The 129,783-nt window shown below is 38.7% G+C and overlaps 5 protein-coding genes across 5 annotated transcripts; 4 read left to right on the top strand and 1 right to left on the bottom strand.

Moving 5' to 3' along the window:
* Positions 1-9,122: 9,122 nt before the first annotated feature.
* Positions 9,123-65,057, top strand: LOC127418337 (autophagy-related protein 2 homolog A-like). Its single transcript, XM_051658911.1, has 42 exons — positions 9,123-9,630; positions 10,380-10,542; positions 11,584-11,733; positions 12,199-12,301; positions 12,637-12,775; positions 13,124-13,330; positions 14,872-14,974; positions 15,744-15,911; positions 16,078-16,220; positions 18,058-18,133; positions 18,258-18,510; positions 19,618-19,759; positions 20,444-20,542; positions 21,084-21,251; positions 22,072-22,318; positions 22,559-22,646; positions 22,756-22,912; positions 26,149-26,291; positions 27,920-28,074; positions 28,168-28,322; positions 32,105-32,255; positions 32,513-32,697; positions 32,779-32,859; positions 32,946-33,052; positions 33,139-33,231; positions 33,314-33,384; positions 36,952-37,028; positions 37,152-37,322; positions 37,417-37,543; positions 42,939-43,159; positions 43,293-43,522; positions 54,143-54,278; positions 54,455-54,670; positions 54,792-54,893; positions 56,530-56,614; positions 56,698-56,851; positions 56,944-57,013; positions 57,679-57,761; positions 61,198-61,319; positions 61,468-61,622; positions 61,890-62,042; positions 63,656-65,057. The coding sequence occupies exons 1-42, from the start codon at positions 9,460-9,462 to the stop codon at positions 63,890-63,892; spliced, it is 6,057 nt and encodes a 2,018-aa protein (XP_051514871.1). The 5' UTR covers positions 9,123-9,459; the 3' UTR covers positions 63,893-65,057.
* Positions 65,058-71,978: 6,921 nt separating this feature from the next.
* LOC127418229 (uncharacterized) lies at positions 71,979-82,160 on the bottom strand. The gene is made up of 10 exons (XM_051658697.1): positions 82,121-82,160; positions 81,084-81,255; positions 78,450-79,961; positions 78,230-78,369; positions 77,906-78,107; positions 75,796-75,900; positions 75,516-75,703; positions 74,220-74,361; positions 72,385-72,982; positions 71,979-72,240 (listed from the first exon to the last, which is right to left on the bottom strand). Exons 1-10 carry the CDS (start codon positions 82,133-82,135, stop codon positions 72,228-72,230), a joined length of 3,087 nt encoding a protein of 1,028 aa, XP_051514657.1. The 5' UTR covers positions 82,136-82,160; the 3' UTR covers positions 71,979-72,227.
* An 851-nt stretch (positions 82,161-83,011) lies between these two features.
* On the top strand, positions 83,012-87,619 carry trmt112 (tRNA methyltransferase activator subunit 11-2). Its single transcript, XM_051658115.1, has 4 exons — positions 83,012-83,216; positions 84,590-84,691; positions 84,899-84,991; positions 87,234-87,619. The coding sequence occupies exons 1-4, from the start codon at positions 83,142-83,144 to the stop codon at positions 87,333-87,335; spliced, it is 372 nt and encodes a 123-aa protein (XP_051514075.1). The 5' UTR covers positions 83,012-83,141; the 3' UTR covers positions 87,336-87,619.
* Positions 87,620-91,360: 3,741 nt separating this feature from the next.
* On the top strand, positions 91,361-92,206 carry LOC127417545 (craniofacial development protein 2-like). Its single transcript, XM_051657544.1, has one exon. The coding sequence runs from the start codon at positions 91,361-91,363 to the stop codon at positions 92,204-92,206; it is 846 nt and encodes a 281-aa protein (XP_051513504.1).
* A 2,994-nt stretch (positions 92,207-95,200) lies between these two features.
* On the top strand, positions 95,201-114,666 carry LOC127418235 (transforming growth factor beta-2 proprotein-like). Its single transcript, XM_051658706.1, has 7 exons — positions 95,201-96,596; positions 97,589-97,752; positions 97,968-98,100; positions 98,214-98,324; positions 107,143-107,320; positions 107,658-107,808; positions 113,608-114,666. Exons 1-7 carry the CDS (start codon positions 96,248-96,250, stop codon positions 113,764-113,766), a joined length of 1,245 nt encoding a protein of 414 aa, XP_051514666.1. The 5' UTR covers positions 95,201-96,247; the 3' UTR covers positions 113,767-114,666.
* The last annotated feature ends 15,117 nt before the right edge of the window (positions 114,667-129,783 follow it).

Here is a 129,783-nt window from a genome sequence, read left to right on the forward strand (position 1 = left end):
CATTCAGACTGAATGCATTGTTGAAAAAAGCTTGACGTAGTGCAATAAATAGAACTGAATGGTGTCTCAAGATGCGTTTTTTTTTTTTTTTGGCTTTTCTCCCCTTTTTCTCCTAATTTGGAATGCCCAATTCCCAATGTGCTTTTAAGTCCTTGTGGTCATATAGTGATTTGCCTCAGTCCAGGTGGTGGAGGACAAATCCCAGTTGCCTCCATGTCTGAGACCGTCAACCTGCGCATCTTATCATGTGGCTTGTTGAGCGCCATCCACTATGGCAACCATGCTCAACTCACCATGTGCCCCACCGAGAACGAACCACATTATAGCGATCATGAGGAGGTTACCCCATGTGACTCTACCCTCCCTAGCAACCGGGCCAATTTGGTTGCTTAGGAGACCTGGCTGGAGTCACTCAGCATGCCCTGGGATTCGAGCTAGCGAATTTCAGGGGTTGTAGCTAGTGTCTTTACCACTGAGCTACCCAGGCCCCCCTTAAGATGCATTTTTAAAAGTTGCCATTCTTTAAAACCTGACACGCCGTCTAAATACGTGGTGCTCCTGCCTGAGATGTGGAAACAGCGGGGCATGGCACAACAGTCAAATACGTCCATGTAGCACATAGAAAAACAGCGCAGATGGATGGAAAACATGTTCGGTGTGAATGGCCCCTCACTTTTTTATTCTGCTCTCAAAGGACAACAAATTTCAATTGGACTGATAGTGATTCTTATCAGGTTTTCCAATTTAACATAACATTAATAGTGTATAGGAAAAAAGATATGCTGTCAACTTAATACAAAATAAAAATTCCAAATTTTTTCATTTCTCATGGCTTTAGTACAATATAAAAGCCAATTATTTCATTTTGAAAATAGCATGTTGTCTTATAATGCAACACTTATTTTTCTCACACAGTATTAAATGGCTTTTTCATCAGAATCATCATATTTGGGAGTCCTTGGCATCAGAAAGCTTAAACTCCTGATCTAGACAAAGGGGTGGATACTTTTGACTTTGAATAATATAAGATTTTTTTTTTTATCCCTAAATAATTCCCATACTTTTGTCTTATTACGTAGTTCTGATTAATTAACTGTTATTATAAATATATATATATATATATATATATATATCAAATGTGGACAGTAGTACTGTCAGTGTTTGGGGAACAGAACTTAGTCGCAGACAGAATCAGAGTAAACAGGACAAATCTTTATTACAAAAACAAAGATCCCAAAAATAAAGTCAATGACAGAAAATGCCAAAAAATCCAAAACCAAGATACAGGCCACTGACAACGCAGGCAAGGCAGGGGGAAAAACTCAAAGCAGGAAAAGGCAAAGGAGGGGGGTGAGACACAAGACAGCCTGACCGACAGAAGGAACTATCCACAAGAGACCAGAGGGATAATCCACAGGTAAATAGGGAAGCAAAGTATGTGGGTATCAAGGGATGGCAGGTGGGGCAAATAAACTAATAAGGCAAATGAGGGGGTGGGGTTAAGAAACAAGACAGGACTGAAAAGGGCGCACATGGCCAGAGAAACAAACAAACCATTTGCTCACATACAAAACACAAACAATGAGACATGGGTGTCAGGATCCAGTCACAAAGAACTATAAAAACAAAAAGCCCCTTCCCACATACAGTCTTGGTACTTTTCCCTTAGTAACTTTTTAAATGAGAACTCTTCTGAGGAACGGAACACCCAAGGAGACTTTTCCCCTCTTGCATTTGCATTCATAAATTACCATCGTAGTGACGTCATCTAGTGACGACCATTTTTATTCTGACGTTATTTGCATGCACATTTCAATAGCAACAACAAAATCAACACCGACGGAGGACGCAGTTTTATATGAACTTTGGCTGCATTGGAAAACTTAGGCAGCTGCCTTGGTTCTTGGATGAATGGAACTCTCTGAATAGTTTAAAAAAGCACCTTATTTCATCCTACCTTCATCCATCCTATACAGCCACCGAAGGCAGCATTTTTCAGTTTTCGGTCACAGCCTGTGTCTTCAGGTTACAGCAGTTTAAACAGGGCGCATGAGCGGTGCTCTGTGCTGCAGCCAGAGTGAGAGATGAGACGAAGCAGAGAAAAGCTCTCCTTAACCACACTGCACATGCTGAACTCAGCGGACAACATTGAAAATGCATTATAAACCTATTTATCTACACGATCTTTTACAATAAATATTTTTTATGACTCAAAATAAATTGCTGTACCGAAATACTCACTCACTGACTTAAAAAGGACATCTTAATGCAAGTGAACCAAGCAGTAACAGGCACACAATACTTCCCTCATGTAAACTAGATTTAATGACGATTTATTGTATAATAAAGTTCAATTACCCACTCTCGATAAATATCTGATTATTTATATCCATCATCCCAGGAAGGGGGCAGGGTCAGGTGGTTCTAAAGAAAGGATGAGGTCAGGCAGCCTCAGAGTGGGAAGAGAGGGCCAGGCAGCTCCAGAGCAGCTACAGGACAAGAATGAGGACAGGGTTGTTGGCAGCTGCTGGGGAGATGGAGAGGTCTTCGGCGGTCACTAGGGAGAGATTAGGGTCTGTTGTGGTCGCAGAGGGAAGGACAGAATTGTCAGTGGGCGCTGGGGAGATTGAGAGGTTGGCAGTGGCTGTTGGGTAGGGAGAAGGGTCGGCGGCAGCTGCTGAGGAGAGCCCAGGACCGGCGGTGGCCGCAGGGGAACGGACATTCTAGTGTTCGGTAGCAGACATGGTGGCCACCTCCTGGCAGTCAGCAACGGACAGGGCGGGCGCCTCCATGGGGGCTGCCAAGGGACGCACCTTTTTTCTCCTCCTATGCCTTGGCTTCTCAGGGAAAGCTGCAGTTGCTGGTGCCTCGAGAACTGGCACCTGGAGGAGGCTGCAGCAGACTTGGGACCCACAAAGACTGAGGAGGCAGCAATGGACTCGGGCACCTCAGAGAACAGGGAACTGGTGACCAGGATGAGACTAGGCTGCCTCGGATAAAAGGACCAAACACTGATCACTTGCCTTCACATAATGCTGAAAAGGTATCCAGACAAGGGGAGTTGATCCTCTGTAGAGCTTTTGCCCAATGTTGCGGATTTATTAGTTTCCCAGTGAGAGAATATGTTCCGCCACCTTTAAGGTGTTATAATTGCCAGACATATGGGCATATTGCTACATTTTGCAAGTCCAGAAAGAGGTGTGCTCGCTGTGGAGGGTAGCATGATTTTGGACAGATGGGAGTAGGAGTGGATGCTAAGTGTTATGGAGTAGATTACAGTGTGGCCTATGGAGGATGTGAAGCTAGGAAGAGAGCAGTGGAGATACAGAAAGAAATAACTGACTAAGATGTCATATTCGGAAGCACTGAAAGTAGTTGATTTAGGGATTAAGCAAAGAGGAGTGAATACGGATGGAGTTGAAGAGTTCACAAGATCAGGGAGAATCAGGCGGTTAACTGAAGATACAGTGGTTGTGAATTAAAAAAATAATAGTTTTTACTGCATGGCCCAGACAGAAAGGAGAACAGAAAAGATTCAGATCTTCATTAAAGTGGCTGAAAGATTTCTGGATTTAAGAGGAATATTTTGGGAAATGGTAAGAGATGGTCTGACATCAGACACAGCCTAGTCAGGATCCATGGTTTGGATGATAGGTCGATGTTAGTAATCCTACAATGGAATGCTATTAATAAGTTAATTGGCAAACGGACAGGAATTTAAAGGTTATCTGAATCAGCTGGAGGTTAAACCTGATGTGATCTGCATACAGGAAATGTGGCTTAAGCCAAGGCAAGTGTAAGGAGGGATAGGGAAGAAGGAAGTGGTGGTGGATGTATATTTTTTATTAATACAGGGATGCCATATAGAGTGATAAGGAAAGGGTCTAAGATGGAGTAGTAGAGGAAGTAGAGGTTTGGGTCTAGAAGAGGAATAATGTAATAAGTAATTTTTATAATCCTTGTCGAAGGTTAGATTTGAATAATCTAGAAACAACTGAGGGACTAGATGGCAATAAAGTAATTTGGTGTGGGGATTTTAATGCACATAATACTTTAGAGGGGCAAAGGAGAAGTAATTGAGAATTTGATGGATGAAAATAATATGGGATGTCTAAATGATGAGAGTTTAACAAGAATAGATGTGGGAACAGGATTGGAATCAGCATTGGATTTAAGTTCATTAGGAGGGATAACTAATTGGGAAGTATTACAGGAGTGTACTGTAGGAAGTGATCATTTTCCAATTATGAGTTCAATAATGAATAAAGGTGAATTTTACATACAAAATTCATAAACTAACACAAGACAGCAGCCATATTACCCTGTAGCTCTAGACTGGTTACCCACTGAAGCTAAGCAGGGTTGAGCTTGGTCAGTATCTGGATGGGAGACCTGGGGAAAACCAAGGTTGCTGCTGGAAGAGGTGTTAGTGAGGCCTGGAGGGGGTGCTCACTCTGTGGTCTGTCTGGGTCCTAATGCTCCAGTACAGTGATGGGGACAATGTACTACAAAAAAAAAAAAAAAAGGTGCCGTCTTTTAGATGAAACATTAAACCAAGGTCCTGATTCTCCGTGGTAATTAAAAATCCCACATCACTTCTTGTAAAAGACTAGGGCCTCCTAATAATCCCCATCCATGAATTGGCTCTATCACTCTACTTGGCACTCTACCAATAGCTGGTGTGTGTGGTGAGTGTACTGGCACACTATGGCTGCCGTCGCGTCATCCAGGTGGATGCTGCACACTGGTGGTGGTTGAGGAGAGCCCCCTGTTCACTATGTAAAGCTCATTGAGAGTAGTGTCAGAAAAGTGCTATAAGTGTAACATTCATTCATTCAAGATAGGACACATGTGGAGATTAAATAGGGAAGCAAATGAGGAAGGTAACGAGGGAAGAGGTGGGGCAAATAAACTAATAACAATGATAATGAGGGGGTGGGGTTAAGAAACAAGACTGGACCGAAAAGAATGCACGTGGCCAGAGAAACAGACAGAAACCCCTGCTCACATACACAATGCGAACAATGTGACTTGGGTGTTAGGATCCATTCACAAAGAACTATAAACAATACTGACAGAAGTGACAGGATTCTGACATGTCGGCTACTCCCTACTGAAAAAAAAAAAAAAAATCGAATCTCTCAGTCTGGTCAAGCTGGTCTATGTACTAGTTAAAGAGGGGGTTTTGGGACTTATTAATTATGTGTTTAATTTGATTTATCACCACAGAAACCATAACAAACATACAATACACACTCAAAAAAAGAAGAAAAAAAAAAGCCAAATGTTTAGATTTACACATTTCAATTTCATAACATTCCATCAAATTCATTTTAGTAATATTTAACCAAATTAAATGAATAAAACTTAAATATATTCATTTAATTTTGTTAAAATCTATTCAATTTGATGAAATTGTCTGAAATTGAAATGCTTAAATCTTAAAAATAGGCTAAAATATGTTTTGAGTGCTGTATATGTAGTCATACATCGGACATGGCCCCTTTTAGACTTTTGTGACACCTGCTTTCCGGCACACTCTCTCATGTTGGAAGCGTACATTGTGCAAGAGAGCTCCCGGTTTTGTTCATCGTTTGAGAATTATTTGGGTAAATATCACATTTTACACACAAAATGCTGATAAATTACATTAAATATGTATTTAAATTTAGTGTTTGTTATGGGTTGCATGTGTGGAGTTTGACGACATTTGTGCACATGAAAGAACTGGGTATGTAAATTTAGAATGAATCATATCTTATTTAATGATTTATAGCCCAGAGTATTTTCCAATTAAGTGAACATGTGTAATGAGAATTTTATTGTTTAAACTGCAGTACGTGTCCTTAAAGCCTGGTTAAAAATGCATAAAGTGATTTTGAGTGAATTAAGCATGTGCTAAATGCATAAAATACTGCGAGTGTTTAAGCATGTGTTAAATGCATAGAATGCTTTGAGTGATTTAGGCAAGTACTTGAATGTATAAAATGCTGTGAATGATATAAGCATGTATTAAGGTGATGTATGCTGAAGCATATGGGTAGGCTAAAGAACTGTTTGTGTTTTATTTAACATTAGCCTACACTGTATTTCACTGTACCTTTTTTCATTTCCTTTTTCCATTCTACCATTTTTCATTCTTCAAATAATAATAACACATTTTATTTTTAATTTTTTTATTCCTGTTCTTCAGTATGGCCCCATCGATTGCTGTCCTTTTTATGAGACAGCTGTGAGAATATAATTTTGTATTCTGTGTGGTTTATTCACAACCCATTGGTTTCATATATAAGATATGTTCAATAAATAAAACCTTAATATTTCAAGAATATTTTTTTTAAATAATACATATATTATTTAAATCTATAAGAAATATATTTACAATACAGTGTTTCCCACAGGATTTTGTGAGACTTGGTGGGTGGACCTTGGGCCCTCGAGGGGGTGTCCGGGGGCATGCGCCCCATAAGAAACTTTTGTACATTTTAAAGTTAAATGCATCAATCTGGTGCACTTTGAGAGAAGAGGCTAGATCCATGAAGAACTTTGTGCTCTTATAAAAAATGTTGTGCTCTAGTAGTAATTTAATCATAAACACATTGGTTGTATAGATATGAATGGTGATGTCATGGCAGAAAAGTCACACCCACAAAGCATGGTAAATGAGACAGAGTTTAACAGTTCACAAATGGTCAAAACAAAATCGACTACAGCATACATTTGAGCCATCAAAGAAATGAAGCACAAGTGGTTACCTGTGTTGAACTTGCTCCTCAGATGCTGAAAATAATTACGTTGTCAGAGCCGCTGGTAATAATGTTAACGTTAGATCAGGGCTCGACATTAAGCGTTGTCATATGCTTGTCCTCCAGACAACTAAATTGGTCATTAACATTTAATTTACATGCTCAAGTAACATGTCAAAGTTTCTGTTGTATGTTTCCTAAGATTACAACCGATGCCCAACCTAATAGTGTAACCTATCCAATCAACTTAATTCTCTGCGACAGAAATGTAAACTGCACTGGGTAGGGGAGGAGGCTATTGCCGTATAATAATTATTTTATGTTACGTATGGTGGTCATATAAGGAAAAGCCTCTATTGCCATCATTAACAGCAGGGATGCTCATAGTTCTATAGAATGAGATCTACATTTTCATCATGTTATGGCAGCAAAATCTACCATGTACAATAAAGACTATACATTATCACAATACCAAAATTTCAGTAGTCAGTAGTGAAATGTGATGATTCTCAATACCAGCTTCAAAACCACAAGTAATAACACTAACTAAAATGTTAATTATGGAAGAATGGTTTCAAGTTAATTATTCAAGACTAGTAATCAGTCAGTAATAAAATAACAATAAAAAACAGCAAAGAATAGAAATATATTACAAATAATAGAACAAATTAAGATAAGTGCTTTTTTTAACAGCTTTAAATGTTTTTAAGAGCAGTATCAAGTATTCAAGTAAACATTCAGAATGAAATGGGGTTGTACATGGTTGTTTTTATTATTGTGGGGTTTACCTCCACCCCGTCCCTCTGGAATCTACGCCCCTGAAGATGCGTCTTGTGGGGGAATTAAATAACAGGTACATTTTGTTGCTAGATTTAGCAACTTTTAAGACTACCCTGGCAACTTTTTCTTCAAAAAGCACCTAGCAACAAATTTAGCTACTTTTAAAATTTATTTGGAACTTTTCGCAACGTTTGAAAAGTGATTGAAACGCTTTCTGGCGACACAAAAAAACATCAGCTCTATCGTGAATGATCTCTCATTTTTCTCGCGCCCCCGAGTGTTTAAAGTAATATGACAGACCTGCATGCCATTAGGAGTTGCATTTATGTGCATAAGGGTGTTCTATAAATAGATTGGCTGACGAGCTTACTTGTTGTTGGTATATGCTATCCGTTTAGAAATGAAAGTCAGCCTACAGCGATAGAAGAGCATTGAAAAATTATCTAGCAGGGTGAGAGAGAGAGAAAGAGAATGGAATGGATATGAACCCTTTATCTATAATAAATTGATATGAACAGATGAGGTGTCACTGTCAAAATGTCATTGTGACAGAGTAACACTGGCACAAGTAATACACACTTATGTTTCACACAACAGATATGTCAAAAAAAAAAAAAAAAAAATTACACATTAGCTCCACGTGAGGCATTATAAGGCATATAGATCCATGTTTATAAATAAAAAATAAAAAACTTCCCCAACACTACACACTGCCTAACCCTGGTTGCTATTGCTAGGATAACTTTGGACTTTGTCATTTGGACAATGCAGTTTAATTACAAAATAGAATAAATAAATAAATAAATAAATAGAAATCCCCCTCTGTGATGGCTAAATGATTAAAATAAAAATCAATAAAATAAAAAACATATGGTTTTTCGCCTTTAAAGAATTGTCGTAGCGCTTTACGCCAGTTCATTACATATGTAAATGTGACGTATTACGTAATCAATGACTTCATCACGTGATTTAGCTACTTTTAGCAATATTTCAGCGAGCCTTTGGCAACTTCTCATGAGAAATAGTTGGCAACACTGACAGTATCTGTTCTTCTGGATCTAGTATAGCCATGAACAAACTTTATACCGATTTAATAACAAACATTAGCGAGAAACAAATGGGAGCTTTCAATTTCAGAATAAAACTCTTGGCTCTTTAGCTGTAATACGCCATTTGAAACCGAACAGTAAGACTAAGTGAGGCCTTTACAAGTAATTTAAAATATATGTCTGCTTCAAATAAAACGGCAGCATCAAATCTGTATTAATGCATCAAATCTAACAATCAACCAGTGAACTGAACTGTATTCTGGAAATAAGCACAAAAAATTGCAACTCGCGAGTGCCTATATTTATAAATATCCCCCTCGCCCGCACCCACTCCAAAAAAACCTGGGATGCAAAACTAACATGTCTTTCATTTAATGGAAAATATTACATTCAAACATGACGTGTGTAACGATGAATGCGCATGCTTTTTGTGGTGAGTGTGGCTTTCTTATGACCTTCCCAACATGGCGGATCCCCACGTCCAACTTCCGGTTTCTTGCGTCTTCGATGACGTAATGACGCCACTCTTTCAGTCTGAGGATGAAAACAATAAACAACCCGCTGGCCAGAAGAAGCACAGAGGAACCTGTCGCATATTTTTGAGACATTTATGATTAAAAGAAAAACTAGAACGACCCGTTTCAACAAAAAGAAGCTCTTTTAAAAGCCGCTCTGAACAAAGCCAGGTCCAAACACGGACATTCGGGGGATTCTGGTGTCAGAGGACAAGTTAGACGCTTTCATATTTTTTATATATATATATATTTTTTTTTATTATCGTATTCTCATCTGTACACACTACCGAGGGGGCTTAAATCTGTTATGCCGGACTGGTCTCTCTCTCCGTCGCCTCTCAGCTCCCTCTCCCCGTCTGCTGTGGCCCCATGTCTCGGTGGCTCTTCCCTTGGTCGGGCTCTATTAAGAAACGGGCCTGTCAGTACCTACTGCAACACTACCTGGGCCACTTCCTGGAGGAGAGACTCAGTTTGGACCAGCTGAGCTTGGATCTGTACAATGGCAGCGGGGTCATTAGAAATATTAACCTGGACGTTTGGGTAAGTGGGGGGTTGAGACATGTCCAGGCCAGTTTGTCTTTAGATCTCTCCACCATGTGGCCCTTGTTCCCTTTGCCAGTGTTTCGCAATGTCTGGACAAACTAGACATCAACTCAACTCACTCATCATGTTTCCTGGTTTAATGACCTGCAGATAAAGTTACAGCTTAAAGGGATAGATTCTGTAATCATGTGCTCACTCTCAATTAGTTCCAAACCTGTTTGACTTTCCTCTTTGTAACAACTCCTAAAGAGAGTGTTTGAAGAATGTTCACACTGCTACAATGAAAGTGGATGGTGACTTGGGGCCGTGAAGCTCTAAAAATTATGGAAACGCACAATAAAAGTAGTCCACATGACTCATGCACTATATTCCAAGTCTTCTGAAGCCGTATAATAACTTTGTGCAAGGAACCGACTGAAATTTAAATCGTTATTCACTAAAAACCTTGCTCAACATCTGTTGTCAGCATTCACTTTCTTTCTTCCATGTCCAAGTTGCTCTTATACAGAAATGAAAGTAATTGAAAGACATTGTTGCCACTGATATTCCTTAATAACTTTTGCTTTCACATTCTGAAATAACACACTTTATGTTTTGCAATGTATCTGGTGTTGCCAATTAGCTCAGCGTCCTTTCCCCATTTTGAAGTCATCACCTCTTTTGTCCTGCCTGTTACTTTTGTTCTTCCATGTGGTCAGTTGTCCAACTCCAGGTTTCCTAACTGTTCTCTGGTCTTTCTCTTTCAGGCGGTGAATGAGTTGTTGGATTCGTTGGGGGCTCCGCTAGAGATTGTTGAAGGTTTCGTGAGCAGCATAGCGGTGACTATTCCCTGGGCAGCACTTTTGACGGACCACTGCACCCTTGAAGTCACTGGATTGCAAATAACATGCAGACCCAAATACAGAACCAGTGAGTTCAGTGGACTGCGCTTTGTAGAGCACATATTCAGGACCAAATATAATAACTTAAAGTTGAAGTGTGTAAAGGTGAAGAATTTAGATGTTTAAAAACTTTCTCCTATACCACTTTAATATGCAGAGACTATAAGTAAGCCATAGGGCAAAACGTTGCACAATATTTTTTGTTTCTTCATATATATTTTTTAACACAACAGGGGGTCGCACACCGGATGCGTCTGGCAGGCGACATGGCGCATTCTAAAATTTGAAACGATTTTCTATGAAGGTACACACACCACCGGTGCCGCTCAGCATTTGTCAGCGGTGTCCATTTACGACTCCGGGGGCTGCTCAAAATCCTGCAGTGCCACGGAGCGCAACTCGTGTAGTTTTCCATTAAATTAAATAGTTTTCCTTCACTTTGTTCATTCTTGAAGAAGTACAAAAACGTAACTTTTGTGTGTATGGTGACTAGATTCACAACTCTGGATTGCCACCTGCACCACATCGATGCGCCCTCCAGTATTAAGTGTAGTAAATGGTGTATCACCCCCTTGTGGTCTCCCGAAGCTATTGCACCAGACTACATTAAATGGAAGGCTTATAAATTAGGCTTCTAATTTAAATGTCGGCTAATGTTAATATATAAACACACTGAGAAAATAACGTGCCGATCAATAATTGTATCGATATTTTATGACATTTCTACCATCTGTAGATTGACTTTCTGAAAATTGTAAATACCATGACTTTGTGGCACTATCAAAATATTGCTCTGTTTGTTTGAGCATACCAATCAGCCCAACACAATTGGCTCAACCAATGGTATGGGGCGGGACGATCTATTTTGCCCAACTAATAACAGACAGGTCGAGTGTTCTGGGAAACCTATTTGAAAGCAAATACACACTTCAGCTTTAAAAGTCAACCATTGAAAAATATATTGGTTAACCATTATTTTTTATATTACATTTATAGTAGTTATTGTGAATGCCTTTGATCGCTTGTAGTAGCATTTTTATTTTTTTTATTTTTTTATGATCTCTGTTAGATGGCAGCTGGGATTCTCAAGGGTGGTCCTCATGTATGACGTCTAGCATGCAGTTGGCCCAGGAGTGCCTGAAGGACCCGCCCGAAGCATCCGAAGAGCCGCCCGCTCCACTGGAGGGGCTGGAAATGTTTGCACAGACCATTGAGACAGGTGTGTATCAAGACTGACCAGGATTGCTCTACTTTATAGACACGGTTTGCATGTTAACATGATTTTATTGTGATAAAATCTCATTACTAACCTTTTCTGTGTAAAGTTATATCTAGTACTGGGATTACAGGGTTGTGTTGTCATTGTGACAACAAAGTTTTAATATTAGATATAGCTTAAAACTGAAAAGGTTTGTAAGCGATTTTATCACACTAAAGTTGTGTTAACGTGTGTAATATGGCAATACTTTTTACAGGCCCTATTCACTTCCATTGTAAATGCCTTACTATAACTGTGACTTTTTTTTGTAAAGGATGGATGTATCATTGATTTTTGTGGTAATTGATATTATGCTACAAATGCTTTTGAAAGTGCTGAACTTGTATTGAATCTGGAACATTCCATAAATATCTTTATTGTAGTTCAGTCACTTGCTGGAAGCTTTAGCTGTTTTTATGTTTACAGTCCTACGTCGAATAAAAGTCACCTTTCTGGAGACCATAGTGAGAGTAGAACACCATCCCCTGGACTCTGACGCTGGGGTTGCCTTAGAGATGCGCATTAAACGGTGAGACCTCACATAAATGACATCTTTGTGAACATGATGCAGGAATGTATCTTAATGTATACAGTTCTATTGTCTGTATATTTCTAAGGTGTTATGAATTGGTAGTACTACAAACAGGGCAAGTTACCTCCTAAATTAGACTCAAAATAACCACTTTACTGGAAAAGAAACACATTTATGTCCTGTTAAATGCATTCTCTTAGAAGATCCACTGGTTCAGCTAAAAGCAGTGTTGACATACTTGGTGACTCATGGACAAAATGATACCTAGAATGCATTCCTTTGTTTGTAACTGAGCTGTATTTTGTCCCCGCTGGCTGTGTGCTGTATTGCAGTGTGGACTATTGTGATGAGGCTGTAAGAGACTCAAGCCAGACAGTGCCTGTAGACATCCACCAGCCACCAGCCTTCCTGCACAAGATCCTACAGCTCAACTCTGTGCAGCTGCTCTACGAGACCCTGAGAGGGTCACAGGTCAGGAGTACTACAGTATCGTGAAAAAACAAACTGCAAAAGGTCTGGGGCTCATTGAAGTTTAAACTAGCCAAGAACCACCCACTTAGAACTGACTCGCAAAGCGCTCAATCACAGTTATGTCTGTCATTACTTGCCGTTTTGGGTTAACTGTGAAAGATTATACTGTAATGATGGCACAGCAGTTTCTGCAAGCGATTGTAAAGAAAGCACAGACAAATATCAGAAGTTTTGGTGTGTTGTGCACGGCCTAGCGGTTAAATATGTGACCTGGAAACGCATCTTTCCAGGTTGTGGGTTTGATCCCTGAAAAAAGACCATTATTTGAGCTTCTTTCTTGTGTTTCAGGGGCTGATTCATTCTGATATGGAGAGCAGCAGGGAGAGTTTTAAAAAGACAGATGAGGAAGATGATGATGATGAAGTTGCCACTGATGCCCCACAATCACTGCATCCGACCCAGAAGCCCCCTGAACCCTTGCTGATTGGACAGTGCTCAGGATTCATAGAGACAACGGTCAAAATCAAACAAAACGAAATGCTGCCTGGGCCCAAGGTATGTGCTCACAATCCATCAGACTGAATACGGCGCCTAAACATGCACCCATTGCAATGTCTTCAGTTTTCACTACCTTGCTCTAAAGTTACAACTAGGGCTCTCAATCAATCAAAACATTTAACTGAATTAATTACATGACGTGTCAATTAATTAATAGAATTAATCACAATCAATCACGTAAATCAACATGTACTCACATGAAGATAATTCAATTTAAATAATTCATAATAATTCAAATAATTATAAATGTATATATGTTTGCCTACAGTCGACAGCATTCCATTTTGCAATTGTTTTCGTCAATGTGTCCTGTTCTCACTGGACGTGTTCTTGTGTTCTGTCTGTGCTATTTGTAATTGTCGATGTATTTACATTTGGGTCAGAAAGACACATCTCGCTGGTTTTCAGCGTCATAAACGCCACATTTTTAGGGCGCTACGACAGGTTAAAAGTAGTTAAAACTTCGAAAATCGTGAGATCCCAGCATTCTGTTGTGCTTCGTCCAGCTGTCAAGAACGAGTCCTGTGTTAGATCTGTCTCTGTGCTTCTCGCAAGGTTTGTTTAGGCATGCTGACTGCCCCCTGCTGACAAGGCTCTTAAAACATGTATTTAAATGTACTTGAATTGCTCCATAGGATTTTTTTAACGTTATTTATGTATGAGTCCGAGGGCATGATTGGTTACTTGATTTTTTTATTACATGGGCCTCGGGAATACTCTATTCTGATTGATCAATGCCGCCATCTAGCGGTCTGATATTTCTGAGGACCAACCGCACTTCCGGGGATTAAGATATATCAGACCGCTTATCTGGGTATTACGAGTAATCTTTCCTGTTTCTCGGCTCACTGTGCGATATCTACAAGTAAGCTAATACAATTATTTCAACTCAAATCAATGTTTCGTGTGCATTTATTTATTTATTTATTTGGCAACTAGTCTTGTAAAGAGCTGGATAATAGCTGTCACATGGTCATTTTCACAAAATAAACACCAGCAGAACTCTGACGCAAACCGGAGGTGGAATTTAGCTGTTCAGCGATTTGTTTCTTCTCACATAATTACATAATTTGAATGTAAATCAATGTTTCATTTCCATTTATTTATTTATTTATTTATTTATTTATTTGGTTAGTAGCCATGTAATAAGCTGGATAATGTACAGTCAGCCGGTTGTTAATGCAAAATGAATTCCGGGTGATACAAGACTGACAAGAACTGATCGTCCTGTCTGGCTTTATTTGATGATATCAACTGGCTGACTGTACATCCATTACATAATTAATTGCACTAAATTAACACGTTAAATTGACAGCATAGTTACAGCATTTTTTTCTGATCATACACAAGTATACAGTGCACAGAATAGAAAGACGAAATAGGAAAGTTTTATAGCCTTTCACATAAGATGGACATTCATACATTTTCCATATTAGTTAGAACAAAGGATCGCATCATTCTGTTTCGGGGTGCATTAAAGATGAACACAAAATATCTATAGAAGTTTTTTAGGTGCTGAATTGTTTCTCTTCTCTTAGTTTGAGTTGGATGGTAAGGTGGGCTGTCTCCACCTGCTGCTGTCCCCCAATCAGATCACTCACCTGACTGATCTCCTGTCTGCCCTCTGCATCGATACATCAGGTAACCTGAACATTTGTAAAGTCAACTGTGTGTGTGTTCATGTCTTGCAGTAGTGCTGATGACTCAGTCTCATGTCCTGATACCATGAAGTGACTCTTCATGCAAAAGTTTTCAAATTTATCAGTATCCACTTATTAAAGGGATAGTTCACCCAAAAATGAAAATTCTCTCATCATTTATTAACCCAAATGGAAAGATGACTTTTTTCTTGTCTTCAAAAGCGGTGAGAAGCAGTATCAATATTTAAGTTATTTTTTACTATAAATCTCCACTTTTACTTTCACTTTCATGTTCTTCTTTTGTTTTTGGCGATTCATATACTTCGTGCATATTGCCAACCAACTGGCAGGGAGAAGAGTTTATTGAAGAAGTAAAAAAACGACTTCTGTATTGATCTGTTTTTCACCCACACTTGTCATGTCGCTTCTGAAGACATGGATTAATCCACTGGAGTCTTATGGATTACTTTGTGTTGCCTTTGTGCTTTTTTGAGATTCATAGTTCTGGTCACCATTCACTTGCATTGTATGGACCTACAGAGCTGAGATATTCTTCTAAAAATCTTCATTTGTGTTAATCAGAATAAAGTCATCTTTCCATCTAGGATGGCATGAGGGTGAGTAAATGATGAGAGAATTTTCATTTTTGGGTGAACTATCCCTTTAAAATGTCTTAAACTAGGATCCCATCATGATGCAGTTGAAGCATGCTTCAGCCTGACTGTATAGCCAGTGGGATGATTGTGTTTCCATCGCTCTGTGTCTTTCAGAGGGCAGCAGGGGTGGAGGTGTATCTTCTGGGGGCATCTCTAGGCCGCTGGACTCTGATGATCTGCGTTTGATTGAAGAGGATCTCAGTAAACAGCTGAATGCAGAAATGATTGACAGAGACCTGGAGCTGGACACCGAGCCTTACATCATCACCATGGATAATGGAGGTAAGAATCCATTCAAAACAAACTGATGTCTCCATTTCTTCATGCCTTGAATGTGATTTCACAAACGGTGGGCAGACCTGTCCTGTCTCTAGAATTACATTTGTAGTTGAGGTTCATGTTCAGTTTTCTGTGTAGTTATTCATCTTTGACCGTTCTTCTCTCTCAGAGATGTTCTACTCGATGGGTCCAGGCTACATGACTAGCAGTGTGTTGTCGACACGATCTGGGAGTGAGTTGTCTGACAGCGACATGGAGTCGTCCATTCACAGCCAGAGCAGCCTGGCTCAAACAAACCCTCTGTCTCCACAGGTCAGTACTGGTAGTGAACGTGTGAAAGGACCTTACTTCTGTTCAGAAAACATACATGACAAAACTTGAAAAGAAAGCAGTGCATCTCTATGATCTTCTTCACTCTGAGTACGACATGTACTGTAGCGATGATTCATCCGGTGTTATTATCGTCAACAATATTGCTAACAAAAATGTTTGTTGACACTTCCTATAGCTATATGAGATTAATCAGAAATGTAATATTACAGTTTACATCTGCACAGACAATGAAGCAAATACACAGATGAACTTCAGCCAAGTTATGAGCTAAATTTAGATATCAAAAGTAAAATGGACTATGACAATATATTGACTAAAATTTAATATATATATATTTTTTTTTTGGTCAAAAGACAAAAATTAAGACAAATGTATTTCTTTTTTAAATTCACATCATACCCATCGATTCTTTACTTTATTTTTTTTTTTTTTTTTTTTTTTTTTTTATTAGATTGTTTGAACAAACATTTCATTCACATATGCAAACTTTTTTTTATTTTATTTTTATTAATAAATATTCTGCATTGGTCTCAGTTTGAATAATTTTGTTGCAAAAAAATAGTTTGTAAATATTTTATACTTTATTGACTTGAAGTTGCATTGGACTTTCTGTGAACAGGCCTTATGTGTATATGAGTTGTTGACATCGTCAAAGATTATTTTAAATTTAGGTAATTCTCTTACAATTATTTTGCATGGAGCTTTTTATTATATTAATTAAGAAACTATCTGAAATATTTGTACTTAAAGGAATAGTTCACCCAAAAATGAAAATTCTCATCATTTACTCACCCTCATGCCATCCCAGATGTGTATGACTTTCTGTCTTCTGCTGAACACAATTCAAGATTTTTATAAGAATATCTCAGCTCTGTAGGTCCATATAATGCAAGTGAATGGTGACCAAAACTTTGAAGCTCCAAAAAGCACATAAAGGCAGCATAAATGTAATCCAAACGACTCCAGTGTTTAAATCTATGTCTTCAGAAGTGATATAATAGGTGTGAGTGAGAAACAAATAAATATTTAAGTCCTTTTTTACAACAAATCTTCATTTTCGACCAGCCCTCCTAAGCGTGTTCGCAAGAGGATAGAGCTCTCCATTTGTTTTTAAGCAATTTGCATTCTTTGTGCATATCGCCACCAGTTGGGCAGGAAGGAGAAATAAATAAAAGGGAGGGATAAAGTAAAGGAAAATAATAAATAATCATATTTTCACATCAGCCCAGTAGGTGCTAAAACAGAAGAAAAACAACTTCCATGAACATGCATATGAGTTGTTTGAAAGTGGAGATTTATAGTAAAAAAGGACTTAAATATTGATCTGTTTTTCACCCACACCTATCATATCACTTCTGAAGACATAGATTAAAACACTGGTGTCATATGGATTACTTGTATGCTGCCTTTATCTGCTTTTTGGAGCTTCAAAGTTCTGGTCACCATTCACTTGCATTGTATGGACTTAAAGAGCTGAAATATTCTTCTAAAAATTATCATTTGTGATCTGCAGAAGAAAGAAAGTCATACACATCTGGGATGGCATGAGAGTGAGTAAATGAGAGAATCTTCATTTTTGGGTGAACTATCCCTTAACTTATTATTTTTTTTACACTACATGGCCATTTAAAATGAACCAGAAAGGTTAAAAGGTGATTAAAATGGTGAAAAACTTGAACAAATGGTGACTAGTTACAAGATTTACCTTGTAAATTCATATACGTTTTAACCCAAATAGTCCATGGACACATTATGCATCAACTACTCATATACGGTTTGTTTGATGAGACTGATCTGTGTGGAATCTGTCCTGCAGGGAGTGCTCAACTGTCCTCGTCCTTATCCTGTACCAGGATCCTTATCTAGTTTGCCACATTGTAGCAGACCTCCAAGTATGTATCTTAACCTGTTTTAAACAAACACACACACATCATTTTCATGTCACTGCAGTTCATTTCTGTTTCTCTTGCAATCAGGCAACAATCTTCTCCATTGTGACACGATTCTTTCCAACAGGACGTTCGTCTCGCGGTGGCCAATCGGAGCCACTGAAACCAGACTCCCTGCTACGCCTCTCTCTGGGCGGAGTCACTCTGACACTGTTGGAGCAGGAACTGCCCCCTGGTCCGGATGGGCCGTCCTCATTGGCTGAGGTGTCGCAGTTGTTTTTCCGTGAGCTTGCGTTCTTTAAGGACAGCATGTTCAGCGAAAGAGGCTTCCAGAATCTGAGAGGGAGCTTTACTAAAGCATGTCCCCACTCCCACATCAGGTACAGCCAGAATGGTGTTTGTACCACTTTCCATTTACTGGGGTGATAAATAGGGCCTTACTTTTTTTTTTTTTTTTTAAATGTTATCGACTGAACTCTATTTTCTAACACAGTGGAAGTGCTTTCCCAGTTGTTAGAGCCATTAACTCAGCAGGGAGATAAGTCAGTCAAGTTATGAACAACCTTTTTTTTATAGTAGGGGGGAAATCATGAGGTAACGGTTGTGCTCAAAACATGGGACACATCTAAATTAGGGCTGTCAACCAGTTAAAATATTTAATTGGTTTAATTACATGATGTGCCGATTAATTAAGTGAATTAATCGCAATTAATTACATACCAATATTTACTGAGAAAGGCCCACAAATAAAGGTAATTAAGAAAAATTAAAATGATTATAAATATAAACTATAAACCTAATAAATATTATAATTAAAATGCATTACATCATACTGTGGGAAAAGACAAGTAAAGCATTTAGGCAACACTAAAAGTGGTTTTAAAAGTGAAAATCTAGTTTGTTTTATTTCCATATCATTGCACATAACCTTATTTATGGCCCACTTCCCGCTGCTCCATTTTTAATTGTTGGTCAGTGTACTAATGCATCAGACAGGTGCTTTTGGAGCTTATAATTGCATTTAAGTACAGGCCGAGGGAAATAGATTTTTTTTTTTATTGCAATGCAAAATAAAAAATGTTTAACATGTTATTTTTTCACATAATTAATTGCCCTAAATTTAACCATAAAATGGACAGCCCTAATCTAAATATAATATTTTTGGTATTAATTAAAATAAAAAATAAAAAATTCTTTTTAACTACAATAAATTGGATATCATTTCAGCAGATTTAAATTATGATATCTGACATCTTTCCTCTGAGGTGGGACAGACCAAAATCACAATTTTAATGGGGGATACTGACACTTGATGTTTAATTGATTATCTAGCATACCTAATATTTCTCAACAAAATTTGTGCCTCTAATGATTTAACAAAAGGAATGGGACACCAAAGTGTAACCTATTTGACAAAAGATCATTGCACATTTACTGTATACATATGTACACACTGCCTTTGATGACCTCTGACCTCTGGTCTCCAGGGTGACGGGTGCAGCAGTGCAGCTGGCGTGTGAGATGCGAAGCGCTGGGCGGCACACCCGAGTCGCGACCTCTGACCTCTCCTTCAGCAGGCTGGAACTGCTGGAGTGCTTGTGGGACTCCGGTGGCATGCAGTACACAGAGGTACACGGCAAACTCTTTAAATTCTGCCACGTCCATTCTTCAGCTTTTATCAGGCAGTCTGTATTGCTTGTCTTATGGAGAAAGATACAGTATGTTGAGCCACAAGTCTCAGTAGTGAAAGAGTTTTGTAGGGTTCCACCCAAATAATTTGTTTTGTCAAGCATGAGTGCCCTGAGATTAATAGTGTATATCTTAAATGGGTCATATTCTATACTTTTTTAGCATACATGTACGATAAAGTCCACTTAGAAATTTAAGTCAAGGTGTCTTGCACTGAAAACAGTCATACTTTAGTTTTACAAGACTTCTACACGTTAATGACCTGTTTTGATAGGCTAACCTCTTTGCATGAGAAATGTTGTTGATATGTAAACATAGACGGTCATATGTTAATGTGTTCATGGTTGTGATGTCTCACGTTCAAGCACTTTTATTTCAAAAGGGCAAAGAAAATCCTGGAAATACTTTGTCTGCATCATTCTGTGGAGTATTTCGTTTAATTTCTGTTGCAATCTGAACCAGTTTGGATTGTCAAAATGGTCAAATTGCCTTACTATCAGAAAATAACCTTGAACACAGTTTGAATTAGAGTAAATCAGACAGCTGGGAAACTGTTTACAGATACACAAATTTTCTGGAAGTTACTTTTAAATGATTGTGCACGCACACATCTTGTTCTCCCAGCTTTTGCAGTTCCAGTCAGCAGGTCTCATCACGATGGGTGCAGCTGCCAGACCATGTGCTCAGTTCCACCACAGTCTGTCTGAGAAACACATGCGTAAGGTACTGTAACTTTATTCACCAAGTCTTGAGACATAGATCTAAGAGAAGTGTGTAAGCATGCTATATACTCTATATATATATATTTTTTTTTTTTTTTTGGTCTTCTGCCTTTAACAGTAGTGGTACATCTGGACACACCTGGTTAAAAACTGATACCAAAAATTGAAATGATCCTGCGTTTGGAATAACAAGAATATATTCTCTTAATATTGATATATATATATATTTAGATCAGAGTTATTACACTGTTATTTTTTGCTTCAATCGATGCAAATTTACCAAAACATTTAAGCTCCAACAATTTAAAAGAAAATATTTTTTACAATATTCTAGTCAGCTCTCTATTCCAAACATAGTAGAATATTTCTGTCATGATATTCAAAAAACAGAAAAAAAGATGTATATATTCAGCCAAGACATTCTCATTCCATTAAAACGGAAAATGCAAGTTTATTTGGTGCCTGACAATTCATCCATATTTAACAGCTACATTTTGGAAGCTGGTCACATGTTTCCACTCTTCCTGTTGTCTGTCATGTAGAGTGGAACGAGGCGGCGTGTGGTGCGTAGAGACAGCTCACTGCAGGTTGAGCTCGGGGAGCTCACCTCAGAGTTGGATCTGGACATTTTAGGCAGACTGGAGAACATCCTGCAAGCTCTGAGCTACTGCCCAACAACACCCCAAAGAACCAAAGCACACACTGCAGAGGTGACTGGACTCTCCTGCTCTAGAACACCAGCCAGTGCATCTGTGACATACTTGTGGACAGTAATGCTTTACAATGGAAGCCTATGGGGCAGATGTGCCAAAGAGTTTAAAGAGCAGACAATCTAAAGCTCATATTTTTGTTGAGGCCTTTAGATGGATTCTTCAGTCAAAAAAATGTTGTCCTTTTTAGATGGGACTACTTTTCAAGGAGGATGGGTGGAGCTTGCTCCATTTAAACATTGCATTAAAGGAATAGTTCACCCAAAAATGAAAATTCTCTCATCATTTACTCACCCTCATGCAATGCCAGATGTGTATGACTTTCTTTCTTCTGCTGAACACAAATGAAGATTTTTATAAGAATATCTCTGCTCTATTGGTCCATACAATGCAAGTGAATTGTGACCAGAATAGTTACATTACATCCCCTTCTGGTATACTTAGGTAGATGTCATGCAAATTTACTAGGTTTACATAGTGATGACATGAGCAGAAAGAGTGTTTATGATTTGCAGAGACAAAGTAGTGTTATACTTTCTAACACTGCGATAGCTGCATATTTCCTATGGTTATTCATGGTGCTGTACACTTTCCCCCTTTGCTGCCATTGTATGTATTACTGTAAACATATTTTCTTTTGTTTGTGCAAACTGATGGTCTAAATCATTTTCTGTAGTAATCAACAGCACACCACAGATTCTGTCGGAGTTTTACTTTTATTCAACCTGGAGCATTTCTTCAAATACGCTTGAGAATTAATAGTTTACAGGGTACAATTGGTCATACTTTATTGTTTCCCTCTCCTTTTTTCTCTCTGCAGACTCATTCGGTGGAGCTCCACTGTTCTCTCCTGCTTCAAGCTCCTCACGCCGTGCTGAAGGTCCGTTTCCCCATCCCTGACCTTCGACCTCCAGGGCTGAGGCGACCCTTGAGTCAGCGTGCAGTGCGCAGTGAGGTCTTGAGTCTGCAGATCTCTAATCTGGAGCTGAGGTCTCAGCAGGGGCCGGACGTTCAGCAAGAGGCCAAACTCACCAAACTGTTGGAGGCCTGTTTCACTGATCTGCTTGGTGAGGAAAATCCTGTGCTTAGAATGATCAAATATTCTATTCATTTACCGATATCGAGGATGAATTAAGCCCTGTTAATAATTAATTCAATTATATAAAAATAAAGCCCTGCCTTACACTATTTGGTGCTGAATATGTTAAAATGTTGAATTTAAACACGTTGGGAATATTATTGTTGAGGATACAGTGATGTTTACTCTCTCAGATGTTAGCTCAACTGGCGCATTGTGTTTGTTTTAGGAATGTATGAGGGCTGGGAGGGAGAATCATTTCCCTGTATCCATGTACAGAAGAGTCCTGTTCCACACAACCCTGATGGCACACCAAGGTGTGTGTGTGTGTGTGTGCGCTTATGTGTTATTATATAACACAGACAGATCTTTATTAAGATGAGAACATCTTGCCAACTGTCCCTCTCTCTCTGTCTCTTTCTCTAGGATCCAGGTACGAGTGAAAGAGGGAGCGGGAGGTGTGTGTGATGGGGTGAAGAGGGATCTGGGTCTGAGCTCTGTATCTCTGGAGAATCCCTGTGAGCTCAGAGAGAAGAACAGCTCTCCGTTCTCATCCAACCGCACCATGTTTGAGACAGAAGAGGTGCATCCACACTCTCCCTCTGTATCTGTTTGTTTGTCTGTCTGTATGTCATGAATATCCGGGTCACATTTCACCCCAAAATGAAAAGAAAGATGTATGAAATTATCATTTGCATAAAGAAAATTAAACCTTTTTCGGACCATTGATTGTTTAGCATTGTGACATTTTTATGCCAATTAAACATATTTGCGCCCACAATTCTCATTACTGTAATGTGTGTATGTATGTATGTATGTATATATATATATATATATATATACACACACACACACACACATACATTATAACTTATCCCTATATATATATATATATACAGTACTGTGCAAAAGTCTTAGGCATATAAGGTTTTTCACAAAAACATTTGTCTTAAGATGGTTATTTATATCTTCAGCTTTAGTGTGTCAATGGGAAATATACATTTTAGACTCTCAAACATTCCTTTTGCAAATAGAAAAGATTAGAATAGAAGAACAGAGAGCCCTGCAACAGATGTCATGGCCCCCACAAAGCCCCCCACTGAACATCGTGTCAGTCTGAGATTACATAAAGAGACAGAAACAATTGAGATAGCCTAAACAGATAGAAGAACTGTAGCAAATTCTCCAAGATGCTTGGAACATCCTATCTGCCAACAACCAAGAAAAACTGTGTCCATGTGTACCTAAGAGAATTGGTGCTGTTTTGATGGCAAAGGTGGTCACGTCGAATATTGATTTATCTATTTTTAAGTTTATTGGACTTAGTATGATGTGAATTGATAAATGAAAACTATTTATGGATTTATTGTAGAAGAAATCCTCACTATGCAACATTTTTCACAAGTGCCTAAAACCTTTGCACAGTACTGTGTGTGGGGGGGGATAAATTATAAGTAATAATTTGTAAAGTTCAGGTTCAGTGTAAAGTAAACATCACTGTAGTATATGTTGTTGTAATGAACTAGATTTATGCTGATTACTGTATTTAGACAGGATGATTTATTTTTCTGATATATTTTTAAAAAAAATATTTTGATTTTGGGGTGAAATATGATGTGGACTATCGCAAGCCCTTTCTACATTTAATCCCGTGCAGGATATGAATTATAGATATCTACAATCCAATTTTTACTAGTGACATGTTTTCACTAGTAGAATTACTCAATGTCTGTCATTCACTCCAGTTCAAAATCCAATTACAGATATCTGTTATTGATTTCTTAGTTGAAATTCCAATTTCATTCATCAACTATGTACTTCTTACTAGTAAAAAAAAAAAAAAAAAGATATCTTTTAGATTTGGTATTTCAGATTTTGGCAAATTGATTTCGGATATCAATAAATCGAAGAGTAATTAAATACATTTTAAAAGACTTTCTACTAGTTATAATCACATTACAGAAATCTGAAATTTACATTGCCAATAGTGAAAACATTCACATTTTCACTAGCTGTGATTCAGTTATTGATATCAGGAATGAACATCTGCACTTATAATATATATTTGTAATATAATTGTTGTAGGGCTGTGAATTGATAAAAAAATGAACTAATTAATCTTACAATTTTCTATGATTAATCAAAGTACATTAAATCTCAAAGAACTTGCAAGAAATTGGTTAGTCATCATTTATTTTAATTATTTAAATATGTACATGTTAAAATGTTTTGTTTTTTTTGCGGGAAGAGTTAATTAGACACAATTTTACAGGTATTAATCTTTTATACACGTATATGTATGCATGCCATAAAATCAGTGGACATGCTGTAATTACAGTTTGTGCAAAATCTGGCGTTTTCCAGTGGTCTTTTTTTAATAATAGGATGAAATGGGCAGATTCAATTCATATCAAACTTTATTGGCAAGAGAAAGTTAAGTGTACATTGTCAGTGCATTATTAGACACTATACATACAGATATAAAACATATTGAAAGTATAATTAATAATCTAAAGTTTAAGTAATAATGAAAATCTCAAAACTATATTTTCTCTGGCTGCCGTTAGGTCTCTATCACTCATACACTTGATCTAACTCACTGGTTCAGATGACAGTATGGGACCATGTTCAGGTGATGTGAAGAGATATGGCAGCTTGCCTGTATCTCTCCCACACCTGACTCAACACTTGCGGGTGAAGTCTCCATTCTCCATACAGGAAATCCACTCCCGTGTTTATTATGCCCGGGACATGCGTTGCATGTAATGAATAAGTGTGCAATGCTCCACACAATCAGTTTCTGTGTCAGGATGTGTAGTCGGGTCAAGAAAAATGTATATATATATATATATATATATATACCCATGTTAGCCACAGAAAGTGGGGAAAAACATTAGTGAAGTTTCAGAAAGTGAAAAAAGAACAGATAATGTGTCTCTCTTGTGCTTTGTTTCTGTCTTTGTATGAGCTCATGGCTTCGGTTGTTATTTCCCTGCCATGCGCTCCTCGGTTGGTCTCATGTTTCATGTTCTGAACATGGTGTCTGGATCCTGACTTCCTGTCTGGTTCGGTTTTGGTGCTGTCCAGTGCCAGTTCATCTTGTTTGGTGTCCATGTTGGTGTTGTGTTCTTCCCAGTTCCTGTCAGTTCCGGTCGGTCCTGTGTTTTTCCCCGTTATCCAGTCCAGCCCATTTTTGTCATTACCACCTAGTACCTAGTTTTACCCCTTCAGGGTAGTTTTTGTTTTGCCTTTGTTTATTTTTGTATTAATAAATCATTTTTGTTTTTACTCTGCATTTGGGTTGTGCCTCTGATTCTCTGTTCAGCCTGTGACACTGCATTGCTTTTTTCATCAGACCTATTAATTCAACTATTAATCACAGAAATGAAAGTGCTAAATTTCCCAGCCCTGATATTATAGATATCAAAAATTATCATTTTTATTAGCAAGTAGTGCTAATGTCTAAAACTGGAATTTCAACTAAGAAATTAATTATAGAAAACTGTAATTGTGTTTTGAACAGGAGTGAATGATTGTTGTGAAATACTACTTGTGAAAATGCAGTTACAGATATCAGTATTTATGAATTTTAAAGTTGAAATTCAAATTTTTATATAAAAAAGAGATATTTCTGCAAGTAATGTCATTTTTTATATCAAGAATTTACATTTAAATTGTGCAAATCACGATACGTGCATATTTCATTCATGTGCTATGTTTTGTCTTCTTATCACTTATTCTGTCTTGTCTCTTACTCTTTATTTTTACAAGTCTGTCTCTTTAAATCATTATACCTCTCTCTGTGTCTTTCTCTCTCAGATGGTGATCCCAGCAGACCCAGAGGAGATGAATGAGTTTCAGTCTCAGTGTACAAGTCAGTGTCAGTATGTGGTTGACATCACGTTTCCTGTAGCCTACATCCTTCTGCCTAGTAAAGAGGCCTTCCAGAGCATCTATAACAGGTATGTAGCAAATTAGCTTAAAAAGGGAATTATTTATATTTAGTTATAACTGGTTATAATTAATAATAAATATTTAGATTAGATCTTAGAATTAACTGTAGCAGAATCGATATTACAATTACTTGATCTGTCCGTCCACCGAGCAGACAATATAATTATTTATCAATTCTAGGAAGATTACTTTCCTGGCCAAGGAACAATAGCCCTCCTACTTATACAGTGCTAGCAGTAGTTTAGCATGTAGCAAGGAGCAACATTCAGTGACTTTGAATTGTGAGCGGAACACAGAGACAATCAATTGTGAATATAAGGGATTTAATAAATGAAACTATAACTAACATACAAACAAACTAAGCAAAACATACATATATAGAATGAAGGAAAGTAAGGAAAGGAGAGAGAGAGAGAGAGCAAAGAAGGCAGTATTTCACATCAATTAACCACAACCTAAATGAGAATCATCAGAGGCACAATTCACCTTAAAAGGGGTTCAAACTTAAACGCGCATCTAATCAGTTGTAAATGGTTACTTGCATTGGTTTGTTGCTGAATAAGAGTCTTGATGCGGTAGACGAGGTTCTCGACGATTTCTTTAGGAGTGAGCAAATCCACAAAGTTACTTGAAGGTAAACACTGCCAGAAGGTTAAACTCAAGAGAGAGTTTTGGTGTGTGTTGGTCTCAAGAAGAAGAGTTTTGAGCGATGATTAGTCTGCGTTCTGGAGTTTTGATAGTTCATTGCCGCACCCATTTTGTGGGTGGAGTGGCCAATCAGAGGCATGCATTTTGAGCGGGAGAGACATCCTTTGTCTCCATTTATGGCCCATTCGCATTTTATTGCTGATCTGGACCGCTAGTGCAGCTTTTAATTCAAAACATAGTAAGAATTGTTCGATGCATTTCACGATCACATGGTGTACATTATTGTGTGAGAAATAAAGAGAAGATCATTTTGATACCAAGAAGGTAACCTCCAGACGATATTAAAGCAGAGGTACACTCATACACTTGAATATAGGCATTTAACGTCTAACTAATACAAGTAAAGGGTTTTAACTAAGTTAATATAATAGGGGAATATACATACGACACATGCATATAGCAGATACATTTATAACTGCTTACTATGGCCTAAATAGAGAAAATGTCTTTAGGTGTGTGTGTGACGTGTATTGGAATTACTGGAGACAGACAACTGCTCTGGTGCCTGGCACGGGGGTCACCCCCCTTTGTGTGGAATGTGTTTGAAGCTTGATGGAGACACTCCAGAGGCGACCTGTTTTAGCATCCTTTTGATAGTGATAAAGACCATCTGCAATTTAGCACCCATATAAATGTAAACGCGGAGGCCAGGTCAGTAATTTATATGCAAATGTCAAAAGGCTAAAAGGGTTTTTTTTAAACAAAGTTTAACCAGCCATCACTGATCTTACCCAGACGTTACAGGTATCACACACACACACACTCACTGTCATCTTTTATCGGTTTATCTCTGGACATCAGTTAGTATTACTTTTTAGTATTAAATCATCCATGTATGTCAAGCTTAAACAAAGTCCAATAGAATTCTTGTGTATGTGTTGTTTTCCTCTTTCTCTCTTTGTCTTCTTCTCCCTCTCTTTCTCCCCAGGATTAATAATGATCTGTTGATGTGGGAGCCTCCTCCACCTCCTCAGTCTCCTCCTCCTGCTCCTCCCTCCTCTTTGCAAGGTGCTCGTAGTCTCTCCCACCAACACAGACATGTAGAGGACGAGTTTTACCTCTGTAAATCTGCCGTCAGACTGGGTCGGTCATCTTCGTCCTTTCCCTATTTGAAATTATGATGTATTCAAATGTTTTGGTTTCGATTTCATAATCTTTTGTCTCTCCTCATTCTAGATTCTGACTCTGAAGAGGAGGAGCCTCAGTTTAACTCAGCTAACCAATCAAAAAGAAGGAAACAGTCAGAGTCTCAGTCTAGCCACGCCCTCAGCCTGCTCTGTTTAACTGTGCTCATTGGCAAAGGTCGCCTCCAAGCCATGACAGACAGCAAGGTAACATTTTTTTATATATGTCAAATGCACAGGTAGCTGTCTAAACCTACTGGACATTATTGCCTGCCGCACATCCACCTGTGCCTTCAGTCGTCCAGCTACGGGGCCACCTATCTCATAGATGTCCCTGAACATCTCCTGGTGGTGGGGCAGTGGTCAGGGACATCTCCCTGCCACCCCCAGCAGCTGGACACTGGATCCTTTCCATTGCTTCCAGTTATTGCATTCCCATCAAGACCTTCCTACTTTATAGGTCATATCATGCAGCCATGGTTTGATTACCCCCTCCCCCCCCCCAATGAGCAGACCTACCCTACGTCCAAGGACTCTTCTCTGTTAGAAAAGACTATCTATCAGACTATGCCTACCACCTGTCCAGTGCCTATCCTTAAACCAATCTTTCAACAGATTAAGTAGGAGAGCGAAGTGAGAGGCGAGCCACGAGACTGCTTCAGCCAGCCCTCCAACGCCTAGCTTGGCCTGGTTTCGCTCCCGCACTCAGTCCCTCTCCAGAAACCCCCGGATAAGGACCGAGTGGGTCAGCAGAATAATTCCTCCACAGCCTTTTTCCTTTCCCACATACTACATATTACAATTGTTCCCTATTCCTACTTTCTCACTTCTGCACACCCCACTTTTCATCCTCGCTTCTTAACCATAGCTAGAAGCTCCCTTTTTCTGCTTCCTCTGCCATTTCCTTCAGAGACTTCTTCAACGCTGATCCAATGATACCAATGTGTTTCAATAGATGTTGCATTGATGTTCCCATAAATCCTCCACACCGGACCCCCACAGAGAAAGTTGCAGTCCTCCATCCATTTCCCTGCACTTGGTGGCCAGATCAGCATATTTTAGCTTCTTCCTCTCATAGGCTGCCTCCATTCCCTCTTCCATGGGGGACAGTAAGTTCAGTCATTATAACTTTTCTAGCTGACACCGACCATAAAAATATGTCCGGCCTAAAGGAGATAATGGCGACTCCAGTTGAACACCATTGACCAATCACTTCCAGGCACCAGGATTGATCTTGCTTCCCTCCATGCCGTGCCTTGTGCAGCACTTCCCTTTTATACAAAGTCAATGAACTTCCTCTGAGGAGCATGATGGCCTATGTTGGCCTTTATTCTACACACCTCAAGAATCTCTGCCAGCTTTCGCTGAACCTGATCATGCTACCACCTGGCGACCTTGCACCCAGCCAACATGTGCTGCAGATTTGCTCTTGGGCCTCACAGAGGGGACAGTTCTCCTCTTTGCCATACCACAGAGACAAATTTCCAGGGTTTGGAAGAGTGTCATAGGTGGATATTATTAGAAAACTTAGCCTGGCCTGGGGTCTTCCACAGGTCAGCCCATCCTAAAACTTTATTAGATGCACCCTCCCACACTGTCCAGTGCCCTTGCTGCTGCTGGATGACTGCTCGGATCATACACCCATCCTTTTCCATCCTAGATACTTCTTTCACTACCATTGCTTTCCTCTGTTTTCTGGAGGCTGCTGACCACAGTTTGGGAGCCATCCACCATCCAAGGCCTGATCTTCCTGATTGGGTTCTTCCAACAACTGGTTCAGAACCAAGCCTGCCATGTGTTTATCTGATATATATATATATATATATATATATATATTTGTATATACAGTACTGTGCAAAAACTTTAGGCACTTGTGAAAAATGTTGCATTGTGAAGATGTCTTCAAAAATAATGCCATAAATGGTGTTCATTTATCAATTAACGTCATACAAAATCCAGTAAACATTTTTGGTGTGACAAACAGCACCAATTCTCCTAGGTATACCTGAACACAGTTTTTCTTGCTGTTGGCAGATAGTATGTTCCAAGCTCCTTGGAGAACTTGCCACAGTTCGTCTATGTATTTCGGCTCAATTGCTTCTGTCTCTTCATGTAATGGTGTTGAGATTTGGGGTCTGTGGGGGTCATACCATCTCTTGTAGGGCTCCTTGTTCTTATTCTATTCAATTCTATTTGCAAATAGAGTGTTGAAATCTAAAATTGATATTACACTAAAAGCAGAATATATAAAATAGCCATTTTAAGACAAATATTTTTATAAAAAATATAAAGTGCCTAAGACTTTTACACAGAACTGAATATACACTCACCGAGCACTTTATCAGGAACAAGTATTCACCTACTTATTTATGCGATTATGTAATCAGACAATCGTGTGGCAGCAGTGCAATTCATAAAATTATACAGGTAAAGGCCAGGAGCTTCAGTTAATGTTCACATCAACCATCAGAATGAAAAAAATATGAAAACATGATCTCAGCGATTTCGACCGTGGCATGATTGTTGGTGCCAGACGGACTGGTTTGAGTATTTCCGTAACTGCTGATCTCCTGGTATTTTCACACACAACATTCTCTAGAGTGGATGGAGAATGGTGCGAAAAACAAAAAACATCCAATGAGTGACTGTTTTGCAGACAGAAATGCCTTTTTGATGAGATAGGTCAACGGAGAATGGCCAGACTGGTTCGAGCTGACAGAAAGGCTGCGGTAACTCAGATAAACAATCTGTACAATTGTGGTGAGAAGAATATCATCTCAGAATGCACAACATGTCGATCCTTGAGGCGGATGGGCTATAACATTAGAAGACCACGTCGGGTTCCACTTCTGTCAGCAAAGAACAGAAAGCTGAGGCTGCAGTAGGCACAGGATCACCAAAAGACACGACAGAAAAAGACTAGAAAAATGTAGCCTTGTCTGATGAGTCTTGATTTCTGCTGAGGCACACAGATGGTAGGGTCAGATTTTGCCACCAACAGAATGAATCCAAGGACCCAACCTGCCTTGTCATCAGTCCAGGCTGGTGGCAGTGGTGTAATGGTGTTGGGAATGTCACAAGCAAAAGTAATCTTAAACTGGTTTCATGAACATGACAATGAGTTCACTGTTCTTCATTGGCCTTCCCAGTCACTGGATTTTAATCCAATAGAACACTTTTAGGATGTGGTAACGAATCGCTATCTCGGTGTAATGTCCCCAGACACATCAAAAAGGTTCTGCCCTATGTTATTAATTAAATAAAACAATTATTAAAATAATAATAATTATAGTAATAAAAAACACAATTAATCATGTCCCTGGACCATAAGTAATATTTCTACCATCAGAGAAATTCAAGCTTGAAGTACCACCTTTTTACCACGTTTTCAGCAGGGGGCAGGAAGCAAAACTTTAGCTGTATGGGCAACACGCAGCTGTTGCATCCGTCTGTGCACAAAACCATCCGTCTGACGCATGTGTACATAGATGCATCCCTAGAAAAGCCCTTTATAGTAAATCTGTTTCAGACCAATTGACGAAATTCAGTTGCAAAATGGATTTCAGAAGACTGCAGGCCAATGATAGGCTTATGTTCAATAAAATGGAAATAAACCATATATTGCATTCTAAAGCCACTTTTTGTGTTGTCTTATCAATGCTTCACTCATCTTACAATAAAATGTAATGGATTTTATTTATCTGAATTATTACATTTATAATATATATTGTATTTATAATTATTTAAATATAATTGTTTAATCAGCATATCCTCCATTGTCATCAACTAAAATATTTTAATTTGGTTTACTAAAGTTATATGCCATTTTAGTCAGAGTAAAATGTGCTGAAATGAATGAATATGACATGACGAAATATTGACTAAATTTTAGTGTACATTTTTTGTCATAAAACAAACAAACTATGACTTAAAAAAAAAACTGAAAAATGAACATCGGTCAGTTAAGACCTTCTTTTCATTTCATGTAGAATGAAGCTGGATGTAAAGTGGAACACTATCATGGTGAACTCATTTTGGACTTGGAAGGGGGGAAGATTTTTAGTGTGGCACAACACCAGAACAATCCCAATCTCAACTTCCTGACCATAGAGAGCAAAAGAGTGGAGCTCTACCATAAAGGTAAGCTATAAACAAAGTGTTTTAAAATGTTAAACACTCAAGTCTGGGTGAATGTCAAAGAATTTATTTGGGTCATATTTTCACCCCATAATAATAATGATGCTAATAATAAAGAAATGATCTAATTATATAAAATAAAATGAAGGATTGTGCTTAGATTTCATGTGAAGTGTAAAGCTAATGCCAATGTCATCTTTGCGTGGTAAAGTACTGAATATCCTGTTCTAAAATGCTAAATGATGTTGTTTTCTCTACAGCGGAGGTCCCGGACTCACCTATCCCTGTCAGACTTGAAATGCCTAGTTTCACTCCCCCGGGGCATTTGGACCCTACCATTTACCCCACAGAGGTGGGGGTGAGCAGCATCAGTGGCCGAGAAACAGACATTCAAATGCTGTCTGCTGCCATCCAAATCACATTAGACCTTGAGAGGAATGTCAAGGTTTGTGTATTATTACTATGTTTTTTTTTTTTTTTACTGCTTCACCGTTGTGACAGAAGTATTCACCTCCTTTTTCTTCAGGAGTTTCTGGTCGCGCTGCGACTCCATGGTGCTACTTTACGACATCACATGGCATTGACCAATCATAGCTGGCATGAACAGGTACCTGTTGGCAGTCACATTAGATAGAAAACTTCAATTTTGTCAAAATTGGCTAATGTGTGTCTTTCTGCATTCTATATATTCAGATAGTTGATTTCCTTGATGTCATCGATGATGATATATTGGGCTACACCCCACCTGCCGTCATCACCGTTTTACACACTCACCTGGCCACCTGTGCAGTTGACTATAGGTATTATTATACCCCTGACTGTATGATACAGTTCCACAAATGTCCCTTTATCCATTCTCACTCTGTTTGTCCTTTTCCCCCTCCAGACCACTCTATCTTCCTTTGAGACTTTTGTTTACAGCCGAGTCCTTCTCTCTGTCCAGTAACATCATAGTGGACACTGCAACCTTTCACCTCAGGTAAAGATGACTGATTTGAAACTTTGTGCTGAGATTAATGGGTGTGTTGATTGGATCTAACTGCTCCGAAATTCCCTTTTAGGTTTATCTTGGATGACTCTGCGTTGTACCTGTCTGATAAATGTGAAAGTGAAACAGTGGATCTGAGGCGAGGTACAGATAAATGTTTTGTTCATTTATCAGCAAATGACAAGCTTCTGGTTAGAAGTGGAAATGAACAATATGTGAAGTGTACACTGAAAAACAAAACAAAACATAAAAATTATTTGTTGGCTCAACAACTATAACGTATGAAAATAAGTCTCTACTCACATACTTCTACGTATATATTTATTACATTTTTAGCTTTACCTAATTAGTATTATTGTGTATAACACAAAATATAAATTATAAGCTGAACTTGGAGTGATACATAAAGTAAATTTAATAATTTTGAGTTCCTTGAACTTATTTAGCTTAAAAATCTATACAATTAAGATTTTAAGTACTACTAACTCAAATGATCAAATACAGAACTGAGGTTGTGGGTAATACCCATAAGCCCTTGCGCTTGGATAATTTGAGCATGTTTATTTGGTCAAAAGGAACTTATTGGGGCATGTAATTAGTGGTTATTAAGGACACTTTTTAGTATTAATGATGTTGTTTTACTGTAATTAGTTGTTTTTTGTAAAGTCACCATTAGGGTGATTAATGTTCACTTTTGTGAAGTTGGATTTTATTTTATTTGTTGGTTTTATCCATGTGATTTCCATATGCATATGAATGTGCATAACTGAAGTGCAGCTTTATCAGCTTTATCTTTAAGTTTAATTACTGACCTCAGTCATTATTTTCTTTTTAGCCAATAGAATTAAGTAGAAACAATAATATAAATGTTAATTTGAAACAACGTGCTGTTAGTTGTTAAATCTTGATGAAGTTGAATAAACTGATACATTTGTGTATATCTAATAAAGGTTTTCTAGTTATGCTGACATAAAATGTCCATAAATTACCACCAATTAAATTACCAATAGCGTGATGCAAAAATGCTACATAAATATTTGTAAGTAAATCCAACACATCAGTTTTTTAGTGTATTTTTTACATCAACAAAGACTCATCTGTGAAAACAGTCGTTGTGTTTATAGAGCAAGCAAGTTATTTTTAATTACTTGCCTTGGTTGTACTGAAAACTAACTGGTATTGAAAGAATATTGCGGGTTAAATACAAATAAAAGGGTTAGTTCATGAAAGATGACAATTCTGTCAACACTTAACCTCAAGTCATTTCAAACTTGTATGACTTTCCTTCTTCCATGGAAAACAAAATGTTTGGCATGTTTGAGATGTTTGGCAGAATTAGAAATCGACCAGTGAATGTTTTACAGATGTTTTTAACCGATATTTAAACTTTTCTGCTTAATTAGTTATTAATGGCGGCATCAAATAGGTAAGTAAAGAAAAGTGCCCAAAACGCCATTACACTACTGGGCGTTCGACAGGAAACAGTGGTGTTTACAGGTAAAGGAACGTTTAATGTTAACTTAAATGTTAGTTTGGTCACCGTATGTTAGAGCTTTTAACTAAATCCACTTGTGCAAAACTCCTGACATTATATTAACATACTGTATACTGTAACTTTTACCCTTACTTCATTTTTGCCAGTAATAATCATCCACGATATCACAACTCTAGAAAACAGTGTAATCTCCTCGTGATAAGACGCAGCAGCTAATAGGCTAATGCTAATATGTGCTTGTGCTATTATGTTTCTATTGTTGTTGTCTAATGATGTTTTTATTTAGCGTAGGTCAAAAAGTCTTAAAAAGAACAATTATTTAATATTGGTTCTGCATATCGGGTATCGGACACGTAAACAAAAATAATCGGTAACTGATGTAAAAACTTTTAATCCGTCATCTCTGGTTAGAATGTTTGCTTCAGATTTTCATCTTTTTTTCAATACAATGAAAGTGAATGAGGACTGAGGCTGTCAGTTAGTAAATGATGACTTTTCATACAAAATTTTTATTTTTTTGTGAACTAACGCTGTGAGCTCTACGAACAGCATCTGTGGCATGCTATAAATTACCACAGGAAATACTTTGAAAAATGAAGCAGCGTAGCAGCTTTAGCATGAAACATTGGTCATTTTAGGTGCAGTAACATTTACCTTTACACAGTGAAATTCCACTGGCAAAAATCCAGTCATTTTAATGGAAATCCACGCAATCGTGAATTTCGCGCATGGGACTTCTAGTGGCAAATAATTTCCCCCCATGGATTTCCCATGGAGTTCAAGTATGGTGAACTTTAACAGTCAAATTCATTGTGTTGACCAATAGGAAGTTGCATGGTTTGGCAGTGACCTCTGTGTGGGCGGTGCTTTATGAACCGCTGCACTGAATATTCACAATGGACAAGGATATCATTTTTAGCTGTGAGTTTTTTATATAGTATAAAGTGCAGCATCAAAAGGGTCATGACATGCCTTTTTTATTATTTTAATATGTTCCTTAAGGGTTCACTTATAATATTAGTAAAACATTTTGTACAAAAAATCAGTCATATATTTGTAAAACATGATCATTTTCCACACTCAGAAACGCTTGGTTTTGGTGCTGTTTCTCCTTTAAGACTTGACAGTAAATGTCCACTGTTGTGATTGGCTCTCTGCTCTTGACTGACCAGCCATCTCACTGCTCACCACTACTGGGCGGGGCTACTGAAGTGATAAGGTAAAGTAGGTGTTTATGTGTTGTTGTGGAGGTGGTCAGATTCAAATGTCTACCACAGTGTGACATCACAATATGGAGGAAGTAGAGAACGAGTCGTTTTGGCAGCTCGGTTTCAACAAATGCCCTTTTTGCAGTGAAGAGGAAGTTTTGAGTTTTGAAACTTACAGTATGTTTTTATAGTACAATGACATCTTGCATGTGAAAAGATCAAGGAAAATTTTATTCCTCATGTCATGACCCCTTAAAAGAGTTTTTTTGGCAGTTCATTTTTTTGCTGGTTTCACACGCGCTCAATGTCTGGCCGCACCTTATTAGTCTGCAGAATTTCGCAGTGCAAAGGTAAATGTGACTGCGCCTTTAAGATGACGCATACATTTCTGTAATGTCAGTGGTCAGATAGAACATATTACGTCATCTTATTTTATTACACTATTAACTATACGCTTATGTATTGTTGATTTGAATGCCTATTAAACTTTCTCAGTGCAAGCCATTGTCATCCAGACCACTGCTGAAGCCAACTAGAATATGGTGATGTGGTACGTTACTTTTCTCAGCGCAGATAGCGATGGAACAGATGGACCAATGACTGTTGTTTGTGGTTACTGGATAGGGCATTTTATTGAATTATTTTCTAGAGATTGCAAAGGTGGATGCCTGTTTGTATCTCAGGTGCCAAGTTTTGGAATTAATAGATTTAAACTTGCATATTTGATAAAGTACAGATGGTCCCCAATAACACCAAAAACGTCTCAAAATTTTCACAGTAATTAGCTGACATAATGCCGCCCAGTGGGAGGCTATAGTAGCATTTTCCAATGGCTTTTAACACTGCTTATCTAATCAGAAATTTGAGTCTGAACTATCTTTTTTATAACTTGTATTTAACCCAGAATATTGCTTTTATTTTTTTTAAATGTCAGACAGGGTAACATAAAACAAAAAAGTGTGGTTAAATGATGGGTCGCCTGTAATCATATTTTTCATTCTGTCTCAGACTATGTGTGTGTGTTAGACATTGACCTGTTGAAACTAGCCATTACGACATGGAAAGGAACTGACTCAAGTAAACTGGTAAGTTTCACGCTGGTTTCAAAACACCGGCATGAAGAAATCCCGTGTAGCCTTATGTTTGTTTTGCTATTATTACTCTCCCTGTTTTTGATAGCCATCTGTCCTTCTGTAATATATTTCCAGACTCAGCCGCTGTTTGAGCTTCGTTGTTCCAATAATGTTGTTCACGTGCACACCTGTGCCGACTCGTGCGCTGCTCTGGTTAACATGCTGCAGTACCTGGTTTCCCAGGGTGACCTACACCCTCCTCCTCACCATACGTCCCCCACGGAGATCGCTGGACAGAAACTCTTGGTGAGATTTGTCTTTTAAACCTGTAGTAGAGTTCATTTTCTCCTGAAAACATTTCTTGTGTTTGCAGCCGACTCTGAAACTCTGTTTCTTTCAGCTGTCAGAGAGCCCTGCCTCCCTTCCATCCTGCCCACCTGCAGAGACAGCAGAGATTAACCAATGTGACCTCACAGATGCCTTGATTGACACTGAGAGAATCCTACAAGAAGAGGCCCAAGACTCTGGTGAGAATTTGGCAATTGTTTGTAAAGACCAGGGGTGGAAAAAGTACTGCAAAATCATACTCAAGTAGAAGTACTGTTACTTCCCAAAAATGTAGTGTAAAGATAGCTGTCCTAAAATCTACTCAAGTAAGAGTAAAAGAGTAGCTCATTTAAAAGTACTCATGAGTAGTGAGTATTGAGTACTGAGTTGCAAAACCTATGCCCCATTATATTGAACACTGTATGCTGCAATTTCAAAATGTAGCACATACTGTAATTTACATTCCCTTTTATGGCTATTTGCCAGAAAGAATACAAAATATAGTTTTTTTTTTAGGTGTTTTTGATTGCCAACTTTTAAAATACATCACTTATCTATGATACTGTAAACACTACATGAATCTGATTCCAAAAAATAAAAGGGAGACATGATAACAGAAATGAAAAGATTAAAAAGTTATTTTCAATCTCATAATGTATGAAACAGTTACATTAAAATCAGTTTATGTGTAGGGTCTAAGTTTCCCTTAATGCCAACAGAGCGTTATTGTTGTACATAAAACATGTTCAAAACAATGCAAGGAATGCAAAAAACGCTAAATAAGCAGGATCACTTGGCATGTCATGTCCTGCACAATAGAGGAGGTAGAGCAGGCGTGGGAAAACAGGGGCTACATCACGCTTAAAAAGGAATAATCACAAATTAAGATTTTTAGAAGAATATCTCAGCTATTTTGGTCCATACAATGAAAGTGAATCGGTGCTAAAATATTGAAGCTCCACAAATCACATAAGTCAGCATAAAAGTAGCCTAATCCATGTGACTCCAGTGATTAAATCATTGACTTCAGAAGAGATATGATGGGTTTGGTGAGAAACAGATCAATATTTAATTCCTTTTTTACTATTAATTCTCTTCCCTGCTTAGTCAATCTCCACTTTAACTTTCACTTTCTTCTTCTTTTGTTTTTGGTGATTTACTTTCTTCATGCATATCGCCATCTACTGGGCAGAGAGAAGAATTTCTAGCAAAAATGGACTTAAATATTGATCTGTTTCTCACCCACACCTGTCATATAAATTCTGAAGTCATGGATTAAACCACTGGAGTTGTATGTATTACTTTTGTGCTGCCTTTATGTGCTTTTTGGAGCGTCACAATTTTGGCACCCATTCACTTACATTGAATGGACCTACAGAGCTGAAATATTCTTCTAAAAATCTTCATTTGTGTTCTGCTGAAGAATGAAAGTCATACACATCTGAGATGGCATGAGGGTGAGTAAATGATGAGAGAATTTTCATTTTAGTGTAAATTATTTCTTTAAGTAGCACATGGGGGGCAACATTGAACTCCTTTTGAGATACAATGTTCCACATTGATTTAGTTCTTGTATCTTTTAAGCCAAGAAATAGATTTGTTTTTTAAATTTTCTGAAGTGTATTTTTGACTGATGGAATATTCTGCCTGAAGTATTGCTCTACAAGGGTTGATACTTTACTATCTTTATAAAGGCTAAGCATAATTATACATTATTTTATCATCTCTACTTTCCTGGTAATTTATTATACAAATTAACACACTCTCTACAGTGTGATCTAAAGTAGTGAGTGGTTTTCTCATTTCCTTGTTATTGTTGTTTGATTAATAACCTTTTAATGACATACAAGACAGTGATCTTTTCAGTTACACTTCAAGTCCGACATATTGATACAAATACGCTTTTTGTCCCACTGTTTAAGTTCACTTTAGACAAATGACTGCTTTAATGCCTCACCAAGACGGGCATTGGCAGAATTATAAAGTGTATTTGATCGTTTAGGCGCACCAATCAAACAGCACGCAGCTACAGATGTCAGGAAATAAAAAGTCAATCTTTTATATTTTATCTAGATCAACCAACCAGTGGTTGTCTTGCTATCACGATCGATGTAATGAACACCCCTGGTCTAGATGTAGGCTAAATATAGAACATTTCTCAAAAGTTTATCATCGATATCGAGGACATCTCTCTTTTGTTTTTTTCAGATAAACATCAAGACTGTTTTATCGCCCAGCCCTATTGATAACACTGCCTTAATCTCTCACATCAACCCAATAATCTCAGTGATAGATTGCTAAATTACAAGCTACATTATAGACACAGAATCTAGTAAGCAGAAATATGAAATTTACTTTGATTTGTTTCTTCAAATTAGAGGCAGGATTAATGCGGATATCTGGCATGAGCAAGCTAAACTCACATGACACGATCAAGCAACTGGCCTTTTTCACGCGAAAAGACCTTTCAGGTGCGGCCGTGGATGTTCAGGTGTTGAACTGTGCTTGAGGCATCCTCCACATCCGTAACAGTTGGAGCCCGATCTATACAGCTGCCATTCAAGTTTTTGTGTGATTGATTGTGACTGGAGTGATTTGATGGGAGTCACGAGACTCTCCGTAACCAATCACGTTGATGGATAACAATAAAATCAGGAATGGGAAGTAGCGAACACAGATGGAGGGAAAATAGCGTATTAAAAGTACAGTTACAGCACTTAAAATGTATTCAAGTAAAAGTACACCATTTTTAAACTACTTAAAGTACAATTCCTGTGAAAAACTACTTAATTACAGTAACGTGAGTATTTGTAATTCGTTACTTTACACCCCTGGTAAGGACAGAGTGGTGTTTGTTAAGGCAAGCATCATATTATTATTATTGCTCATACTTACTGTTAGGGAAAGGGGTGGGATGATATGGTTCTCTCACAACTGGGTTCGATATAATTATATATATAATTATTTGATTCAATATAATCTTGATTTGATACAACACACATTTTTTAGGAAAATATTTGAGATAAATGCGCATTATAATTCCTCATCAGACTCTGTAAGTTCTCTTAAACACAATATAAATGTTCACAATTAAAAATGTTGATAAAAAATATAAGAAGTTAAAATAATAAGATTACAAATAATATGAGTTCCTCATATACCTTACTCTATAAGGCAAGGCAAGTATATAGCACTAGGGATGCACCGATACCACTTTTTCTCTTCCGATCTGATTCCAATATCTGAAATCTCAGTATTGACCGATACCGATCCGATACCAGTGTTGTTTTTTTCACAATCAGTTTAGAATATCTATACCTCATTGTGTGGAAATAATTGGGTGTACTCTTTCATATGTAATGAAACAAAGACTATTAAGAAAAACTTTGTGAACTTGTCTACTGGATAATGCAACAGCAAAATTAACAGTAATTCCAGTCAAACGGCCGTTTCACATTGCAAGCTTGAGTGAGATGTGAGCATAGCGTCAGCTTAACTACAGCGTAACTGCAGCTGCAGACTCAACAGGGCTTTCACACTGGAAGCGTTTTTATAGCGTCTCAGCAGCAGCTTTATACAGAAAAATACTGTGATTTCTATGTTACTACCGTTAGCATTTATTTTAATAAAGACCATAACTTATAAAATGGTTATCAGGAGTGGGTCATTGATAAGTATTACAAACTTAATCATTGTGAAATCTCATTTAGATGAGGAGGAGGACCACATTTGCATCTAAAAGGTAAACAATAGAGCACTTTGTGCTTCTCCACCTCTACAATCAGTCTTGTATAATCCATTGTTGAACACGAATGAGGTTAGTTCTAAATTTACCGACGTCACGGTCTGTCACATGCATGTGTTTACAAGTGAAAGCAAACTCGGCTGTGATTGGGTATTGCTGAATCCTATAGACCTGTTCTACGTTTAATAGTACATAAAAGACTGTTTTTTTGTCATATTTTCAGGCTCATAAATTGTAGTTTACTGTAGTATGATAAACCATACTTCTGATTAAGATCTATTATAAAAAATATTTTAAATTGGTTTAAATTGTTAAATCTCCTGGAATTTTTCTTTTCTTTTCATTTGTTTTTCAGATGTGCTCTAATTCATACTGTATAAAGATACACTAGGCTACTAATATATGCTTATTCTGTGCATTGTGTACTTTTTTGTGTCAAATCACATTCATTTTATCCATCAACAGTGCATGGTCACTAACTGAGCACGAGCGGCACTGCAAAAATAGACACTGAGCCAAAACCCCACTGCACTGCAGCTCACGCTACGCTCTGACATGCTGACGCTGTGAATGCTGTAATCTGTTAACAGGGGCGGTGAAAAAAATATGTTCTGCTTATGCGCCGATCACGCTTGTGATGTGAAACAGGCATCAGTCTTCAGTAGAAAAGAAGCAGTTTTCTTTGCAAAATTTTTTCAACTTGTATCTGGACTTTAAAGGATTCAAATCTCTTTTTTGTCCACATTAGCTGTAAGATATCAGTCCACTTTTCATTCACACAGTTATTTTTTTGGAACCCAGTCAACTTAAATATCGTTATAATTTATAAACAAATAATAATGATAATAATAATCAGTTACTGTTGTTATTATTATTATTATTATTATTATTATTATTATTATTATTGACTTTTAGAATTTTTAAATACAACAGTAATACATTTCAGTCATGCACCTTTAACTTTAAAATGCTCAGGCTTTTATTTTGACGGTCGGAACCGGTAAGTGTCTGTATGTAGGCTAGTTTACAATAGCTTAATTAGCTTCTTATTCATATTCTGGTAAAATGCTCCTCCTTTTCTGTTCTAAATGCATATTATAAGTGAATTGAACAATTGAGCATCTAAATCTGAGATGTTGTTCATAAGTAGCGCTCACACATAAGCTCTAAGGGCTGAAAATATCCACAAGCACATCACCAGCCGGCACATGCTATGTATGTGTGTCAACAGAGCAGTGCCCTTCACCTATGCACTGTGCATGCATACTATATATTTTTACTTATTAAACACATCCTTTTGCTATTCACAAAGCTATTGCATGTCTTCAAGTGGCTTTGAATAAAATGCATGAGTCATATGGACTGTAATGGTGCTTTTATGGTTCTATTATGTCATATTTGGAGCTTGACAGTAACGAACATGATTAACACACAGTATCAGATTTGGATCTGGCTTGTCGGACTGATACCTGATCTGTCTAAAAACGTCAGTATCAGAGCCAATACTGATCCAGGTATCAGATCGGTGCATCCCTATATAGCACATTTCATACACAATGGCAATTCAAGGTGCTTTATAAGGAAATGATAAAGAAAATAAAAGATACATAAAAGTCAATTTTAAGTAAGAAAAGATCAGACATTATTAATTGCAGGACAAGCAAAATAACTGAACTGAACATAATATGACAAATATGACGGGTTGCAATCAAAACTCCTCTATAGCATGCAAAGAACAGCTAACCCTGTTTCTAGCCCTACTTAGGCAATTGTTCAAATTTGCAACATGAAAATGGATTATTATAGATTGACAATGACAATTTATCCCCCCCTCTGTATTTGTCGAGCAGACTCTCCCTCCATCCGAAGAGCGTCACCGGTCTCGGTCTACCTGTTCCCTGGAGAAGCCCCTAAGCTCCACCCCTCTGTTCTAGAAGGGGAAGAGTCTGATCTTGACGGGCTAGTGAGCACCGCTATGGAGGCTCATGCAGATATGTCAGAGGAAGGCTCAGAGGCATCCTCTGACAATGATGACTTCTGCATCTTAGAGGCTCCTGGCATGGGCATCCCGGTGTGTACCTTCATTTCTTACTTGACATTTTCTCTTTTCTGTAAGTGACATTTATTCATCTGTATTAATTTCCTTTTTGTTTAAATCAATGTTCCTCGGCATCCCATAATGAATTTCTCTCTCTCTCTGACAGCCCAGAGACGGTGAGCCCGTGGTGACTGTGCTCTCTCAGGGTCTTATAAAAGTGTGGGATGGGTACTACTCTCGCCCACGGGGCAGTTCAGACCTGTTGCGCGCCCCATCCCGGTTCCCAGTGCCTCAGAACAGAGTGGTGCTCCGAGAAGTGTCCATCGTCTGGCACCTATATGGGGGCAAAGACTTTGGTGGCAAACCAAGCTCTGCCCACACACAACACTGCCAAAAGTAAGTCAAGCAGAACCAATGGTGTTCTGGAAAGTCATACTTGGTTATGGTCAAGTATTAATGCATGGGTGTTTCGCCAAACATCATTACATACCTCGGGTCTTTAGCGACCCAAAATGAAAAACTTTTCTAAGCATTTTCAAGACAATTACAAAATAATAGAATAGAATATATTCTGTTATATTTAGATTTTTTTTTAATTTTCCATTTATCAAAGAGATAATGAAACAAATGATAGAACTGGATTCATTACTTCTATAAGCTACACATATATATTTTCTCAGGCACTTCTTAAGTCTAAATAGACATATAACTTACAGAATTTCAGTAGTACACCCAAATGTCAATAGTCATATCATAATGTTCATGTGTTGTACTTGCTATAGTTTACTTCCACGTTGCTTTCTTATCAAATATCAATGTCAAATGTAAATCAGATCAATCAGTGAAACAACAGAGCTACCCTACGTGTACACCATAGTTAATTTTTACAGATTTTTTCCATTTTGTCTTAGTTTTAATCTTTTGATGAAAATTAGTCAATATTTTGTCATATCATATTCATTCATTTTAGTTAGTTTTACTCTGACTAAAATGGCATATACTTTTTGTCACCGAAAATATATTTTAGTTGATGATAATGTGCAAAATGACAAAATATGTGTCAAACTGTAACAGACCAAACAAAATTAAATATTCAAACATTTACTAAAAACCTATAAACATTTTCTTAATTTAAGCATATATCAAATATATAAAAGATACATTCTACAACAAAAATACTGTACAACTGTCTTTGTTGTGAAAACCTGAGCTCCATAAGTAATAGCATAATTTACTGTAGTTTTAGCTACTCTTTAAAAGTTAGCCTACTCATGCTTTTTTTCCATTATTAACCTGTTTATTATATTGCATTGCATGTGTATAGGGTTGGGAACCGGTTCCATTCTTTAAAAAAAACGGAATCGTATGATTTTTAGTTCTGTTAACGGTTCTCCTGCTTGCAATTTTCCGTCAATGCGGCTGGAACACCGTCCTGAAATACTCTGACAGTGTTTCCAGCAGCACATTTCTGCAGCAGCGCTGCCCTCTACTGACTCTACAGCGTAAAACAGCGTAACATACATCAATTCCATTTATAGTTCATTATACAAGTAATCTTATACTGATGTGCAAGTTATGAATGTCCAACTCGAAATTAAATAAGAACTGTTGAAGTCTCACAAGCCTGAAGTACAACATAACACAGTCTGAACTGTCTCTGGACCTGTTACTGTTTGTTTAATGATGACCTGCTGTGTCTTAAATCAAGCAGTACATTTACTGACTGGTTGCTCATATGACAATGTATAATAAAATATATACGAGTTTTGTTGTAATAAGTGGAATTTTATAAAAGAATAAATGAATTAATGAAATATGCCATCACATTTATTGTTGGTTTAAATTTTTTTATTTAAAATATAGTAAGGATCTGTTATTGGATTGTAATTATGTCTCTAAAAAGTCTGCAAACAAGAATTGTATTAAATATATTTCTGATTTGTTATATCTGCTCTGTAGAAATCTGAAATGATCTCATTATTTGGTAACAGACAACAGAGGGTAGTAAATACAATAAGAATTGCATTTCTCATTTCTAAATAATTATTTTTTAAAAAGGTACTATAAGAATTACTGGAATCGTTACTGTAACCATTAAGGAACCGGAATCGTTAAATTACTTACGATATCCAGCCCTAAGCGTGTAGCATGTTATTTACGGAAACTGTGTTTTCATAACACAAGTTGTGCAATGCAAGTTATGCATATTATGACTAGCGCGTAATTTAGTTCAAATTGTCCATGAGCACTTGACCCTACACATAATAATAATGATAATAATTATTATTATTATTATTAAACAAATTATAATTTTTTGTTGCACTCTAATCTGTGTCTTGGCTATTACTTTTCTAATACAATAGAAACTTTGTAATGCAGCACTTTTCGTGTTCCCATCTTCTTAAGATGAATCGCTTTTTTTTGTTTCCTCATTTTGTATATTGCTTTGGATAAAAGCGTCTGCTAAATGAATAAATGTAAATGTAAATTCACCTATTCATTCACTTTTCTGTCTGTGCAGATGTAAATTGTAATAATATAGAGACAGTATGTTGTGGATATAGTGATTAATCTCATGGATAAACAGGATGCATTTGAGTGAAGTATTTAACCTGCTTTAAAGAGGTTATTTTGCCGGTATTCAGCGCATCAACTCACGCAGTTTAAGCGGCAACATTTTTAACGTACTGGATTATTGGATTATTAGATGAATCCATGTGTAATATTATCTTTGGTAAACAGATGTTTCTCTAGATATTTTTCCTTCTGTTTATATCTTGCACTGTCATTATCTTGCAGTATTATTTTTTTTGCTTTAATAAAATCATTTAATTATCATCATGATGCATCTTTAACATCTCATATTCGTTATCGTTGGCGAAATAAAAACAAACAAAAAAATTTTTGTCCATGATTTCCTTGACGAGATTAACACTGGTGTGCATGCATATGATATACTAATAATTCACCATCAGAAAATCGACATGGCATAGTAGTCATTTGTATGAATATAGTACTCATTTGTCTTGCAATAAGCAAAGAAATATATATTGTGTGAGAGTAAATTTATATATATATATATATATATATATATATATATATTATATGAAATATTCATAAAAAGTATGATTTACAGAAGCACAAATATATATTGCAACACTATTACATATCTCGGATCACTAACGACCCTAAACCCTTTTGGTAATTAAGAAATATATTTTTTGCAATTTGGGTATATTTAATTGTTACACTATTCATAAGAGAAAGTTTGAGGAATACCAAAGAGGTGTGGGCATAACTCCAAAAGATGGATGAGGTACAGGTGGTGGAATGAGGTTCTGGGTCAATAATGTTAAGATCTTATAGAAATTCCTTGGTACAAATGGCCTACAGCGCCCTTGAGATGTTAGTTAGACAGGGTTCCCATAGTCATGGAAAACCTGGAAATATTTTAGGAATTTTAAAATTGCGTTTTCCAGCCTTGGAAAAGTCATGGAAAATAATTCTATCTAAAAGTCATGCCCCATTCTTAAATATTTCAGTCAAATATTGCTCTTGTGTAGAGAAAAGGCCTATTCACACCAAATGTGTGACAAATTTGCGAGACGAACTGCTGGTGTAAGGTCTATTCACACTGAGACCGTAACAAATAAAATGAAAAATAATTTTAACCCTGTACAGTTGGCTGCACATTTTTAAACATTTGTTTAATAAACATTTTGTTCCCTATCTGTCACTCACTCGATGTTGTGTCGATGTAGTGACACTAGGGGTCACTCTTGGGAGCCCCAAACACCTCTGCTTTTTGAAAAAAGGCCAATGGGAATTGGCAAGTGGAATTTGCATGCCACTCCCCTGGACATACAGATATAAAAGGAGCTGGTATGCAACCACTCATTCAGATTTTCTCTTCGGAGTTGAGCGGTTGTGTTCAGCGAGCTGAATTACTCTGCCGATCCATTCACCTCGAAAAGCTGTTGGATTTACGGCGTATTATAGCGGCTTCTCCCCCTCTTGCACTGGTGAAGTGCAGAGAACGCCCCTGGGCGCTTCAGCTAAAAGAGTATATTCTTCCTATTGAAAGAGTATATTTTCCCTTCTAAAAGATTGGCATTAACGGAGAGCGTCTTTTTAAAGATGCCTCTCCGTTTGTGTGTATTTCCTAGTTGCGGTCGTTGCCTCTCCAATTCCGATGGCCACGATCGCGGACTTACTTGCTTGGGCACTGCCCACGCAAAAACAGCGTTCGTGGATGGGTCATGTTCATGCGAGAGCGTGACCATGGCAACGTTGCGGTCGCGGTTTTTCCTTCGTTAGAGGGAAAGACCACCCCAGCGGCTCCCCGCCACAGTCCTTCTACCTACGGGTTTGAGGCCTCATCGGTTGGCATTGGGGTGATTTGGGGACCCCAATGGGAGCCACTCCGCCAGGTAACTCCTCACGGACCTCCCATTCCCCAGTATGCTCATTTGCCCCACTGGAATGAGACCGCCGGCTCGTCTCAGGGCGAGTTCGCGAGTCTTGTTTCGGCGCTCGCAAAGTGGATGAGCTCTCGATTGCAGCATCAGAGGGCTGTCCAGTCTGATGCTGAGGACTCGACTGGGCTCCCACCTTTGGGTGCAGTCGCCCAGTCGCAGCCTGACGCACAGCTGGCAGCTATGCTTGCCTGGGCAGCTGCGTGTGTTGGGCTGGAGTGGAACCCTCCACCCCCCCTGAATCCTTGCAGCCTGACCATTGGTTTCTGTGCCTGGAGCGCCGCTCACGGCCGCGCCCTGCCTGGGTCCCTTTCTTCCCGGAGGTGCATGAGGAGCCCACGTGGTCGCGGTAGGCACCTTTCACTGCCCGGACCCGGTCTCTGAGCTTTTCCGCTCTCACTACCCTCGGTGATGGGGCTGCCAGGGGGTACTCAGTGATACCCCAGGTGGATAAGGCGGTCGCGGTGCACCTGTGCCCGCAAAACGCCGCCACCTGGCGGGGCCGCCTGAGACCCCCATCCAGCACCTGTAGGGTTACGTCGTCTCTGGCGACTAAGGCCTGCGGTGCTGCTGGACAGGCCGCCTCTGCCCTGCACGCCATGGCTTTCCTGCAGATACACCAAGCCAGGGCGCTAAAAGAGCTGCACGAGGGTAGTTCTGACCCGGGACCTCGCTGTCCGGGCGACGAAGGTCACGGCGCGGTCTCTCAGGCAGGCAATGTCCACCCTGGTGGTCCAGGAACACCTTTGGCTCAACCTGGTCGACATGAGAGAGGCTGACAAGGCATGGTTTCTTGACGCCCCCATCTCCCAGGTTGGCCTGTTCGGCAACACAGTCGAGGACTTTGCCCAGCAGTTCTCGGCGAAGCAGCAGACGGAAGCTATTCAGCACATCCTGCCCGGCGTGGCTCAAGACCCCGCACCCCGTCTGCTTGTCACCAAGGGCATCCCCCTGCAGCAACAGCACCGGCTCCGCCACAGCCCACCCCTGTGGCCAGACCCACCCCCGGCGTGGAGCCCACCGTAGGAAGCAGACGCCACCCGTCTCACGGCCACTGTCCACCATCCCATTTTGGCAGGTTTGGCGCTCCAGCGGCAGACCCCCGCCCCTGTGTGCCCAGCTGTGGCACAAACATGCCCACACCAGGTTGGTTCCGACGGACTGCGGGGACGATATTCCTCCTTCCCCCTCCTCGACCAACCTTATGGGGGTGTCAGGAGCCAGGTAAGTGCTTCGATGTCCCTGGACTCAGCACGGCTCTGTCCCGCCGCGAGGCCCCACCTGCCGGTACATCCGACGTGATTGTCCCCTTGGTCCCCCTCGCTCGGAGTTTGGACGCGTGGCTCGCGCTTTCCAACCCGTCGTGATGGCTGACCCAGACTGTCCAACTTGGCTACGCAATTCAGTTCACCAGGCACCCGCCCAGGTTCAGTGGCGTCCGCTTCACCTCGATGAAGGGCGAGAACACCGCTACCTTGCGTGCGGAGATCGCTACCCTTTTAAGGAAGTGTGCGATAGGGCCTGTCCCTCCGGCCGAGATGAAGAAGGGGTTTTACAGCCCCTACTTCATCGTACCGAAGAAAGGCGATGGGTTGCGTCCAATCTTGGACCTGCAAGTACTTAACTGGGCCTTGCACAGACTCCCGTTCAAGATGCTGATGCAAAAACGCATTTTAGCGAGCGTCCGCATCAAGATTGTTTTGAGGTGGTAGACCTGAAGGACGTGTTCTTCCACGTCTCGGTCTTACCTCGATACAGACCCTTCCTGTGGTTTGCTTTCAAAGGCCGGGCATACCAGTACAAGGTCCTCCCCTTCGGCCTGTCCCTATCTCCTCGTGTCTTCACGAAGGTTGCAGAGGCAGCCCTTGCCCCGCTAAGGGAAGTGGGCATCTGCATCCTCAACTATCTAGATGACTAGCTAATCCTAGCTCACTCTCGGAATGTGTTGTGTGCACACAGGGACCTGGTGCTCATGCACCTCAGCCGACTGGGGCTTCGGGTCAACTGGGAAAAGAGCAAGCTCTCCCCAGTGCAGGGCATCTCTTTTCACGGCTTGGAGTTGGACTCAGTCTCGATGATGGCGCGCCTCACGAACGAGCATGCACAGTCGGTGCTGAACCGTTCGGACAGAAGACAGCGGTTCCACTGAAACTGTGGCCACACCGCTCGGGTAGATGCATATGAGACCGCTTCAGCACTGGCTTCAGACTCGAGTCCGAGATGGGCATGGAACCGCGGGACACATTATATGGTCGTCACACCGATCTGTCGCCGCCTCTTAAGCCCTTGGACCGACCTTGCATTTCTACAGGCAGGGGTTCCCCTAGAGCAGGTCTCCAGGTGCGTCGTGGTTACGACGGACGCCTCCAAGACGGGCTGGGGTGCAGTATGCAATGGGTACACAGCCGCTGGCTCCTGGACTGGCCCACGGCTGCATTGGCACATCAACTGCCTCGAGTTGTTGGCAGTACTGCTCACCCTGCAGAGGTTCCGGCCATTGATCCAGGGCAAGCACGTGTTGGTCCGGATGGACAACACAGCGACGGTAGCGTACATCAACCGTCAAAGCGGTCTACGCTCCCATTGCATGTCACAACTCGCCCGCCATCTCCTCTGGAGTCACCAGCGCCTCAAGCGCTGCGAGCCACTCACATCCCCGGCGACCTCAACACTGCAGCGGACGCACTGCCACGACAGGTTATGCTCGGGAGAGTGGAGACTCCACCCCCAGGTGGTCCAGCTGATTTGGAGTCGATTCGGTCGAGCACAAGTAGACCTGTTTGCTTCCCGGGAATCCTCCCATTGCCCGCTTTGGTACGCCCTGACCGAGGCACCCCTCAGTATAGATGCGCTGGCACACAGCTGGCCCCCGGGATTATGCAAATACATGTTTCCCCCAGTGAGCCTACTTGCACAGACCCTGTGCAAGGTCAGGGAGGACAAGGAGCAGGTCGTCCTAGTAGCACCCTACTGGCCCACCCAGACGTGGTTCACGGACCTCACGCTCCTCGCGACAGCTCCCACCTGGCAAATTCCCCTGAGGAAGGACCTTCTTTCTCAGGGATGGGGCACCATCTGGCACCCGCGACCAGACCTCTGGAATCTCCACGTCTGGCCCTTGGACGGGACGTGGAAGACCTAAGTGGCCTACCACCCGCGGTGGTAGACACGATCACTCAGGCTAGGGCCCCCCTTTACGAGGCGCCTGTATGCCTTGAAGTGGCGTCTGTTCACTAAGTGGTGTTCTTCCCAACGCAAATACCCCCAGAGATGCGCAGTCGGATCGGTGCATTCCTTCCTGCAGGAGAGGCTGGAGGGGCGGCTGTCCCCCTCCATCTTGAAGGTGTATGTAGCCGCCATTTTGGCACATCACGATGCAGTGGATGGTAAGTATTTGGGGAAGCATGACTTGATCATCAGATTCCTGAAAGGTGCTAGGAGATTGATTCCCTCCAGATCGCGCCTCATCCCATCATGGGACCTCTCTGTAGTCTTTCGGGGTCTACGGGGAGCTCCCTTTGAGCCCCTGGAGTCAGTTGAGCTTAAGGCACTCTCTTTGAAGACTGCCCTGCTGACTGCGCTCACTTCCATCAAGAGGGTAGGGGACCTGCAGGCGTTCTCTGTCAGTGAATCGTGCCTGGAGTTCGGTCCAGGTTACTCTCACCTGATCCTGAGACCCTGACCGGGCTATGTGCCCAAGGTTCCCATGACCCCTTTTAGGGATCAGGTGGTGAACCTGCAAGTGCTGCCCCAGGAGGAGGTAGACCCAGCTTTGGCATTGCTGTGTCTGGTGCGTGCATTACGCATCTATTTGGATCGCATGCAGAGCTTTAGGAGCTCCGAGCAGCTCTTTGTCTGCTTTGGTGGACAGCGGAAAGGAAGCGCTGTCTCCAAACAGAGGATCGCCCACTGAGTCGTTGACGCCATCATGATGGCATATCACGCTCAGGACGTGCCACCCCCCGTGGGGTTATGAGCCCACTCTACTAGGAGTGTAGCAGCCTCCTGGGCCCTGGCCAGTGGTGCCTCTTTGGCAGACATATGCAGAGCAGCGGGCTGGGCAACACCCAACAACTTTGCAAGGTTCTACAATCTCCAGGTTGAGCCGGTTTCGTCCCGTGTATTGTCAGGTACAAGCAGGTAAGTTTCGGGACAGCTGTCTGGGTGTACCTCTTGTGCATAGTGTCTTTTCCCTCCCTTGAGGTGAATATGTGCGCTTTTGACTCCCAGTCGTGTTCACAAGCTGTGATCCCTGGATGACTTTCCTCCTTAGCCCTGTGGCAGATGAGTTTGCGGAGAAACTCGCTGAGTACTGAGGTAGGTGCTCCACATGTGCTGGTTCCCCGTAGGTGACACCATGTGATATCTTCTGCTAAATCATTTCCCTGATGGTAAACTGCGTCTTCCTTGGGCAGAGGCCCCTATGTTTGTAGAAACTCCTCCCTCCTCGGGTAGGACCTACCATGGGACTTCTCCACATAACATACTTCCGACAAGACTCGGTAAGACCATGTGATGTATTTCCACTCAAAATACCCCCACTTCCTCTGGGTGGGGTGTGATCTCCACGGTGTCTTCCCCTTGGAGTGACCCCCCCCCCCCCCCCGGTAGACATTTATGGTCCCCAGTCGGTTAACAAATTCCACTCTTTTTGGGGAGAAAAAAAGAGGCCACGGCTGGGCTATTTTTTGGGCAGTCGACTTGTTCCCAAAGGACCGTTCAATGCTCATAAGAGCATTGGCGGAGGTTACGTGACGGCCTGGTGTGCTGGCTATGAGGCACACAGCGGTCTGGCTGTCTCACACTGCCAGTCCATGTAACACAGTTCAGCTAGTTGTGGTGTTTTGTATAAAGACCCCTAGTGTCACTACATCAACACAACGTCGTGTGAGTGACAGATAGGGAACATCCTGGTTACTTTCGTAAACGCCGTTCCCTGATGGAGGGAACGAGACATTGTGTCCCTCTTGCCACAACGCTGGACTACCCGCTGAAATGGCCGGGACCTTGTCTTGGCTCCTCAGCACAAAACCTGAATGAGTGGTTGCATACCGGCTCCTTTTATACCCATATGTCTGGGGGAGTGGCATGCAAATTCCACTCGCCAATTCCCATTGGCCTTTTTTCAAAAAGCAGAGGTGTTTGGGGCTCCCAAGAGTGACCCTTAGTGTCACTACATCGACACAATATCTCGTTCGGAACGGAGGTTACGAAAGTAACCAGGATGTTTTCCTTGTTAGACCTTATTCAGCTGTCAATTCATAAGATTAATATTTTAAATGCTGTTAAGGCGTTTATATAAATGAATTGGCATAACTGTTCCATTATTTTCTTTCAGTGTTTTTCATACATTTTAGGGAATATAGAATCTAAATAGAAATAGAAAGGTACAGTGATATAAATACACTTGGAATAATGTACATAAAGGAAAAACGGGTATAGAAAATATGATGCATAACATTAAAAATATTATAAAAGATGACACAGGCTGACAGCCTTTTCTTTACTTAATTATTGCATATTTGTATTGAATTCAGGGTTTCTTGTGCGAGGGGAGAAAAAGAGCACCATTTCGGGAATACTTCATGTGTTTTATATTATCCTTGCAAGAAAAATAGCAGTGTGGTTCGGCAATTCGTTGTCTATATTTGTAGTAAAATATTGCTTTTTATGCGATATTTCATTACAAGACAATTCAAATGAATTGCCGAACGTCACTGCTATATTTATTGCAAGGATAATATGATAGTAACATATACAGTACATATTAAATCATGTACATTAAGACAAAACACCAGGTATATTATATAATATGACATATCAGCACATTACATACATATTCTAAAAAAGATAGAATGTGTTTACATCATCTATATTATTTGTTTACTGCATATTAACATTGAATTCAGTGTTTTTGTGTGTGAGATGCGTAAAAGAGCACATGAATACACTTGTCTTTGTTTATGAACATTTATAATGCATGCACATATAGTATAAGTAGAATTATAAAATCAGACCTTGTATATGTTTACTTTTTTCAGGCATACATCCAATGTTTACTATTTGATAAGCATCACCAATGCGCTGGACTGTGCAGCTGCAGTGACTCTAGAAAAAAAACTAAAAACTCTTACATCATTGGTCATTAAGTTTTCATTGCAGTCCGGAGAAAAGAAAAATCGGTCCGCTCTCCATAAAAAATAAAAAAAAAACCTTTGGATTGTTGCCGGATGATTTGTCTGATACGGTGTGAACAGCGCCATAGGAATGCATTGTACCTATACTAAAAGCTTGTTCAGAACAAACGGGGAAAAAAATGGGCTTGGTGTGAATAGGCCTTAAAACTTGTTCACATGCCAAAGTGAAGCTAATTTGTGAGTTAATCTTTTGTTTGTGTCAGTTCTTGGGTCTGAAAGGCTCATTAGTGAATTGTTTGGAATCAAAATAATTTGTTAAACACCAGTTGTGAAGGTCATGGAAACTCACTGGTCAAAAAGTGTGGGAGCTCTGGATAGACAGACTGAATGTTTGTGTCTCTTAGGGTTCGCTCAGCTGCTCCTGGAGCCCGTGGTTCTCCCTCTCGCTCAGCGGGGCCCTCGCGGCCCCAGAACTCTTGGCGTTGGGTTGGAGGAAGTGGGAGGCAGCACACACTGCTCATGGAGATACAACTGACCAAGGTGAAGTGTGTGTGTGTGTGTGTGTGATAGTCCATACTGTTTAAGAGATTTAAGCTATGCAAGCTCGATTACATGTGCCGTTGTGTTCCGAAATATGTTGAACGCAACTGCTAATGCTTCATTGCAAGGGTTTGACTGCTAGATTTTAATCACTTGCATTGTAACTGTTTCTTCAGGTCAGTTTCCAGCATGAGACATACCCAGTGGTGGCGCCCCCTACTGTGCCGGGGCAGGATGCAGAGGGGATGGGGCTTGGGGAGCAGCCTATTTCCCGTCAGGTGTTTATCGTTCAGGAGCTGGAGGTGCGAGATCGACTGGCCTCCTCTCAAATCAATAAGTTCCTATATCTGTACACCAGCGAGAGCATGCCACGCAGAGCCCACTCCAACATGGTGAGTTATTGAGAGCAGGAGTCAACAGTTTGGTCGTGATTATGGTGGTATTGCTGACCGTTCTCTTTAACTGTAACTCTGTTTCTGTTTGTGTTCACATCCGTCCTGCTCGCTGCTGTAGCTGACCATAAAAGCTCTACAGGTGATGCCTGAATCAGGTCTGGGCGGACCAGAGTGCTGTCTGAGAGTCAGTCTCTTACCACTGCGACTCAATATAGACCAGGTACATGTTATACACTATTTATACAACAGTCCTCGAACCTGATTGGATGAGCAACATTCAAAGAGTGCTGATATACAGTCCAACAGCACTGGGATGCTTCACTATTTGCGTCTCTCCTCTTGTTTGTGTTTGTGGATTTCCAAATAGTGGTGGGGAGTTAGATTCTATGTTCATTTGAATTTAGTTCACTGATATGTTCAGTACCCATTTCAATAGTTTGCATCTTTACTCCACCAGGTGGCGGCAAAATATGAGCAATATGATATTTTGCATTGCAATAATGAGTGACATTGCATTACAGAAATTAGATTTTTTTTTTTGCAATGCAGTAATAAGAATTTTTTTTTGCCATTACATCAATGAGAATTTTTCATATATTCTGTGAAAGAATTTTCTAAGAATGTATCAGTATATATACACCGATCAGCCACAACATTAAAACCACCTGCCTAATATTGTGTAGGTCCCCCTCGTGCCGCCAAAACAGCGCCAACCCACATCTCAGAATAGCATTCAGACATGATATTCTTCTTACCACAATTGTACAGAGCAGTTATCTGAGTTACCGTAGACTTTGTCAGATTGAACCAGTCTGACCATTCTCTGTTGACCTCTTTCATCAACAAGGCATTTCCATCCACAGAACTGCCACTCACTGGATGATTTTTGTTTTTGGCACCATTCAGAGTAAATTCTAGAGACTGTTGTGTGTGAAAATCCCAGGAGATCAGCAGTTACAGAAATACTCAAACCAGCCCATCTGGCACCAACAATCATGCCATGCTCCAAATCACTGAGATCACATTTTTTCCCCATTCTGATGGTTGATGTGAACATTAACTGAAGCTCCTGACCCGTATCTGCTGATTTTATGCACTGCACTGCTGCCATATGATTAGCTGATTAGATAATCACCTGGATGATTGTTGGTGCCAGATGGGCTGGTTTGAGTATTTCTGTAACTGCTGATCTCCTAAGATGCGGGTTGGTGCTGTTTTGGTGGCACGAGGGGGACCTACACAATATTAGGCAGGTGGTTTTAATGTTGTGGCTGATCGGTGTGTGTGTGTGTGTGTGTGTGTGTGTGTGTGTGTGTGTGTGTATTTTTTGCATTACAGTAATAAGAATTAGGGGTCAAAATGTGCATAGTTGTGAACAATGTCACAAAACAAAAAATCTTAGTATGAAAAATCTGCTGCTTTTTATTTATGCAAAAAATAAAATGTATTAATTTTTTTATGTGAAATATTACATGATTGACATCATGATTTGCTCAGCAAATAATATTAGAATTAGTACTGTATGAAATGTTGTTCAAAACCCATTTTACTTCCAAGTGAAACAGGATATTCAAGGAGGAAATGCCTGGGCTTGAGTTTATTTAGTGGAAATGGATTGGATAGTAAAAAGTGGGTTCAAAATTTTTCAGGCCAATTTCATGAAAGTTGTTTTAGAAACAGAGCAAGTTATTACATTCTGATGAAAGAATACAAAGACAAACTTTTTTTTTTTTTTGTAGAATTACATGTACTCATGAGCCATTTACAATAATATCAGGAAAGGGTATTCAGAAAGTTAATGAGGTTCGTTTTGATTTCATGTTGACTTCAATAACTTATTTGTTGTAATTTCCCAGGATGCACTTTTCTTCTTGAAGGACTTCTTCAGTAACATGGCTGCAGAAGTAAATCCTTTCCTGCCCGCTGACCCTACAGCTGAAGGTAAGTCTAGACTCTGAAACAGTTCTTTTCTTTCCTTCTTTCTTATATCATTGACATCTGTCACTCCCTTGATCTCTTCCCAGTGAGAACTGACCCTCCTCAAAAGCATTTAGATGAGTCTGATCCCACCTCTGGATTGGGCCATGATCTTGCTGCCTCTGTAGAAACAACCTATAGTGAGCAGAGTTCCTCCTCCGCTGGCTCCTCCTCCACCTCCGACCAACCAATCTACTTCAGGTAAAAGATCTGACATCAAACTGCCACTCAGTGTCCAATGAAACAAACGTTGAAATCGTAATTAATGTTCACTCAAACTTTTTCTCTTTTAGAGAGTTCCGCTTTACCTCTGAAGTTCCCATCTGGCTGGACTATCAGGGAAAGCATGTGGTTATTGAGCAGGTTTGAGATCACCTAAAATTACGGATGCTTTGTCTTCATGAAAGTCATTTTATCTATGTCAGGTTTCCCCATGGACAACCTGGAAAATATCAGGGAATTTTAAAACATGGAACATGGAAGTTAATAAATTAATAAATCATGGAAATGAATGAAACCTTAAAAGTCATGGAATGGGCATTTTTATAATTATTTTTATAATTTATTTTTAAGATATTGTTCTAGTTTTTCAATACTGTAAAATATTTAATGATCTAGATATTGCTCTTGTGCAGAGTAAAACTTGCTTGCAAGCCGTGTACGATTGGTCCATTAATGTCAGCTCTTTTTAATGAATTAATCGAAATGGTTCACATACTAGTCATTTGCAGATCAGTCTGAATCTAAATTATATAAAAAAAAATAAAAAATCTGTGTCCAGTTATCACAAATGCCTGAAAAGGCTCTGGAAATTCATTGGTCAAAAAGGATTGGGACCCTGTTGTGAAGATTTAGTGCCGAAATTCTTGTATATAAGAACTTAAAAACAGGAAAGTCTTTAAATAAGATATCCCACAACTAAAGCTGGGCTATTTTTTTTTTTTTTTTTTTTATCTGAATAACTGAAATGTTATTTGTTTGAGTTCCAGCTGCTGTTCTAATAATGAATATAATCTCTGGTTTCCTAGGGTACGTTTGCTGGAATTTTGATTGGTCTGGCCCAGCTGAACTGCTCTGAACTGAAGCTGAAGAGGTTGTGCTGTAGACATGGGTAATCATTCTTATTCAGAAGCACCTCTTTATCCTCATCTGTGCTCAAAATCAGGTCATTTACATGCAGAAATCATAAAAATACAATAACAAATCAGCCTTTTTAATTCTAACGCTCAGAGAGAGGATGGAAAATGGTCAAGATAAGCTAACTAGGGGGCCAAGCATTGAAGGTATATTATTGTTGTTCTTATTATTATTCTTTTTCTGCCCTAAAAGTGAGTGGGCAGCCAAAACTGTAAGTGCTTGAGAAATCAAATTTGGCAGGATGGTCCCAAATCCCCTCTCCCCCCACTACTCAGGCACATACGCACACCCCCATCTGATATATTATTGGTCGATAAAAGAGAAAATCGAAATATTATCGTGCTAATAATGGAATTACCGCCAATATTTTTTCCGATAATTTGTTACGGTCTATTTGCTTGCGGCTGACAATCTCATAGCTCATGTCGCTCTGTGAGGTTTATAGTAAAATCTCTGCACCTTGTTATGTTGTTTTCATTCATTTCTGATTCTAGGTGGCGCTATAACTTAAAAATCCTATTTGTGCAACTGTTATCAAAGCAGTTGAAATTTGACACCAAAACAAATGTGTCCACGGCATCCACAGGATCTATTCTATCAAATTTGGTTATTTTGGTCATGCACACCAGCACAGTCTGATGATACGTGCAGATTTCATGAAGCCACATAAAGGTCTTAGATCACATGTTCAATGTAAAGATGATTTTTCTTTTTTATGTTCACCTCAAGGATTGACTTGTGCATTCTGAGATGCTATTCTGCTCACTACAATTGTACAGAGCAGTTATCTGAGTTACCATAGCCTTTCTTTCAGCTCATACCAGTCTGGCCATTCTCTGTAGACCTCTCTGATCAACAAGGCATTTCTGTCCGCAGAACTGCCGCTCACTGGATGTGTTTTGTTTTTGGCATGATTCTGAGTAAACTCCAGAGACTGTTGTGCGTGAAAATCCCAGGAGATCAGCAGTTACAGAAATACTCAAACCAGCCCGTCTGACACCATAAATCATGCCACGGTTGAAATCAATTAGATCACATTTTTCCCCATTCTGATGTTTGATGTGAACATTAGCTGAAGCTCCTGACCCATATCTGCATGATTTTATGATTTGCACTGCTGCCACATGATGGCTGATTAGATAATCGCATAAATAAGTAGGTGTACAGGTGTTCCTAATAAAGTGCTCAGTGAGTGTATACAGTGCTGTGAAAAATTATTTGCCCCCTTCCTGATTTCTTCTATTTTTGTGTATTTTTCATACTAAATAGTTTTAGATCTTCAAATGAGATATAACATAAAACAAAGGCAACCCGAGTAAACACAAAATACAGTTTTCAACTATATATTTTTTTATTGAGGAGAAAAAGTTATCCAACACCTGTATCACCCATGTGAAAAACTAACTGCCCCCTTAAACTTATGGGGCTTTTCCATTGCACGGTACGGCTCGACTTGACTCGACTCTGCTCCCTTTTGGGGGGTTTTCCACTGTGGATAGTACCTGGTACCTGGTCATTTTTTTTAGTACCACCTCGGTCGAGGTTCCAAGCGAGCCGAGCCTATACTAAATGTGATGTCAAAACCCAGAGAGATTCGTAACTACCAGTGTCACTGGATTTGCGACACGGGACATCAACCCGCTAGTTTTAAAGTTAGCAACAGCGATAGCAGTATCATTTGTTCACGCAACTTTCAAATTGTAAAAAGAAATTACTGTGCGCAAAACCACGCCTTGGTCAATAAACAAGGTGCAGATGTTCCTCTCGTTAGTAGCCGAGGAGAGGATCCAACGAGAGCTGGATGGGGCGACACAACTATGGCGATCAGCCTATAATCCCACCCACGTTGAGGCTGCACTAAACTGCAGTGGAAAAGCAAACTCAGAAAAGAAATGTGAGCAGAGTTGAGTCGAACCCTAACGTGCAGTGGAAAAGTGCCATTAATAGCTGGTTGTGCTACCTTTAGCTGCAACAACTGCAACCAAATGCTTACGATAACTGGAGATCAGACTTTCACAACTGTGATGGAATTTTGGCCCACTCTTCTTTGCAGAACTGCTTTAGTTCAGCCACATTGGAGGGTTTTCGAGCATGAACTGCCTGTTTAAGGTCCTGCCACAGCATCTCAATCAGATTCAAGTCAGGACTTGTGTGACTAGGCCACTCCAGAACTTTAATTTAGCTTCTTTTGAGCCATTCAGAAGTGGACTTACTCCTGTGCTTTGGATCATTGTTTTGCTGCATAATCCAGTTGCGCTTGAGCTTCAACTCACGGACTGATGACCGGACGTTTTCCTTTAGGATTTTCTGGTAGAGAGTAGAATTCATGTTTCCCTCAACTATTGCAAGTCATTCTGGCTCTGAAGCAGCAAAGCATCCCCACACCATCACACTACCACCACCATGCTTGACCGTAGTTATGTTCTTGTTGTGGAATTCTGTGTTTGATTTATGCCAGATGTAACAGGACCACTGTCTTCCAAACAGTTCCACTTTCAACTCAACAGTCCACAGAACATTCTCCCAAAAGGTTTGAGGATCATCAAGGTGTGTTTTGGAAAAATTCTGATGAGACTTAAATGTTCTTCTGGGTTAGCGTGGTTTTCGCCTTACCACTCTTCCATGGATGCCACTTTCTGATAGTGGAGTCATGAACAGTGAACTTTGATGTGAGAGAGGCCTGCAGTTCCTTGGATGTTGTCCTTGGCTTTTTTGTGACTTCCTGAATGAGTCGTCACTGTGTTCTTGGAGGAATTTTGGAAGGTCGGCCACTTCTGGGAAGGTTCACTACTGTGCCAAGTTTTCTGCATTTGGAGATAATGGCTCTCACTGTGGTTCTTTGGAGTCCCAGAGCCTTTGAAATAGCTTTGTAACCCTTCCCAGACTGATGTATTTCAATCACCTTTTTCCTCCTCATTTCTGGAATTTCTTTCGACCTTAGCATAGTGTGCTACTGGGTGAGACTTTTTTGCCAAATTCATGCTGCTGAAAAAAGTTATATGTAGGTGTTGATTTGATTGAATAGGGCTGGCAATAATCAGTAACTAAGGGTGCAAATACTTTTTCACACAGGCTCAGTTGGTATTGGATTTTGCTTCAGTAAATAACATTATCATTTAAGAACTGTATTCTGTGTTTACTCAGATTGCCTTTGTTTTATGTTAGATTTTGTTTGAATATTTGAAACAATTTAGTATGAGATATACACAAAAACAGAAAAATCAGGATGGGGGAGAATACTTTTTCACAGCACTGTATATAATGCTACAGAATTGTAAAATATGGCCTTTTAAAAACAATTCTCCTTGCCTTGTTTTACATAATACTCAAGCACATCTTTAAATCCAATATCCAGCCCTAAAAAAATTAAATAAATAAAAATTAAAACTTCTTGTTCTCTGTCTTCTCAGGCTGCTGGGAGTTGATAAGGTTATTCAGTACGCTGTGAATGAGTGGCTTACGGACATTAGGAAGAACCAGCTGCCAGGGATTCTGGGAGGTGTAGGCCCAATGCATTCTGTCGTACAGCTCTGTGAGTACAAGAAATCATTTTACAGCACAGTGTCTCTCTCAACTGGCTCTCTCTCAAATGTAATAACTATGAGATGCATTTGGATATTCCAATTGCAACAGGATAACAGATAAAGAGGCTTTCTTAATCTGTGCTGTTTACTCTGTAGTCCACGGTGTGCGCGATCTGTTCTGGATGCCCATTGAACAGTACCGGAAGGACGGGCGCATTATCCGAGGGCTCCAGAGGGGGGCGGCATCGTTCGGCACCTCTACAGCCTCTGCTGCCCTCGAGCTCAGCAACAGACTGGTGCAGGCCATTCAGGTATACACACAAAAACACACACTCACAAATATTACTGAGCAGTGATGTAGAAGACCTGAAATTACACTCCAAACTGCCGGATCCAATGTTTCTTGACAATGCCTTTCTGTTTTGTGAATGTCACTAGATACTTGTGGTTATGCTTTTTAACCAAATTGACACAATTTTTAACATGCCCGTGTACACAAATTGAGCACACTTTTCTGGGCAGGCGTGAGGTTAGATGTCTTGGATATATGAAGTCATATTTTGACTGTGTATTTCCAGGCTACTGCTGAGACTGTGTATGACATCTTATCTCCGACTCCTCCTTTGACACGTTACATCACTGAGGGACGCCCTACTTGCCGTCCCAGGCGCACCCCTCAACCAGCTGACCTCAGAGAGGGCGTAGCCAAAGCCTATGACACCGTCAGAGAAGTATGTCTCTATACTATTGCAAACATGTCAAACATGTTGCGAGATGTTGTGTTGTCGTGTGAGTTATCGTGTTGTGGGTTTGTATGAACCTTGTATAAGTTACCAATTTAAAAAAATGTCCAACTCTAGGTAGGGCTTGGTATCGATAAAAATTTTCGATTCTGATGCACAAGCTCTTGATTCGATTCTGATTAATGTGTATATTTCAGTTATAATGTCAATTTGATGATTCTTAATACTAATTTCAACACCTTAAAGGGATAGTTCACCCAAAAATCTAAATTCTCTTATCATTTACTCACCCTCATGCCATCCCAGATGTGTATGACTTTCTTTCATCTGCAGATCACAAATGAAGATTTTTAAAAGAATATTTCAGCTCTTTAGGTTCGCACAATACAAGTGATTGGATGCCAAAATTTAACGCACCAAAAAGCACATGAAAGGAATCATAAAAGTAATCCATATGACTCCAGTGTTTTAATCCATATTTTCAGAAGTGATATGATAGGTGTGGGTGAGAAACAGATCAATATTTAATTCCTTTTTTCTTCAAATTCCTCTCCCTGCCCAGTAGTTTCTCACCCACACCTATCATATCACTTCTGAATATATTGATTAAACAACTGGAGTCTCATGGATTATTTGTATGCAGATTTTTGGAGCTTCAAAATTTTGGCACCCATTCACTTGTATTGTATGGACCTACAGAGCTGAGATATTCTTCTCAAAATCTTCATTTGTGATCTGCAGAAGAAAGAAAGTCATACACATCTGGGATGGCATGAGGGTGAGAAAATGAGAGAATTTTCATTTTTGGGTGAACAATCCCTTAAATTTCAATACCTACAAAGAGCAGTGAATGGTTCTCTCGTTATTGTTGTTGATTGATATTACAACATACTAGACAGCAGCAGATCTATTAGGCTGCATTTACATCTCAAGTCCTACATTTTAAAACAAATCCACCTGCTGTCCCGCTGTTTACATGCACTTTAAGCATAAACGACAGTGTTTACATTAATATCTCTCAAAGACTGTTATTTTCACCGAATTTTACGTGTATTTTACCATTTAGGCACTCTTCATCTGTTACTCATTACTGCAACACCGTGAGCATTGTCAGAGCATGCACAAACAGCACACATACATAAGTCGCCTGTCGGTCAGTCAAACAGCTTGTGGGTGCCGAAATGAGGAAATTGATAAAAACATAATTCGTGCTATTTGTGTTGTTTCTCTCTTTAGTCTCTTTTCCTTTTGGCCTGTTAACACAAGACATCCAGTGGTTTATCGCAATCGACATAAGGAATATGTCAGACATAGAGTACAAGACTGACCTTGGGATTTTAAGAATAAATATCGGGATCTTTAAATGACCGCAATTAATCAGAAAATCTTTTTATTTATTTTTTTAAAGCTTTACATTGGCTCTCTGCCAATGATGCGAGTTTGGGGTGGGAGTTTGAGAACTGTTTGGGAAACTTGTTTGAAAGGTTTTTTTTTTGTCATTCTATTTGGTGCCGCTAGTGGTGCAGAAATTGATAACTGCAGCTTTAGCATATGCTATAATTGCCTTCTCATATACACTCATGGCAACTTGTTTTTCACAGGGAGTGATTGACACAGCTCAGACCCTGTGTGATGTGGCATCTCGTGGGCACGAGCAGAAAGGTCTTCCTGGGGCAGTAGGTGGGGTTTTGCGCCAGATCCCGCCCACCGTTGTCCGCCCCCTAATAGTTGCCTCAGAGGCCACCTCCAACCTGCTGGGAGGCATGCGGAACCAAATTAAACCAGATGCGCGGAAAGAGGACTTCTTAAAATGGCGCACTGATGATGGCCAAGAATGAGATTGACGAGTTTTTTGTTAGTGTGAATGTACAAATGAAGTATGAACGAATGACATGTCATAGTATGCGAGTTAATCTTTAAGTATCAATGCAAAAACAGAGGACAAAAAAAATAAATAATTAAAAAAAAACACGGAAAAGGCTAAATGGACATTTTTTTAAGTGGCTTCCACGTAGTTGCACACTTTGTTTCATGCAATGCAAATGTTCTCACTTTGCACATTGCTAGAAGCGGAGCTCTCTAGACAGCCAAGTGCAACCCACGTTTCTCTCGTCCTACTGAAACATATGCAATCATATCAATCTGGAACACTGTTTACCTGTGAGCTCGAGACCAGGTGTTTTCTCGTTTCTAAATGCTCATTTAAAGTTTGATTGAATCGATATTCTCCCTCTGACATATTACAAACACAATGTTGTTTGTAATCTCTAATTTAGGTCAGATGGCCTTACCATACAGTTTTTGTGGATGTCTTTGTAATGCTAGGAAAGTGATTCATCTTTGTCCTCTTTGACTTGTGTTTTAAGCACAGTCATTTTTCCTGATGTTTTCGTGCCATAATTGATTCTTTGACATTATAAAGATCTTGTTTTAAAGTTTCAACCTGTTTAACTCTCAAAAGCCTAAACTAACACCATCATTTTTGTTTTCTTTCAGAATGTGATGGAAAGTTGAAACATGTCCAGGTGATATTTCACCTCAAAATTATTGTAATTTTTTGGCATTGTTAAAAGTATTTACCTGACAATAAAGCAAATTTTTTACCCATATTCTCATTTCCGTAATGCATCCGTATGCATTTTTTATGCTTTTAGGTTTATTGTAATTCCCATTATTATTTTGACAGCGATTCTCATAACAGTTATATAATACAATGATTGTTTTTATTTAAAATAGCATTAAGGTAGTACAAAAAATAACACCATAATATATAAAGATAAATATTTGCAATTTAAATGTATTCTTTTTGCATTACACTAATTCCAGTTGTGGGGGAAAGTGTGCTTAATTATCATGAAAATAATATCAGTGAAAAAAAATCTTATCGGTCCCAAAAAAAAAAAAAAAAAAATTGGCTTACATTTTTTAAAGCAAAATATAATTACTTATGATTCTTCTTTCTGATTTGGGGCTGAAATATGACCTGGACATGTTCTAGAGAAATTTTGTGAGATTCGCCCTTTTATCCGCCATTTACCCCAAAACCAAACATGCTTGCTTTTGTCTCATTCGCTGCCTTCCTACATGTTTTAAATATTTAATTTCACTTTGCAGTTATGACTAACGATATGTAAAAATGTATGATGTTGAGCAATTTATGTCCATGTGCAGAAAGAAGGGGTGGAGAGTCGGTCAATTGAGAAAGGGCTCTGTGGGTAATGTCACTTTTTTGTCAGTTGCATAAAGTGTAAGGGAAGTGAGTTGTTTTAGGCTTGTGTTTTAGTATGTGTACAGTGTGTTGTGTGAGTGAGTGTGTAAGGATATGCATGTTTGTGTCTGGCTGGCAATGTGACAGCTATCTGTGTGCGTTTATTTCTTCTGTAATTATAACTATGGTGTACGCTGTACGAATTACCTGTATAGTACCAAGACAATGTGTAAGCAAATTAATAAAAAAAAATGTAAAAATTAAATTTGAAGAATTTTGTAAATTCACGGTGTAAATATTGCACCCACAACTATGAGAAAATGAATTTTTCTACCAAACTATGGATTAGTGTGGCATGTTCAGTCATGATGTGCCAACACAAAAGGCTAATTCCTAATGGATGTATACAAGAACAAAATGTATTTAGGTTAACCTCCTGAGAACCCCGTGTGACTGCTGTGTGCATTTTCCATTTCCCTTTTTTATTTGTAACCAGTAGCACTTAATATACATGCAAAACAATTAATAAAAATTCTAGAGCAAATCGTTTTCCCTAAAAATGTATGTCCTCATATGTGGACAGCAGGACTAAGTTGTAAGTTTTTTAAGTTTAAGGTTTCCAAGCTATAGAAAGTCAGATTTTGTTTTTCATCAAATACTTTATGTACCCAGGAGTGTTGGTTATTCATGTTTTTGAGACATTACAGCTGATTTTCTATACAGCTGAATTAATCATTCTTATTCAAAGTAATGGCCAGCATCATCCAATCACTGCCAACCATGTTAAAATAAAATTATACATTATAAAATTCTGAATCTATATACTAATTATCATTGTCCCATGTCTGCCAAACATGTTGAGTGGTCCAAACATCATCTGCAGCCTGAAACTGAACTTTTGGTCAGATTTTAGGTGTATGCACTTAGCTGCATAGAAAGTTATAGGATGCACCCTTGCTCCCGATTTAGTGAATGACTTAACCTCCAGTGTGCTGTCTGTCTGCATTGGTCTCAGAACAGTTCAAATGCACCTTATTTTCATCCTAACTCCATATAAAGCCTCTGAAAGCAAAATGTTTCAGCTTTAGCATGAATACATTTATCCTCAATGTGAAAATGTATAGTAAATATATAAGAATACATTTATTAATGTTAATGAATAGAGCCGTATTATACAGTGATAACATAAAATATAACAAAATATATATTAAAGCAAAATGACCCACAAATGTTAAAGTTAAAATATTATTCAAAATAACTAACGTTTTTTCAACTTTTTAAGGAATAAGGTCCCATTTTCCACATATGTGGACTTCATCTTTATCAGCGAAAAATAAATTGATTTTTTTAAAGAGGCATATCAAACAAAACTAGAGATGCTACTCTTTATAACCAAACAGGTTTCAATCAAAAAATGTAAAGAGGTTTCTTACCAGAGGCGCTTCTCGGAAATCTATGTCATGCTGTTGTGTCACGTGGCGCGGTGCGCCAGAAGTTTAACCTTTAAATTATAGTGTAGTGTGGAGTCTTGTGAGAAGTATTCAGTCGGTTTTAATTCATTTAAATTATGCGTTGTGTATAGCAAAGCCAAAATACAACGTCCGCACGAGATTAAACACATTTTAAAGCTAATGAGGGTTTGATGGAAGAACCTTACATTTTGTATATTAACTAGGGCTATCAATTTAATGCTTTAAGTGCTATTATGTAAAAAATAACATAAAAAGTATGCAGTTAATCATGTCTCCTGTCCCGTACGTAAATTCCGTAATAAGTATTTTCCTACCACTGTAGCGATTCAAGCTTGAAGTACATGTAACTTCGTGGTTTTACGAGCTGCATCAGTAGGGGGCAGTCAGCACGCCTCAACAAACCTCACAAGCAGCACAGCTACAGAATGAGAGCCGCTCAAACAGGACGCATTATTGACAGTTGGACGAAACAGAACAGAATGCAGGGGTCTCGAGACAGTTATTTAAAATCCTTATAACTTCACAAAGCGCCCTAAAATTGTGCCTTTTATGATGCTGAAAACCAGCGAGATGCTCCAAAAGCAAAGTCTGACGCACATGTGCATAGACCAACAATTAAAAATAGCGCAGACAAAACGCAAGAACGCGTCCTGTGAGAAGAGGACACGTTGACAAACTCAACTGCAAAATGGATTGCCGACTCTAGACTTCATTAATGTGTTGTGTAATGTGGAGAAAATGCAATTACCCTGCCACCTTGTTTGATTATTTAATATATGTATTTTGATACACATATTTAGCCAATGTATTAAATACAATATTTTGTTTACAAGAGATACATGAAACTATCAATGAACTGCTGTTATCTGTAAAGTGTGTTACACATTTAAACAGTTAGTATTTGTATACTACTGTGTTTACCCATTAATGTTGCAATAAATAAGGTAAATATAATTTATTAAATACAGTTAAGACCAGAGTGAACATGTTATTGTAGATAGGGCATGTCTGAACATGTTATGCAGACAAAATGTCAGCCAAAGGAGATAAGAACAGAGAGAGTTGGAAAAGCTGGATTTATTACCCAGCTGCAAGAGCTGAAGTTGAATTAGAGGTCAAGAAGATAAAGACGAGACGGTTTTGTTGTGTAAGTATTTTATTTGACTTAGAATAGAGAGAAAAAAAATTAAGTTCAACCAACTTCATTTATATGTAATATTATATATACACTATATTGCCAAAAGTATTCGCTCATCTGCCTTTAGACGCATATGAATTTATGTGACATCCCATTCTTAATCCATAGGGTTTAATATGACGTCGGCCCACCCTTTGCAGCTATAACAGCTTCAACTCTTCTGGGAAGCCTTTCCACAAGGTTTAGGAGTGTGTTTATGGGAATGTTTGACCATTCTTCCAGAAGCGCATTTGTGAGGTCAGGCACTGATATTGGACGAGAAGGCCTGGCTCGCAGTCTTCGCTCTAATTCATCCCAAAGGTGCTCTATCGGGTTGAGGTCAGGACTCTGTGCAGGCCAGTCATGTTCTTCCACACCAAACTCGCTCATCCATGTCTTTATGGACCTTGTTTTGTGCACTGGTGCGCAGTCATGTTGGAACAGGAAGGGGCCATCCCCAAACTGTTCCCACAAAGTTGGGAGCATGGAATTGTCCAGAATCTCTTGGTATGCTGAAGCATTCAGAGTTCCTTTCACTGGAACTAAGGGGCCAAGCCCAGCTCCTGAAAAACAACCCCACACCATAATCCCCCCTCCACCAAACTTCACAGTTGGCACAATGCAGTCAGACAAGTACCGTTCTCCTGGCAACCGCCAAACCCAGACTCGTCCATCAGATTGCCAGATGGAGAAGAGTGATTCGTCACTCCAGAGAACACATCTCCACTGCTCTAGGGTCCAGTAGCGGCGTGCTTTACACCACTGCATCCGACGCTTTGCATTGCACTTGGTGATGTATGGCTTGGATGCAGCTGCTCGGCCATGGAAACCCATTCCATGAAGCTCTCTACGCACTGTTCTTGAGCTAATCTGAAGGCCACATGAACTTTGGAGGTCTGTAGCGACTGACTCTGCAGAAAGTTGGTGACCTCTGCGCACTATGTGCCTCAGCATCCGCTGACCCCGCTCTGTCATTTTACGTGGCCTACCACTTAAAATGCTGTCATTCCCAATCGCTTCCACTTTGTTATAATACCACTGACAGTTGACTGTGGAATATTTAGTAGCGAGGAAATTTCACGACTGGACTTGTTGCACAGGTGGCATCCTATCACAGTACCACGCTGGAATTCACTGAGCTCCTGAGAGCGGCCCATTCTTTCACAAATGTTTGTAGAAGCAGTCTGCATGCCTAGGTGCTTCATTTTATACACCTGTGGCCATGGAAGTGATTGGAACACCTGAATTCAATTATTTGGATGGGTGAGCGAATACTTTTGGCAATATAGTGTATATATAGAAGAAAAATAAATGTATATTACCATGGATAGAGAATAATGCTTTGCAGGCAAGGCATCGTGAACAACAGCGGAGAAAAACCTGACGTCGAAAAAGGAGGCAAAGCCAAGCCTATATAAAGAGACTTTTGGAGGCGGACTTGAAGTTACAACTGACGACACCAACTGGGCAGTTACTGATAGACAGGACATCTGTAAAAGACTGATGCAATGATAATTACATCAGATGCTGCTTCATTTCGAACAGTATCTCTGACGCTAGATGCCTTGCTGATATTGCCTTTGACAGAAAAACATTTTTGATCTTTGTACTTTATATTTACTTTGTATTTACCTAAAATTGTTTTGACTGTAACAAATAGATTTAATTTTATTGATTATAAGAAATTTGCCTACCGAGGCTTTGATTTTTGATGTTTTGAGATTGTGAGCAAGAACATATACCAAAAAGGAGTCTTCTGTCCAGGTTGTAAGTATTTTTAATAGTGCTTATAATTTAGGCCAGATTTGACTTACTTTACCTAACCTGAGAATAATAAAAATAAGGTGTTGTTATGCACTGCATAACAAATGATATGGGAATAAAAGAAATATACAGGTGCATCTCAATAAATTAGAATGTCTTGGAAAAGTTCATTTATTTCAGTAATTCAACTCAAATTGTGAAACTCGTGTATTAAATAAATTCAATGCACACAGACTGAAGTAGTTTAAGTCTTTGATTCTTTTAATTGTGATGATTTTGGCTCACATTTAACAAAAACCCACCAATTCACTATCTCAAAAAATTAGAATATGGTGACATGCCAATCAGCTAATCAACTCAAAACACCTGCAAAGGTTTCCTGAGCCTTCAAAATGGTCTCTCAGTTTGGTTCACTAGGCTACACAATCATGGGGAAGACTGCTGATCTGACAGTTGTCCAGAAGACAATCATTGACACCCTTCACAAGGAGGGTAAGCCACAAACATTCATTGCCAAAGAAGCTGGCTGTTCACAGAGTGCTGTATCCAAGCATGTTAACAGAAAGTTGAGTGGAAGGAAAAAGTGTGGAAGAAAAAGATGCACAACCAACCGAGAGAACCGCAGCCTTATGAGGATTGTCAAGCAAAATCGATTCAAGAATTTGGGTGAACTTCACAAGGAATGGACTGAGGCTGGGGTCAAGGCATCAAGAGCCACCACACACAGATGTGTCAAGGAATTTGGCAACAGTTGTCGTATTCCACTCCTGAACCACAGACAACATCAGAGGCGTCTTACCTGGGCTAAGGAGAAGAAGAACTGGACTGTTGCCCAGTGTTCCAAAGTCCTCTTTTCAGATGAGAGCAAGTTTTGTATTTCATTTGGAAACCAAGGTCCTAGAGTCTGGAGGAAGGGTGGAGAAGCTCATAGCCCAAGTTGCTTGAAGTCCAGTGTTAAGTTTCCACAGTCTGTGATGATTTGGGGTGCAATGTCATCTGCTGGTGTTGGTCCATTGTGTTTTTTGAAAAGCAAAGTCACTGCACCCGTTTACCAAGAAATTTTGGAGCACTTCATGCTTCCTTCTGCTGACCAGCTTTTTAAAGATGCTGATTTCATTTTCCAGCAGGATTTGGCACCTGCCCACACTGCCAAAAGCACCAAAAGTTGGTAAAATGACCATGGTGTTGGTGGGCTTGACTGGCCAGCAAACTCACCAGACCTGAACCCCATAGAGAATCTATGGGGTATTGTCAAGAGGAAAATGAGAAACAAGAGACCAAAAAATGCAGATGAGCTGAAGGCCACTGTTAAAGAAACCTGGGCTTCCATACCACCTCAGCAGTGCCACAAACTGATCACCTCCATGCCACGCCGAATTGAGGCAGTAATTAAAGCAAAAAGAGCCCCTACCAAGTATTGAGTACATATACAGTAAATGAACATACTTTCCAGAAGGCCAACAATTCACTAAAAATGTTTTTTTTATTGGTCTTATGATGTATTCTAATTTTTTGAGATAGTGAATTGGTGGGTTTTTGTTAAATGTGAGCCAAAATCATCACAATTAAAAGAACCAAAGACTTAAACTACTTCAGTCTGTGTGCATTGAATTTATTTAATACACGAGTTTCACAATTTGAGTTGAATTACTGAAATAAATGAACTTTTCCACGACATTCTAATTTATTGAGATGCACCTGTACTGACTTCTAAAGCCACTTTTTGTACTGTCTAATCAATGCTTTACTCATCTGTCATTATGTTGAATTATCTTCATTTGGGGACTTTTCTGGGCAAATACTGATATGTGATTAAATACAATCAAGTGGATTAATTAATTGGCATGTCATGAAATTAATTTGATTTAAAGTTTTCATTGATTTACAGCCCTAATATTTACATTTTAAGCTCAAATGAAGAATGTGCATAAAATGTAAGCTTTATTTTATGAAGTTATAGGCTTCTGAATCTTCCCTTGAGCCAAAAGGAGACACAAAACAAGTGTACAAAGATGGCTAGTTTCAAGTCAAAGTCGCTAATAGAGTGAGTTGGATGAAATGAGATTTCAGGAGTCCACTTCAAATTGTCTATCTAAGCACTGTAATCAACAATCAGAATTAAAGATTTACTGCAAGTTCACAAATCACCTGATATAAAAGAGGAAATGCAGCTATATTCCTCATGTGCTGTGTTTATCCAGTCAAAACTGAACTTCTGGACTCATATTGGAATGAGTTTAAGGCTCTTGAGTCAGAAGAATTCTGTGGCTTTGCATTTTACCTCCAGTTCTGTGAGGACGTCTTAAAATTAGCTTCTTTATTAAAATTACAGCCATTTTCAACACATTTGCTAACCAACAGGATCAAGATATTGGACAATGCAAGTAAACTTGTAAGGTTAAACATATTTTAATAAAATTAAAAAAAAATTAAACAATCAACTCAAGACAAATAATTTGCATTTAGAGTTAAAAAATATCTAATAAATTTAAAACAAAACATTAACAGGGAAAAAAAACTTGTCATCCATTGTACATTTGTACATTTTCGCTTCAATCGTCTTCTCTGTAATGTAAAAAAAAAATTGTAAAGTATTTCAACATCATGGTAGTATTTGTTGTACTGCCTTTGTTTTGTTTTTTATTGTTAAAATAGGCTTAAGTTACTGTATAAAAGTATATTTAAAAAAAAAAAATAATAAAACTTTACCCATCACAGCTCATCCAAACTGTCCGGCTCTTGTTTTTGTACTCATTATAGTGGTGAATTATATTCCTCATTTGAAACAGATGTGTTGATGGTGAAGACATGTTCAAAAAGTAGCTGTTTTTCTTCATCTTGTCCAACAGTTGCTCTGCAGCCTGACTGTTCACTTTCCCAGCCAGCTGTGGTACTAATGTGAACTTCCTTAGAACATCCCCACTGTCTTCAGTATTGATTTCCTGAAACGGATCATACAGCACGTAGTGATCAGAGGAGCCTGTCACTGGGTGTCCATGGAGATCTGCCACTGTCTTTTTAGCATCCAGCCAAGGCAGTGAAACTGCCAACATTCCACTCTGGGCCAGTTCTATATTAGCTTGAGTGGGTTCCATCAAGCATCCTTCAAATGGAGAGATGAGGACCTTTTCTGGTGCCCTCAGATTGGTGTGGGTTGCAAGACCCTGTGCAAAGTCATAAATGATGACATTTGGCATGTGTCTCCAGGATAACAGTAAGTCAGCAAAGTCTCGAGGGCTCTCAGCATGAAGATTGCATTTCAAACTGTACACAATTCCACAGGGGCAAATGACCACTTCCCAGCCTCCTATTGTAGAACAGATAAAGAATGAAGATGCAAGGTTTTAGAAGTCAACAGGTTTGGGTAAATTCAGAATTGACTCCCTTTCAATGGACCTCAGTTTTTGATGACGCATTTCCACCTTAAATGAGCAGGGTAAATCAAGCATTATATTTATTTTGCCATTGTTGTTTACCTCTATACACCAGTGGCAAAGTTTAGCCTTCTATGGTTCACTTCTGCATTCCTATCCCAGAAATGTAAAAAGGGTCCATTCACGAGCTGGAATTTGAATTTAATTTGCCACGTCTCACAGGATGTTGAATTGCAATTTGAATTACAGCAAAATGAATGAACTTAATCTGCTTTAATTAATCAATCCATCCATCCATCCCTCCATCTATATCTATATATATTCATCCATCTATCCATCTTTCTATATATTCATCCATCTATACATTTAGCCATCCATCTATCCAGCAATCCATCCAGCAATCCTTCTATCCAGCTTTCAATCCATCCATCCATCCATCTATATATATATATAGCCATCCATCCATCTCTCCATTCATTCATCATCTATCTTTCTATATCTATCCATTCATTAATTCATTCATCCATCCAGCTACCTATATATTCATCCATTCATCCATCCATCAAAGTGTCTTGGCAAACTTTCCTTTTCTAGTAAATATTACACTTATTGTTGTAAGTTGTGGATTTCTATGAATTTCAATTCCTTTTAATTCCACTTCCTTAAATTCAAATTTGAATTGCAATTAAATTTGGCAATTGCAATATATCCATCCATTTTTCTATATATTCATCCATCCATATATTCATCCATCTATCCATCTTTCTGTATATCCATCCTCCTACCATCTATCCATCCACCTATTTATTCATCCATCCATATTTCTATATATCCATCCATCATTTAATGTGTCCTGACGAACTTTACTTTTCTGGTAAAAATTACACTTCTAAACTACATTTCTATGAATTTCAATTCCTTTTAATTCCACTTCTTTACATTTAAAGTTTTATTGCAATTCTGCATCTTGTTTTTTTTTTACCTAAATTCAAATTCAGGAATTAAATTTGTATTTAAAAGGCATTCTCAATTCAATTCTGAATGGCACACAACCCTGGAAGTCACATCCCATAATAAGAACCACATAATATAAAATTGCAAAACAATATTACATGCATTGGCAATAGAAATAAATTTACAAGAGTGCAAGCAAAACACAATTTAGCTTACCAGAGGTAGCCCAGATTTTCTCAAAGACTTTGTCATATGTTTGTCTTGATTTTATTTCTTTTGACAATCTAAGTAGGAGGTCACTATGAGATCCGGTGGAGTCCAAACCACATTCTTTGCATAATGTTCTTATCACGTCAACCTATCAAAAACAATATTTCATAAAAGTTAACTTGTAAACAAGAGAATATTCATTTAAAAATTCCCCACAAAAAAAGTCCCCATGAAATTGCTTGCTGGCAGCAGTTTTCTGTCCTGTATTGTCATGTTTTCTATAGAGCGCAACAGTCTGGTACCTTTAGTAAAATGTAATGTGATCAACAACTTTTAAATCTTCAAAGAGAAATCTACTGTGAGGCTATTAATCATTGGTATTTGCTTCACTCTCCATTACTTTAACTTCATTTCATAAAAAAGGGCTTTTAAAAGCAGAATTCCTGGTGAATAACTACACTACCAATGATCCTGAAGGGGGAAAATTACGCAATGCGAGATACAACGTCGGTGTCCCTACACTCTCAAACTACTTATATATTTGTACATGTCTAAATATTTCACAATATACTTAAAGTATATACTTACTTATAATCAACAACTTTAAATCTATAGTTTTATATTTTTCCATCATTTTAAATTTGATTACTTCATTCGTACTCCTTCATGGGACTGTAGTTTAGGCCCTCATGAAAGACGTTAAGTACACAGTCTTGCACTTATGTAATTTTGTCTGATTTGCAAACAATTTATTGCTTCAAATCAAAGTTTGTAATGTTGTGATTCACCTCGGAGCTGGTTGGTTTGGTTCATGACTCTTTTATGAAGGATTTCATGAAATCCCTATGGAAAAAAAAAAAAGAATGAATGGGAAAAAAAATTAATGGGAAAATTACTTCCCGAACCCAGATGGCTGAAAAAGTTGGCAGGCATTGTAGCGCTCTATGAAACAGAATGTTTAGACGGGACACTGAAGGGATCGTCCTTTTTTTAAATAGCCAATCCCCTTTAGTTACGTCACAGCCATAAACCATGAATTGCAGGGGAAGGGACATGACAGAGAACACTTTATTGGACAAAAATCTGTGTGGTACAGGATGAGTCATTAATATTTTTGGTCCATTTTCCTGGAAGAGAATGATGGGAAATTTTAAATGCATAATTTGTGTATATCAGCTTTAAGTGTTTTTTTTTTGTTTGTTTTTTTACGTTTAAGAATACACTAGCATTTGAATGACTTCAAAATAAATGGACTAAAAGCCACAAAACTGATTTCAAGGGGTCTTTAAAAGAAACCAAAACCTTCTGTTTGTAAAGTTTTTCTCGAAGCCTTTCTTCTGAAGCTGTCATTTCTGAGATCTCAGATGCAGACCTTGAAACTTTTTCAAACTCTGTGTTTAGCACAGTGTCTGAACATCGTGTGCTCTTGCCAATCCAAGGAGCCCAAAAGTGAAAAGTTGGTGGTACTGCAAATGGATTATGTCCATCACCTAGAACAGTAGTGTAACCAAACCAAAAATTAGCTTTTTGCATTCTTTTGCAAACTTTGCAATATAGTGTACTAAGCAATAAATGCATGTACTTGCAACAAATCCTCGACCAATCATCTCTTTGGACACCGCTTCCCAAAACTTTTCCAGATTGACCTGCCCTTTAAAATTCTCTGGAGATTCCTCAATGTCACTTACTAAAAAAACATAACATAAATAAGAACATGATGAATATAGTATTAAAGAATTAAACGAGTTAACAGTCTCAAGGCTCAACAAATAAGGGGCCAGTGTGAGAATTTCAGTTGAAGGAACTGCTGCTTTCCCCATCGGGCCAGTGCTGAGTTGTCACTAAATCTCACATTTGTTTATCGTGTAGATATGTTTTTATGCCTTGCTTGCTTAAACAATTGGTTTTGTATAATGTATTGAACGTTGTTGTAAATTCTGATGATTTACATGTCACCAATGTAATGTTTTCTAGCTTGCTATAGATGAGATCTTTTCGAAATTATGAATGACCTGAAATGGTCTTTAAAGCATCAAACAAATCAGTAATGTTCTGCACAACATGCCATTGTCTTCAAACAAAAGAGTTTGTATGAATTCATAGCTTTCATAGAGTTACAATCTGTAATAATTAGGGTTAATTTAGTGTGATTAATTATATTTTTAAAAAACATGTTAAAAAAAATAATGCAATTCATTAAGCCACCTGACCCGTATGTAAATTCCGTAATAAAGTATGTATGTATACCGTCAAGCTTGTAGTGCACTAAGTAACTGTGTTTTTACAAGCCGCGTCAGTAGGGGGCAGTCAGTGCACCTCAAAAAACCTCAAAAGCAGCACAGCCACAGAATGAGAGCCGCTCAGGACACGTTCTTGACAGCTGGACGAAGCACAACAGAATGCTGGGATCTATACTTCAATCTGAATATATTTTTTAATTATTATGTATTATTAATATTTAATTACTTTCATTTGGGCACCTATCTCAGAAAATAATATTATTATTATAAATTATATGTGATTGCAATAATTTTTATTAATTAATCGGCTGGTCATACAATTGAAAATTCTATTAAAAATTTTAATCAACTGACAGACCTAGTTATAATTTGTTTCTTGTGAAAAATATGAAACATTAAAGGAAAAATATAAGGTTGTTTCTTCTGACACTTAGCACTGTGAATTTCTAGAAGTAAAGTCTCGATTAAAAGTCATCATATTTTTATTTCTTTTTTTTGTTTGTCTACCAACAATGTACAACAGTGTATGTACTGTACATGCACCACGATATTTATAACACTGGCGTTTGTGCTTAATAGAATTCAGTGCTGGAAATTATGCTGAAGGAAATTACATTTTTAGTTTTTTTAAATAACTTGTTTGTCTGGCTAAGGCTAATTTCATAGCTAACATTTTATGTATCCTAAATACACACAAATAAATAGTATCGTCACACTTTTCCCATAATTCAGCAAAATTACAGCTTGATTGGGTATGATGCCCAATAAAAATATTCTGCTCACAAGTGACATTTACCTTGATTTTTCTATGTTTTCTTCAAACATCACTTGTCTCATTTCAGTAAACAAGTTCATTAACTTTAAAAAATATATATATATAATTAAATAAAGTTATGTATTTATTAATTAATTGTTTGGTGTGTTGGAAATGACACCACAACTAATAAAAAAATAAATAAAAAAAATCATTTTCACACAATAAAAATTAAAATGGTTTATGTTTATTTCACTCTTTGTTTAGATTATCATAGTTTTAAACATGTAATAATTTGCATTTTATAATGTATTTTCATAGTTTAATATTGAAAGTCTGGGTCTGGGACATAAAACCTATCAAATCTATACATAAAAAGGCATATGAAAAAGTACCAAAAATAAATGTTGAAGGTCTGGTAAAGAGCTTCAAAGTTGGTTGAAATGTGACCTTCATACAACAGAAAGAAAACTGTTGAAATCTGATCGTTTAAAAAAAAAAAAAAAAAAAATCAACCCCTGGGACTTGAGTTAAAGAAACACCCATAAATGTATACACTGCTAAAAATAAAATCCATATTTTTTGTGGTGGGGCCAGTATATTGGCAAGAAAAATACAAATCTGAACTACTGGCCCAACCAGGTCAGCAGACAAAATACTTGCATTGTGTTGAACACCGAACATTAAAATTGTCATACCTGATAACTGGAAACCACCCTGAAACCCAGCCACGAGCACCACTGGAGGATGATCGCCACAGGAAGCACATGAATACTTGTATTCATGATCTGTAAGAGCCTCGAAGTGTAAATATGCATGCAGCATGGTGTCTGGCAGTGGAAACTCCACACCTGTCATGAGCTGTAAAAAATCAACTGCTCGGCTCATGGCAGTATGGACCTAGGAGGAAACGAAGCATTTTAAACACTTCAAAACCTTGGCTTAAGACTTAAAATTACATTTACAAGTAACATTTTGACAAACAAATTCATTAGTCCGCCCAAAAATGGCAGGCAAGTTACCTGGAGAAGGTTTCTCAAGGTAAAACACAATGGTGTGTCAAGGATGATGTGGTCATTGAAGTTATGGAGGCAGTCTTTCCACTCTTGGTACCGATAAAACATTCCACACTGCGGGCACCGCTTACAGTAGGTGGCGACATCTATTATTTCAAACAGTTATTACATTAGAGGGGAACGTAGCTGAAAAGCACACAAGAATATGGATGATATCATATCCTACCTTCAATAATGCGCCAGTTGGTGAGTATCTTTGCCCTTTGTGTAATCAGCATAGGATCACTAAGGAGGGCAGTGCCTGGACATCTCTGACATTCAATTTCATGTGGAAAAAGATGTCTTGGGTAGTCTTTGTCCGTTGATGGTACACGTATATTGTCTGGCAGGCCGGCAGGTATCTTTTTGTTCTGAAAAATGTAATTTACCATATTTTCCAGTTCCAGACCTTCCGGGGGATATGCAGTATTGTCATCTGTGATGCATTCCTCCCCTGTGTATGCATACTCATGCTCTTTAAGTACCGATTCTTCCGTGTTGAAGACTGTTGAGAACAGCTTGCGGTGTGTTTGGAATAGGTGCCACTGGGCAACGTGTTTGTGTACACATGAACGCCTCACTTTGGCACAGGGGCAATGCCATGTGTTTGATTTGGTGTTGTAGACAACCATGACACGCCCCAAACGACTGTAATGGGACTCATTGGGTTCGAAAACGGAAATGTATTTCTTTGTTTGCGGAACGCCGATTGTGGTGTGAACAGACAGTGGCGTGCAGCTACTGTTGGCGAGCCGCTGCCGAGCAAGGCACGCATTTTTATTTATCTCGCTAAACCGAACTGTTTTTACCATCTCTGTCAAAACTTCTTCTTCCAGGGTGACCTGTCCGGCCGAAGACATGCAGTAGGTCACTGACCGGATATGCTTGCATTGGTATGACAGCAGGCCGCTCCTCTGCGCCACTTCCATGTTCACCTGGCACTCGTTGGATTCGCAGACGACTCTGTGGTTTTCTCCCCAGGTCTTGTACTGTATGTGCAGTGGTATACTGTGTCCTTTTGAAACTTTAAGAACTGTAAATATGCCGTTTGACTTGTCAATACACTGGCTGGTCAGGTGGAACTTGGCATTAATGTCCTTTATTGGCTGTTCAGTGTGTCTGCGGTCAATATGTGTCTGTAGGTTGTGTCTATTCATGAGGGTATTGCAAATTGGGCATCTTCTTTTAATAACGGGCCGCACACGAACCCTGCCCAGGGAAATTTTGGTGGATGATGAGGTGGCTGCGGTTTTTGTTTCTCTTTTAAAGATTGCCACAGCAGTCTTTGTTGTACTGGTGGTTGGCAGTGATTTGTTGATTGTTGATGCAATCACTGATGCATCAATTGTAAACAGTGATTCGTTGATTGCTGGAGCAGTCAGTGTTGTATCGGTTGCTGAGGGCGATTCATTGACCATTGAAGCGGTCACTGTTGTACAGTTTGTTGACGATGATTCGTTGATCGTTGAAGCAGTTATATTTGCAATGGAGGTTGACGGTATTTCTTTGACTACTAGGTAAGTCACTGTTGGCCTGGTGGTTAATGGCATTTCTATGGCTGAAGTAGGAATCGGTTTACGTTTACAGACTTGTAAATGGTTTGTAAAATCATCTCTCCTTAGAACTGTACTTGCACAGTACAAACAGTGGTAATGGAGTGATGCTCTACAGCCCAATCCACATCTGTGAATAAGGAAGTCTAAAAAATATACATCTATATATTAGTCAAATATTGTACTACGGTATATGTATATACTTGGGATGCACCGATGTATCAGCTGCTTATATTTATCGGCCAATTATTGACCAAATTAAAACCAATGGCATATCGGTTATAAGCATGAAAACGCTGATAAGAAAAAACAATGGTTTATTTATAATTCATTATTAATACACAAACTCTGTGAATTCAAATGCACAACCCAGAAATACAAATAGCCACAATGTGTAGAAGGGTTGGCACTGATAAGAACATATTATATTTAGTGTTTATTCTTTCTTGTTCTCACATTAATGTGGAAAAATCATTATAAACGGATGTGACAGTTGCGAAAGTGACACTTACCTATAGGTTACATGATGAGGGAAACCACCCAAAATGCTCTGACTTCTAAAACATCAGTATGATATCCATTAATTCTGCATGATTGATTGAAATAAGATTGAAATCACAATATGACATTGTGTGATTACGAAACCTTAAAAGGCTGCAATTCTGCATTCAGTGCTTCAGTCAGCACTCTGTGAGCAAGCGGCGCCCTGTAGCGGTCAAGACGGCATTATCAATTATCTATAATATCAATATAATACTGAATTTAAAAGGGGGTTTTGCTTCTTTGGTTAAAACTTTATTTTTTCATGATGTGGTTGACATTTCAGTGGAATTGCCAATAATATGCATATAGAATGAATTTGTAATTTGTAATTGTGTAAAATGTGAGTTCAGTAGTTTTAAACTGCAAAAAGTAGTGCAATTAACTGTTTTAGAAGTGCAAAATAACCTTTTTTTCTTATGAATCATCATGTTGTCATATTAAGTTATATTTTGTATCTTTTAAATATTTTTATTTTCAAAATTATCTTTTTTATTCAAATTATCTATATTATTGTGGCCTGTCATGTGTTCAACAGATCCAATCCATGTTTAATGGAAATAATTTATCGTAGAACAGTAAAAAAGCTTTTGTATATTTTGTACATGTTTAAAGCATAATTCTTAAGTAAAACAATGATCTGATAACAAAATATGATGAGTATTGGTTCATATCGGTGCATCCCTAATACATACCATATCTTTACAGACAACTCAAGATGTTCATACCTCCATGGACAAAGGCCTTTCCGTAGTGGCTTTGAAGATGCATTTTTAATTTGTTCATTGTCGTAGGCTTAAAGACACTGGCTGCACAAAAAGGGCAGTGGTAATAGTGACAACAACTTTTGCATCGCTGAAACTGAGGTAATGTTTTCCCTCTCTGAATTGTAATATGTCTCTAAAAAGGGGGAAAAACACAGACACACTGTAGACATATCAGTTCAGGAACTCTGAAACCACACCAATGTAATACAATACTTGCACACTGCAAGAGTGTTAAATAAAACATTAAATATAGATTTTTAAAAAGCCCTTTGTAGACAATAATAATATCAACAGAAGCTGATATGACTTTATTGCAAAGTCTATTTACTAAACACTGTCTCCAGAATAATGTTTGATTCAATAAGGCAGGGGTTTGCCAAATATCTCAAACTATTGTGACTTTTTTTTTTTTTTTTATGTGTTAAATAAAAATCTAAAAAGTTTACTTCAACCAAAGTTAAGGAAGCTAAAGTATAGCTAAATGTTTCATTGTCCCTTCCACATTATAATGTATTAAATCCAATTAAAATGTAATATACATGTATAAATCAAAAACAAAATATTTGAATGGCTTTGCAATGGAAGTAGAAACATTACTACGGTAATATACGTATGTTTTAATAGCCCAGGCTTCAAGTGCAACACTTAATTCTTTACAATAGATACGGCCCCTGCTTTATCTCTATATCCATCAAGGAGTAATTGGTCTGAAAACATTTTTTATGCTTTCATGTTGAATTTAAAAAAATAGTACAGGTGATATAAATGTAAGCAGAAGCCAGTCTAATGCAAAATAAACAAGTGAATATTTAAATAAAAATAAAGCACAAACAAAAATTCAAATATAAAACAAAAAAATAAAGAATGCTGCAGTGAACAGCATGACACTCCATACATGTATCTTACTAAGTTTAATGATCAATATAAACACATGGGTAACTTCACTGTTCGAGAAATAACGTTAGATTCAATAAAACATCACTAAGAAAACAATTTACCGCGCTTTCCGCCATCGCGCTGCTGCCTGGAAACTGCTGTGACGTGATTTTGCGCTTCTTCCGGGTTCATGGTAACAGAAAAGTATTTTATATTGATGACGTAAGCGATACCTGATTGGACTAATCAGTAATATTCATGAGAAAAGCGCTACCTGATTGGCCGGGACAAACTTTAATCCGACCCTAAACCAATCATAACACATTATGTACTCATTAGCTTTACTCATAAATATGAATGAGTCTTCACCTGCCATCCAAACTTTCGGATATCCACTTGCTTCTTTGCAGACAATTTTATTTTATAAAGACAATACCGTTGTATTTTTATCATACACTGGCATTTTTTTTCTTCATTTTACTAGATGTATAATTTAACCAGTTAACATTTGTAACATGCTGTTCATTGTATATTCTGAATGAATAAACACTTATCTGTGTGTTGTTTATGTTAATAAGCAAACAATAAAAACCAGGTAGAATGGCATGAAAAAAATACTGAAAAAAGCGAGGAGCTGAACTTGTGGCCAGAAGTTGTCTTTAAATGTCCGAATAGCCTACCGAATGTGTAAAATAATAATTGTCCTATTATTACCCCTCACTCTTTCTTACCGATACTCGTCGTTATCCAGAGCCAAATGTATGAGACAGATGCTAAAGCTGCACACACAGCGGCGTTTCTCTTCGCCAACTTTTGTCTTATTGAAGAAAAAATATGTAATTCGATTTAGTTTTAAGTTAGCTAGTTTTAGAAACTTTAGTGAATATTTACAGTTTTTGTACCGATACTTTGGCAATAATGTATATAAAACAATCGCGCTTTGAAATTGAATCTGGTCGCTCGCATAAGCGCGGAACCAAAACGAGCGCAACTTTGTTTCCCGTGTTGTTTGTTTTCGCGGTTGCACACAGACAGTGCATGAAACGCATGTGGTTGTTAAGCTTATGATTTTATCTGATTCAGTGCTTCTATAATCAGGCTTGCGGTATCTGTCCCTGAAATATACAGTCACATACTTCCGAAATGAAGCTTTTAACGCATAATATGTTGACATCTCACGTGAAAGGCGTGACAAAAGGATACCCGCTAATTATCAAGGTAACATTAACATTATTTGAATCAAGGATCGGAGTTAATTTCGTAAAACTACAATAATACAGAATGCACAATCATTTGTGTGAGCTCAAAATATAGAAATAACTAAATGTGTTGATGTAATGTAATTTGATGCAGCCAAATGTAAACATTAAAGGGAAAGTTCACCCAAAAATGAAAATTCTCTCATGATTTACTCACTCTCGTGCCATCCCAGATGTGTATGACTTTTTCATCTGCAGAACACAAACAAAGATTTTTAGAAGAATATTTCAGCTCTGTAGGTCCATAAAATGCAAGTGAATGGTGACCAGAACAGAGCTCCAAAAAAAACACACAAAGTCAGCATAAACGTTATTCATTCCACTCCAGTGGTTTAATCAATGTCTTCTGAAGTGATATGATAGGTGTGGGTGAGAAACAGGTCAATATTTAAGTCCTTTTTTTACTATAAATTCTCCTCCCTACCCAGTAGGTGGCGATATGCAGGAAGAATGCAAATTGTCAAAAACAAAAGAAGAGCGAATAAGAGGGCTGTTTGAAAGAGTAGATTTATAGTAAAAAGTACTTAAATATTAACGTAATTACGAGATTCCGACTTGTAAAAAGCTTAATTACAAGTTATAAATTCTAATTTTATGAAAGCTCCGACTTAGTCTTGACATCATGTGAAAAGAACCAATATGGCAGCGGCCTTAACAGTTAAAGGTAGTCAACAAATTTCTGTTTAATATGCTATTTTATTATACCATTGATGCGTGGAGCATTTCTTTTTGTTCTTAAACATTTAGCAAAAGCATATAGAGGTGAATTAATTAAGTGATAAACATTTTACTGTTATCAAGAACAAAGCCGTTTTGGCATTGAAGGGTTGCAACTAATAATTTACGAGGTCTGAGGACGTGAACGGCTCTGAGTAGAACCTCCGAGTTCCCATCTCATAATTACAGTAATTCTGTTCCGACATGATGTGAACGCACCATTAACAACTGGAGTCTTACGGATTACTTTTATGCTGCCTGTATGTGCATTTTGAACCTTCTCAGTTCTGGTCACCATTCACTTGCATTGTATGGACCTACAGAACTGAAATATTCTTCTAAAAATCTTCATTTGTGTTCCGCTGAAGAAAATCTGATTTTGAGATGGCATGAGGGGGAGTAAATGAAGAGAGAATTTAAATTTTTTGATGAATTATCCCTTTAAATAGGGAAGGTGGATTTACTGCGAAAAAGAGGGCAAATAGACATATGAATGTATATAGTATAAGTATATAATGTATATACAGTGCACACAGTTCAGACATAGTACAGCATGGTTTTGCATGAGCTTTTTAATGATTCTGTCTATGTTCTGTTTTGCGTTTTTGTATAAAGGCGACAGAGATCAAAGTGAATGAAGTGGATTTTAACCCAGAGTTTGTGACCCGAATGATACCAAAGTTAGAGTGGGGTGCGTTAGTCCAGGCAGCAGAAGGGGTGAGTTTCCATAGATCATCCATGTGCATATATTTATCAAGTGTTTATACTTCCCAACATTTTCAGAGTTTGTCAGTGAATCACACTGTGTTCTGCCTTCATTTAGATATGAGTGTATAGGACTACTTGTATGTACCAACATGTACCGCGAATTCTGAGTGAACAATCAAACTGACAGATTCATGTTGATGGGGATCTTTTTAACAGCTTGGACATTCTCAAGACCTGCCCAGCACACTCACAGCAAACTTTGAAAATGATGAAGAATTTCTGCGCAAAGTTCACAAAATTCTGCTGGAGGTGAGACACATGTCACATGAACAACCATTTAAACCATCTTAATCAGAAATCACACTCATGAATTTCAGTTTCGATCTTGGATTTCTTGTTTTAAAATTCAGAAGTCTATGGAGCCCCTTGGATGAGGGGTTTTCAAACTGGGGCCACAAGTGGGTGCTAGGGGGTCCGTGGAATATATAAAAATGTCAAGTTAATGCTGCTTCAAGAGGTCTTGAAGAATTTTCTTGGTCCTCACCTCTGGTCTTAGGGCAAACCTTAGGATGGGAGAGGTTTGAGAGGTTGCTAAACCACTCATGGACCAATGAGAAGTCTTTTCCAATGTGTTGGAAGGCCTGGGGCCTTACTTTCTGAAGTATCTGGTAGTTGTCCTAGCAGCTTGTCTGATGGCTGCATTTGTTTGTGTTGCTCCTGCCATGATCCAATTGAAATGGGGCCACTCTTCTTTGCCTTGACAGTTACAGAGGGGCTCTGCCATAAACTGGCTCCTGGAATGTCATCTGGTCCAGTTGTTCACCACAAACTAGATTTGGATTGAATTGAAAATGGTTTTTATATGGTTTACACATGTAACATGAATCTAATAGTGGGTAGAAAAAAGATACCGGTAAGCGGTCAACTTTATACAAAGCAGGGCTCGACAGTAAGGACTGCCTGATGGCCCGGGGCCAGTGTGAGAAAGATTCAATTTTGGGGGACATTGCATTTTTTTATTTTTTTCTCCCCTTTTTCTCCCCAATTTGCTATGCCCAATTCCCAATACGCTCTAAGTCCTTGTGGTGGCGTAGTGACTCTCAGTTGCCTCCGCGTCTGAGACCATCAATCCGCACATCTTATCACGTGGCTTGTTGAGCGCGTTACTGCGGAGACGTAGCGCGTGTGGAGGCTCACGCTATTCTCCACGGCATCCACGCACAACTCACCATGTGCCCACCGAGAGCGAGAACCACACATTATAGTGACCACAAGGAGGTTACCCCATGTGACTCTCCCCTCCCTAGCAACTGGGCCAATTTGGTTGCTTAGGAGACCTGGCTGGAGTCACTCAGCACGCCCTGGATTCGAACTTGCAACTCCAGGGGTGGTAGTCAGCATCTTTACTCGCTGAGCTACCCTGGGGGCATTGTATTATAAACATAATATATGAAAAAATAATTATCTTCGGACATATTTTTTTAAAGCCATGATGGTAAAAACAGCTATTTGTCATTTTTGTGTTAGGGCCATTGAAAAATTTGGCAGGGCCAGTAAAAATCTGAAGCACTGAAGTAGAGAAAATTTTTAGCGTTGAGCCCTGCAAAGTAAATATTTTCCAGATAATAATGTATTCATTTCTTTTGGCTTTAGTACAATGACAATATAAGATCCAATTATTTATTTGGATTTGGAAAATATATTAAATTGTATTTTTTATTTAATAAATTATTTAATAATAATTTAATCATTTTGTCCAATTATTTATCAGTATGCCACTTACCATTTTTCTCACACAGTATAAATGGGCCTTTATGAAAATATTGCTGCTTTTTATTCTTTTTTTTTTTTTTTGATATTTAAAATGTGTGAAATTCCCCACTTTAGTGGACAGGGAGGGAATTTTTTTCTGAAGAAGTTTTGCATGACCTCGCGATATGCTTTGCGTTCCCTCGTGAAAAATTAACCATGGTTTTATTACAGTAACCAGCGTTGAACCATGGTATTTGTAGTAAACCATAGTAACCACAAAAATTATGATTTTTATTACCGTAGTTTTTTTATTTATTTTTTATTACTATGGTTTCACTATGAATATCATGGTTAAAATATGGTTACTCTAATAAAACCATGGTACATTTTGTGGCTACTACGGCTTTACTACAAATACCATTGTTCAACTCTGGTTACTTAAGTAAAACCACAGTTAATTTATTGCAAAGGGGATACAAAACATATTGCAAGGGAACGTGAACTATTGCAATGGCACGCAGAACAATTTCAGAAAAAAATCCCTCCCTGTCCTCTAAGGGGCTCCGCAGTTGTCTTACTACAATCATATTTAATGATGCAACAAATAAAACAAGATTTATGCCTAGATTTTTATTTTGTTCTGATTTGGTTCTGTTTTTCTTGTTCTGTAAAGCAGTTTGCTTGTGAATCTCATTTGGACACATATATTTTATGATGTACAACAAATTAAAAAAGAGAAACTGTAGATTTATATTTGTATAACTCAGATTAATGGATTTGTTGTGTTCTTTCCTCATAGGTTGAGGTTATAGAGGGTTGTTTGCAGTGTCCGGAGTCTGGCAGAGAGTTTCCCATCTCCAAAGGGGTTCCCAACATGTTACTCAATGAAGATGAGTCATAGGTGAAGCTGCTAGACCCTTCTCAAACAGTAATTGGACTGATGCAGCACCCCAGAACAAATCAGTTATGATTGCTGTACCCAGCTGATTGTTTCTGTCATTTTGATTGTCATTTTCAAGAAAGCATGTGATCCTCAAGTTATTCTGAATTCACACATTAGTCATATTCAGTTGCAAGAACATGGTTCCCACTGTATTAGGGTTTCTCTCAGAATTGACATTTTATTTTTTCTGTCATTGTATCTTGTGCTCTGTAATATATTGAATAAATTTGAATTGATTTTGATGCTCTTTTGCAGGCTTTTTTTTTTTTTTTTATCTGTAGATTTTACAGTAATCTGCTGTTACTGTAGTGACCTGCAAAGGTTTTTTCAAGGATATTTCTTCACATTTTTTATTTGTATTTATATATATATATATATATATATATGCTTTTTAGTCTTTTCAAGTTGTCATTGTTTCATCATGTGAAACAATGTATTTCTCTAGTGTGAGGTGTTTATATAGCCCTGATGCTTTTTGACCTGTTGCATTTAATCAGTATTGACAACACTAACCATGGTATTACCATGTTCCTTTTTTATTACAATAACATGGAATTCTTTAGAGTGCTTGGAATACCATTGTACATAAATGGTAATAATTCATTACAAGGGAATAAGACAGCTGTAATAGACTTTTTTATAGTAAAAAAGGACTTAAATATTGATCTGTTTCTCACCCACACCTATCATATCATGTCTGAACATATGGATTTAACCACTGGAGTCGTATGGATTACTTTTATGCTGACTATGTGCTTTTTGGAGCTTCAAAGTTCTGGTCACCATTCACTTGCATTGTATGGACCAACAGAGCTGAAATATTCTTCTTAAAATCTTCAATTTGTGTTCAGCAGAAGAAAGAAAGTCATGCACATCTGGCATGGCATGAGGGTGAGTAAATCATGAGAGAATTTTCATATTTGGGTGAACCATCCCTTTAAATTACACACTGTTTCAAAATTATAGCCACAACACGTAAACATTATACATGTTAACATGATTTTGGTGTTATAAAAATCACTTTCAAACACTCGTCATGATGACATTGTAAACCCTGTAATCTGAGAAACATCTGTATATTACTGATTTTATCACACTAAAATTATTATAACATTTATAATGTTTACATCTTGTGATTATACTTTTGAAACTGTTTATATTATTGTTTATGAACTGGCCCCATTGACTTCCATTGTAAGTGCCTTTCTGAAACCATGATTTCTTCTTTTCTTTTTTTTTTTTTTTTATAAACGAGGAACGTCAGATTTATTTTTATTATTATTTATTTATTTTTTTGTAGTAGTAGTAGTAGTAGTAGTAATCAACATTATGCCAAACATGTTGATTAATTTTAACCTGTACTGAACCCAAAACATCCGTTAACTGCACTGCTGTGCTTGTTTGAGATTAACTAGGTCAGTCAGCCACGGCAGTTTCTTGGAGCAAACTCTGCCAAAAAAAAACCTCTGAGAGCAAGATGACGTGGCAAGGCGGAAACTATATTTAGTCTAAGTGAAGTTTAAAGGGGGAAAAAAATGGGAAAAGCAGTTTTGGAGGGCTTTATTTTTATAAATTCCTATTGCAATACCTCAACTAACCACCAGAGCGGCCTTGGAGTCTTTCATCCATCCGCCTCCAGATGGCGCCCGTGAGACCAAACCGGAATCGGAATTTTCCGCTGTTTCTCTCGTTCCAGGACAAGAGATCAAACACTGCAAGTCATGTTTGAACAAGAGAATAGTTGTTATTTGGAAATTATTTCAGTCCTTGAAAAAATCCAGCTCTCTGGTGTCTCTTTTTGCTTCCAGATATCTCACTTCTTTGAGGTCTTTGGTGTGTCATACCTTCCCCATCCGCTTGAAGTTCAATTACAGCCCTGTTGGCCAGACTGTAATAATGTCATAATGGAGAGGTGGAGAGAGCAGCTATAAAGCCGTTTTTGAAAGATTAACGATCATGTTGTTGGTGAACTGTAATTAACAATGAGAAGAAAGACAGGGAGTGGAAGTAAAAATAAGTAAGGGTGTACCTAAAATGAAAGGATCAGCCATCTTTGACTGAGGCCTTGGCTGTCTTCTTTTTCTCCAAGAAAAAAATAAAGGTGAAATTAATATCCAGTAAGCTATTTCAGATGTGTCCGGTGAGTGTGGGTTACTCAAAATAGGTCTGTTAAATGCATAAACTAAACAGATGAGTGGAAATATTAGATAAGAAAGGAACATTGTATTGTTTCCAAGGAAAAGGAAAAAGGTCTGTTATTCCAAACGTCTGTAGTGGATCGTCTATTTGACTGTTTGTCATGAATATGGTTCATTATCTGACTGCTCCTTGGAAACATGGTTGCTGAGGAAAGATTCCAAAATGTGTCATGATTATTACGCAACAATCAAAACGAAAAGACTTTGTGAAAGAAAGAAATTATATTTAACATATTAATGGTGTCAGACTTTCATTAATAACATGAACAAACATCATAAAGAGTGCTTGAGCAGAGGTGTATAGTAACAAACTACAAATTCTTGTACTTTGTTCCAACTTGGGCGTAGACAATAGGTTATCTTTTCCAGTGTTGGGTAATGTTACTTTTAAAAGTAACTCATTAAAATATTGCGTTACTCCTTAAAAAAGTAACTTAATTATTTAAAAGGTAAATTTTTATGGAAAGTAAAGCATTACATTACTTTTGCGTTATTTTTGCGTTTTGTTTTTCTTTTTTTTCTCACAGCCACTTTCTCTTCTGCTATGCTATGCATTCCATACAAATAAGCCATGCATTGCATACAAGAGACATTACAGGTCATGCTAGCTACTGTACAACACTCATGTCAAAACATCATAGTAAACAAACAGATATTTAGAAATATCATATCATATTTATAATAAAGAATCAATAACATGAATATGCATGATTTGTTTTTCCATCAACATGGCAGCCAGTATGAATAATGAAGAATAACCACTGTCTTACCTAAAGCAGCAAAGCCCAACACTTGAACCTGCATCATATTTCAAAATATGCGGTGCCAATCGACAATGCCAGAGTCAACTTGAGATGTTTTTCAAAAGTCAGGTTAAGATTCAGTGGGTAATGCCAGCCTAACATGTTCAAGGAATGTGTCTGATAATAAAATAATATTTTTCACTTAAGTCATCTCAGTGCACGCTTGTTTTGAGTTGATCCACGGTGCATACAGACGCCACTGGCTGATCGCATAAAACTTCAAAGGCGCATGTTGTTACAACTCGAATGGAATCATTTTTAATGCTACCAAAATGTCATAAAAACGGTTTGTTTCATGAATCAAGCTACTTGTTTATTATAAAACAAAAATGTAGAATCATTTTAGAAACTAAGAGATTTTCTCTGCATACACAATCGATGTAGAACTTTGCTCGGAGCCACTGATCCAGAGTCAGCTTTTCTCATCCCATTTTCCCAGTTACAGAGAGCTGTAACACGGAGCAGTTCGGCTGCATAAGTCAGTGAATTGAGTGAGTATTTCACCCTGTGTATCATGTTGTGGCCAGTGGAAGGCTAGTCTTATAATCCTTCTGCCTAAATGCGTTTACTGCAGTGTGTATTAACACATGAATCAACAGCGTTTCACTCAACCGAATGTTGACCTCATATTATGCTAAAACACGCAATTTTCCCGGCTTGTATAGCTAATGCAACCCAGCCATGTAGGGTGACTCCTGCATGCCAGTCCCAAGCCTGGGCAAATGGGGAGGGTTGGGGAAAGTCCTGGCGACCTACCCTGGAAAATCATCGCCATGAAGATTCATGGAAATTCTCTCACATGCTTCAAATATGGTACTCAATGGTGGGCCCCCAGGCCAGTAAGTACCCAAAAAGTGCCTGGGGAAGAGCAAGGATCCCTTGCGAGTAATCCGGGAATTTATGACGCAAATGGGGGAATCCTTCGGGAAGCCCAGCTGCTGATGCTGCCTGCGATGAAAGAAAGGATCTGCGCTGCACGAAAATGCACAAGATCACAACGTGGAACGTCCGCGGAATGAGTCAAGGGAAACTGGACATCATCAAGCGAGAAATGACCAGACTCAACATAGATTTGCTTGGAATCAGTGAATTACACTGGAAAGATAACGGCCACTTCCAATCGGATGACTTTTCAGTGTATTATTCTGGACATCAAGAACTTAGAACGAATGGAGTGGCCTTCATAGCACACAAGAACATCACCCATGCAGTCGAGAGCTACACCACCATTAGTGACCGCATAATGGCCATTTGTATCCGTGGAAAGCCGCTCAATATCACGGTTTTACAAGTCTGTGCACCAATGACAGATGCTCCAGAAGATGAAAGCAAATGCTTTTATGCCAAAATTGAGGAAGCACTGGAACAGGTGCCCAAAAAGTATATCGTTTATATCATAGGCAACAACGCAAAGGTTGGCAGTCAGGAAGAATGGAACATCGTAGGCTGGTTTGGACTGGGTAAAAGGAACGATGCTGGTGAATGTTTGGTCCGATTCTGTCATGAAAACCATCTCAGGGTCTCAAATACATGGTTCATGCAACCTAAATGCTGTCTGTACACCTGGACAGCCCCCAATGGACAGCATCGCAATCAGATTGACTACATCCTTTGCAGTCAATGCTGGAAAAGTTCAGTCCTTGCCATCAAAACATTCCCTGGTGCTGAATGCGGTTCTGACCACGAGCTGCTTGTAGCCACCATCAAGGTGAAATTCTGCAACATTAAAAAGAATGCTCCACCAAAGCGATTTGATGTCTCCAAGGTTCCTGTTTTATACACAGAACAGATTATAACTGTGTGGCACTGCAGAAAAAAAGCTGGATGAATTGTGGCAGAAAATCCTAGCCACGATTATCGAAACAGCGCAGGAACACATACCATACAAGAAACCAGAGAAAAGGAGAAAGTGGCTGTCGGCAGAAACCATCAAAAAGAAGAGCAGCCAAAGCTTCCAGGGATCGAGATGAGGCTAGGAGGCTAAATGCGGAGTTTCAAAGGGCAGCAAGGAAGGACAAAGAAGCATACTGAGATCAACGATGCAAGCAAATGGAGGAGGACTGTCGAAAAGGTCACACCAGAGATCTTTTCACGCAGGTCAAGAAAATTCGAACTCCCTTCACTGCCCGCAAAGGAGCAATCAAAGACAAGAATGGGAAGGTCCTGACTGACCAGTAAGGCATCAGAAGCAGATGGTGAGAATACACAGAAGAGCTGTATACAAGCACCAGTGACCCTGAGCCACCCCACAACGACCCAGTAGAATTGGAGCCAGCTATCCTGGACGTGGAAGTTGCATGAGCGCTGAAGCAGTTACCAAACAACAAGGCACCTTGTATTGACTGCATCCCGGCAGAAATGCTGAGGACTGTTCCACCAGCGGCTATCACAGTGATCTGCCAGAAGATCTGGGAAACCAGTAGGTGGCCAAAGGATTGGAAGAGATCAGTATTCATCCCACTGCCTAAGAAAGGCGATGCAAGGGACTGTTGCAACTACCGTACAATAGCCCTGATTCCTCATGTGAGCAAAGTCCTTCTGAAGATCATAAAGCAGCATCTGCGTCCAATCATCGAAGCAGAACTACCTGATTTGCAAGCTGGGTTCCAGCGAGTTCGTGGTACCCATGACCATTTCACAAATCTGCGGTGGATTATGGAGAAATGTCATGAATATCAGAAAAACATCTACATGTGCTTCATCGACTACAGCAAGGCATTCGACTGCATCGAATACGATAAGCTATGGAAGGCCCTGCAAGAACTGGGAGTGCCAGCACACTTGATCCAGCTGATAAGATCCCTTTATACAGACCAAGAAGCAACTGTCCGAACACAACACTGAGACACTGAGTGGTTCAAGATTGGGAAAGGCATGCAACAAGGTTGCAGAAATGATCATGAGGAAATTAGATATGGAAGAATCGGAAATCGGTGTGAAGATTGGCGGCAGAAATATCAACAATCTCCGCTATGCCGATGATACAACATTACTGCCGGAAACAGAAGATGGTCTGAAACACCTCATACTAAGAATCAAAAAGGAAAGCAAAAATACAAAGATCATGACAACAGCTGGAAATGGAGCAGTCACTATTGAAATAACCATCAATAGTGAAGAGGTCGAATGCATCAAGGATGGAGAACTGAAATCAAGAGACGAATTGCGTTAGGCCATAGTGCGATGTTGAGCATGCACCAAATCTGGAGGGGCAAAAACATCAGCCTCACAACCAAATGCAAACTGGTAACATTTATGGGTGTGAAAGCTGGACCCTGAAAAAACTGACCGAAGAAGGATTAATGCTTTCGAGCTATGGTGCTGGAGAAGACTGTTACGGATACCATAGACAGCAAAGGTCACCTACAAAGAGGTTCTGGAGCACATCAATCCAGAAATGTCGCTTGAAGGAAAGATCACCAGACTCCGGCTCACTTACTTTGGCCACATTATGCGATCAGTTTCATTGGAGAAAGCAATGATGCTTGGAATGGTCAGTGGAACAAGAACACAAGGCCGCCAAAGCTGGCCTAGGCGTAGAACAGCTAAAAGGGAAAGTCCAAGACCAGAAAGTGTGGCGAGAGATTGCCCATAGAATCGCCGAGAGTCGGATCCGACTGAACGGATAACATCATAGCTAATGCGCATGCGCTGTCTGTATCTAAAAGGTGACTGGCTCTTTTACCTGCAAGGTGGGACTTTCTTTCTACATCCATTGACTGTTGGGTGCTAGAGCTTCTTGGTTGGGCGTTCCAATTTCTCCCTTTCATTTAAATAGAAGTGACTCATCTCTGCTAAATAGTCTCTGGCCTCATGCTCTGTAGAACTACAATGCCCATCATGCACTATGTCTCCTCCCCGAAGTTTGCACACTTTTCCTCCTGATTTCTTGCAATACAGGGAAAGTAGAGGTGTACAAAAGCAACACGTTACTTTATTTAAAAGTAACTCCGATATTATGGTCTAAAATAAAAAAATATTGCGTTTTGTTACTCGAAAAAGTAATCTAATTACGTAATGCACATTACTTGTAACACGTTACCCCCCAGCACTGCTCTTTTCTTCTGTCTGGATGGGTCCCCCTTGGTCTTTTCACCATCCGACTTGGCACAAGGAAAATCAAGGGGGGCAATGCAAATGTAAGCCGCATGCGGCTTGGTGATAGTGATGTCTGATTCATGACCAAAACGTTTGAGTCAAATATTTTGATTCATTTGATTCTTTTGAACCTGTAAAATCGGTTCAGAAAGTGGTCTAAACAATTCATTTTGCGAATCTGAATCAAAATGACCCTAAACCCCAAACAGCATGTGTTGTGTCTCCACTCAAGAATCTACAGATAAGAGAATGTTCATGTAAGTTTTCGTCTGCGTTTTTAGCAATACATTTGTTTGATTCATTTTTTGAGGCCTTAAACATGTTGTAAAATACTGGTGAAGTTATGAAGTTATCCCTGTTTTTTCTCATGAACTACTTTTACTACTTTGTACTTGAGTCACTTTCCATAAAAGTATCTTTTATTTAGTATGATGACTGGGTACAACACTGTGCCTGAGAGATCATAGTTGTACTTAGTTAGAAATGTCATTCAACTCTGATTCATATTTCTGTAGCCCATTCCGATTTTAATGTACAAAAAACAAGCAAAACTATTTATTGTGACATACTAATGAAATAATAATAAAAGTTATTATTGAGTATCAATGCCACATTCTCTCTCTCTCTCTCTCTCTCTCTCTCTCTCTCTCTCTCTCTCTCTCTCTCTCTCTCTCTCTCTCTCTCTCTCTCTCTCTCTCTCTCTTACACACTCACAGCTGCTAAATGTTTTTCCGACTTGTTTTGGCGCGGAGGACGACGAAAGCGTTGGTAGATCTAAAACCTAAAGAAATGGTTTGTTTTTTTAATTAAAGCGATGTGAAGTAATCAAGTTCATCTTCAAAGACTCATCTTACTTTTGTTGACTTTTTGACGGTTTTGTCGTTTTTCTCTGCTTAAAATGGATTATTCTTCACAAAAGATGTATTCCGGCAGACCTAGCCTAGACTAGCACTTTCTGCGAGTTTCTCATTTTGTTTATATAAAATCCAGTTGAACTTTGTGCTGCTGCATGGAAACAGTCCGTGTTTTTTATGGGATAATTGAATTTTCCTAATGGAACTTTAACGGCTTGATTGAACATTTGGATGACAGTCAGATATATGCATTTTGATTCGAAGCTGTAGAAATAAAATCTGACCTGTTCTCATATAAACGACTTAGTGTCATGGGAAAAGAACCGAAGAGTAACTTGAAAAGAAAGTACAAGCAGTCCTCACTAAAGCTCGAGGACAAACCGCAAGAATTCAAAGCAGCTTTTGGAGTTTCATCTGAATCACTGGATACCAGGCGAGCATGAGCGACTGTTCCGTTTATTACCTTACCGGTAAATAGTTAAAATCTTGGGAAGCATGATGGAAAGGAACTGAAAAGCTGTGTTTATAGATTCTCAAAGTATTATTCGGATAGTCAGTTAGGCCTATAATGGGGTGTTGCATTTTGCTTTTCATCTTAACAGGCGCAAAAATTAGCTCGGGTAATGTGCTTTGCGCACTTTGGGTACTTTGCGCAATCTTCTTTAGAATAGATTACATGAGTGTTTATATTACATTTCATGTAGTGCTTTAGGACATAAAAGCTCGTATCTGACAGCAGAGCAGCTCATTCACCTGGCGAACACACTGCGAGCAGCTCGACCTACGCACTTTGAGTTTGTCCCATTGCAAGAGCGGACCGCAGTGTGCGCGTTGAGCCGGCGCACCTTCCAAGGAGCATCCAGAGGCTCTGGCATTTTAGAGGAGCGCACTCGACCCTCTCATCCGGTCAGTCAATCATGTGGTTCATTAATCTGACATTGCTCATTCTCAAACTGTCCGTGTCTGTGGAGGGATTCTCGACGTGCCAGTCCTACAACTTGGACGACCAGAAATCCAAAAGGATCGAGGCGGTTCGCGGACAGATTTTGAGCAAGCTGCGCATCCGGAGTCCACCGGATCCCGAGGCTAGCCCGTCGCCGGAGTCGGTGCCGGCGGAGGTGATGTTACTTTACAACAGCACGAAGGAGTTGCTTAAGGAGCGCGCGCGCCAAGCCGAGGCCGCGTGCGACCGAGAGAGCAGCGAAGAGGATTATTACGCAAAAGAGGTGCAACGGGTGAATATGATGCCGCAGCGCACAGATACGAGTGAGTGCTGTGGGTTTGATCAGGAACGTGCTATTAATGTAAAATGTAAGCATGCATCAGGGTTCTGCATGTGTAATCATAGCTCAGTCACGTGCGTAATGAGCTCTTTGAGCATCAGGTATGGTGGTGTTGCCTATGCATTACAAATAGTAAACAAAAAGATGTCAATAACATTCGGTTCATATTTCATCGCTAAAAGAAAGAATTAAGAACTTATAATAAAAAATAAGAATTTAACTGTCATGGAATAATGTAACAATGCAAAAAAAACAAAAAAAAAAACAAACAAAAAAAAAACAAACAAACAAACAAAAAAAAAAACAATCCAATTTCTTATGACCTACATTTTTTCATGAGATTAACCCAGATACAAAGGTTACATATACACAGAATAGATTAATTAACCCATTGTTTTCAATGATGATTTTCATTACCATATCAGTAATTATTATATATTTTTTTTCTGTAATACAGTAAAATTACACTGATTTTGTCTAAATTAAAATCACGGAAATGAAAGGCAGTACCGGAGTACTATGATGTTTATATACTTTACAATTTAAATATATAATTTTTCACATTGCAATAATGAGAATATCATAATGGCCATCTTTTTTTCCCATTGTGCAGTCAGGAATTGGGGGTTAAAATGTGCGAAACTGTCATAAAAATAATGCCACAGTGTAAAAATTTTAATGCCCTTAAAATTAGGCTTTGTTTTCCTATGCAAAAAATAACTTATTTTATAGTAATAATATATTTCATTTGATTTTGTAGTAAAATAGGGCCAGGACATTTTCTTGACAGGTTTCCTGAGAATCAGCCTATAGTATCAATGTGGTTGTTGAGAAGTTCAAAGGGGTTAGGCACTGCATCTGTTGTTTTGGCACTGTGGCCAGTTTTATTTCCTTGAGGTCAACCGTCTGAAAACCATGCACAGCCCACACAGTGTAAATAAGAAGACTTCAGTGAATCTTCCTTTTGTCCCACAGACTCAATCAACCCGGTTCCTCATAGCCCGTTCTTCAGGGTTGTGGGCTTCGATGTCACCAATGTGGAAAGAAATTCTAGTACTTTAGTCAAAGCAGAATTTCGCATCTTCAGAGCGCCAAACCCACAAGCCCGCACCACAGAGCAGCGTGTGGAAATATACCAGGTGAGAGGATTGCATGGTTGCAAAGGCTGGAGTAGCTCCAAAGTGTCTGAACTGTAGTGACATAATCTGAACAGGTTTGATTCACTAGATTTGCAAGATGCATTCTTCTTTACTTATTGCATCGATTTATTCACAAAAGACAGACCAGTAGATGAATGAATAGACAAGCCGACAAAAAAAAAAAAAACTTGTGGTCTTTTGCTTCATGCCTGTAGATTCTCAAATCTAATGGTGTGACGGCTCCATCTCAGAGGTACATTGACTCCAGAACAGTTGACCCCCGAGCCAAAGGAGCGTGGCTTTCTGTCGATGTCACAGAGACTGTGAAGGAATGGATGGCGTTCAGAGGTCAGTGAGTTCATCCAAGGATTTTAACATATGTTTACTGCATGTCGAAGCAGAAGTTTTAAAATGAGATGTATTTTCTTTCTTAAGACAAAGATTCTCTTTTTCTCTCTCAGAGAGAAATCTAGGGCTGAAGATCAGCGTTCACTGTCCCTGTTGCACATTTGTCCCCTCAACTAACAATATTGTTCCTAACAAGAGTGAAGAACTGGAGGCCAGATTTGCAGGTCGTTACACATTTTTTCAGATTTACAGTGGGGAGATCATTACCGGAAATGTTTTGATTTAATAAAACAAAAATTACTTGCAAATTGTCAGTGTAGGCTAACAATTTAAGTGAAAAGTTGAATTGAAAAACATACATGAATTTCTTTGTATTTGGTATGTCCCTTTTCAACCTGGTCTCATGGAATCACGTTAACCCTTATGTTGTGTTCCAGTCATTTTGACCCAGGCGATTGGTTTTTTTTATTTATTTTATTTACAATATTTTATTTATTTATTTATTTTACTTAATCCAATTGGATTTAAATTCCTTGACTTTATTCACATATGGTATCTGAAAACACCAAAAAATTGGACCATTTTGTTGGACCAAAAATTCATTTTTTTTGTTTTATTTAACTTTGTTACACTTGTGTTCCCGGTCAAAAGTCCGGCCATTGGAAATGAATGGATTAGACTACAAAATACAGAAATATTAAGTGTTCAGGAGCATCCCAATCCTTTAGATGAGCACATATATGTGGATGTGTGTTAGCACACACAATGTGCTCGGACATGTGCATACACACAACACACACAACACACACACATTGTGTGTTGAGCGCCCTCTTGTGCATCGTCTTTCTATGTACACACTTTGAGGAATATTTCAAGATCTACTTATCATATTATGTTGTGTTTGGGCTTATTTGAATCAGGATAGTCTTCTGTAAGTTACGGTATGTCATTGTCATCTTATATGTGTGTTTTGGGAAGTAATAATTAAAAACGTGACAAAAAGTTTATATATATATATATATATATATATATATACAGTTGAAGTCAGAAGTTTACATACACTTAGGTTGAAGTCATTAAATTTTTTTTTTTTTTATTAACATTTTTTATTGATTCCATCACAAGACAAATAAACACAACATAAAATATGGAAACAATTATATAAATTAAACCCCTCCCCCCGAACATCCCCTCCCTCCAACAATCCAAACACGCACAATTATAACATATATATATATATTTTTTAAACTAAATAAATATACTTTCAAAAAACAAAAATGCACATACACATCAAACTAAAAATTTAAAATCCATCTCCACTGCCCCTCCCCGAGAACCCTCCAAAAAAGGCAAATATCCCACCCCACTTCCTATTAAACAAATCCCATTTTCCCAACCTTCCAAAAATCGCCTCCTCAAATGTTGCATCCTTGCCCATCTCCACGCACCACTCCCGAAACGAGGGTGCCCCAGCCATCTTCCACTCCCTAACAATAATTCGTCTGCCAACCATAACTCCGGCTTTTTAAGTGGCTATCCCCAAAATTAATGACCGCCCCATCACCTAAGATGCAGAGTCTGGGGCAAAATGAAAATTGAGTGTCCAGTTCGTCACACATAAATCTCTGAATCCTCAACCAAAATTCTTGTATCTTAACACATCCCCAAAAAACATGGGTTGTGTCCACGTCTTCTGAATTGCATCGCCAGCAGGTGGGTATGTCTTTAAGACCAAGTCTATACAATCTAGAGGGTGTCCAATATAATCAATGCAAAATCTTAAATTGCATCAGACGCACCTTTGAATCTCTAGATGTAGACTTGAGGTTTTTTAGAATCCTAGCCCACACTCCCTCCTCCAATACCAAGTTTAAATCTCTCTCCCATAATTTCTTGAGAGAAGCTGAAGCTCCGTCCCCTAGACTCTGAATTAACAGGGAGTAATACACTGATGCCTCATGACCTTTTCCAAAAGAAGTAATCACCACTTCTAGAGTATCTGCCTCTTTAGGGGGGTGTATGCTACTCCCAAAAATAGTACAGAGCAAGTGGTGCAACTGTAAATACCTAAAGAACTGAGATCTGGGAATTCTGAAATGTTGAACCATATTTTCAAACAATCTCAACACTCCACTCTCATATAGGTCACCGAGCGTATTAACCTTCCTCACAATCCACTCTGACCAGCAGAAAGGGGACTTATTAATATGTAATTTTGGGTTTAGCCATATGCTTGAGGCAACATTTAAATAAATGTCAGAATTGAACACTCTGGACAAATGCAAGATAACGGGGTGTGACTTAACTTCTCCTGTTAGTTTGATAGAAAGGTTTTGCAATGGCAAAATAGGGGCAAGAACTTCCTGTTCAATACCAAACCAGGGAGGGGCTCTCTCAGGTGGAAGCAACCAATGAGCCAAATGTCTGAGACCGAATGCATAATAATAAAACTAAATCTTGGGTAGGCCTAGCCCACCTTTGTCGACCGGCCTATGTAATTTATTGAAATGTAATCTGGGACCTTACCATCCCAAATGAAGGACTTCGCTATGCTATCAAATTGCTTGAAATAAGAGAGGGGGACATCTACAGGGAGAGATTGTAGCAGGTAGTTGAATTTTGGAATACAACTCATTTTAATAACGTTAACCTTCTGAATCATAGATAAATGTAATGAAGCCCACCTGCCCACATCGTTTGAAAAACTTTTTTATTAAGGGGTCAAAATGAACTCTAACTAAATCACACAAATTTGCTGGGGATAAAATGCCCAAATATTTAATGCCCTGTTTGGACAATTGGAAAGTGCCCGGCTGAAAAGCCATTACTGGGCAGTATGCTGTCAGAGCCAATGCTTTGGATTTAGACCAATTGACTCTGTATCCTGAGAACTTAGAAAAGGAATTAATAATTCTGTGGAGGCAAGGCATAGATCTAGAGGGGTCAGAGATGAATAATAAAATATAATCTGCATAAAGCAAAAGCTTATGTGTCATACCTCCCACCATCACCCCCTGGAAAATCATCTTCCCTTCTTATTGTGGCTGCTAATGGTTCCAAGGCAAGACAGAACAATAATGGGGAAAGAGGGCAACCCTGCTGGGTGCCCCTGTCCAGAGTAAAATAATCTGAAATTAATCCATTTGTTTGTACCGCCGCTACTGGGTATCTATAAAGTAACTTAATCCATCCAATAAAAGTCTTCCCGAACACGTATATTTCCAAAATCTTAAAAAGATAATCCCATTCTACCATATCAAATGCCTTTTCAGCGTCAAGTGAGATGGCAGCAACTGAAGTCTGCTCATTTGCCACTGACCGCATAATATTAATTAGACGCCTGTTGTTATCAGAAGAGCTGTGGCCCCGAATAAACTCCACCTGATCTATATGTATAAGAGATGTCATAACTTTACTTAATCGGTTAGCCAATATTTTTGACAAAATTTTAACATCTAGCTGGGTCAGGGAAATTTGACGGTAACTCTTACACTCGCTTGGATCTTTGTCGTTTTTAAGAATCGGACTGATCCGGGCTTGTGTCATGATTGGCCAAAGCTTTCCATTCTTTAATGATTCCATATAAACTTCTAACAAAAGTGGAGCCAGTTCTGTAGTATAAGATCTAAAAAACTCAGCGGCAAAGCCATCTGGCCCCAGAGCCTTGCCTGTTAGCAAGGCCTTGATTACCTCGCCAAGCTCCTCCATGGTTATCTCAGAATCAAGATAATTTTTTTGCTCAGTCGTCAGTTTAGGGAGTTCTAATGGTTCCAAAAAGTTTCTAATATCTTCATCGGTGGACAAAGATGTGGAACTATAAAGATCAAGATAGAATTCTTTAAAAGCATTATTAATATCAATGGCTGAGGTAAATATTTCACCACCAGCAGGTTTCACTGAGGGAATGGTAGAAAAAGACTTTCTCTGCTTTATATACCTCACCAAATGTTTCCCTGCTCAAAGTATGACTGTCTTGAACTGAATAGCCAAAACTCCACCTTCCGCGACAAAATAGCATTATATTTGTCAGCCATCAGACGACATTTGGCACTTCAGATCTGCCTCTGCATTTTTAATATTCCCTTCCAACTCCACGAGTTCTCAGGCTTTGGATTTTTTGATGAATGAGGCATACTGTATGATCTGACCCCTAATAACTGCCATAAGTTCCTCCCAAGCCACGCCCACAGAGGATACTGAGGACCAGTTGGTCTCCATATAAACATTGATTTCAGCCTTTAACATTTGTTGGAAATCAGGATTTTGCAAAAGGGATACATTAAAGTGCCAACTATATGATTTATTTTTCTCTGTATGTGGCAACACCTCTAAACTCACCAGGGCATGATCTGAGACTAAAATGTTTCCAATTGAGCAATCAACAACAGATGAAATGAGGGACTTAGAAATCAAGAAAAAATCTATTCTAGAATAAATCTTATGGACTGATAAAAAAAATGTATAGTCCTTCCTAGATGGTTTTAAAAGTCTCCAAATATCTGTAAGACCAAGGATGTTTTTAAACATCCTGTGAAGCATCAATGTTGCTGTAGGGGGCTTACACACTTTTGCTTCACTATGATCAAGGACTTTGAATTGCAGATGTTTACTTATCAATGTAATGACTCCCCTGCTCTTACTTGAGCCAGTACTAAAGAAAACATGTGCACCCCATATCTTCCCAAATTTTTCAGCTTCCTGCAGGGGAAGACGCATTTCTTGAAGAAACACTATATCAAATTTCTTACATTTAAGAAAATAAATAACCTTCCTTCATTTTATGTGGTGCTCCAGCCCATTCACATTCCACATGGAGAGAGATAATCCACTCATATTAACATTTTACATTTTGACATATAAGAAAAAATAGATTGTGTGTCAAACATAAAATTATAAAGACCACATTCCAACATTAGTGCAACAGTCAACCCCCAAACTTCCCCCAGAACCAAACAAACAGAAAAAAGAAAAACATGTGCATTAACCCCACGCACAACAGCGCCAACCAGTGTCCATCCCTCTAAACTAAAAAAGTTCATGTTTGCTCAAGTCCGGTGTTTCTATACAAATTCTGCGAGACAGAATTACATAACAGAAAATAATCTATAAAACAAACTCCAGCCAAAAGGCAGAATAAACACAAAGAACTGTAGATTCATTCACAAAACTGTATCGAAGGTGTGTTCCTCCACAAAAACAAACTAAAGCCGCTAGCGGAACCAGCACAAAAAAAAAATTAAAAATTCCGTTCAGTTTCCTCGGGCAGTCAAACGAATGTTCAGTGAGCCGGCTGTTCATAAGTGCAGCAGATGACCTAATCCTTCCAATGTCCTACAAATATACTCCACAAAACAAACTCCAGCCAACAGGAGGCACAAGCACAAAGAACAGGCAGACTCATCCACAACTGTCCCGAAGGAGTGTTACTCCACAAACCAAATTCCAGCCGCTAGGCGGAACCAGCACAAAAAGCAACAAAACAGGTGCCCAGTTTCCTCGGACGGTCAAATGTATGTTCAGCGAGACAAGCTTACTTGGGGGCAACAGGAGAAATACACCATGACTTCCTCAGTCCATCGATTTTATGAAAAACATGTAAATATTTTGCGGCCATCCTCAGTATCTAATCTCAATTTGACCGGAAACATAATTGCAAAAGCGATCCTCCATCGATGCAAGAGTTTCTTGAAGGAGTGTTATTCCACAAAACAAACTCCAGCTGCTAAGCAGAACCAACACAAAAAGAAACAAAATGGCACCCAGCTTCCTCAGACAGTCAAGTATATGCTCAGTGAGATGAGCTCACTCAGGAGCCACATGAGAAACATCAAATGGTTTACTCACCCCATTGTCCCTATGAAAGACAATGCTTGCTGTGGGCATATAAATATTTTGCAGCCATCCTTAGTATCTATTCTCAATTTGGCCGAAAACATCAGAGCAAAAGCGACCTTCCGTTGAGTTTCTTGCATTCCTTGAATCGATCATGTTACTCTCTTGTCAAATTCGCAAAGTCTGAGAACAAGAAAATGCTGTGATTCTTCCAAGAAAGCTTTCTTTTGCTCCTCGCCTCGCGCAACACAAGATCTTTATCGGATGATCTCAGAAATTTGGAATCGATCGGGGTCTGTCTCCCTCAGCGGATCTGCGAGCCGGATCCCTGTGAGCTCGCTCGATTTCCAGCTTATGGCCTGTTATGTCGAGCAGACTTGGGAAGAGCTCGTCTAGGAATTTCACCATATCTCTGCCTTCTTCATGCTCTGGAATTCCAACAATTCGGACGTTGTTTCGCCGATTACGAACAGTTTTTCCCAAACACGTTCCAAATCTACTTTGGATGCAGCTAATTCCCTCTCCGATGACTCCAGATAATCAATCTGTCTCTCAACATTCCCGATTCTTGTAACCAACTTTCTCCTGCTGCACTGTCCAAACTGAGTCCCTGGTCTGCGGGCCTGTCTGAGGTATCAGCTTAAGCATGTAAGTGTCTTTTAATATCTCCAGAGCCCGAAGATCTTGAATTCTTTGCCGTATTGATTTCAAAGAACAGATATGTAGCAGGGTGTATCGAATCTCACCGGTTTATGACATAAAAATAATTAAAAACTAGCAAAGTGCACAGAGCTCACCGTTTACACGTCTGCTCCTCGCATGTCGTCACCTAAAACTCATTTTTTAACCACTCCACAGATTCAATATGAGCAAACTATAGTTTTGGCAAGTCATTTAGGACATCTACTGTGCATGACACAAGTAATTTTTCCAACAATTGTTTACAGACAGATTTGTTTCACTTTTAATTGACTATATCACAATTCCAGTGGGTCAGAAGTTTACATACACTAAGTTAACTATGCCTTTAAGCAGCATGGAAAATTCCAGAAAATTATGTCAAGCCTTTAGACAATTAGCTTCTGATAGGAGGTGTACTGAATTGGAGGTGTACCTGTGGATGTATTTTAAGGCCTACCTTCAAACTCAGTGCCTCTTTGCTTGACATCATGGGAAAATCAAAAGAAATCAGCCAAGACCTCAGAAAAAACATTGTGGACTTTCACAAGTCTTGTTCATCCTTGGGAGCAATTTCCAAACGCCTGAAGGTACCACATTCATCTGTAGAAACAATAGTACGCAAGTATAAACACCATGGGACCACGCAGCCATCATCCCGCTCAGGAAGGAGACACATTCTGTCTCCTAGAGATGAACGTAGTTTGGTGCAAAAAGTGCAAATCAATCCCAGAACAACAGCAAAGGACCTTGTGAAGATGCTGGTGGAAACAGGTAGACAAGTATCTATATCCACTGTAAAACGAGTCCTATATCGACATAACCTGAAAGGCTGCTCAGCAAGGAAGAAGCCACTGCTCCAAAACTGCCATAAAAAAGCCAGACAACAGTTTGCAAGTGCACATGGGGACAAAGATCTTACTTTTTGGAGTTTTGTCTGATGAAACAAAAATGTAACTGTTTGGCCGTAATGACCATTGTTATGTTTGGAGGAAAAAGGGTGAGGCTTGCAAGCCGAAGAACACCATCCCAACTGTGAAGCATTGGGGTAGCAGCATCATGTTGTGGGGGTGCTTTGCTGCAGGAGGGACTGGTGCACTTCACAAAATAGATGGCATCACGAGGAAGGGAAATTATGTGGATATATTGAAGCAACATCTCAAGACATCAGTCATGAAGTTAAAGCTCGGTCTCAAATGGGTCTTCCAAATGGACAATGACCCCAAACATACCTACAAAGTTGTAGCAAGATGCCTTAAGGACAACAAAGTCAAGGTATCGGAGTGGCCATCACAAAGCCCTGACCTCAATCTGACAGAAAAGTTGGGAGCAGAACTGAAAAAGTGTGTGCAAGCAAGGAGGCCTACAAACCTGACTCAGTTATACCAGTAAAGTAGTGATCCTAACTGACCTAAGACAGGGAATGTTTTCTATGATTAAATGTCAGGAATTGTGAAAAACTGAATTTAAATGTATTTGGCTATGGTGTATGTAAACTTCTGACTTCAGCTGTATATATTTATGTGTGTCTGTGGGAATTTCATACACTGATACTCACTGCAGTTTGGCCCCTGAGTGAAACATATTTGCTCATTGCATTCTAAATCTTTTTTTAACTCTGAATATAATTGTTGTGATAACAAATTTGCAAATTATGATGATAAAACAGATCTTATTTGTCAGCAAATTAAAAAGCATTATTTATGAATTGGCAGGATCAGCTATATCAAGTCAATTTTTATTTGTATAGCGCTTTTCACAACACACATTGTTTCAAAGCAGCTTTACAGGAAATCATGCATTATCAAAAAATGAAACTGTAATATCTATAAAGTCTTAGAGTGATCATTGTGCAGTTTGATTAAATATGCTTGTAAATTGTGTATAGAAATTAAATAATTAAATAATAATTGTATTTAGAACCCCTGTGAGCAATCTGAATGCGACTGTGGCAAGAAACACAAAACTCCATAAGATGTTGGTTAATGGAGAAAAATAACCTTTGGAGAAACCAGGCTCACTGTGGGGCCAGTTCCCCTCTGGCTAACCAGCATGAATATAATGACAATATTACTATATGCATGGTAAAGTCCAGATTCTAAGCTTTAAAATGACACCTATTTTGTTCAGATCAAGCAAGTGGATATTAATTTATTCTGTAATTATTATGTTTGTTTTTTTCCCGCAGGAAGTGCCCCCCACTAGCCCAGCGAATCCTTCTATCAATAAAAATATATTTGTAAAAAATGATGTTCAAAAAAAGGAGTACAACACCTGTCATAATTACTAAAATAAGTTGATAAAAAGATTGAATGCAATATCTTGTGATAATATATGCAATATGAGAGATTTATAAACAATCTTAGTGGGCCAGTCATTTTTGACCGGGAACACAAAATGTGTTAATATGAAATGAACACAGCACAAGGGTTAATAAACGTATGATTGCATGCATAATTGCATGTCAGAGGTATGTTAACTCAATCTTTAATAAAAAGTGATTTTAGATTCTCCCTCCAACAATATTCCCAGGGATTGATGATGACCTCATAAAGCAGAACAGAAGACCAGGTGCGACTAAAGGAGCGATTGAATTTAGCACTAAAACTCCTCACTTGATACTAACCCTGTTGCCCACCGACCGCCTGGAAAACCCCACCAAGAAAAACCGCAAGAAGAGATCTGCTGCAGAAACATCCATATGCTCACGGTACAGAGAGAGAGCTGGAGTCTGTGTGTGTTTGAAGATAGGGATCAATTGAAATTCCATTATTTCAAATAATTGGTGTACAACCTGTGTGTGCAAGAGCGATATGCATGCACAAAATATCAAACACCTAAAGAGAATACATGCAGAAACTTGCCCAGGGAGTGTCACGTCTGCTATGAAGACTGCATCTTGTCTGAAAGTAAAATCTCTTTAAATGTGTATTTGTTATGTTGAATGGTTTCTCTGTGCAAAGTGTGAAATAAAAAGTCAAGTCTAGTTCTGTGTATCAATCTACAACACCTCAAAAGACCTTAATAGATCATTTTATCTCACTCAGGACTGATCAAGGCTGCTGTCTGAGGTCTCTGTATATTGACTTCCGCCGGGACTTGAACTGGAAGTGGATCCATGAACCAAAAGGCTACAAAGCAAATTTTTGTGCAGGGAACTGTCCTTACCTCTGGAGTGCAGACAACCACTACAACATGGTGAGTGAATTTATTATGTCAGGCTGAGCATGCATAGCTTTTTAAAACAAAAAAAGCACAAGAAGGTCTTGTCTATTGGTTAAGGATTTAGGGTTGCCAGCTTAAAGATTGTTGGTTTAATTCTAAGTAGGGTTGACTTGAAGACTAGCAGGTGGCCGCAGTCCTTCGGTCATTTTCATCTCCCATTTCCAGCATTCCATTTTGTCGGGCGGTCCCAGGCCCCCTTTCACCCCGGGCCATTAAGAGTTTATGCAATGTGATATTGACAATTAGGCACCCCCTCCCCAAATCTCATTACTAAGCAAAAATTTATTATTTGTAGATAATGGTAGTGTAGCAGGGTAAGCAACAAACCGACACAGTGGGTTTTGCTTCAGGCCTTGGAGAGGTGTCTATTGGAAATAATAATTAACATAAAAAGGAAATAACATGTTCATGAGGGAAAGTATCCAAACAAAAGGATAATCTGGCATCCTAGTGGTGAAATGGGGCTCAGTGCAAGTTGGGAAGCGTCGATGGAATGGTCTAGGATGTGGCCGTGGTCCGGCGGTCGCACACGCTCCCCTCCTGGGTCCGGAGCATGAGGGGCAGCCGCTTCCTTAGAGGCTCATGCTTCCTGGGGCCACGGTGTGTGAGGGGAAGCCCGGCATCCATGCCCATTGGCCGCAATGCATCTGATTTGTATCCTCCATGCGCTGCTCTTGGACCTGCGATTACGCCAGGGTTGTGCAAAATTCAGAATTTCAGAATTAACTCCCTTTCAGTTCATGAGTTGGAATTTGAATTTAATTGGCCACGCCCCACAGGAAGTTGAATTTGAATTTGAATTGGAATGATAGGTAGTGGAATTTACTGAATTTCAATTCAAAGAAATTCAACACAGTCAAACTACACAATTTCATTAGTCCAAGACACATTTTGTGACAAATCATTTCCTTATTATTTTTAACCAAGTCTGCCTATTTATTCCTTAATAGGTAGAATACAATTTTTAACTTATAGATATAACATTTCTCTCTAAAATAAATACAATTTACATAGCAATCAGAAGATTTTGTTTTTGCTGTACAGCATCAGAAATGGTCCGCCACATTGTTTTCAGATAACTGCATAAAAATAGATTCAAAATATTTGTTTAATATATTAAGCAAATTAGAGTATGCCTGGAAATGAAGTGTTCTTCTAGCATGGTCCATAAAATGAAAATGTATAAAATATAGTGAAATAAATTAAATACACATTTCTATAGGTAGCCTTTTAAACACTGTTACATTTTATTATATTTATTATTGATTATTAATGCTGTAAAAAGTTATATGTTTGTAAAACTTAAAGAAATATGTTTGCATTAATTTTAAGTTGAATTAATCTACTTCATTTTAAGTAAATTAACTGAATATAAAAAGTCAACCTGCCATGACTTTTACATTTTAGCTTTACATATTACATATAAATTTGACATATTTAACAATTACATATTTAAATTAAGTTAAATTTAAGAGTCAAAATATTTTTTTTTTTGGTAATCAGTATTATTACAAATGTTGTTGATTGAGCTTAACTTGTTGAACCTGGAATATTCCTTTAAACTCTGTCAAACTAGTCCTATGATGTCAATTGCTTTCCTTTATTTACATGGTTTTAAACGGTTCAATATTCTGAGCATTTCATGCACATTTCTATAAACATATATTTTATGGAGAGCAATGTGCTTGCTGTCTTAAACCAATAATATCACATTTTTACTCATCATATGAACACTTATGAAAAAAAAAAAAAGCTAAAATATTTTAAAATGGCCCGCACTGACCTTGACACTTGGTAGCCTACATAAAACATGGTTATCAATCAACAAACTGATCATTTTATTAGAGAAACAAACTCATCCTGACATCGCAAAACAACAAGTTACCTACCATGACAACAAAATCAACAACAACAATGTAAATAAAACCATTCAAATGGCCAAACATTGCAACCATATTATTCATGCCCCAGTGCATGCTGGGAAGAGGGTAAATGGAACTGAACCACATAAACATTTTGTATAGGCCAATTTGAACTGAAATAAATGCATTAGTCCAACTCGCTGCTGTGCTTGTTAGTTCGACTAAGTATGTTGTAATAGAAAAGCTGCATTGAGATGCATAACTTGTGTTCCTTAAAGTTGATAAGCCCAAAAAATCATTATGCATATGATAATGAGAACATGTTTCATATTATACTGAAAAATCAAATGTATTATTAAAAAAATAAAAAGTCATGTGAATTTCTTTTCCATTTGAATTTGAATTCCTTAAATTCCAATTTGAATTGCAATTCTACATCCTTTTTGCTACTTCAATTCAAATTCACTCCAAATTCAGGAATTGAATTAGCATTGTTCATTCAATTCTGAATGGTGCACAACCCTGGAGGATGCCAGTGTGTGCGTACAAAGAGATAGAAGCCGGCTTCTAGGCGCGCTCTACATTTCAGTAGTTCGTATGTTAATGTAATCTTGTGTTGAAGCAGTAAACATATTTGGCTTGCTGTCCATATACTGGAGAGCTCGGAGCTCAAGACTCGACTCGAGTCATGATTACCCCCCCTGACTTTACTTATTTAGATAATGAATCTAGAGAATAGGTGGAGATGGGGTGGAGGTGGGATGTCAGGAGAGTTGTCACAGGAAGCAGGTAAGCAGCGGCTTATATACTCCAGCTCGTGGGCTGTGATTTGTCAGATTAAAATTAACATGCTCCTCCCGAGCTTCTGTTAATTAACTCCATTTCAATGGCAGCGGTGATGAGGCTTATTTCATTGGGTGAAAATCATTCAAACAGCAAGCAAAAAACTAGCATTAGTAAAACACATTCTCAAAAGGAAACATCACTCTTGTACCTTTTGTCCTGGACCTTTGAAATGTCACTTTTCAGACGTCACTCTGGTGCCGTATTTAACATTACCCAAAGCTAAACTTTACAATGTTAAAATATTACACATTTATGGCACACAAAGAAAGTTTTTAAAATGTCTAACTTGTCTTTTCTAAGTGTTCAGAAGCCATGCAATAGCTTTGTGTGAGGAACAGACCGAAATTTAAGTCTTTATTCACTGATCATTGTCCCCATCCGCCATAACAAAATCATTTTTCTCATTTAATGGAATCGTTCACCCAAAAATGTAAATTCTCTCATCATTTTCTCACCCTCATGCCATCCCATATATGTATGACTTACTTTCTTCAGCAGAACACAAATTAAGATTTTTAGAAGAATATTTCTGCTCTGCAGGTCCATACAATGCAAGTGAATGGTGATCAGAACTTTGGAGCTCCAAAAGGCAGCATAAAAGTAATCCATATGACTCATGATTTAATTCATGTCTTCTGAAGTAATCCAGTTGGTTTTGGGTGAGAACAGACCAAAATATAACTTGTTTTTCACTATAAATCTTGACAGCAGTCTCCTTGGTGATCATGATTTCAAGCTCGATTAAACTTCCTAGCACTATCTAACGCTCTGCACATGCCTCAAGCACTAGGAAGTGTAATCGAGCTTGAAATCATGATCGTGCCTAGAGCCTGCAATGGCAAGATGTACAGTGAAAAATTTGTTATATTTTGGTTTGTTCTCACCCAATACCGACTGGATTGTTTCAGAAGACATGGATTACACCACTGGAGTCTTTTGAATTACTTTTATGCTGACTTTGTGTGCTTTTTGGAGCTTCAAAATTTCAGACCTACAGAGCTGAAATATTCTTTTAAAAATATTTGTTTGTGTTCAGCAGAAGAAAGAAAGTCATACACATCTGGGATGGCATGAGGGTGAGTAAATCATGAGAGAATTTTCATTTTTAGCTGAACTATTCCTTTAAATGTTCAAAAATGGTTGCCTCAAGAACACACATTATGACAGCATTGATTTCAGTGATGTCAAATGCTATTTGTTCTTGCCTGTCTTTTGACCGATTGTAACATGCTAAAGTTTGAATGTATATTTTTGAATGAGATGTGAATGCCTTGACAGTGAGAGGATTTACAGCAATTAAAACCTTCAGTTGTACCCTGATCCTCACCCAAAGCTATTGTGTGGCTTCTTGAAATGCTTCTTGAATTGACAAATGCAGCACATGAGACAAGGATAACATATATAGTGCTTTTTTAGCTTTTTTTATAAAAAAAATTTTTTTTTAAGTGAATGATTGTGACTGTACCTTTATATTAGAGGAAGATGATATATTGGTTTTACCGATTAATTGGTGTTGATAGTTGTTTTTAGTAAAAATCAGTTATTGGCAAAAATCGATGCCAATAGTTGCTGATAGTTTTTTATTATTAGAATTATTCCTCTGTTGCCAGCGCTGGAGGATTCTACTGTTAGAACGGTTTGGTTCAGCAGAATAACAGCGGCATCTAGAGGTGAAATAAAAACAATCTCATGGGGATTTGCTGTATCTAAATCTTTCATCATTGTCAATATTCTTCCATATTTTTATCATACTTCAACCCCTGTTTTGCTACTTTGATTTGATAATCAAACATTTTAAATTAAAGTTAGAGCATGCAAAGAAAAGTGCAAATATCCACTTTTTTCCTGAACGTGGAATTGTTCCACGATTCGACTGTTTTCAATTTCCGATCACTAGTTTTCACTCACATCGGCGTATATTCTTAGCGGGTAATGTAATGTTTAAGGTATTACATTTGTAAAAATTGTCAAAAAACATGCCGATACTTCACAGGGTAGAGATGACCGTTTTTTTATAGACAGTGCCTCACCTGAGTGTGTAGATTAAATGAAGCGATGATCAGATGTTAGTTACGTTGATATCATTAATTATTCTGAGTTGTAATGACAGTCAACAACTGCACAAGTTGAGCCTGAAATTCATTTTTACTCTAAGTAACACTTAAATGGTTGCTGTTCTCCTCTGGATTGCTCGTTTTGTCAGTTTTTACTTGCCGTCTTGAGACCAGAAATAGAAAACAGGCAATTAGAATCATCATGGCGCTGCCCAGTGGTTACTCAGGAAAACTGTGGATATGGAGAAGTGCCTTGTCAGCACATACATCATGTCTCCAACTTCATATCTTTTGAATAATAATAAACCTTATTCCTCATTAAACCTGCTCTGCTGAAAAATATATACATACAAATTCCTTCATCTTGTGAATATATAGACTATAAAAAGCTTAAATTTGTAAATACTTAAATACAGAGCATTTCAGCGGAGCACAGTCTCTGTCATTTCAAAATAAGAGTCCCCGGTGTGTTTCAGGCTCGTTTATAGTTAAAAGTCCAGCGTTATGCACTAAATCTTCCTTTTTTTCTGGTTACAGTTGGAAATTTGGTTGCACAATAAACTGTATCTGGTATATTCTGACATTCTGATTCTTGTAGCCTTTATGTTTGTGCCCATCATAGTAAGGAAAGAAAATTTTTAACATTGTATAAACTGATTTTAAAAACTAACTGATTAATCGGTTATCTGCCTTTTCAGCCACCTTAGTTATCGGTATCAGCAACATCACTATCGGTCGACCTCTACTTTATATGCCTTTTATGTGTTTTATATTGTTCAGAAGTGGTTTGGTTCACGGATTCTCCAAATTGAGGTGAGAATGTCACAACATGAACGTTTTGGTGATGCCAGATAAACTGACTATTCTGACGTTTTGCTTATGAGATTGCACTGTTTATAGCCAACTGTTCCGATTCATTAGGAAACATTGTGTTTAGATGTTGCTTTAAATGTTGCTCTTTCAGACACTTTCTTTGTCTGCTTACAGTATCTCTTTGTTTCTTTTTTCAGATTCTTCCTCTGTATAATAAGTTGAATCCAGAGGCCTCGGCATCTCCATGTTGTGTTCCGCAAGATCTGGAGCCCCTCACCATCGTTTATTACCTAGGACGAACCCCCCGTGTGGAACAGCTCTCCAACATGGTGGTCAGATCCTGCAAGTGCCGTTGATGCAGAAGACATAGATGTCCCTAATGGAGAATAAAAAATAGGTGGATGAGAAGAGAGCAAAGACATATGACTAACATCTGAATGAACGCTACATCGTAACAAATTTCTAAGGATGACAAGGTCTTCGATTACAGGAGGAAGAGCATTTAATCATCCCTTTAAATGGTTCAAGCATTCAATTCAGGGGCCACAAACAGCGTAACAGTCTCATGTGTTTTCATAGTCTATTAAACACATGCATTTTGATGGTAATAACTCCTCGCATTCTCACAAGTTTATTGTAGATGGGTGTATGTAAATAGTTGTTGGTGATGATTATATGTGATTATTTACGGAATACAATACATTTTATTATGTAATACTTTTGGTGGCTTCTATATACTGTATGTTTTCAACACATTTATAGACCTCTCTCAAAGTAGATTATTGGCTGTGGATTTTAATGTTTAGTCTGGACAATTTATCCATTTTATCGCACAGCAAGTGGCCTGCACTCAAGGTTTCCTTTTTTCTTCAAACGATAACTGTGTGGTCTACTCTCGCTGAAAATACAGATTTGACTAGTGGATTCACCAGCTAGATGCGGTTCGAGGTTAGAAAATCTCCGACGTAAACAGGATGTGAACAATTTCCAGACACCGACCACTCACGGAAAGCCAAATTTAAACACTTGGGGTTCAGGGTTTGTGGCAACATGGCAGAAAGAACAGTGGGCCGATGAAAAAAGAGAGACCCACACAGTCAAAATCATACCTCTTTCTCTTTAAAGAACTGCAGGACTTCTGAAATGCATTCAGCGCTTTGATTTGTATAATGTGGCAACAGTACCCTCCACACCCTGTAATGCTGAGCGATGTCATTTTGTCAGATCTGTGGGAAATAAAAAGAATGTTGACTTGGCCTACTTTTGCCTGTTTGCTTATTTTGTTCTCCCTATGAAAACCTATAAAGCCTCAATGTATCCTTTAAAAACCTATATCTGCTGGCATAACGTAAAAAGTTTGTTTTTGAATGGAAATGTTGTGTTTTTTTCCTACCGTTGAAATGTTTATCTGTGGTCAGTGAGAATGACCTGTAGGGAATGACAGGGTTTCTGTGTTTGGTTGCCAGGGCAGGGCTAAATCGAGCGAATGCCTTGCTCACTGAAAACAACTCGAAAAGAAAGCGGGATGCAGTGGCTTAGAGGGAGAGAGAGGGAGAGCGAGCGAGAAGCCAAGAAAGATTGTTACATAACAGTCCTCTAAATGAATCAACACAAATACTTAGTGTATTGTCAATTACGCAACATTGACTCAGCGTGGTCCTCTGCGCAGCAGCTGGGGGAGAATAAACTCTAAACCAAAAGGCGAGAAAGGGGAAGATCAGCCGTCTGAGGAACGTGTGGTTTGGGAAGAGCAGTCTGGGTGTGAGAGCAACTTTGGGCCGCATGGGTTTTAATGGGGTGTGAACTTACATGTGTTATGAGAGTTGCACAGAAGCGTGAGTCTAGAGACAGCAGTTATAAATTGAGAATAAGAATGCAACAGTGTTGGGGAAGCTATTTTTGAAAAGCTACATGTTACTCATAACTTAAAGTACTTTAACTACAGTCAAGCCACTCATAAAAAAGTGGTTACTGTAGCTACATTTCAAGCTACTATCAAAAAGTAGCTAACTACTTTGAATTTACATAAGGAAGAATTATATAACAATCAGACAATATTATTTAAGTTTGCGATCATAAGTTCTGATAGCAGAATGCTATAATATCACCTATAGGCTATATTTAAAGGAATAGTTCACCCCAAAATGAAATTTCTCTCATCATTTACTCACCCTCATGCCATCCCAGATGTGTATGACTTTCTTTCTTCTGCTGAACCCAAATGAAGAGTTTTAGAAAAATTTCTCAGCTCTGTTGCTCCAAAAACCACACAATGGCAGCATAAAAGTAATCCATACGACTCAAGTGGTTAAATCAATGTCTTCAGAAGTGATATGATAGGCATGGGTGAGAAAAAGATCAACATTTAATTCCTTTTTTTTTTTTACTATTAATCTCCACTTTTGACCAGCCCCAACCAGTAGGTGCCGATAATGCGAAGAATGAGAATCGTCAAAAAACAAAAGAAGAATGTGAAATTGAAAGTGGAGATTTATAGTAAAAAAGGACTTAAATATTGATCTGATTCTCACCCACACATTTCATATTGCTTCTGAAGACATGGATTTAACCACTGGAATCGTATGGATTATTTTTGTGCTGCCTTTGTGTGCTTTTTGGAGCTAAAAAGTTTTGGCCACCATTCACATGCATTATAGCCTATAGATCTAAAGAGCTGAGATATTCTTCTAAAAATTTCATTTGTGTTCTGCAGAAGAAAGAAAGTCGGACACATCTGGGATGGCATGAGGGTGAGTAAATGATGAAAATAATTTTGAAAATAAGGTGCATTTCGAACTGTTCTGAGACCAGTGCAGACAAACAGCACACTGGAGGTTAAGTCATTCACTAAATAGGGAGCAAGGGTGCATCCTATAGCTTTCTATGCAGCTAAGTGCATTCACTCCTAAAATCTGACCAAAAGTTCAGTTTCAGGCTGCAGATGATATTTGGACCACTCAACATGTTTGGCAGACATGGGACAATGATAATCAATACATAGATTCAGAATTTTATAGTGTATAATTTTATTTTAACATGGTTGGCAGTGATTGGATGATGCTGGCCATTACTTTGAATAAGAATGATTAATTCAGCTGTATAGAAAATCAGATGTAATGTCTATAACATCACATAAACATGAATAACCTGAATAACTATGACTTTCTATAGCTTGGTATTACTTAAAATTTCACAACTTAGTCCCGCTGTCCACATGAGGACATCCGATTTTAGGAAAACGATTTGCTCTAAAAAAAAAAAATATATATATATATATATATATATATATATATATATATATATATATATATATATATATATATATAAATTCTAGAGCAAATAGTTTTCCTAAAAACGGATGTCCTCATATGTGGACAGCGGGTTTCTCAGGAACCTGTGGACAAGGGTCTCAGGAGTACTGGTCGACTGATATATTGCCAAGGCCAGTAAATCAGCCGATAATTTTTTAATTATTGCATTGACCGATAAATTTTCCCCTTTGGCCGATTTGTTTCTGGAGGGCGCTGAAAATCGCCTGCTTGCATGTGAAGCGACTGAGACATATAAACGACCAGTCACGGTTCGTTTTGTTGTTTTTTTTACGTGCTATCGTGTTACTACAATAGACCGCTGTGCAACACAGTCTCATTTAAACGGTCCGTATATCAGAGCTGAGAAGTTTGAGCTCTGTTTTATTCTCCCTCTTTCTCCTCAACAGTCCCCTGTTACTTTTAACTGACTTGTCTAATGACAAAAAGGCAAATATCAAACTAATATCATATACCATCTGCAAATATGCACATATCTCGTTTAAACAGATGTAATAAACCAACCTCACACAACTTCAGCAGATCCAGCATCCTGTGGAGTGCTCATTTATTTTCCTCTAAAGCATGTATTCTACCAACCTCTCCTCAGCAGCTCCCTGTCATTTTTAACTTTCTTTTCTAATGATAAAAGCAAATATCAATAAAATTTCTATTATATACCGTTTGTAAATATGCACATATCTCATTTAAACAGATGTAATAATCCAACCTCACACAACTTGAGCAGATCCAGCATCCTGTGGAGTGCTCATTTATTTTCCTCTAAAGCACGTATTCTACCAACCTCTCCTCAGCTGTTCCGTCACTTTTAGCTTTCTTTTCTAATAATAAAAGGCAAATATCAATAAAACTTTTATTATATACCATCTGCAAATATGCAGATATCTACTTTAAAAAGATGTAATTCATGAACCTCACGAAAATCCAGCGTGTATTCCATCAGCCAGAATCAAAAACGTAAGTATCAGGATCAAAAGTTTCTCTGTTTCACAAATCATGACGGTCAGTCCGTGACAATCCAAGCAGGCGATCCAGGCTGTTTAAACTGTCAGAAGATTGCTGCTCACGCTGGACCTGCATGAGCACGTGAGTGCAACTTCAAAGTAAAAGCACTTCATATGTACTATAAGTAAATGTCTTACTCACTATGCACTGTATGTACAATTGGTTTGATTCTGTATTTTTTGAATAAATGCGATTGCTAATGTGGACATGCCATCCATGGTTGCTGGACTACTGTGTGTAGTGTTATTTCCTTCTTCCTAATATATGAACAATTTCTTCATGTGCAAACAAATTACAAAAATTTGATGACTAAACAGAAATCAGAATAAACTACTGTCTACCATTTAAAATACAATATTATTAAATTTTTTTACAAAGTTAAAGTTTAGTGTGAAATTGAGTAAATATAGTGCTAAATAAGAGTTTATTAATTTTTTAGCAATTTTATGTCTGTGTTATTTACTATATTAAATTGTGTGATATATCGGCATTGTATCATCCTATCGGCCACCCTGTTCTCTGGATATTGGCATCAGCCATTAAAAAAAACATATCGGTCGACCACTACTCAGGAGGTTAATGAAGGTGTCATTCACTTTTTGAAAATTAACATGGTTTTAATACAATAATGATAGTTTAACCATGTCAAAGTCTTTCTAGCAAGTCAGTCCACTGTCGGTCATGTTTGGAATGCTCTCGGGAGGCTATTTCCAGTCATGACAGCTCCTATCTACTTGAATGGGGAAAGACTGAAATCTCCAAAACGATTGGTCAAGATTACAATCAAAGAACATATTTCAAATCAGCAGTCAAATTTGACAACACTGGTATCATAAACTGTGCTGCTTTACCTCAGTTTGCAAAAAAAATAAAATAAAAAAAATGCAATTTTCCTATCTTGAGGGTTGATTGACAGGTGATGTCTGTATCTAAAAGGTGATAGGCACTTTTAACTGTAAGGTGGGACTTCCTATCTACATCCGTTGACCATTGGGAGTTAGAGCTTCTTGGTTGGACGTTCCAATTTCTCCCATTCATTTTAAAAGAAGTGGCCCATCTCTGCTAAAAAATCTCTTATGTATTGTAGTAAAACCATAATAACCACAAAATTAACCATGGCTACTACAGTCAACTGCAATATTACTTTAGTAAAACCATGGTTAATTTTAAGGGGTAAACAAATAAGGTGACAACACTACATTGAACACAGAACATGAGAAAACACTATATTTCAAATAACTGAATTGAAATATAGTGATAAACAGCAGCAATACACTAAAATATTTTGCTGCAAAAAAAAAAAAAAAAAAAGGCAAAGTCCCTTTCAGGCTGCACGGGGATGAAGTTCAAGCACTTTTAGTAAACTACTCCCCAACACTGTTATTCAAATACAGAGATCGAAAAACGATCTCAGAGGCAATATTTACACTTAAGATGCAATATTTACCCCCAGGAGTTGTTAAATTTTTTATGTTCTTTATGAGATGTAACATAAACACACAGCCTTTTGAAAGTGAATCTGGCTGTTATTATAAAATCAAATGAACATAAAATACAAAAGTTACTGTTAATAATACAGAGGCACTAAACTCATCACTAAATAAGCCATTTGCCAACATAAGTTTTACTGAAACCTCCACAGGAGTGGTTACGAAACAGTTTGTAAACATATGGAAATATAGAAATCACAGATGGCTTATTCATAGTGTATTTATTTTTATAGTGATGAAAGGGGGAGGGGAAATGTTGCTTCACACCTTCATGATTCTATATAAAACTAGATCTTTACATTCTCTGTCTGTCCCAATCTCACCACCAAAGCCAAGGTGTTGTGGGTGACTAGCAGGGCATTGATATGCAGTTGCAAAATTGTTTGCAAAGGAGTGAATTTTAGCATGTTGCTATGCGGTTACTAGGGTATTGCCAGGTTTTTACTTACTGGCCCAAAGAAATATGATATTCTGGTTGCTAGGTAAGTCTATGGTATTTTTTCACTCGTTTTATCATCTGCCAAATGAAATCAAGTCTGATCACTTTTAAGTAATAGCTCACCTCTCTTATCCAAGCCAATGATTTAAGGTATCATTCATGTCTTTTGTTCAAAGGAAAGAACATTCAGATACTATCGGATTCCAGTCATCTCATTACATGCCAGATGTTGCTGTAAGAGAAATGCTGAACTCATGATGCCTGGAATCAGAGCTAATCTGCGGTTGATCTCTCCCACCAAATGTGAATCAGGATTACTTTTGGTTACGAACTAAATGGTTAAGAAATCATTTTGTGTCATCTTAGACAACTTCATTAAGTCATATTTAGTTTCAGATCTGTTACTGTTTAATAGAAATCAGTTGCTGTGGAAACTGTTTTGAGTTTTGAGTTTCTATAGAAATTTGGTTTTTATCTAATCAAAAGCAGCAGTTCAACTCTTCAGAAGTACAGATTTCGTGGTCTCACTTACTTTATAAATGCATAAACTTTCATTTCCCTTTGTGAAATCACACACAGAAAGATTCATTCTAGAACATTCCTCTACAATACAAACCACCACACTAACTCACTTTGAATTCAGGATACAGAACAGCATGTATGGAACTAACAAATCAGAGTAGAGTTATGAATGCAATGTAATTGAAGTCATACTGATGTGTTGCTTTTTCCAAAGGTTAATTGAACATGTCTTGCATTATGTGTTTAAATCATCAGCTCCTTGGACAAAAAAAATAAAAAATAAAAAAAATGTAAAACAATTGTGCATTAGCTCAAAATTTCCTGCATCTGCTTCAAGCAAAAAGCAGCCCTTAAAGCAATAGCTGTTAGATTTGTATCATAAAAAGTGAAAAATATACCCTGCCCTCCTGTTGTTATGCCACTGTTTTAAGATGAGCTACGCCTTTAAAATTATGTCATCGTTTACTCACCCTCATGGTGATCCATCCACGTATGACTTTCTCTCTTGTGTGGAACACAATGAGGTGTTAGGCAAAATATTAGCCTCAGTCACCATTCACTTTCACTGTCAGGAAAAAAGATGCAATGAATGTGAATGGTGACTGAGGACATTCTGCCCTAACATCTCATGATGAAAGAAAGCCATACTGGTTTGGAAAACATGAGGGTTTTGGGTGAACTATCCCTTTAAAACATTTTCTGACAAATGTAAGAATGAATTTATAGAAATTGGACATTTTTTCTTTATAGCACATTCCCCATTTTATTGTTTGATTTACATGATCATATGGAAAGTTTACATGTCTTTTCCGAGAGTTCCAGTACCCTAGGATCGGCCACGTTACTGCGACTCATTGATAAGCGCCATGTTCTATCAGACATTTTTGTATCGGCTCCAATGTGTTTATGTTCCCCAGTGGTGTGACTGGGAAGCTTACAATATCAATAGTGTGGGACACCCAGGTTCAGATCCTGCATCGGAAGCAGGAAGTAATTGTGTCAGTATAATCAGTTATAAGCAAAATTCAGAGGTTGTATTTCCCCCTCTAACATTACATTTTACTCCACTGATGTTTAGGTTTGGGGTTTTGGTCAGGGGGTTCAGTTTATAAAACATGCATTCCTCTTCACTGAATTACAGCCTGTACAGCTGAAAACAACTTGCTTTTGGCACCCCTCTGTGGACATTTCACCCAGAAAATGGAGCTCACATGTGCCCATCCGCACAACAACACTTACCGCTTTGGCCACTGGGGGCAGTGTTTTGCATTTCTGTAAACACAGACCGATTTTAGCTGAAGAAAAGTCGACCAACTGTTTCCGATTTCACTGTAAATTACAAGATGACTGTTGGCTCTTAAGATAAAAAAAAATCAAGCAAAAAAAATTGTCTAACCCAAATATGCAGAGACACATTCTTTTCTAGCAATTACATCATAGCACGTGGTTAATGGAAAAAATATGGAATAACTTTTTTGGAACATTTTCTGTATATTGCCACATTGAATACTTATTATTGTTTATATAGCTATCCTGTTATTGTTTCTTGATTTATGCATTATCTGAATATTTCTGTCCACAAAGCAAAACTACTTCTCATGTTTCTTAAACAAAATAACACTCCAATCCAGATGTTACAGTGGCCACTAGATAACACAAAGTGATTTTCTACTTCTCCAACCCAGAAATCGATTGTAGTCATGCTTCGGTTACAAACTGATTTGGAAGAGGAAGGAAGGCATCATTCGGTTTGAGACATCAGCGCTCTGGGTGTAGAAGCTGTTAGGTGGGGCTGGACTGCTGAGAAAGAATTGAAGAGTGCTTTGGAAGCCCTGCGGAAAAAGCTCCTCTGTAAACCGCCACCATGTGTTTGTCCTCTTCCCTCTAAATACCCCCTTCACTCTGCAACCAGCATTTATCCCCACAGCCCCGGCCTTACAAAAGCCATTCCTGGAGCTGTCTCATGCTGAGATATATCGTTATATTGTTCACTCTCTCATTCTCTCTCTCTTCCCACACCAAGAACATTTAAAATCTCATCAGGCTTGCTGTGCAAATTTCAGCATTGAAATGGCTTTGAATCTTCTGTAACATACTACTTGTGACTTAAGCTTAAATCATAATTTACTCAACCTCATGCTGTCCTAAATACATATGACTTTCTTTCTTCTGCAGAACACATAAGAAGATATTTTGAAGAACATCTTTTTCCATACAATGCAAGTCAATGGGGACCAAAACTTTCAAGCTCCAAAAAGCACATAAAAGCAGGAAAAAGTTCATCCATACAATTTGAGTGGTTGAATCCATGTTTTCTGGTGTGTTACGATCACTTTAGGTAAAAAATAAACCAAAAATGTTGTCCTTATTCACTAAAAATCTTCACTTCCACCCAGGTCTACTATGCACATTCATGAGAGAAGCTTGTTCACACACTTCCTCACACTTGACAGTGTTGCCATGTTCCCCGTTTTCATGCACAGTTGGGCTATTTTAAAAATGCAGATGCGAGTTAAAATTATGAAGTCATTAAGTTTTTTTTTTTTTTTTTTTTAAATCACCAAAGTGGTCACTAAAAGGTTGATAAACACTAAAAAGTGACAATGCAATGTCTTTTTGACGTACAGTGATACTGGGATTGAGTACCTGGCAACCACGTGCCGCATTAAAGCATCACCAATTTTGAAGCCAGCACAGTGTTTCAATCGGGCCGGATGTCAAGATTTATAGTGAATAAAGACTGAAATTTTGGTCTGTTTCACACCCAAAGCAATTGTATCACTTCACAAGACTGGGAATACACCACTTGAATTGGATGGGATACTTCATGCTGCTTTTGGACACAATTGAGATGCATTGTCTGGCAAAGCACCTCATCCAGGAGTCACGTGACGCCATGCGAGGAGCGGATGTGTAAAGCTCTGCGCACTTTGCTTGTTTTTAATTATTTTTATGTCTTAAACCAGTCAGATGATACACCCTGCTACATATCTGTTCTTTGAAGTCAACATGGCAAAGAATTCAAAATCCTCAGGGTCTGGAGATATTAAAAGACACTTACGTACTCAAGCTGAAACCTCTAACAGGCATGCAGACCAGGGACTCGGTTTGGACGGCGTGGCAGGAGAAATTCAACGTCAACTGTCCAACATGTCTGTGATGCTGATGAAAGTTGTTGCTGACTTAGAGGATCTTGCTGTAATACATCGCTCGATTACTGCGATGGAAACAAAATTCTCTGAGATGGTTACAAGAATCGGGGACGTCGAGAGACGGATCGATTATCTGGAGTCATTGGAGAGGGAATTAGCTGCTAATCCGCTAGCGACCAAAATAGACTTGGAACGTGTTTTGGAAAAACTGGAGGATTTGGAGAATCGTAGCCAGCGAAACAATCTGAATTGTTTGAATTCCTGAGCATGAGGAGGGCCGAGATATTATGAAATTCCTAGACGAGCTCTTCCAGAGTCTGCTCGACATAACAGGCCATCAGCTGGAAATAGAGCGAGCTCACAGAGTCCCAGCTCGGAGATGCTCTGAGGGAGACAGACCCCGATCAATTCTGGCCAAATTTCTGAGATCATCCGATAAAGATCTCCTGTTACGCGAGGAGCAAAGGAAGGCTTTCTTGGAAGAATCACAAAATTTTCTTGTTCCCAGACTTTGTGAATTCGACAAGAGAGAAACGTGATCGATTCAAAGAATGCAAGAAACTCTTACATCAATGGAAAGTTGCTTTTTGCTCTGATGTTCTCGGCCAAATTGAGAATAGATACTAAGGATGGCCGCAAAGTATTAACTTGTCCCCAGCAAGCACTGTCTTTCATAGAGGCAATGGGGTGAGTAAGCCATTTGATGTTTCTGATGTGGCCCCCAAATGAACTTGACTCGCTGAGCATACACTTTACTGTCTGAGGAAGCTGGGCACCTTTTTTGTTTCTTTATGTGCTGGTTCTGCCTAGCGTCTGGAGTTTGTTTTGTTGAATAACACTCCTTCGGGACAGTTGTGGATGAATCTGCTCGTTCTTTGTACTTGTGCCTCCTATTGGCTGGAGTTTGTTTTGTGGAGTATTTTTTGCAGGACATTGGAAGGATTACGTCATCTGCTGCACTGATGAATAGCCGGCTCATTGAACATTCGTTTGACTGTCCTACAACCGGACTATTCATTTTTTTTCATCAGTCAATAAGATTCATTCTAGAATAGATTTTTTTTTATATACCGTATCTCAGTCCCTCATTTCATCTGTTGCTGATTGCTCAATTGGAAACATCTTAGTCTCAGATCACGCCCTGGTGAGTTTAGAGGTGTTGCCTCATATGGAGAAAAATAATCATATAGTTGGCGCTTTAATGTATCCCTTTTGCAAAATCCTGATTTCCAACAAATGTTAAAGGCTGAAATCAATTTTTATATGGAGACCAACTGGTCCTCAGTATCCTCTGTGGCTTGGGTGGCACTTAAGGTGGTTCTTAGGGGTCGGATCATACAGTATGCCTCATACATCAAAAAATCCAAAGCACGAAAACTCGTGGAGTTGGAAGGGAATATTAAAAGTGCCGAGGCAGAGCTGAAGTGTCGAATGTCATCTGATGGCCTCAGAGAATTGACCCGACTGAAATACAGATATAATACTATTTTGTCGCGGAAAGTGTAGTTTTGGTTATTCAGGGCAAGACAGTCATATTTTGAGTTGGGGTACAAAGCAGGGAAGCTTTTGGCTAGATATATAAAACAGAGAGAGTCTTTTTCTACTATTCCCTCATTGAAATCTGCTGGTGTTTAAATGTTTACCTCAGCCATTGATATTAATAATGCTTTTAAAGAATTCTATATTGATCTCTATAGTTCCACATCTTCGTCTACTGATGAAGATATTAGAAACTTTGTGGAACCATTAGAACTCCCTAAACTGACGACTGAGCAAAAAAATTCTCTTGATTCTGAGATAACCTTGGAGGAGCTTGACGAGGTAATTAAAGTCCTGCCTGCTGGCAAGGCTCTGGGGCCAGATGGCTTTGCCGCTGAATTTTTTAGATCTTATGCTTCAGAACTGGCTCCACTTTTGTTAGAAGTTAACATGGAATCATTAAAGAATGGAAAGCTTCCTCCAACCATGACACAAGCCTGGATCAGTCTGATACTTTAAAAGGACAAAGATCCAAGCAAGAGTAAGAGTTACCATCCAATTTCCCTGATTCAGCTAGACATTAAAATATTGTCAAAAAGTTTGGCTAATCGATTAAGTAAAGTTATGACATCTCTTATACATATAGATCAGGTGAGGTTTATTTGGGGCCGCAGCTCTTCTGATAACATTAGGCGTTTCATCAATATCATGTGGTCAGTGGCGAATGATCAGACTCTGGTCACTGCCATCTCACTTGATGCTGAAAAGGTGTTTGATATGGTAGAATGGGATTATCTTTTTAAGATTTTGGAAATGTATGGGTTTGGAAGTACGTTTACTGGATGGATTAAGTTACTTTATAGACACCCTGTAGCGGCGGTACAAACAAATGGATTAATTTCAGATTATTTCACTCTGGATAGGGGCAGACAGCAGTTTTGCCCTCTTTCCCCATTATTGTTCTGTCTTGCCCTGGAACCATTAGCAGCCGTGATAAGAAAGGAGGACGATTTTCCAGGGGTGGTGGCGGGAGGTATGGCGCATAAGCTTCTGCTTTACGCAGATTATATTTTATTATTCGTCTCTGTCCCTACTAGATCTATGCCTTGTCTCCACAGAACTATTAATTCCTTTTCTAAGTTCACAGGATACAGAGTTAATTGGTCTAAATCCGAAGCTTTGTCTCTGACAACGTACTGCCCAGTAACGGCTTTCCAGGGGAGTTAATTTTGACCCTTTAATAAAAAAGTTTTCGAGCAATGCGGGCACATTTATCAATGATTGGGCAGGTTAATGTTATTAAAATGAACTGTATTCCAAAATTCAACTACCTGCTACAGTCACTCCCTTCTCTTATTTCAAGCAATTTGAGAGCATAGCGAAGTCTTTCATTTGGATTGGTAATGTAGATTTTTTAGGTATCTACAGCTGCGCCACTTGCTCTGTACTATTTTTGGGAATAGCATTCACCCCCCTAAAGCAGCAGGTACTATGTGAGTGGTGATTACTGCTTTTGGAAAAGGTCATGAGGCATCAGTGAAATACTCCCTGTTAATTCAGAGTCTGGGGGAATGGAACCTTGACCACTCTCAAGAGATTATGGGAGAAAGATTTAAACCTGGAATTGGAGGAGGGAGAGTGGGCTGCGATTCTAAAAAACGTCAAGACTAGAGATGCAAGGGTGCGCCTTATGCAATTCAAGATTTTACATTGGTTCTGTTGGACCCCCTCTAGATTGTATAGCCTTGGTCTTAAAGACACACCCACCTACTGGTGATGCCAATCAGAGGATGGAGACATAACCCATGTCTTTTGGGGGGGTGTTCAGATCCAGGAGTTTTGGTTAAAGGTTCAGAGTCTGGTGTGCGATGTATTAGGCACATGGGTATAATTTTGCCCCAGACTCTGTATTTTGGGCGATGGAGTGGTCATCAACATTGAAAACAGATACATAAAGTTGGGTCTTAACCAGTGTCATGATCGCCAGACAGATAATTTTAAGCGGCTGGAGGTCGGCTGGAGCACCCTCCTTTCAGGAGTGGTGGTCGGAGATGGGAAGGGTGGCGGCCTTTGAGGAGGTGTCGTTTAGTAGAATGGGGAAGTACAACGGGTTTGTGGAGAAATGGGGTGGGTATATTTCATTTATGTATGGGTGATTATTTTTATTATTATTTGTGTGTGCATCTTTATATTTTGCGACCACTGGAATGTTGTTGGGGCCAGGGTGGGTTTGGGGATTGGGAAGGGTAATAGTGGGGGTTAAGATTGACTCTGTGTATATATGTTTTGTTTTTCTGTGTTTATTTATGAGAATCAATAAAAATTGTTAATCTGAAAAACATCTCATCCATTGTTCATGAATTATATTTAGTTTTTGCTACACATTATATTGTGAAATTTGAAGCCTTCATTAAATATGAAAATGCAACTAGATAGAGATATCACTGGACAGCCCTGAGAAATTCATATAGCCTATCTTTAGAAATAAATATAGCTTTAAATTTGATCAGTTTATCATTAACTTTGGCAGCCCTAAAATAGCCTACTAAAACTAAAATAAAAACTACATACTGACAACCTAAACCTAACATTCACGGAGTAAAAACTAACAAAATCAAAATTAAACTGGAAGGACAAATAACAAAATAAAAATCAAATATATAAACCATGGTTTGTGTTCTATATCAGTATTTGTTTACATGCTGTAAAATATCTGTGTAGAAATCTGCTCTGGAAAGTGAACACTGTTCAGAATGGGGCCTGTAGTGTGTGTGTAAAGCCACAAGCTAGTGTAAATACACCATGTGTACAGACATCAGACCAATTTAAGCTGTGTTAAGCCTGAGTTAGGTAAGATACAAACAGAGAAAACTTCAGAGAGGCAGAAAAAAGACAAATAGTCCCTGTGGAAGGTAAATGTTTCCCTCATGCCCATTTTACAGCACATTTCATATGATAACCACAAGAGGACGCCCTCTAATGTGAGTCTCAAGTCACACTTCTGCTTGTGAAGAATTACAAAGAAAGGTAACAACATAAATGGAAATATCACAGAACACCCAAAAATATGTTTTTGTATTATTTGGCATTGAAATTATAAACTATTTGGCACACAAACTACATTAAATTTTAATAAAATAAAAGTATCTGAAATACAAAAATGCCTCCCATTGCTTACAGTATATCTTGCAAAATAACATCAACATTATAAATAAATAATGAATTATGTTATTGATGCAATAACATATGCGTCAATAACATAAATGAATGCACATTAGGGGAATATAAACAGCAAGACACTATGAAAATGACTCCCAACCTCAATAACATCTTTGAGGCTTTGTTTGGGCAAAACTTGAGGGCTTGAGCCCCGAATGATTTTAGTCTAGCCCCAAATATTTTGCGTCAAGTTATTTAGTTAATGTTGGTTAAAATGCTTTCTCATAAAGACGTGTTGTTGACTGCCGCCTGTTTAGAATCAGAACTAGCGATGCCCCATTCACGAATTAATGACACTTTTGAGTCAGTTTTTCTCAATAATTGCTCAAACGGTTTGGCAAAACTATCTGAATCGGTTCACGCTTCACTCTGAATCGTTCGGATGGCTGCTGCATGGTCTGAATCATTTGGAGTGGTTTGTCACACAGTTAAACAGTAAATGCCCCTGCACACTTCCTATGAAATCGAAGAACTAACGTGTGCGGCATCATTTATAACAAAATCTGGCCACAAGGAAGGTGTTTTTTTAGTTTGTTTTGGTATTTCGTAATAGCTCACCAGTGTGATCTTTCAGGGAAACTTCTTACCGGTTTCTAAACACCTTCTTACTGCCATTGGTCAACGTCATCGGAAGGTGTGACCGGCGTACAGAGTTATTAGACAGCTGGTGCAAATTGACCTACATCTGTACGAGCGTTTTTATAAAGACATTTTCCAAAAACATGTAATGCAAATTTGTTTAACTAGTCTACAAAAGGAATCAAATCTATTCAAATACTCTTAAGCGCCCATTCACCATGCCATCTGCAGCGAAAACCATTCACACATCTGCCCAAAGTAAGATATGCCTCTTTTTTCTGTATTCTACCCATTAACACTCTTTTATACACCCATCTTTGCAGTAGTGTCAGTGTCATCATAAATTACAATAATAAATTGTAACCGATGAATATTATGGCTGCGTATAGCATGTTAGCGCATTAGCGCCATGAATGTTAAAAGTAAACATTAAAAATTACACATTATCTACTACATATTGTAATGACTGAGGCTGGTATCCCTTCAGCCGACCATCAGAGAGAGCCCCCCGAATACTGACACTGTACTATTTCTTCTATGGTGACTTCGTTTTTGCATCATATATATAGCCATGCTTTTCCATTGTTACTTTGCGAAGTATTGCCAGTTTCACTACCTTCCCAGGCGTTATTCCCACTGCCTGTTTATTGCCTTCTTGTTGTGACCATTGTGCCTGCTTCACTGATTACCGATTCTTGGATTACTCTTTTGCTCTGTTTGCCTGGTTGCTCTGTTTGCCTGTAAAATGTGTTTCTGCACTCGTTGACTCAGGGGCTGCTGTAAATTTGATTCATCAAGATCTTGTACAAGAGCTCAATATCCCTACAGTACCGTGCATACCCACCATTAACATCACTGCCATGAATAATGCACCCATAGGCACAGGCATCACTCACCAAACCATTCCAGTGACACTACGAGTTGGATTATTTCACACAGAAACAATCTCTCTTTATGTCATCAACTCACTCAAGCATATCCTCATCCTGGGTCATCCATGGCTGGCTATCCACGATCCCATCATCTCCTGGAACCAGGGTGAGCTAAAACAATAGTCAGACTATTGTCAGTCAAATTGTCTTCATGTCACTGTCACCATGCCATGTTTAAACACTAGCATTGAAAGTCCTGATATTCTAACCCAAATCAAAATCCCCAA

The sequence above is a fragment of the Myxocyprinus asiaticus genome, chromosome 27, assembly GCF_019703515.2.
Source record: "Myxocyprinus asiaticus isolate MX2 ecotype Aquarium Trade chromosome 27, UBuf_Myxa_2, whole genome shotgun sequence".
NCBI lineage: Eukaryota > Metazoa > Chordata > Actinopteri > Cypriniformes > Catostomidae > Myxocyprinus > Myxocyprinus asiaticus.

Coding starts and splice junctions, on each gene's coding strand:
- LOC127418337 (XM_051658911.1), top strand. CDS start 9,460: ATGTCTCGGTGGCTCTTCCCTTGGTCGGGCTCTATTAAGAAACGGGCC. Junction 15,912..16,077: donor CATCACCATGGATAATGGAG/GTAAGAATCCAT, acceptor CTTCTCTCTCAG/AGATGTTCTACTCGATGGGT. Junction 56,615..56,697: donor CGCTGACCCTACAGCTGAAG/GTAAGTCTAGAC, acceptor ATCTCTTCCCAG/TGAGAACTGACCCTCCTCAA.
- LOC127418229 (XM_051658697.1), bottom strand. Junction 78,370..78,449: donor CAACTGGCGCATTATTGAAG/GTAGGATATGAT, acceptor TTGAAATAATAG/ATGTCGCCACCTACTGTAAG. Junction 78,108..78,229: donor CCTTGAGAAACCTTCTCCAG/GTAACTTGCCTG, acceptor GTTTCCTCCTAG/GTCCATACTGCCATGAGCCG.
- trmt112 (XM_051658115.1), top strand. CDS start 83,142: ATGAAGCTTTTAACGCATAATATGTTGACATCTCACGTGAAAGGCGTG. Junction 83,217..84,589: donor GATACCCGCTAATTATCAAG/GTAACATTAACA, acceptor TTTTGTATAAAG/GCGACAGAGATCAAAGTGAA. Junction 84,692..84,898: donor TAGTCCAGGCAGCAGAAGGG/GTGAGTTTCCAT, acceptor TCTTTTTAACAG/CTTGGACATTCTCAAGACCT.
- LOC127417545 (XM_051657544.1), top strand. CDS start 91,361: ATGCACAAGATCACAACGTGGAACGTCCGCGGAATGAGTCAAGGGAAA.
- LOC127418235 (XM_051658706.1), top strand. CDS start 96,248: ATGTGGTTCATTAATCTGACATTGCTCATTCTCAAACTGTCCGTGTCT. Junction 96,597..97,588: donor GCCGCAGCGCACAGATACGA/GTGAGTGCTGTG, acceptor TTTGTCCCACAG/ACTCAATCAACCCGGTTCCT. Junction 98,325..107,142: donor ACTGGAGGCCAGATTTGCAG/GTCGTTACACAT, acceptor CAATATTCCCAG/GGATTGATGATGACCTCATA.